Below are 144,179 nucleotides of genomic sequence, written 5' to 3'. Positions count from 1 at the left end.
TAGGAGTTCATCATTCCGGGTACAGGGTGAAAGGAAGGAGGCATTCTAAAAATAATGCCTTCTCCTTCAAAACGGAAGCAGTCTGCAAGAAGCAGAATTGGAGAGCTTATTAGCTGACTCCTGTGCCCTCTGCCACTGACCATGCCAGTTTCGGTCCTACAATGGCAGTTCGTTCTGCCAAGGTCAAAAGCATGGAGGACACCAAAGAACTTATATCTGGTGGAACAAAATGAGCTGCGATTTCACATTGGTGTGAGGGGCTCCCTGACCTCTCCACTCTTGCTGCTCTCCACCAAGGCAGCTGAAAAGGGAGCCGCCAGGTCGCGTTGTCACTGGTAGGCATCCTGTCATTCCAGCGCATTGGCCTCTTGCGGTATCAGTTGCTTTGGGAGGAACAAGGGCAGGGGAAAGTTGCCAAGACAGTTGATTGTCCATACCCCTCAATTTCATTTTCTGTGCCCTTTAGGCAAAAGAGGCCCTTGATACAGCTCCCACTTCCTCCTCAAAAGCTGGCCACCCAGACTGATCTCCCTTCTCAAAAAATCCTGTACAGTAAATTGTTTTAATTCATATCGCTGACCCCATGACTGGTGTTACGGAATATATCCCTTCCTTATTTCATCTCCTTCCTGTGTCTTTCCGCCCTCAAGCATTTTGGGGCCCTGACCTAATGCTAAATATATGATAAAGACCAGAACATTCCCTGCCCTTGAATTATTATTCTCAGTCCAGTGAAGGAGACAGAAATTGAGGTCTGAAAATTGTGAATAGTACAGCAATTTGTCACAGAGTTCCAGCTCATATGGGAAGTAGAACTATGCCTCCTGACTCATAATGAAGACTTCTGTGCTCATCGCCGCATGCAAAACATGTGCTATTTATAAATGGACAACTTCCATCAATAAATAGATTTATCATTTCAGAAAAGGCTATTTGTGCCAAGACAGCAGAATTTCAAGGACTAGCTTATCTTCCTCCCACTCCCTAAGCGAAGACTTTATTTGAAAGAATATGTGTGTCTACCACTAGAGAGGCTGCCCAAGAACTCAAGCCTCTCTTGCCCAGTGACTTGGAGCACAAGTGGGAGGTCCCCTCCCTCTTCAAAGGGCCCCCTCCCCCTCCCTTCACACACTTACTAGCAGTGGCTCTTACATTTTCTGAGCCTAGGTTTCATATCTATGACACAGGGATAATACTTCCTTTTTCATGGGTGGTTGTGATATTTAAAATGGGATACTGGGACACAGTAAGTGCAAGATGTGGAAGTGGTTACTACTCATACAGAGACTGTCTGCCCACTCCTCTCATCATAAGTCCCCTCCCTGAGAAAGATGGAGAGAGAAGGTCTGGGTAGTAAGTGGTTTCACAAGCCACAACACCTGCCAGGCCCTTCTTTCTGGAGGGATTCGAGCCCTGCAGGTGTTGTGGTTGGTGATGCACTAGAAGCAGAGGTTCAGGCCTTCTAGGAAATTCTTTCCTGTGTCTATAACAGAGTGTCCCCTGCACCAGGCTTCTGAGGGTAGCCAGGTAGCAGCACCAGGGAATATGAGTTGAAGAGATGAATGCCAGAGATCAGGAGACATAATAAAAGGGATGAGTAGCTTACAAGTTTTTAGATAGGCTGGTGACACAAAACAAGAGAAAGCTTTGGGGTATGTTTACCGGTATTTATTCCCTTCTGAGCAACTCTCAAATCCTTTTGCTTTCAGATTCATCCCAGCATGACTACACTCATGAATCTCAGAGGAAGCAAGTCTCCATTGTGTGAGTAAATTTTACTTCATTCACTGCCTCTCAACCCCCTCCTACTGCGAACTGTCAGGCCCCTTCCCCTTTCCCCATTTTTCCTAGGGGGTCCAAAAATGGTTCTCTAGAGAACAATTGGAAAACCACTAACATGGTGCAGTGTTGGGATTCTTGTTCATATGCTAAAGCTCAAACATCATTTCTATTTCAAAGATCACTTCCTCAATGTTTTGGTCAGCTATAGCAATATAACAAACTCCCAAATGATAGTGGCTCAAAACAGCATTGATTTTATTTGCTTGTGATTCTATGAGACAGGAATTCAGGTGCAGTTCAGCTTGGGGTCAGCTTGGGTCATCGATTCAACCTCATTCCCCTGATGGCTGGACTGGAAGGTCCAAGAAGGCTTTGCTCACATGGCTGGTGCCTGGGTGCTCTCCACATGGCCTCGATCTGGCCACATGCTAACTTGAGCTTCCTCACAACATGGTGGTCTTCAGGCAGTAAGACTTCTTATATGACAGCTAGCTTCCAGGGGAAAACATTCCAAGCTACAAAAGTAGAAGCTGCAGATCTCTTAGGGCCCAGTCTCAGCAGTTACACGGCCTCACTTCCACTGCACTTGATTGGTCAGAACAAGTTACAGGACCAGGCTAGATGCAGAGGGAGGATAAATAGACCCCCACCTCTCCATGGAGGGAAGGGCAAAGAATTTGAAGCCATCTTTAATCTACACAATCGGTGGCCTTCCCAGACCTCCAGTTTAAGCCTCAAATCCCTATAGTTTCTTCTTGCCTCTTGAATTTCGGCTTCATGACATTTCTCACAAGTTAGTTATGTGATGAGCTCTCTCCCTCACAGGAGCCTTAGTGTCAGTGAGGGCAGATATGAGGTAAATCTGTGTGCCCACTGCCTAGGGCAGTGCCTCATGCACTGTAGGCTCTTGAAGAATGTTTCCTTTGAGAACAGAATAAAATGTTATCAAGATAACAAAACAAAGAAAAACCACAGGTAAAGTCAGAACAACAGAATGTAGTACATATAATTTAGTTCTTTGGAGGCAAAAAGATGAACTAGTGTGCTGGGCCTTTGAAATCTGTCTTTTGTGACACTAAGCCTCTCATTAACCACCTAGAAATCTCATATTTCTGATCTCTTCTACCATGGAAGAAAACATATGCCAGGTTCTACCTAAGCACTTCTGTATATGCATCTTTAGGAGTATCTATTTACCTATCTATCTATCTATCTATCCATATTTTATTTTTATTTTTTTAAATCTTTATTGTTGACAGTATTACATAGGTCCCCTTTCCTCCCACATTAATCTCTTCTAGCTCTCCACCACCCCCTCTTGCCCCAGGTCTTTACCACCCACCCTATTGTCTGTGTCCATGGGTTATGCATATATGCATACAAGTTCTTTGGTTGATCTCTCCTATCCACCCACCATCCCCTTCCTTCCCTCTGAAATTCCACAGTCTGTTCCATGCTTCTATGTCTCTGGATCTATTTTGTTCATCAGTTTATTTATCCTTAGCTTCCACATATGAGTGAGAGCATGTGATACTGTCTTTCTCTGACTGGCTTATTTTGCTTAGCATAATGCTCTCCAGGTCCCTCCATGTTGTCTCAAAAGGTAAGCAATCCTTTTTTCTTTTTTAAAAAAAATATATTTTATTGATTTTTTAGAGAGAGGAAGGGAGAGGGACAGAAAGCCAGAAACATCGATGAGAGAGAAACATCGATTCAGCTGCCTCCTGCACACTCCCCACTGGGGATGTGCCGGCAACCAAGGTACATGCCCTTGACTGGTATCGAACCTGGGACCCTTCAGTTTGCAGGCCGACACTCCATCCACTGAGCCAAACCAGTCAGGGCTGATCCTTCTTTTTTACTGCTGCATAACATTCCATGTTGTAAATGTACCACAGTGTTTTTTATTCACTCATCTGCTGATGGGCACTGAGCTGTTTCCAGATCTTAGCTATTGTAAATTACATTGCTATGAACATAGGGGTAAAAGTTTCAGGGTTGGGCCGGGTTCACACAGAACGGACTCAAGGCTCAGTGTAATCAAAATTATAATTTATTCCAGGCACCTGGGTGCAGGTGGTCTGACTAGAGAAAGAGCCAGTGGTGAATTGGGGAGGGAGCAGGCTTTTTATGCGCTCAGGGAGAGCTGCAGATGGGACTTTGGCTTGACCCAGGTATTAGGACCATGCCCCATCATAGTTTTATGGCCTTGTCCTTTGTTCTTCTGCTGGAGCCAGACGTCCTTTCTTGGGGGGCTGTGCAGGGGTGATGGTCTTCAGGAATTTCTGTAAAATAACCACTCAAGGGGAGCATGTTTGTGCAAGGCTTACGCTAACAGAATGAGCTTTCCCTTTGACATTTGTTAGATTTTGTAAGGCTCAAGCCCTGTGTTCTCCAGTTAACTCTTTCAAGGGGTGCATACATTCTTCCTGATTGGTTTTCAGGTTTCTTAGGATATATTCCTAGAAGTGGGATCACTGGGTCAAATGGCAGTTCCATATTTAAATTTTTGAGGAAACTCCATAATGTTTTCCATAGTGGCTGCACCAAACTGCATTCCCACCAGCAGTGTACTAGGGTTCCTTTTTCTCCACATCCTCACCAGCACTTGTCATTTATTGATTTGTTAATGGTAGCCATTCTGACAGGTGTGAGATGATACCTCACTGTTGTTTTAATTTGTATCTATCTGCTGGTCAGTGACTAAGCATTTTTTCATGTCTCTTGGCAAAGTGTCTATTTAGGTCCACTTTGGAGAAGTGTCTATTTAGGTCCTTTGCCCATTTTTAAATTGGATTATTTGTCTTTCTTTTGTTAAGCTGTATGAGTTCCTTATATATTTTGAATATTAACCCTTTATCAGATGTCCATTACCAAATATGTTCTCCCATACAGTGGGCTCCTTTTCCAATTTGTTGATAGTTTCTTTTGCTGTGGAAGAACTTTATATTTTGATTTAGTCCCATTTGTTTATTTTCTCCTTAGTTTCCTTTGCCTTAGAAGATGTATCCATAAACATATTGCTATGAGATATGTCTGAGATTTTGCTGCCTATGGTTTCTTCTAGGATTTTTATGGTTCCCCAACTTACATTTAAGTCTTTTATCCATCTTGAGTTTATTCTTGTGTATGGTTTAAGTTGGTGATCTAGTTTCATTTTTGTGTGTGTATCTGTCCAATTTTCCTAACACCATTTATTGAAGAGACTGTGTTGACTCCATTGTATGCTCTTGCCTTCTTTGTCAAAAATTAATTGAACATAATTGGGTCTATTTCTGGGATCTCAATTCTGTTCCATTGATCTATATGCCTGTTCTTGTGCCAGTACAAGGCTTTTTTGATTATGGCGGCTTTGTAGTATAACTTGACATCTGGTATTGTGATTCCTCCAACTTTGTTCTTCTTTCTCAAGATTGCTGCAGACTGAAGAGTGCGGAGTGGCTGGGGAGAGATCAATGGGGGAAAAAGGAGACATATGTAATACTTTAAACAATAAAGAATTTAAATTCTTTTTAAAAAGCTTGCTGTAGATATTCGGGGTCTTTTCTGGTTCCATATAAATTTTTGGAGTATTTATTCTAGATCTGTGAAGTATTTGTTCTAGAACTGTGAAATATTTGAATAGGGATTGCATTGAATCTGTAGATTGCCTTGGTTTAATGATGTTAAGTCTACCAATCCATGAACATGGTATATTCTTCCAGTTGTTTATATATTCCTCTATCTCTTTTTTCAACGTCCTGTGGTTTTCCAAGTACAAGTCTTTTACCTCGTTGGTTAAGTTTATTTCTAAGTATCTTACTTTTTTTTGTTGTTGCAATGGTAAATGGGATTGTTTGTTTAGTTTGTCTTTCAAATGAGAATTCATTATTGGTATATAAAAATGCCATCAATTTCTGGGTGCTAATTTTGTATCCTGCTACATTGCCAAATTTATTTATTATATCTAGCAGATTTTGGTTCTCTGATTGAGTGATTTTTTTCTATCCTGTCTTCTAATTTACTAATCTGATCTTCAGTTTCCTTTAATCTGCCATGTATTCCTTCAATTTGTTCTTCATTAGTGCTATGTAATTCTTTATTTCTGACTGTTCTTTTTCCATAGGTACTATATTTTTTCTCTCATGTTGTTGAGCATCCTTGCCAACATTATTCTGAACTCTATGTCTGATAAATTTCTTATCTCCATTTTGTTTAGCTCTTCTTTTGGAGAATTCTCTGGTTCTTCCATTTGGGGGGTTAGTTTTTTTGTCTCCCCATTTTGGCTATCTGTTTGGGTTTGTATCTATGTATTAGGTAGATCTGCTATGACTCCCAATCTCTAGTGCAGGACAATGTCAGATCCTGTTTTTGACTGGCCCTGAGTACCCTGTTTGGAGCTATCAGCAATCCACAGCTTGTGACTCCCTCTGCTGGGGCTGGGTACCTTTGGAAAGGAGCAATGTGCACCAGGGTCTGCTTTTCCTAGACCCGGGCCCGGAAGGAGATCAGGCAAAGACTCAAAGCTTCCAGAGAGCCACCTCTGCCTGCAGTCCAGTACACACTCAGTCTTGATTAGCCTCAAGCAACGAACCACAAGGTGGGACAAGAGGTCTTCCAACAGGTTGTTGCCATTTTATTTATATATTTTCCTCCTCCTCCTCCTCCTCCTCCTCCTCCTCCTCCTCCTCCTCCTCCTCTTCCTCCTCCTCCTCCTCCTCTTTTTCCTCTTCTCCTTCTCCTTCTTCAACATTTCATGTAATACTGTTTTGGTGGTGATGAACTCCTTTAGCTTTTTCTTGTTTTTGAAGCTTTTTATCTGACCCTCAATTCTAAATGAGAGTTTTGCTGGGTAGAGTAATCTTGGTTGTAGGTCCCTACTATTTATCACTTTGAATATTTCTCACACTCCCTGCAAAGTTTCTGTTGAGAAATCAGCTGATAGTCATATGGGCGCTCCCTTGTAGGTAACTAACCACCAACCTATTGCTATTGCCTTCTTTAACTCATTCAAGGACACTAAAATGTGTCCGAATTTATTTGTAGTTGGCAGCAAAATGCTTGCCTTAAAGATGACTGCTAACCAATCCTCTAGGCCAGTGGTTCTCAACCTTCCTAATGTCGTGACCCTTTAATACAGTTTCTCATGTTGTGGTGATCCCCAATTTCATTGTTACCAATTAAGCATAATTAAAGCATAGTGATTAACCACAAAAACAATATGTAATTATATATGTGTTTTCCGATGGTCTTAGGCGACCCCTGTGAAAGGGTCGTTCGACCCCCAAAGGGGTCGTGGCCCACAGGTTGAGAATCGCTGCTATAAGCAAAAATTTATGGAACTCATCGCAAAATGAAAATGCAGAGTACCTTATTAAAAAATTAAGAATTTAAAGAAATCAAAAGCAAAGCATCAAAACAAGTGGTTAGCCCTATGCAACAGCAAAGACGACAGACCCATGATGCTGGCCCTGCCTATACTAAAAGTGCTTTTCCAGAAAAAATACTGCCTTATCATTTCAACCTGTGTCTGAAACCCTGATTTTTATAAACCACTATACTGGTTATTAATTGAAATTTCTCAATGTATACATAAGCCCATAATCCTAACAAAAAATATTTTCATTTTTCAATGTCCCTTTCTAGCTCTCTCGGGCATTTCTGGTCAAAAAGACATGGTGTTGCCTTCTTTACTCTCTACATAGGAGAATTTCACCCAATATCATTAAGATCACCCCCTTGCCACTGCTTCAGGAACAAGCCATTTCTCCAAGCCTGCCCTGAAGCTTTGGTAAGAGGTCTCAGGGCAGGGGAGTATCTGCCTCAAACCTACTCTCAGAACTTGGTCTTTTCTTCTCTGGTCCTGATGCTTCCTTGAAGGAGACAGAGAAACTGGGGATGACTCTCTCAGCAGCTTGATCTGCCATTATTACAGAGCTAGTTATTGGCAATCACAGAATTAGATAATATTGTAGCGTAGCTATCTCTTTCAATATGGTTTGAGGTAATGAACTCCCATCAAAGCTTGATAAAAGTAAGTTCTTCATTATGAATCTTGAATTTAATCTAGGCACTGCACTGGACTACACTCAACTCAAAAGCGTTGACGGTAGTTGCTTTATTCACATCCTCATTCCCATTTTCTCTCAATCCACTCCAGTCAGCTTTCCATACCCACTCCTCTACTAACTGGCTTTTATTGAGGTCACCAGTGACCTAATTCTTACCAAAGCCAGTGGTTTATTCTTTGCCCTTATCTTACTGGGCCAGTCAACAACACTTGGCAAGACTGGACACCCCCTCCTCTGCAAACTCTTTCTTCTCTAGGCTTCAGCGAACTTCCTCTCCGGTGTCCTCTCTTCCTGTTTCTATTCTTGCCCTCCTGACAGCCCCTCCCTCGGATGGCAATCTGAGGGATGTTTTATAGACATTTGCTAAATCAACCACTACCCCTCCAGTGGTTTTCTGAGTATGTGTTCATGATATACAAACCCTTAGCATGACCTATGGTTTGACTCTGCCTTCTTTTCCCAAATCACCGAGGAAGTAGGAACCCTATTTTGTGCTCACCTACTATTCTCCAGCCACACTGTCCTCCTGCGATCCCTCAAGCTCTCCAGGGGCTTTCTAATTGTTGTGCCTTCTCCTTGGAATGCTCTTTTCACAATCCTCACGCTGCTGCCATCTGTTTACTTGGGTCTCAGCCAAATGTCAGTTTGTCAAGAAACCTATAACACACGAGTAAAGTAGCCTCTAACTTCAAGTCATATTTTATCCTGTTTTTCTCTTCACAGCTTAAATAGTCTGCAATTCTCTTGTTTACTAGGACGTTAGTTCATTAAGTTGATTTATCTTGTCACCGTGTCCCTAGTACTGAGAACAGCACATAGTAGACCCTCAATAAATATTTGTAGAGTGCCTAGCTGACTGTTAATTATTTTGCAATCCAAAGTTCAGTGGCCCATTCTGCTCATTATGTCTGGAATGTATTTTTATGCTTAACAGACATTAATTAGAATGCCTCCAGATTTTTAGGTTCCCTGCACTAGAATCAATTAACTCCAAGGAGCACTGAAAGATAAACGTAATGGATGGAAGTTTATTTTTACATAAATGCTTCTAATCTGTAGGGCAATAATCATGTTGGTTCAAGACAAGACTCAAAAGGAGAAGCATTCCCCTGCCTCTTTCAATATTGCTCACTTCAGTTCGTCCTGATATATGTGTGCCTACTGTGTGTCAGGCACTGTGCTAGGCACTGGTAAATACAATATAAGACAGCTATTGACCTTGACTTTACACTCTGATTAGGCAAACAAGCATGTGAATAGGCCAGTCAGTATAATGTGGATCATGCTTGGGAGAGCCATGTCTATGTTCCTGACAGAGGAACACAGAAAAGGCCATTTGTCTAGCCAGGCACACAGGGGATGCTTCCACAGGAGACCACAGTGTGTATGGTCCCTCTTAGATGCATCCCATTCTTCACACTGTTCTTGTGTTTTATAGTATTTATGAACTACCGATCTTTTTTTCTGTTCCTTTAAAGCAAGAAGTCCCGGCTGGTGTGGCTCAGTGATTAAGCATCGACCTATGAAACAGGAGGTCATGGTTCAATTTGTGGTCAGGGCACATGCCCAGGTTGTGGGTTCAATTTGTGGGGCATGCAGGAGGCAGCTAATTGATGATTCTCTTTTATCACTGATGTTTCTATCTCTCTCTCCCTCTCCATTCCTCTCTGAAATGAATATATATTAAATAAAGCAAGAGGAATCTGCTGGGTTTTAATGTGCCAAAGGCTTTAGCTGTATTTCTAAATATGTTGATACATGTGATATGATATATGTAGAGGATAATGTTAAGAATCTTTTCTTCTGGACAGTGTTGCCTTTTTATCTATATAACTAGAGGCCTGGTGCACAAATTTGTGCACTGGTGGGGTCTGGCCAGCCCACCCCAATCGGGGCTGATTGGGCCAGGCTGTCCGGGAGGAGAGGATGCAGGAGGTTGGCCAGCCAGCCCCAACCCTGATCGGGGTGGGGGGCTGATCAAGGGCAGGGTTGACTGGGGGAGGAGCCACAGGCAGTGGGTGGGCCGGCCCCACCCCCTGGTCAAACTCACAGTCGAACTCCTGGTAGAGGGGACAATTTGCATATTAGCCTTTGATTACATAGGATTAGATTTTCTGCCTGGAGACCTTTGTGGATCTTGTTGACAGTTAATTAATTGGTATCATTTTTTTAGGCTTCTCCCCCTTAGACCTTCTGGGCTGAGCCTTGTGTTACCCAGATTGGAGATGCTCTAGGTCAGTATATTTAGAAATGACAGTGACCCTCTTAGGATTTCACTGAGCCATAATGAATCTAGCAGTCAAAAATGAGCTTTTAATCATCACCTAAGACTAGATCCTTTTCATTCTAATTTTCCAAACTGTTGATCATCTGCCTCTTTTAATTCTGCCTTAGACATGATTAAATCGCCTTCTCAAAAAAATGTTTTGCCTTGCTGTCCTTTTCAACTGCTGCCCGTCCTCCTTTCATTTCAGATTTATTTTCTCTGTGAGGTTTTTCCAAAACATTTAACTCCATATAAGCTGGCTCTCTACTTTCCATCGGTTGCTCCATTGGCCTTCGTGAAACTGTCCTGGTTCAGAGAAGTGTAGCTTGTTAGTCAGTTCCTGTCATCGATAGCCAAGGATGCTGGGTCGCGTTGTGGGCCTCACTCTGACCATTTTCTTCACATTTAAGTTACTCCTCAGCTTCTGTGATTTCGTTCCCTCCCAGTTCTTAACCAAACTACTAAGTGCTTTCCAAGTGACAGAACTGCAATGACCTTGGGGACAGGACTGAGAAAATGTAGAAAGAGAGTAAGGGAGTGGTGGGGGTGGGAGCGGGGATTCTGAGGGAGCTGCAGCCAGGGAGAAATCGGACAAAACACTGGGGAAATGCAAACACAAAGAGCCCCAGAGTCTAAGTAGTGTCCTGAAAAGGGAAAACTATTTTCAGGCATAATTTTAGGAGAACACAAATAAACATATAGTTGACCACAAGACTCTTGGGACTGGCCTCTCTCCGTAACCACACACACACGCGCACACACACACTCTCTCTCTCTCATGCTCACACACATGCACGAACGCACGCACATACACCCCTCACTCAAGCTCACACATATCTCTGACCCTGTCTCTCACCCTTCCCCTTGCTCACTCTGCTGGATGGGGCCGGGCTGCCACCCATTGGGGCCTTTGCTCTGACCCTGTTCTCTCTGCCTGGAACAATTTCCCCCCACAAATCCCAGGGGTGAAACTCCTTTCTTTGAGTCTTTGTTAAATACCATGTTTCCATGGAGGCCTACCTGACAATTACCTTTAAAACACATTTTTTCCCTCTCAAACAGTGGCTTCAGAGAATATGAGAGAAACACCCTAGTAATAAGACAAAGCTAAGTGTATTTTACCACAATAAGGGAAGAGGAGTGTGTACTATGATGACCGAGTCCTGGAGCTCCGAGGGTGATGACGCTGGGGTATGGATGCGGTCTGGGAATTGGGTGGAAGGCGGGTCTCTCATTGCAGAGGCTTGATTAGAGTTGCATGAAGATCATGAAATATTTTAGAAGTGGTGGACACAGCAAGGAGAGAATTTGAGATGACTGTTTTAAAGAGCCTTGAGAAGGAAGCCGTCATTTGATCAGACTGATCATTCAAATGTTTCTAGAACAGTGGTCGGCAAACTGCGGCTCTCGAGTCACATGCGGCTCTTTGGCCCCTTGAGTGTGGCTCTTCCACAAAATACCAACTTCGGCGCATGGACCACGAAGTTTCAATTGCACTGTACATGCTCACCCGCACGTGGTATTTTGTTTATGCAGGTGCAAGTGATCTTTCCATTCTAGAGCAGTGGTTGGCAAACTCATTAGTCAACAGAGCCAAATATCAACAGTACAACGATTGAAATTTCTTTTGAGAGCCAGATTTTTTAAACTTAAACTATATAGGTAGGTACATTGTTATTAACTTAATTAGGGTACTCCTAAGTTGGCCTTTGCTAAAAATGTCCTCAATCTGATTGAGGTACATTCACTGAGGTCGACCCCTTCCAACTCTCCCATATACACTCGTCTTGTGTACTTGTTTCGTCTATCTTTTGTCACCCACGCACCACATGTGGCTCTTTGCATGTGACTAGCACTAACCACTGCACAATGAGACTGCTGACTGACTGGCTCACTCAACTCATGCATGAATCACACGCGCCTCCCCCCGGCGCTGTGTATCCCGAGGCCCACCTGCGCCGTGTCTCCCGTCGCCCGACCCAACGACCGACACCCCCCACTTCTTCTAATGTCACTTCTTCAAAATAGACTTGCCCAGGCTGAAAACCAACTTCTGCACAGGGGCCACGAAGTTTCAATCACACTGTACGTGCGCACCCGCACGTGGTATTTTGTGGAAGAGCCACACTCAAGGGGCCAAAGAGCTGCATGTGGCTCGCAAGCCGTGGTTTGCCAACCACTATTCTAGAAGAACAGGAGATAAGAAAGATTGTGAGAGGAGAAACCAAGATGGCAGCATAGGTAAACACCAGAAATTGCTGCCTTGCAAAACCACTTCAAAAATACAACTAAAAGACAAAATGGACATCATCCAGAACCACAGGAAGGCTGGCTGAGTGGAAATTCTACAACTAGAAGGAAAGAGAAAAGCACACTGAGACTCAGAGGAGGTGCGGAAGTAAAGTGCAGAGGCACGGAGGTGCACTCAGAAAGGGCTGGCAACTGAAGACACGGTTGTCTTTTTCAATCGGGAGGGAGCCTCAAGCTCCCAACTGCTCTGAACTCCAGTTCCGGGCGAGTCTCTGGGGACCCAGACTCATACGGGGAGAAACTGGACTGTCTGGCAGTAGGCGGAACTCGAGGGCGGCTTTCTCTCAGAGGTGCTTGCAGCGATTACCAGGACACTGAGATGAGGGGCCTCTTAGGGTAGGACTGAGGAGCAGCCATAGCTGCTTGCTGGCCCTGTTGATCCCTGAGACCCCGCCCCACATATCATAATTAAAATGCCAAGAGCAAAAGACAGAGAGAATTTTAAAAGCAGCCAGCGAAAAACAGTCAGTTACCTACAAGGGAGTACCCATACGACTGTCAGCTGATTTCTCAACAGAAACTTTGCAGGCCAGAAGGGAGTGGCAAGAAATATTCAAAGTGATGAATACCAAGAACCTACAACCAAGATTACTTTATCCAGCAAAGCTATCATTCAGAATTGAAGGTCAGATAAAGAGCTTCACAGATAAGAAAAAGCTAAAGGAGTTCACCACCACCAAACCAGCATTATATGAAATGCTGAAAGGTATCCTTTAAGAAGAGGAAGAAGAAGAAAAAGGTAAAGATACAAATTATGAACAACAAATACACATCTATCAACAAGTAAATCTAAAAATCAAGTGAATAAATAATCTGATGAACAGAATAAACTGGTGAATATAATAGAATCAGGGGCATAGATAGGGAGTGGACTGACTATTCTCGGGGGGGGGGGAAGGGGTGTGGGGGGTGCGGGAAGAGACTGGACAAAAATCGTACACCTATGGATGAGGACAGTGGGGGGGGGGGTAAGGGAAGAGGGTGGGGTGGGAACCAGGTGGAGGGGAGCTATGGGGGGAAAAAACAGGAACAACTGTAATAATCTGAACAATAAAGATTTAATTTTTAAAAAAAGAGTAAAAAAAAGATTGCGATAATGTTTGTTTATGCAGGTGCAAGTGATCTTTCCATTTTCATGTTCATAAAACTTCCCTGGAAAGGTTTATGGTTGGTTTACCCTTTTCTTTTTTTTAATCCTCATCTAAAGATGCATATATTGATTGTAGAGAGAGAGGAAGGGGAAAAGGAGAGAGACGGGGACAGAGACAAGAGAGCGAGACATTGATATGAGAGAGAAACATCCATCCATTGCCTCCTATAGGTGCCCCAACTGGGGATTGAACCTGTGACCTTCAGTGCACAGGACAATGCTCTAACTGTTAGGATGCACTAACCTTGGCCTCTCCTGTTTGGACATGTTTTCTGAATATATTGTTAGAATTTTTTTCCCCATAGCTTGAAGCAAATGGCCTGCACCTGCAGAAGATAAGATACACTCCCCAACTGACCCGGGTGCTCCCCTCCACCTGTGTGCCCACCAGATATCCTTCTGTCTTCCAAGGACGTCCTGTTGTTCAGGCCGCTACCCCAGCTGGCTGGTGCAACCCTGACCCAGTCCCTATATAAAAGAACATAAACAGTTGCTCTAGCCCCGCCAGTGTGGCTCAATTGGTTGGGCATCATTCCATGCAACAGGAGGTCCCCAGTTTGATTCCCAGTCAGAGAACATGCCCAGGATTTAGGCTTGATCCCCAGTAGGGAGCATGCAGGAGGCAGTTGATCAATGTTTCTCTTTCATCATTGATGTTTCTATCTCTCCCTCTTTGTCTCTCTGAAATAAATAAAAACATATTTTTTTAAAAAAAAAAAAGATGTCCTATATCATATGTCATCAGGGAAATACATATTAAAACAACAATGACATACTACTACACACCTGTTAAAATACAGAACACTGACAATAGTGAGGATATGAAGCAACAGGAACTCTCAGTGTTGGTGGGAATGCAAAATGGTACAGCCATTTTTGAAGAGTTTGTGAGTTTCTTATAAAATTAAACATACAATCTTACCATATGTTCTAGCAATTGTATTTCTTGGTATTTACCTAAATAAATTGAAAACACATCCACACAATAGCAGCTTTATTCATAGTTGCCAAAACTTGGAAGCAACCAAGATGTGATTCAGTATGTGAATGATGAATAAACTGTGATACATTTAGGCAATGGAATATAATGAACACTAAAAAGAAATGAGCTAGAACTAATAAACAAATTTAATAAAGTTGCAGGATATAAAATCAATATACAAAAATTAGTTGTGGCCCAGCCAGTGTGACTCAGTGTTTGATCATCACCCTATGAACCAGGAGGTCACAGTTCAATTCCTGGTCAGGGCATATGCCCCAGTTGCAGAGTCGGCCCCCAGTAGGAGGCGGGCAGGAGGCAGGCAATCAATGATTCTCTCTCATCATTGACTAGAGGCCATGTGCACAAAATTCGTGCACTCAGCAGGGTCCCTCAATCCAGCCTGCACCCTCTCACAGTCCAGGAGCCCTCAGGGGATGTCTGACTGATGGCTTAGGGAGCAGGGAGCCAGCCTAAGCCTGCAGTTGGACATCCTTAGTGCTGCTGCGGAGGCGGGAGAGGCTCCAGCCACCACTGCTGTGCTTGCCAGCCATGAGCCAGGCTTCTGGCTGAGCAGCGCTCCTACTATGGGAGTTCACTGACCACCAGGAGGCAGCTCCTGCATTGAGCATCTGCCCTCTGGTGGTCAATGCACGTCATAGCGACCAGTTGTTCTGCTGTTCAGTCAATTTGCATATTAGCCTTTTATTATATAGGATGTTTCTATCTCTCCCTTCCTCTCTGAAATCAATAAAAATATATTTTTAAAAAATTAGTTGTGTTTCTATACACAAACAATATACTAAGAGAAATTAAGAAAACAATTCTACTTATAATTGCATTAGAACAGTGATTCCCAAAGTGGGCGCTACCGCCCCCTGGTGGGCGCTGCAGCGATCCAGGGGGGCAGTGATGGCCACAGGTGCATTTGTTTTAACTTTTTTTGTATTACCTTTCTATTCTGAGTTCAATAAATAGTTTCATAATTTCAAACTTCAATGTTTCTAATTTACTCCTTTCTTTACTATATTTTACAAAAAAGGTAGAAACATTAATACATATATCCTTCTGTTTAATTGCTATTAAAATTTAAAAAAAATTAATTTCCAGGGGGCGCTGAGTAATATTTTTTCTGGAAAGGGGGTGGTAGGCCAAATAAGTTTGGGAAACACTGCATTAGAACAAATGAAATACCTAGGAATTAATTTAACTGAGCTGATGAAAATGAAAGATTGATAAAAGAAATTGAAAAACATAAATAAATGGAAAGCTATTTTGTGTTCATGGGTCAGAAATACTAATAATTTTTTAAATGTCCTTAGTACCTAAAGTGAGCTCAAGATTCAATGCAACCCTATAAAAATGTAAAGTCAAACTCATAGAAACAGAATGTGGAAAAGTCGTTGTCAGGGGCTGGGTGGTGGTGGGATAAATGAGCTACTGAGCCATAAAAAGACAAGGAAGAATGCACATTAGTTAGTAAAAGAAGCCAATTTAAAAAGGCTACATTTCATATAGTTGTATGATTCCAACTATATGACATTCTGGAAAAGGCAGTAAAAGAAGTCAGTGGCCGACAGGGTATAGTGGGAGGGAGGGATGAATAGGCAGAACACAGAAGACTTTGAGGGCAATGAACCTATTCAGTATAACACTATAACAATGGGTACATGTGTTTATATGTTTGTCAAAGTCCATAGTATGCACCACACCAACAGTGAACCCTAATGTAAACGACAGAATGTAGGTGATAACGATTTATCACTGTAGGTTCATCCATTATAACAAATGTATCGCTCTGATGTGGAATATTGATGGGGGCTGGAGGTTGTGCATGTGTGTGGACAAGGTTTATATGGAAACTTTGTACTTTCAATTTTGCTGTGAACCTAAAACTCCTCTAAAAATACAGTCTATTTAAAGGCCAAAAAAAGTCAATGAATTTAGAAGAACAGACTTCTGATGGTATATATTACTAGCTTGTCTCAATATAGCATAAAACAACCAAGACCATATTTTGTTCCACAGTCAAAAATCAAATACACTGAGCCTGTGAAGGTGTTCTGTTCAACTATTATTCACACAGAATTGTGAATTTTTGCCAACCTGGGCATAGATAGGAGAGGGGTGTTAGGAAGTTCTGTATTACAGGCATTTTTAAATGCTGGGAGGCTTAAATAAGAAACCCTTGAGAACTTAGAAATGAAGGAGAAAGATTGTGTTCATCGAGTTAAACGATTAGTAGCACACAGATATACAAAATGAGCTGAAAAAGAGAGACTGTCATCCAGACTGGAAAGATTATGTATCTGTGGAAAATAACTACAAAATTTATGAAGGAAAGATGTCAGAGTGGACTGTCGGCTAGAGAAGCATCATTATTCTCTCCCTCCTCCTCCTCTTCGTCCTCTTCTTCTTTATTGTCAAAACAATGGGTACTCTTTGTTGAGCTCAAATATAGGATAAATATCCTTAATTATCATAGTAATCTGTTGAGAGAGTTGTCATCTTGCCCATGATGTTTAGAAGGAAATTCAAACTCCAGATAACGTATTGTCTCTACAACCTGCATTCTAACAATTATGATGTATAATAGGAATTGGCCAACTTTCTCTGTAACAGGTCAGATAGTAAATATTTTAGATTTTGTAGTTTATATGGTCTCTGTTGAATTCTCAGCTCTACTCTTGGAATGAAGACTATAGCTGTGTTCCATACAGTGGTTCTCAACCTTCCTAATGCCGCGACCCTTTAATACAGTTCCTCATGTTGTGGTGACCCCCAACCATAAAATTATTTTCGTTGCTTCTTCATAACTGTAATTTTGCTACTGTTATGAATCGTAATGTAAATATCTGATATGCAGGATGTGTTTTCATTGTTCGCGACCCACAGGTTGAGAACTGCTGCTTAAAACTTTATTGATGGATGTTGAAATTTGAATTGCATATATTTTACATGTGTTATAAAATATTTTCATTTTTTTCCAAATATTTAAAACTGTAAACTCTATTCTTAACTCGAAGATTTACAAAAACAGGCATCAGGGACGGTTTGGCCTGGGCACCAATGTTTGCAGACCTCTGATGTATTAAGACTCAACTTTGAAATAGCAGTCAGAGTCCCAAGCTGGTAGTCTTTCCACTTGCAGTCCCCACAAATCTTGCCCACTGGGCTCGAGTCTATGTGGAGATGAACGCATTAATACTAATATGAATATTTATTGGAGACTAACCCTATGTCTAGGTACTGTACTTAGAATATTGCAAGTAATCTTCATAGTAGTTACTTATAACTTCCCCCTCTTTATAGATGAAGAAATTGAGTCATAAAGAAGTTAAGTAGTGTGTCCAAGGTCACACAGCTAGTTTGTGGTTGGGTGGGGATTGGAATTCAGGAAACCTAACTCTAAAGCCTTTGCATTTGACTATTACACTGAGCTGCCTACAATTAAACATTTAATCTTAGTTCCTCTCTCTTTTTCATTCTCACTTCCAACCCTACAGGCCTTCACCTCATTCCTCTAAAAGGCCCCCTTTAGTCTGTTTTGCATCAACATTGCCCAGTACCTTGATTGCTTTCCCATAGACCTTACCCTGGGTCCTCTTCATCATTCAAGGTCTTAAATGTCACCTCCTTAAAGAGGCCTTCCCTGATCACACAGTGAAAAGAAGCAACAGACAACATACACACACACACACACACACACACACACACACTACCACATTCTGGGTTTTTTTATTGGGTCTCCCATTAGACTGCAAGCTCTTGACCTTGTTCTTTGCCATCATATACCAGTGTCTACAGTGCCTGACACCTAGTAGGTGTTTAATAAGTATTTATTCCAACTCCATGTTCTGATATTTTCATTTACCAAGTAACTTTCAAATTCCACTCTAATCACATTTCCTTGGGAGAGACTTCAGTTATAACAGATAAGCTGATGCACAATAAGAATTTTAAGAGTTTATTTGAGCAAAAATGAGTACTAATAGCCCCCAACTGGAAGTAGTTAGGAGCTCTCCACGCTGGGGAAAGAGAAAGGAAGTAATGTGATTGGCTATAGCATAAGCAGTTGCCTTATTGGGGAAAACCTAGGAGTTGGCTGTTTCTGGTTGGTTGTCCTTAGGTTTCAATTTCTTAACCTTAAGCCTTAGGTTCTGGTTTGTTTACAAAGCCTACTAAGGCATTGAAGCCACCTCACTCTAATGGCCTTCTTGTTTAATTAACACTTGCTATTGTATGAAACCTTCTGGTCCCTGCATAGGGTGAATTATTTCAGTGGATCAAAAAAATGATTATTCTACTTGTGATGTGATTTCCAAGGCGTTTAGACCACAGTGTAGGACTCTTGGACCGTACCCTTCAAGTACTTGCAGCCTCTGAGTTACATTTTGTCTTCTAAGTGAAATACATCGGCTTTCTATTGTCCACCTCAGTTCTCATATCTATTTTAATTATTCCTCATCTTCTCCAGAAGGTGTCACTGGTCCTTGAAAATGGAAGGTCAGCCCTCGCCGGCTTGGCACAGTGGATAGAGCGTCAGCCTGTGGACTGAAGGGTCCCAGGTTTGCTTCCGGCCAACGGCACATGCCTGGGTTGTGGGTTCGATCCCCAGTAGGGGGTGTGCAGGAGGCAGCCGATTAATGATTCTCTCTCATCATTGATGTTTCTATCTGTCCTTCTCCCTTCCTCTCTGAAATCAATAAAGAATTTTTTTTTTAAAAAATGGAAGGTCATATCTGGCCATTAGGCAATTGATAGATTTTCCTTCAAATAATTCCTATGGGTGTCAACTTGCTTAACACACTTAGGAAATGGTGCCCCTGACATTCTCCCATCTGCCTTGCCTTTCCTTTTCCTTTTCCTTTCCTTTCCCTTTTCCTTTCCTTTTCTTAATGTTTTTATTGATTTTCAGAGAGAGAGAGAAAAGGGGAAGGATAGAAAGATAGAAACATCAATGAGAGAAACTCGTTGATCAGCTGCCTCCTGCACACCCCCAACTGGGGATTGAGCTCGCAACCCGGGCACGTGCCCTGACCAGGCATCAAACCAGTGATCTCTTGGTTCCTGGGTCAATGCTCAACCACTGAGCCAAGTCAGGCGGGCCCATCTGCCTTTTCTATCTCTTTTCCTCTTGTTACAACCTCCCTTCATCACTCTCTTTCCCTTCTCCCATTTTCCAATACTGATTCTGGGAGGTCACCTTCTAATTGAGTAATCCCCCTCTTAGCGTATCAGACATGACTGCCATGTCTCTCAAGCCCCAGGGATCCTACTCCCAGAGACCCTTCCCAGTAAACACTCAAGTGAGAACAGGATTATATATATTTGTGAGTGGAAGGTTTATACCTTTCACTTTCTTCTTTCCCTAGTTCCCGAACCTTTTCTGAATTGGTTACATTATTTTATAATTTAAATTAATTTCTTAGCCAAAAGCGGTTTGGCTCAGTGGATAGAGCGTCGGCCTGCAGACTGAAAGGTCCCAGGTTCGATTCCGGTCAAGGGCATGTACCTGGGTTGCAGGCATATCCCTAGTAGGAGGTGTGCAGGAGGCAGCTGATCGATGTTTCTCTCTCATCGATGTTTCTAACTCTCTATCTTTCTCCCTTCCTCTCTGTAAAAAATCAATAAAATATATTTTTTTAAAAAATTAATTTTTTAAAGTTAAACTAAGTTATTACTGGTTCAGAGATGACATAATTCTATGCTCAGTCATTTGCACATAGCCTTCTCAATTTTGCCATTATTGAGTACCACCTCTGCTGTTATTTACTTAATTGCCTTTTTTAGATTTATTCACTTTAAGAGTTAAATAAATATTCCAAAAGAAAATTTCATGTGACAGCATAAAACAGAATCACATTTGCCACAAATATAAAGTAACTGTAAAAATAAAAACAACAGCCCTGCCCAACTGGCTTGGCTTGGTGGTTGAGTGCCGACCAATGAACCAGGAGGTTCACAGTTCGATTCCTGGTTGGGGCACATGCCTGGGTTGTGGGCTTGCTCCCCAGTGTGGGGCATGCGGGAGGCAGCCATTCAATGATTCTCTCTCACCGTTAATGTTTCTATCTCTCTCTCCCTTCCTCTCTGAAATAAATGAAAATATATTTTAAAAATAACAACAGCAGCCCTGGCTGGTTTTATTCAGTGGATAGAGCATCAGCCTGCAGACTGAAAGGTCTCAGTTCGACTCCAATCAAGGTCAGGCCCAATAGGGTGGGGGAGCCAGAGGCAATCAATTAATGTTTTTCTCTCTGTGTGTCTCTTCCCCTCCCTTCCACTCTCTCTAAAAACCAATGGAAAAAAATATCCTCAGGTGATATAAAACAATATTCTCAAACCTAATTTAATACTGTTATCTGATAAAAGCTGGGAACCTTTGTTAAAAGGATGATTAACAAGTGTTAGCGATCTTCTCCTGGACTTACTCAGAACCATTGGAGTAGCACTGAGTCATTGTTAATTAGGACAATGGTCTCATATCTCTTTGAGGGTCTATTTGCACTTTAATGAAGTAATCCAGGAGACAACACCTTGGCCGAAGGGAAAGAATGCTCTCTGGGTTGTATTTCAAGGGTATTTGATGGGGCTGGGAGAGCTATGTGTGTGCACACCTTGTGGTTAGGTTTGACTGAGCAGGTGGCCTTGAACACGGCCCCACAGGCAGGATTCAGGGACTCATGTCCAGTCCCAGATCACTGGAGTCATCTACCTGAGCTCCATAGCTACGGATGCAGATATTCAGGGAGGGGAAAGCATGCTTTTCTCTCCTTTCTACTGGAAACATCTATCATAGACAGGAAGGAGCGGGGGAAAATGCAGCCACACCCAGAGCGAAGTAAGTACTGTAGAAGCAGCCTTCCTGCAGAACTGGCCTTGTAGCTTTTCCCTTCTCCGTCCACTGGTCCAGCTGCTGTCACTAACTGCAACTGAAGCTCTGAAGAGCAGACACAGCTATTAACATTATGAGGTTCTAGAAAGAGCCCTAGGGTTGGAGGCAGGAAACCTGAAATCTGATCCTCTTCTGACACTTTGCTGTTTGATTATAATGAGCATTTATCCCATCGCCTGCCATTTCTCACTTTCCAATACATCTTCAGTTCTCTCCCTGTTATTTGAGTGGCTTAGCGGCTGAGGGCTGCAATGAGCTCTTCGGTAAAATGAGCACAACAATATCTCACCCCTTGTGGAAGGCCAAGGACCAGACCAGATAGTCTTTTGTATCCACCAGTTTGAATTTCACTGGTGCCTCATTCCTGAGCATGAAGCAATAATAAGATACAGCAATACTGGAGCAAGTGGCAGCCAACAGGACAAACAGTTATTCCTTGACAGGCAACTATGCACAAGAAGGATGACGAAGACAAGTAAATGTTACTGAGTATTTACTCCTCACAACAGCCCCATTAATTTGTTTCTATTACCATCCCATCTTTAAAAGTGTAGGAACCAAGGCATGGAGAACCCAAATTGTCTGTCCACGGCACAGTCAGTAAGCAGTGGAGGTGGATTGGAACAGAGGCAGCCTGACTCAGAGCTGTGGTCTCAGCACTGACATCAGACCACTTAGGGAAACAGGAATGAGAAGATACTTAAACCACTGCCCTGCCCTCGAAACCTTGCACCCTAAAGGGAGTGGACTCAAACACAAGCCATAAGCCAGATAGAATGCAGTCAGAGCCAAACAATGCTGCTAAGAGAAAAGTTCCTCTGGGTGGTGATGTGTGGGTGGGAACAAAGAGCTGGGGGCTCAGGCAGGCACATTTGTAACAGCGGCTCCCTGGGAGGGAGCCACGAGGGTCCATCAAGTAGAGTAGCATGAGTGTGCCTTTTTCAAAGGTGGCTGGTGCTCTCTTCCATGCCTGAGCTGCCTGGTATGTTCTGACATGATCAAGCATCACAAATAGGGGACAGCAGACGCGGGGCTCCTGATTTGATGAAACATGAATCCCATTGCCCTACCTATAAAGGAGTCTTGCTCCTGTTAAATTAATTAAATGAGAAGGCCATTAGACCGAGGTGGCGCTGATGCTGTGGCAGTCTTCATAAGCAAACCAAAATCTAAGCCTATCAATGCCTCAAGGTTACAAAGTCAAACCCTAAGGACAACCAATCACAAACAGCCAACTAGGCTTTAAGCTGTAGCCCAGTGATGGCGAACCTATGACACGCGTGTCAGAGGTGACACGCGAACTCATTTTTTTGGTTGATTTTTCTTTGTTAAATGGCATTTAAATATGTAAAATAAATATCAAAAATATAAGTCTTTGTTTTACTATGGTTGCAAATATCAAAAAATTTCTCTGTGTGACACGGCACCAGAGTTAAGTTAGGGTTTTTCAAAATGCTGACACGCCGAGCTCAAAAGGTTCGTCATCACTGCTGTAGCCAATCAATAACTTCCTTGCCTCACTTCTATCCTTTCTGTATAAAAATCTCCCCACTCCTGTTGGTGAAGTGCTCCTAGCCACTTCCAGTTTGGCACTGTCCGATTTGGAATGGATTTTGGCTTAAATAAACTCGTAAAATTGTTAATATTCTTCAATTTACTTTTTAACACCTCAACAATCTACTAGTATGTCCTCAGAGTTAATATGCATGAAATGCACGATATAGAGAAAAAAATTAAGGAAAACAGACCTGTTTTCTGTAGTCAATGACATGGAGCTCGAAGGAGAGGAGACTGTTAGATGAAAACACTAAAGAGACAAAACCACCTCATGTAATGCAGATTTTAATTCAAAGAAACCAGCTGTAGCCCTGGCCAGGTAGCTTGTTGGTTAGAGCATCGTCCAGCTATGGCAAGGTTACAGGTTCGCTCTGCAGTCAGGGCACATATAAGAATTAACCAGTGAATGTATTAACAAGTGGAAGAACAACCCATGCTTCTCTCTCTAAAAATCAATCAATAAACTTAAAAAAATAAACCAATTATAAAAAGATTTTTTGAGATAATCAGGGAAGTCTGGATATGAGCGATGTAGTGGATAACACCGAGAAAAAGTGATTTAGTTAGGGGTGATAGTGGCATTGTGGTTGAATAAGAAAATACCATTATGCTTTTAAATATATATATATATTACTGATTTTTTACAGAGAGGGAGGGAGAGGGATAGAGAGACAGAAACATCGATGGGAGAGAAACATCGATCAGCTGCCTCCTGCACACCCCCTACTGGAGATGTGCCCACAACCAAGGTACATGCCCTTGACCGGAATCGAACCTGGAACCCTTGAGTCCACAGGCCGATGCTCTATCCACTGAGCCAAACCGGTTAGGGCCATTGTGCTTTTAGAGTGTTGACATGATTTCAAGCATCTTCTTTAAAGTATTTTAGCAAAAAAGAAAAAGGGATAGATAAAGACAACATGGCCCAATTTTGATATCTTAAGTTTCAACAATAGGTGTGTATGGGGTCACTCTCCACTTTTACGTATGCTTGCGTATTTATAACAAACTAAGGAGTGTACGGAAACCTGTTTGCAAACATTTCTAACAGCCTTATTCATAATCACCCCAAACTGGAAACAACCCGAATGTAACACATGGATGAATTATGAAAGTATTATGCTTAATGAAAGAAGCCAGGTTCAAAAGGTGATATGCTCTATGGTTCCGTTTATATGTCATGCTGGAAAAGACAGAAAATTGATCAGTGGTTGACAGGGCCTAGAATGGGAGGTTGGGATTGATTACAAAGAAGCAAAGGGAGCCCCGCCAGCGTGGCTCAGTGGCTCAACCAGGAGGTAACAGTTCAATTCCCGGTCAGAGCATATGCCCAGATTGTGGGCTCGATCCCCAGTGGGGAGCGTGCAGGAGGCAGCCCATCAATGATTCCCTCTCATCATTGATGCTTCTCTCTCTCTCTCTCTCTCTCTCTCTCTCTCTCTCTCTCTCTCTCTCTCTCCCCTCCTCTCTGAAATCAATAAAAATATATATTAAAGCAAGGGGAATTTTGGAGGGGGAGTGATGGGAAAGTTCTCTGTCTTTCTGGGAACACTCTATATCTTATTAACTGTACACATTTGTCAAAATTCATAGACCTATACACCAAAAAAGTGAACTTTACACCATGTAAAGTATACATTAATAAGCCTGATTTAAAAAAATAAAAACAAAGCCCAGGATGAAACCAAGAGCTAAGAAAGAGGGGGCGGGAGGGAGGAAAAGAGAGCGAAGGAGGGAGGATGCCCTGCAGAGCAGGCTTGGCGCCTAGAGGCCAAGAAAAACTTGCAAACACTGGTTAGGGCAAGATCATAAGTAATCTTGAGAAATATAGTCACATCTTGTGTACCATGGCCTCCCTGTGTCTGATTCCACAGCCTCGGGGGAAAAAACAATAAAGAGACACATTCTGCTCCTCTTTTTCTTTCCTGTTTTCTCTGCTGTGCTTCTCAGAGCCAGCAGCTTTCTCTGCTGCAGCCCCTACTCTCCTCTCTCGTGCTCGCTTATGAAGGCAGTCTCATCTCCTGTGGACTCAGTGCTGGCTGCCGGAAGCAGGGCCGAAACATTTGATATCACCTTGATTAAACTAGAACAGCCTGTTCTGGGGACAGAACAAGCAGTGACCCAGAGATTTTGTTCAAGAATCTGACTGCATTGATCCAAGTTAAATGAAAAAATAGACAAGTTATTTTTATGGCCAGCAGTCTGACTAAGAATTGATGGGAAAACATTCAGGAAGCGTTAAATAGCAAACAATAGCGTTTCCTGGCCAGCATCCTTCCTAGCTGGTAGAGAATGCAGGTTTCCATTTTGGCAAATGTGTCAAAGATCTCACATCTCATCCTCTGGTATTCCCAGGACACCTCTCAGACAAGGAGACTTGCCTAATCACAAGCTGTTTATTTCATCCTAAGTCTTTTGCTGTGCTGTCATTTTCATGAGATCAAAGTAAATTTGTTAAAGATTTGAAGGTGATTGATGAACAAAATAATAAACTGTCCCATCTTTCTATATGCATCTTCTTTTGTTAATGAAGTATTGGCTCTTATAACCCAAATCTTGCTGACCACCAATAATCAAACTATTAGAATTTTAGAAGAATATTATTTTCATGTCACATCTTAAAATTTATTTTTTATTTGATTTTATTATTATTTTTAATCTTTATTGTTGAGAATATTACAGATGTCCCCCTTTCCCTCCCATTTCCCCCTCCACCCGGTTTATGCCATGACCCAGGCCTTTGCCACCCTATTGTCTATGTTCATAGGTAATGCATATATGCATTTAAATCCTTTGGTTAATCTCTTCCTGCCTCCCCTGTCACCTTCCCTCTGAGATTCGTTAGTCTGTTCCATGTATCCATGCTTCTATATCATTCATCAGTTTATTTTGTTCATTAGATTCCTTGTTCCTTTATTTTGACTTTTAGATTCAATTGTTGATAGATATGTATTTATTGCCATTTTATTGTTCATATTTGTTATTTCTTGTTGTTGTTGTTCTTCTCCTCCTCTTCCTCCTCCTCCTCCTCCTTCTCCTCCTCCTCTTCCTTCTCCTCTTCTTCCTCCTCCTCCCCTTCCTTTCTCTCCTTTTTTTAAAAAAAATTTAAATTCTTTATTGTTTAAAGTATTACATAAGTCTTCCTTTTTTCCCCCATTGACCTCTCCCCAGCCGCTCCCACCCCCCAGTACATACCCTCACCCCTCTACTGTCTGTGTCCATTGGTTATGCTCATATGCATGCATACAAGTCCTTTGATTAATCTCTTACCCCCCACTTCCTGCCTTCCCTCATAGGTTGGACAGTCTGTTTGATGCTTCTATGTCTCTGGTTCTATTTTTGTTCACCAGTTTATGTAGTTCATCCTCCTTCTTCTTTTTCTTCCCCTTCTTCTTCCTAACAGCTTTACCTTGCTGCTTTTAAGCTTCTCTCTTTGTCTTTAACCATTGGTATTTTAATTATGATGTGTCTTGGTGTGGGCCTCTCTGGGTTCCTCTTGTTTGGGACTCTCTGTGCTTCCTGAACTTGTAAGTCTATTTCTTTCACCAGGTAGGGGAATTTCTCTGTCATTATTTCTTCAAATAGGTTTTCAATATCTTGCTCTCTCTCTTCTCCTTTTGATAATGCCATAATGTGAATGTTGGTATGCTTGAAGTTGTCTCAGAGGCTCCTTACACTATCTTCATATTTTTGGATTCTCCTTTCTTTTTGCTCTTCTGATTGGGTGTTTTTTGTTTCCTCATATTCCAAATCATTGATTTGATTCTTGGAATTCTCTACTCTACTGTTGAATCCCTGTATATTATTCTGTATTTCAATTAGTGTATGCTTAACTTCTGGCTGGTCCTTTTTCATGTCTTTGATGTTCTCACTAAGGTTCTTGGAATTCTCACTACAATCCTTGAAATTCTTATTAAGCCCCTTGAAGCTCTCATTAAGATCCTTGAGCAACCTCATAACCATTATTTTGAACTCTGTATCTAGTAGTTTACTTGCTTCCATTTCATTTAGTTCTTTTTCTAGAGATTTCTTCTGTTCTTTCATTTATGGCATGTTTCTTTGTCTCATTTTGGCTGCTTCCCTGTGTTTTTTTCTATGTATTAGGAAGAGCTCATATATCTCCTGGAATTGGTAGAGTAACCTTGTGTAGTAGGGGTGCTGCAGAGCCCAGTGACTCAGCCTCCCCAGTCACCTGAGGTAGATACTCTAGATGCACCCCTGTGTGGGCTATGCGCACAGTCTTATTATAGTTGAGTCTTGATTGGTTGGCATCACTGGGAGGAATTGACCTCCAGGCCAATTGGCTGTGAGGACCAGCTGCATCTACAATTGAAGAGCTGCTGTGCAGGCAGAAATCACCCATATGGAGCAGGACTAGCTTCAGTGGGACTTTGGTGCTCACTGAGTCTGCCACTTTGAGTATATCACTCATGGATGTGTAGAGTTGTAATGTGGTATGGTCTGAAACTGTCCCACCAGGTGCACTGGCTCTGGGGCCTCCCAGGAGGTGCAAAGTCAGCCACTGCCTGGCAGGAGCTACAGAGTAATCTGCACTGGTTGCTGCTTGTGTTGGGCTTGGACGTGCCCAGGTGAGGTCAAGCTGTCTTAGGCCTCTTATTGATAGGTATAGGGCATGCTGATGGAAGTTGCTGCTTGTTTGAGAGATTTTAGGAAAGTCTGATGCATGAGGGGGCCATTCATATGGAAAAGCTACTGCAAATGGTTTAACTGAGGCTATAAATTGGATGGGGCAGGGTCTCAGGGCATCACAAGGGTGGAATAAACAGTGTGAGCCAGGCTGATGGAAACTCAGATATGGCTGCCAGTCAGCTCTGTGACAGGCAATGTCTCAGCACAGGAATAATGGCCCCTGCAAACCCCCCCCCCCAATCTGGGATAAAGTAGCCCCCGAGTTCTTGCTCTGATGCCAGACAATCTAGTTCTTCCCCGCGTGTCCCTGGATTCCCCCAAGCTGTTGCCCCAGAGCTGGAGCTCAGAGGGAGCAAGTTTGTGTAAGTCTGTATGCTGACACTTTAAGAGGAACTGCCTGAGTCTCCAGCAGGCTCCCTGTCACTTAACCACAATCCCCACTGGTTTTTACAGCCTGAAGGTACAGGGACTTCTCTTCATACCTCTGGAACCCTGGGCTGGGTGTCTGGTGTGGGTCTGGAACACTTTGCTTCTCACAAGAGGTCTCCGAAGCTGAGTTATTCCTCCTGATTTAAAACACTGTGTCTGACCAGCCCATTCTGCACCTCCTCCCCAACCCCGCAGTCTCTGTGCTTTCTTCTTCTTTTTTAAAATATATTTTTATTTATTTCAGAGAGAAAGGTAGGGGGAGAGAGAAATAGAAACATTAGTGATGATGCCCTAGCCGCTGTGGCTCAGTGGGTAGAGCGTCGGCCTGCGGACTGAAAGGTCCCAGGTTCGAATCTGGTCAAGGGCATGTACCTTGGTTGTGGGCACATCCCCAGTAGGGGGTGTGCAGGAGGCAGCTGATCGATGTTTCTCTCTCATCTGTGTTTCTAACTCTATCCCTCTCCCTTCCTCTCTGCAAAAAATCAATAAAATATATATTAAAAAAAAAAGAAAAAGAAACATTAGTGATGAGAGAGAATCATTGATTGGCTGCCTCCTGCATCACACCTACTGGGGATCAAGCCCACAACCCAGGCATGTGCCCTTGACCAGAATCAAACCTGGGACAACTTTAGTCCGCAGGCTGATGCTCTATTCACTGAGCCAAACTGGCCAGGGCTGTGCTTTCTTCTTTACTTCTCTAGTTGTAGGCCTTCTATTCAGCCAGATTTCAGGCAATTCTGAATGATGCTTGTTCTGTATTGTAGTTGTAATTTTGATGTGGTTGTGGGAGGATGTGAGTACCATGTTTATCTATACCACCATCTTGGTTCCTCCTATTTTTTTATTTTAGAGTTTATTTTTTAAATGTTGGAATCAGTATTCCATTCCTTTGGCTCAAAATTTTAGAAAAAATTAGAGTATCATTTCCTTCCCACAGTTATCTCCATTGCCCAACACCCTCTCCCTAAAACAAGGTGGTTTCTTCCCCTCAAGGACTTCAATGCATATGAATAAGAATATTTACTTACCCCACTTTTTAAATGTAAACTTTTTTTTTTTTTTTTTTTTTTTAAAATTTTTTTTTATATGTATTTTATTGATTTTTTACAGAGAGGAAGGGAGAGAGATAGAGAGTTAGAAACATCGATGAGAGAGAAACATCGATCAGCTGCCTCCTGCACACCCCCACCGGGAATGCGCCCGCAACCCAGGCACATGCCCCTGACCGGAATCGAACCCGGGACCTCTCAGTCCGCAGGCCGACGCTCTATCCACTGAGCCAAACCGGTTTCGGCTAAATGTAAACTTTTTATTAAAGTATAATGCCTGGAGAAAGAAGTGCACAAATCATAAGTGATCAGCTCAATATTTTTTCTCAAAGTAAATATATTCATGTTACCCTAAATCAAGAAAGAAAACTTGACTAGAATCTCAAAGGCCATATCCAGTCATTAACCAGCCCACTGGCTCCCTCACCTCCCCCTACCATCCTAATTTCTAATACCATAGATTAATTTTGCCTGCTTTTGAACTTTATATAATACAATATAAATGTATGTATTCCAATGTGCCTAGATCTTTCTCTCAACATTGTGTTTGTGAGATTCAACCATGTTGTTATACATGTTGATTTATGCTTTTCACTAAATAATACTTAATTGTATAAATAATATATCACATTTTGTTTATCTATTCTACAATCTATGGACTTTTAGATTATTCCAGTTTGGGGCTAGAGTGAATAGTGCTGCTGCAATAGTTCTTGTCTTTTGGTGAATATACGTAAGCATTTCCGTTGCATACCTAGGAGTGGATTGCTGAATTAGATGGATTGCTGAATTCAGCTTTAGGACATACTGGCAGGCAGTTTTCCAATACATATCTCTTCAGACTATATAAGTTCTAGTTGTTCTACATCCTTGACAACACTTGATATTGACTATCATTTTCTTGATAGTCATTTTTCTGAGTGGTTTTCACATAGATTTTCTTTAAAAATAATAGTGGAACAACTTGTCATATGTTTACTGGTCATTTGGAGAGCTTCTTAGAAAACAGGCATTCAGGCCTTTTGCCCATTTCAAAATACCTGTTGTCTGATTTTTACTAATTGGTAGTTGTTCTTTACACTTATGGCTATGAGTCTTTTGTTTATTCTTTGTATTACAAGTAGCTTTTCCTCTTTGTGGCTTCCCTTTTACCCTCTTAATAGAGGTCTTTAGTTTTAATGTTGTCCAATTTATAAATTTTACTGTGTTTCTTTTTTGTTAATCCTCGCCCAAGGATATTTTTTCATTGATTTTTAGAAAAAGTGGAAAAGAGAAGGAAAGAGAAACATCCATGTGAGAGAAACACCTTGATTCGTTGCCTCCTACACAAACCCTGACCAGGGCCCAGACCAAGGAGTCTGCAACCTACTTACATGCCCTTGACCAGAATAGAACTCAGGACTCTGGTCCGCAGGCCGATGCTCTATCCACTGAGCCATACCGACTAGGGCTATTTTACTGTTTTTATGTTAGCACTTTTTGTGTCCTGTTTGAGACAATTTTGCCTCCCTAAGTTCATGAAGATAATCTTCTATATTTCTTCTATTAGCTGAATTGTTTTATGCTTTTAGATCTCCAATTCACCAGAATTGATTTTAGTGTATATTGATGGGGTCAAGATTCATTTTTTCCATATGTATATTCAGTTGACGTAGCACAATTTTTTGAAAGGACTATCTTTTCCTACCCCACTTCAATAACACCTTTTTATGAGTCAGTTGATCATATAGGTATGCTTCCGGATTCTTTTTTGTTTTATTGGGCTATTTGCCTTTTATTGCACCAATACCACACTGACTTAACTACTAGAGCAGCCGTGGGCAAACTACGGCCCGCGGGCCGGATCCGGCCCGTTTGAAATGAATAAAACTAAAAAAAAAAAGACCGTACCCTTTTATGTAATGATGTTTACTTTGAAATTATATTAGTTCACACAAACACTCCATCCATGCTTTTGTTCCGGCCCTCCGGTCCAGTTTAAGAACCCATTGTGGCCCTCGAGTCAAAAAGTTTGCCCACCCCTGTACTAGAGCTTTCTACTAAGTCCTCTCTTTCCCCAGCTTTTTAAAGGTGTCATTGAAAAATAAAATGGTAACATTAAAAGTGTACAATGTGTAGAGAACAACATAGACTGATGAACAGGGACAGATCCAAAGACAGAGAAACAGCAATCAGACTATTAATCCCCAGAGGGAAAGTAGGGGAGGGTGGGGGTAAGGGGAAGAGATCAACCAAAGCACTTGTATGCATGCATATAAGCCAAACCAATGGACATAGACAACAGGGGCATGAGAGCATGAGTGGGGAGAGAGAATGGGGGTTAATGGGGGGGGAATAAGGACACATTTGTAATTCCTTAACTAATAAAGAATTTAAAGATTAAAAAAAAAAGTGTACAATGTGATCATTTGATGTAATATACATTGCAAAAGGATTCCCCCCAATAAGTTTAATTAGCACATCCATCACCTCTCATATTGACCTTCTATTTGTGAGAACATTTAAGTTCTACTCTCTTAGCAAATTTCAATTATACAAACTGTGTTATAGAGTCACTGTGTTATACATGAGACCCTCAGACCTTATTTATATTATAACTGAAAGTTTGTACTCTTTTACCAACCTCTTCCTATTTCCCCCACTTCCCAGCCCCTAGCAACTACCTTTCCACTCTGTTTCTGTAAGTTTGACCTTTTTTTCCTCATAATAAGTTTTGACATCTGATAGTGGAGGTCCTTAAGCTTAGTTCTACTTCTGGATTGCCTTGGCTATCCTTGGCTCTTTGCATTTCTATATAAATTCTAGAAGCATTAACATAATGGAATACTACTCAGCTATAAAAAAAGAAGAAAGTCTTACCTTTTATTATTAGGGGTAGGAATAGAATATTGGGGAGTAACTATAGTTATAAGAAATATTAATCGTGCTCTGTTAACTGTGATTGCCTTGATCTGATAAAGAAAGGCCATTTTAACCTGGCTGGGAGTTGCATGCACTCTTGGAGTCAACCTTGGACCTGGAAGTCAACCTTGGAATGCAGTCCATTATCATGGAAAGATTAACAACCTTGTTGCCCAAACAATGGAGTCCTGCTGCATGGCCGATAACCTGTAACCGTTATACCCATTCTTATTCCTTTTGCCTACTTCCCCATGTAATCTTCGTCTTACCCAATATAAGCAGTTGGCTTCTGTGGAGGTGCAGAGCAGATTTTCATGGATGACCTGCTACTTTCCCATACCGTTAGCATTATTGGAATAAACACTCATCTATGATTCAACCCTGTCTCTGCTTACTTGGCTCCAGTAGTGACAGGCAGCCTGAACCCATTGGTTGTTCAGTTTGAGTATGAAAGCATGGATGGACCTGGAGAATACTATGCTAAGTGAAATAAGCCAGTCAGAGAAACACAAGTACCATATGTTTTCATTTATATGTGGAATATATTGAACAAAATAAACTAACAAAATGAAAACAGACTCATTAGATACAAAGAACAGACCGACGACTGTCAGGGGATTGGGGCCTGGGTGACAAAAATTAAGGGATTAAGCAAAAAAATAACAACTCATAGACAATAGTATGGTGATTATCAGAGGGAAAGGGGGGTAGGGAAGGTAGAAGAGGGTAAAGGGGAGATAAAAGGTGTAGGAAGGAGTCTTGAGTTGGGGTGGTGGACACACAACAATATACAGATGATGTATTCTAGAATTGTTAACACCTGAAACCTATATATTTTTATTATTTTTGTTAATCCTCACCCGAGGATATTTTTCCATTGATTTTTAGGGAGAGTAGAAGAGAGAGGGCAAGACACAGAGAAACTTCGATATGAGAGAGACACATTGATTGGTTGTCTCCTGCAAGAGCCCTGACCAGGGCCTGGACTGGGAGAAGCCCGAAAACTAGGTACATGCCCTTGACCAGAATCGAACTTGGGACCATTTAGTCTGCAGGCTGATGCTCTATCCATTGAGCCAAACAGGCTAGGGCTGAAACCTATATAATTTTATTAACCAATATCACCTAAATAAATTCAACAAAAATTTTAAAGAATTAGGAGCACATTGTCCTCCCACATCCCCACCCCCACCTCCACCCCCCCTTTTTTTTTGTTAATTCTCAACCAAGAATACTTTTCCATTGATTCTTAGAGAGCGTGGAAGGAAGGGGGAGACACAAAGAGAGAAACATCAATGTGAGAGAGATACATTGATTGGCTGCCTCCCACACGTGTCCAGACTCAGGCAGGGGACTGAGCCTGCGGCTGAGGTATGTGCCCTTAACTGGAATTGAACTCAGGACCTTTCAGTCTGAGGGCCAATGCTCTATCCACTGAGCCAAACAGGCTAGGGCACACTCCCCCTTTTAAAAACATCTAAATAGTGATATATCACACATAGAAGTCTGCATCTTGCTTTTTTCATTTAACACATCGGAGATCTTCATGTCACTATTCCTAAAGAGCTTCCTTCCCTGTTTAAGTTTTTTTTTTTTTAATATGAAGCATGCTTCTTTTTTAAAAAAATACATTTGTATTGATTTTTAGAGAGGAAGGGAGAGTGATGAGAGGAACATCATTGATCAGTTGCTTCCTGCACACCCCCTCCTGGGGACTGAGCCCACAACCCCAGCATGTGCCCTGACTGGGAATCGAACTGGTGACCTCTTGGTTCCTGAGTGGACACTCAACCACTGAGCCACACCGGCCAGGCCCTATTTTATTTTTTGAAAGCTGAATAGTATTCTATAAGATGGAGAAGCCATAACTTATTTTACCAGCCTCTTTATGGGCAATTAGGTTTATTCCAATCATTTGCTCTTATTCATGTCTCCAATGAAGATATTAAGACTTGACATAAATTGTTTCCTTTAAAAGTCATAAATGGAAATTGAAATACATTAGTAAATTTTTTCCTATTGTCCATTTCCTAGAAATATATAAAATATAACAGTACAGAATGTGATTTAAAAAAAATTTGAGGTATATGGTTTTTGGCCAATATTAGCCATTTGGGCAATAACAGTAGTTGACGTGAAAATTAGTTAACATATGTACAGAGCTTAGAGTCAATAAAGTTATTCCACCTACGTTAGTCTCATCAATGAGGTCAGGATTACTATCATTTCCATTTTACAGATGAAATGCAAAAAGGTTAACTGCCTTGTCCAAGAATTATAGGTAGTAAATGGGGTAGCAGAATTTGAATTCTAGTTGAGTGCCGGACTTGATGTTTAGCACTAAGGCAGCTGAGCGGCTATGTTTTCAGCTATATAACCCATTAGTGCTCACTCCACCCTGCAAGCTCCAGGCTGTCATCTTTTAGATTAGTTGCTCAAAACTAAAGCCAGGCTTTCCAGGGGCAATTACTTAATTTTCTAAATAGAATCATGACTCAGGAAAGTTATATTTTAGATCTAACTGTCTTCCTAACTTGAGTTAGGTTAGCACACTTTGAATGAAATGTTTTACAAAAATATTCTATTCATCTACTGTGGATTGATGTAAAGACATTTGCTAAGGATCTGATTCAATTACTATCTTCCACATCAGGTATAGAGTGGGCCAGAACCTAGTTCTTAGATTACTACCCATTTGTTTCACTAAATAAGTGGTTCTCAACCTGTGGGTCGCGACACCTTTGGGGATCGAACAACCCTTTCACAGGGGTCGCCTAAGACCATCGAAAAACACATATATAATTACATATTGTTTTTGTGATTAATCACTATGCTTGATTATGTTCAATTTATAACAATGCAAATATATCCTGCATATCAGATTTTTACATTACGATTCATAACAGTAGCAAAATTACTGTTATGAAGTAGCAACGAAAATAATTTTATGGTTGGGAGTCACCACATGAGGAACTGTATTAAAGGGCCGCGGCATTAGGAAGGTTGAGAACCACTGCACTAAATGAATACTTAATTATACTTAGTGCATATGTTCCTTACAGTGTCCACTAGGTGCAGAAGTCGGGGCTGTGGCTCTCGCCTTTAGTAACTTACATTTTTTAAAAAACAGACCGGACACTCCAGGACAGGGGTGGGCAAACTTTTTGACTCGAGGGCCACAATGGGTTCTTAAACTGGACTGGAGGGCCGGAACAAAAGCATGGATGGAGTGTTTGTGTGAACTAATATAAATTCAAAGTAAACATCATTACATAAAAGGGTACGGTCTTTTTTTTTTAGTTTTATTCATTTCAAACGGGCCAGATCCGGCCCGCGGGCCGTAGTTTGCCCACGGCTGCTCCAGGATCATAGTTCCTGGGGCTTTGGTGGCACTACATTTTGGCTGAAGGAGTCCCACAGGCCTCTCTCTCTTTCACAGCTGACTCCTGGACAGGGAGGAGTTTTGAGGTTGGCATTGTTAGTAAGAGTCCCAGGCTCATTTTCCTGGGTAGGGCATCTGGGGAATCAACCTGGGACCTACATTGAAATGTGCTTCACTTCTTTTTCAGAATTTCTGTATTTAACAATTCCAAGGAGTCCTTTAAATGCAATTATCTTGAGCAGGAAGGGAAGTTCAGTCTAAATGGCTGTGGGCCCACACCCTCGTATCACATTGGGTCACGTGGCTATTCTTGTTCTGTACAAAACAAGTAAGCTGGGGAGGAATCTGCAGGCCCTCTTCTAGCTGTCTTTTGAGTGTTCTAGCTGTCTTTTCCACATTGCATTGTTAATGTTAATGCAGTGACGGTGCTTACCTAGTTAACTGCAGCATATGATTTATAAAAATGCATAATACTAATATTGCAAGATTGATTCTTTTTAAAAAATCATTTTTATTTATTTCAGAGAGAAAGGGAGAGGGAAAGAGAGAGAGAAACATCAATGATGAGAGGGAATCATTGATTGGCTGCCTTCTGAATGCCTTCAACTGGGGATTGAGCCAGCAACCCAGGCATATGCCCTTGGTGGGAATCGAACCTGGGACCCTTCAGTCCACAGGCCGACACTCAATCCATTGAGCCAAACAAGCTAGGGCTATGCTTCTTTTTTATTTTAATCCCCACCCGAGGACATTTTTCCATTGAGTTTTAGAGAGAGTGGAAAAGACCGGAAAGACAGAGAGAAATATTGATGTGACAGAAACACATCGACTGGCTGCCTCCTGTACGCGCCTAGACCGGAGGAGCCTGCAACCGAGGTATATACCCCTTGACCGGAATTGAACCCAGGACCCTTCAGTACGCAGAGCCGATGCTCTATCCACTGAACCATACTGGCCAGGGCAAGATGGATGCTTCTTGTGTTCAATTATTAACTTGTAGCGATTGCGCAGTTTTTTAAAAATATATATTTTATTGATTTTTTACAGAGAGGAAGGGAGAGGGATAGAGTTAGAAATATCGATCAGCTGCCTCCTGCACAACCCCTACTGGGGATGTGCCCGCAACCAAGGTACATGCCCTTGACTGGAATCAAACCTGGGACCCTTCAGTCCGCAGGCTGATGCTCTATCCATTGAGCCAATCCGGTTAGGGCGAGATTATGCAGTTTTAATATTGATTTTAAATGAGAATTAATGGTGACATAAAATTGTCCCTCTCCCCTCTCCCTACAAATCTTAGGGCCAACGCCAACCATCCCCACAATTGGAGGCATGCCTGTACCTTTTACGCAGTTTGGTTTTCAATTTACCAGGTTCCCAGGTGTCCCTTCTCCAAAACTTCTGATGCAAATGAGAGGACTTCCCCCCAACCCCCGTGGAAGTGGGAGGAGCTTGAGTTTTGAGTTGAAAAGCCCAGGAATGAAAGGCAGTACCTTTTTTCCCTCTGGTTTTGTCCTGGGTGTGTCTTTTACGTTAAAGATATCGGTTTGGAGATAGTGCTTGGTTCTCCTGAAGGCAAAAGACAAGAGAAAGGTTCTCTGAGATTATCAGCTCTCGTGTCCTAGGGAATATCATCTGTCTCAAAAAATGCTATTTAGGTAGCATTTTCTCTCTATTTTTTTCCATTTTCCAACACTTTTTTTCCCCCTCACCTGAGGATGTTTTTATTGATTTTTTTTTTTTTTTAGAGCAAGAGAGAAACATTGATGTGGGAGACAAACGCTGATGTGAGAGAAACATCAATAGACTGCCTACCCCAGGCGCCCCAACACCTGGGTATGTGCCCTCATCGGTAATCAAACCCAAGACCTTTTGGTGTTCAGGATGACGCTCCAACCAACTGAGCCCCTCAGCAGGGTTCCTCCCCTCTTTTTTAGTTCTACATTGCTTTCGGGTCCCCAAAACCTCTAATCAGCTCTCACCAAGTTCATCGCGATTCTATTCAACCACAACTGCATCAAGGAAATCGTTAAACCTGACCAAAGTAAGTGCTTTGTTCCATGTTTACTTCGCGTATTTTTAAAAGATTTCTACCCATTTAAATGCTTTTAAATTTGTATGTTATTTTTTCATATTTTTAAAAATTTTTATTGATGAAAGTCTTACATAGGTCCTCCTTTTAAATTTATGTTATTTTAGGAACAAATGAAAACTCTTAACTTTTCTTGCTGTTATTTTAATGTACAGAAATTGGCTTTACTGGTGGACGACAAAAGTGCGTCTTTGGCACCAGTGGATTTGGCATTCCTCCTGTTCTCTTGCACAGGAACACGGAGGCAGCCATACAGAAGGCTGAAAAAACACTATTTCAGGGTTTAAAAAAAGACCACGATCCTCAGTTTCACTGTTCAACTTAACGTATAATTTGTGCAAGTTTCTTAAGTTTGTTAATGGTTGGTGTACTTATAGGTTTTTAAAAGATGAACTGAGGGGAACTAAAAATAGGAAGAATTTATTTGAGCAAAAATCAAATTGAATCAGGCAGCACAATTGTAAGTAGTGAGGAGCTGCCTGCTGCCAGGAGCCAGGTAAAAGATTCCTATGGAGAAGGTGGCAAGCACAGAAAGTGAATTATTTGGCTACAGCTTACAGCCTAATTGGGTGTTTGTGGTTGGTTATCTTTAAGTTTTAATATCTCTTTAAAAAATATATTTTTGTTGATTTCACAGAGGAAGGGGGTGGGAGAGATAGAAACATCAATGATGAGAGAGTCTCATTGACCAGCTGCCCCTCTCCTCGGCTGCCCCCAAGCCTGCAACCGGGGCGTGTGTCCTGACCAGGAATCGAACCATGACCTCCTGGTTCATAGGTCCACACTCAACCCTGAGCTGTGCCGGCTGGGCTAGGTTTTGATTTCTTAACCTTAAGGCAGCAGTGCCGGGGCGCACTGGTCTACCTGGGCGCACTGGTCTACCGCAGTGGCGGCCGCGGCGGCACACCGGTGTACCCGGGCGCACTGGTCTACTGCAGTGGCGGCCGCGGCGGCTCACCGGTGTACCCGGGCGGGCGCACTGGTCTACCTGGGCGCACTGGTCTACCGCAGTGGCGGCCGCGGCGGTGCACCGGTGTTCCGGGGCGCACTGGTCTACTGCAGTGGCGGCCGCGGCGGCGCACCGGTGTACCCGGGCGCACTGGTCTACCGTGGCCGTGGCGGCGCACTGGTGTTCCGGGGTGCACTGGTCTACCATGGCCGCGGTGGCGGTGCACTGGTGTACCCTGGCGGCGGCACACTGGTGTACCCCTGTGGCATGCCGAAGCCAAAACACCTTGGCGTGCCGCAAAAATTTTTAAAACATGTGATACCTGACTATTTAGTCAGGGGCACTGACCTCTTTATCCTTAGATTGTCAAATAAAAAAAATGACAACAGCCAACACAGCAATAGCTGTCCGGTATGAATGAATCAAAAGTATACCTATTGCCGAAGCCGATTTGGCTCAGTGGATAGAGTATCGGCCTGCGGACTGAAGGGTCCCAGGTTCGATTCCAGTCAAGGGCATGTACCTGGGTTGCAGGCACATCCTCAGTGGGGAGTGTGCGGGAGGCGGCTGATCGATGTTTCTCTCTCATCGATGTTTCTAACTATCTCTCTCTCTTCCTCTCTGTAAAAAATCAATAAAATATATTTTAAAAAAAAGTATACCTATTTTTTGTCAGATTGGCAAGAAATATGTACTTTTGCAGTGCCACAAAATTTTAGTAATTAATTTATGTGTGCTGTGAGATGACAAAGCAGAGATGAAAATCACTGCTTTAAGGCATTGCAGGCTTGGGTTTAGGTTTGCTCTTGTAGGTCACCAAAGCATTAAAGCTACTTCAGTCCACTGGTGTCCTTATTTAATTAATTTAACAAAGCAAATCGGAGCCCTAGCTGATTTGGCTCAATGGATAGAGCCTCAGCCTGCGGACTGAAAGGTCCCGGGTTCAATTCCAGCCAAGGGCACATGCCTGGGTTGCGGGCTCGATCCCCAGTAGGGGGCGTGCAGGAGGCAGCCAATCAATGATTCTCTCTCATCATTGATGTTTCTCTCCCTTCCTCTCTAAAATCAATAAAACATATTTTTAAAAAAGTAAAACGGAGATAGCAGATAACTCTCAAGGTTATTGAAAACGAAGTAAAAAAAGGCAAATTCATTAGCAGGTAGACATTTAATTTTTTCACTCAATTCTTGAGCGCTTTGTAGTTTCAAACACTTGGAACTCAATAATCAAAGGGACAAATATTTGGCTTGTGGAGTCAACATAATGGTAAATAGCATAGTCGGTATGATGTGTTAGAGGTTAACAGCAATGCCATACAGTGGAGCAGAACTGAGGGATCAGGAGGGTAAAGCAGGTCACAATGAAAGGTGACGTCTCAGATCCGAAGGTGACAGAGGCTAACCATGAAGATGTCTGGGGAAAGCCTCCCAGGTAGAAGGAACAACAACCAGCGCAAAGGCCCCAGGTGGGAGCGGCCTGTCTTGTCCCGAAAGCACCGCAGTTCAGTGAGTTGTGCCCAGGGAGTTAGGGGGAGACAACAGGAGATGGATTAAGAGGTGAGGGGTGGGGAGGCAGCAAGCCAGATCAAGGAGAGCCTGGTAGGCGATTAAAGGACTTTGGCTTTTGCTCTGACTTCCTTTTAAAAGTATTTCTCTGGCTGCGGGGTGGAGAAACTATAAGGCAAGGGAGGAATCAGGGAGAACTGCTGGGAGAGGGTTTCGGTAATCTGGGTGGGAGAGGATGAGGTGAAGTGGGGTCAGGTGAGGAATGGTTAGTTGCTGTGTAAATTGTGAACAGGGAACCAACAGACTTTCCAGCCAGACTAAGTGGAACGTGAAAGAAAAGCGAGTGGTCAAGAATGATCACAAAGAGTTAGGCCTGAAAAGGAAGGATACCATTGCCAGTAATGGAGGGAGGGGAGAGGGGTTGGGTGTGGAGAGGAGCTTGAAGGTTAGCTCAGACTGGTGTTTGGACTGGAAGGTTGAGTTTGCAATGTCTATGAGGTGCTCACATGTGATGCCAGGTAGGCAGTTGGATAAAATGCAGCGCGACCTCAGGAGAGAGGTCTGAGCTGGGGTGTAAACGTGGGAGTCATGAGCATGAGAGGTGGCTCTTCACGCTGCAGGACTGAAGGAGAGAGCAGGAGTGAGAGAGGCGGTCCTGAGGCCCCCTTGCGATTAGGGGAGAAAAAGAGGAACCAGGAGAAAAGGCCTAGGAGGAAGCATCCAGTTGGTAGGAGACAAATCAAGGGGTGTGGTATCTCGGAAGCCACGTGAAAACAGCTTTGAGGCAGAGTGATCCACTGAGTCATGCTGCCCCTGGATCAGGTAAGACGAGAGGGAGCATTGGCCGAGGAGTGCAGCTTCGCAGCGGCCATTGGTAGCTGATGCAAGCCGTCTGTGTAGAGTGATGGGGATGGTTAAGAGGAATTTGGGGAAAAATTGTGGCCCTCAAGTGCATATTACTCTTGAGGGATTTTGCTGCAAATGAGAGCAGTAACTGGTAGAGACAGAGGGGAGACAACAAGGAAGCGGTGTTTGCTTGTTTGTTTAAGATTGGAGAAATAACAGCTTTTTGGTACACTAATAGGAGTAATTTAGTAGTAGATGGGGGAAAGCTGATGCAGAATTGGGTAGAAAGTAGGGTAATGTTCTTGAGTAGGGGAGAAGGAATAGATTAAGTGACTTTGGACTAGAGCACAGCTAGACGAAGGGTCGGCACACTTTTCTGAAAAGGACCGATGGCAAATAGGTTTTTTGTCACAACTATTCTGCTGAGGCTCTGAAACCACCATAGATAATACCTGAATGAAGGGGCAATGCAACTTCATTTAGGCTCACTAAAATTTTTATTTTATATAATTTTTGCAGTGGGATAGATTTGGACCATGGCCCTAATTTGCCGACCCCCCAATTTATGTAATAGATAAGAAGTTAACATCAATGGGTACAACTAAATTGAATATAAGTAATGAGAGGACTCTGGGACTTCTCCTGAGTACTGAGAGTGGGAGAGAAGGCATAGACGATTTTAGGAGAGAAGCAAAGGCATAAAATACAAAGCATGCATTGACTAGGTATATATATATATATATATATACATATATATGTATATATATGTGTGTGTGTGTGTGTGTATATATATATATGTATATATATATATATATATATATATATATAGAGAGAGAGAGAGAGAGAGAGAGAGAGAGAGAGAGAAATATTTTTCATGTAGCATTAAGACCCTTTTGGAGGTTTCGGTCATGAACATGAAGCGAGCTCTGTTCAGTGGGTTGTGTTTTTCTCCAGCACAATCAGCTGCACAGATGGGGATGCAGAATTGTCAGAACATTGGACTTTTTAAAAATATGTTTTTGTTGATTTCAGGGAGGAGAGAGAGATGGAAACATTAATGATGAGAGAGAATCATTGATTGATGCTTCCTGCATGCTCCCTGTATGGGGATTGAGCCCACAACCCAGGCACATGCTCTGACCGGGAATGGAACTGTGACCTCCTGGTTCATGGGTTGACGCGCAACCACTGAACTGGGCAAAAAGTTGGGCTTTAACACGCTGTGGTTTTGTCAGGAAGCTGCAAGGAGGAGACCAAAGGAGTTGAAAGTTTATATAAGAGTGGTTAAAGATACCAAGAACTTATATGCATATATGCATAACACATGGACAGGGACAGTAGTGCCTTAAAGGCCTGGGAAGGGAGTAGTGGGGCGGGAGGGGTCAATGGCAGGGGGGGGAGGGGAATGGAGACATCGATAATACTTTTAACAATAAAGATAAATTTTAAAAATATAGGAGGCCTAGTTAAATCTGAACTTAACATAAACAACGTCTGATTTTTTAAGAATAAGAATATTCCATGATTAGGAGGAAGAAAAAACATAACACAGTCAAGGGAGCTTTTCAAATTGGGAGCACCAATAGATCAGAGGTTTTGCGGGGGAAAGCGTGTTGGAGAGGGCTACCAGAAAGGGTGAGATAGAACTGAATCCTTGACATTGAGATAGATTATGAACAGTTGCAGCCACCAGTCATGACAAGGTTGAGGGTTCAATCACTGAGATAAATCAGTGGCACTGGGTGGAAGACAGTGGTCTTTCCATAAGGAATTGACTGTTCAAGGGTATCATACACATCAGCAGCATATTTACATGCCATGAGATGACTGAAGTAATTGCATGCTTGCCCTGTGTCCATGGGCCCCCAGCACTGTGTAGGGACATAAAATAAAGGTGAATCAGAGTGTTCCATTGTAGAGTGATATGGAAAGTTCATCTAGAACTAGATCAGAGAGGCTTTTGAATGTCGCATTAAGATATTTAGAAACACTAGTTTAATATCCCTCTCTTCCCCTGTGAAGTAAAGTAGCAAAATCAATGAAATCAGTAAACCTAGTCCTATTTGACATACCTGAATATGAACGCATTTTAAATACTTGAAAGACATTATGTTATGTTATCACATAAACTAGGGTTGGGTAAATTGCAGGGTCGTTGTTGTTGTTGTTTTAAGCGTTCCTAATCTTCTAGTTACTTTTTAAATGAAAGTAATTTAGAAAATGCTTTCAGGTTGCCTGGAACAAATGAGTAAAACCAAACTGAATAAAGAGGAAGGTTGAGCCCTTAAAATATGCATGGGATGGCTGTAGCTGGCACTGAGGTTGGAGGCTGGCCCTAGGAGGGGTTAGGGAGGGGCCAGCAAGAGCTGGGTGAGGTGGAGGTGAAGTTCAGACCCTTGAGAGGAAGGGGGGGGGCATACATTGTTTGCTAATGAATGTCTCTGCTCTGTATGCTCACATTACTGCCCTCCTCATCATATATACACAGGTTGTAACTGGGATTTGGGAACAAACTAGAAGGCAAAGGAGACAGAAAGAGTTGTTTGGTTTTCAAATTATTGCCCACCCTGCAAGATGCTGGCTACCCTATGTGGCCACTTGAGAAAGAGTAAGCTCTGCCTCATTATCCAATCAGAACTGGAAAATGACGAGGTGATTTGCATAACTATGATGTAACAAGTTCAGGAAAACCTGCAGAGTCTACAGAGCAGCAACAAGCCAGCATCCACAGAGATCCTTACTGGGGCCTGGAGAGCAAAGATGTAGTGAAAGGGGCAGGTGATGGTTACGAACCTTCTAACAGAACCCCAGGGACTAAGTTCACAGAGGGCAGAGTGGGGGGTTGTGCACAGCTGTGTGGTCAATTCCTAGCAGAGCTCCTGGCACAGGATGGAGCAATCAATCAATATTGAATGAATGAGTGAGTATGGAACTGTGGTAGGAAACACTTGGAATCCCCTAGGCCCGTGGTCGGCAAACCGCGGTTCGCGAGCCACATGCGGCTCTTTGGCCCCTTGAGTGTGGCTCTTCCACAAAATACCACGTGGGGGCGCGCACGTACAGTGCGATTGAAACTTCGTGGCCCATGCGCAGAAGTCGGTATTTTGTGGAAGAGCCTAGGGCAGTGATGGCAAACGACACACGGACTCATTTTTTTGGTTGATTTTTCTTTATTAAATGGCGTTTAAATATATAAAATAAATATCAAAAAATACAAATCTTTGTTTTACTATGTTTGCAAATATCAAAAAATTTCTATATGTGACACGGCACCAGAGTTAAGTTAGGGTTTTGCAAAATGCTGGCACACTGAGCTCAAAAGTTTCACCATCACTGGCCTAGGGCCTAGGCTACCTTTGGCCATTTAACCCTTTGAGTGCCAACCAATATCCTAGGAACTAGGCTAAAATTGCCAAGGCATTTTTGCTGATTTTACAGCAGTTTAGGAAAAAAATTATGAATCGCAAGTAAATGAAGTTACATATTCAATATCTTCCACAAAATCGTCATCTTCACAGCAAAAATTGACATATTTAGCAATAGCATCATCACTAATAAAAGCAGACTTAGAACTGGACACTGCAGGAGGAGCTTTGGTGAAAGACAGAAAGACAGAGGAGCGCTGCGCTCCCCACTCAAGGGGTTAATTAGATATGTGCCCTGGGGCAAGTTAATTAGCCTCTCTGAGCCTCAGGTTCCTCTTGGAATAATAAGACTAATTTTGGCCAACACCACCCCTTCTGCAGAGATGACCAGATAGTGTTTAACATTGAAGAGTTTTATACTGACAGGAAAAGAGATAGGGGGAAATCACTGAGTGTTAGGAACAGATTTTTAGAAACAGAACTCAAATCTCAGCAATAGTTATTTCTAGATTTGTGGCGATAGTTAGGCTTCTCAAGACAGTCCAATTCATTGTCTACAGTGCAGATTATTCATACGTTCTTTCCAAAAGGTTGAAATTGTTCTCTATCAATCCCTCTTTGGCACTGGCTTAAATCCAGGCCTGAAGGACATGGAGCATGTCCTTATGATGATCATGGCATTACTGCTCCCCACAGCTGTCCGCACAGTGGACACTCAGAAAAAATGCTTGTGGCATTGAGCCTAGCCTTGCCTTGTCTTTCAATGATTGCCAGCAGATGAAATAGCTCTCATTGCAATCCCTCCAAGATCACCACTGCTGTTGTATTCCGTGAGACACTGGCTCCAAGCCCTGACCTGAACAACCTCGTGGGAAGATAGATTTAGGTTCTCATTCATTCATTCTGTCAAGAAGTATTTATTGAGTGACCACTCTAGGCCGGACAGTGTTGTAAATGCTGGGAACACACCGCGGACCAAAATAGGCACCTCCCTTGTGTAGCTTATGGTCTCATGTGAGAAAATAGAGAATACATGGTGAGTATACGATCTTTTATTTTTATTTTTTTAAAATATATTTTTATTGATTTCAGAGAGAAAGGAAGAGGGAGAGAGAGATAGAATCATGGACTGGCTGCCATGCCCTACTGGGTCTTGAGCCTGAAACCCAGCCATGTGCTCTTGACCAGAATCGAACCTGGGGCCCTTCCGTCCGCAGGCTGATGCTCTATCCACTGAGCCAAACCAACCAGGGCAATGATCATCGAGAAGGTCATAAACTTGAAGCAGGTAAAAGGAATTAGGAGTGTCAGGATGGGAAGTGTGCTGGTTTCAATTTAAATAGGATGGCCATGTATCGGGATGATAACCTCAGGGTGGGGCGAGGGCAGAGGGAACAGGCTGTGCAAAGATCACAGTGGCCTGGACCTGTGAGCAAGGCAGAGGGAACAGGAGGCCAATCAGAGAGATGTGGGTTCGAGCTGCACAGTCCACCTCTAGCCACACTTAGCTGTTGAGCTATTGACATGTGACTAGCCCACATGGAATGTGCTGTATGACTAACTGACATACATTTTGAAGATTTGGAATGAAAACAAGAATGTAAAATTTCTCAATTCTCAAGACTTCTCCATTGAAATGATAGTATTTTAGCGATACTGTGTTAAATAAAGTACACCCAAAATTTATTTTCCTTTATGGCTACCAGGAAATTTAAAATGTCAGAAACAGCTCCTGTTATATTTCTTTTGGACAGTGAGGTTTAGAGTCATGCATACCTTCCTAAGGACTTTGGCTTTTTTTTCCTAATTGAAATGGGGCCCTCAAGAGAGTTTAGAGCTGGAATCACATGAGCTGGCTTTTTGAAAAGGGATTACTCTGGCCTGGCTGGTGTTGCTCAGTGGTTGAGCATCGACCTATGAACCAGAAAGTCATGGTTCAATTCCTGGTCCAAGGTACATGCCCGAGTAGCCAGCTTCATCCCCGCTAGAGGGTGGGCAGGAGGCAGCCAATCAATGATTCTCTCTCATCCTTGATGTTTCCATCTCTTTCCTTCTCCCTTCCTATCTTAAATCAATAAAATAAAATAATAAAATAAAATGGATTACTCTGGTTGCTGTGTTGAGATTAAATTGTGGGAGCTCACGCTGGAAGCAGGGAGACCTTCCAGGGAGAGATGATGGTGGCTTAACCCAGGGTGGTAGTATGCAGATGGTGAGATGTGGTTGGACTCCAGATATACTTTGAATGTAGAGTCCACAAGATGTCCTGCAGAATTAGACATGGGATGTGAGAGACAGGAAGGGATCAAATATGCTTGCAATGATTTTTGCCTAAGAAACTGGAGGAGTGTAATTGCCATTAGGAAGACTGGACAGAGCAGTGGAATATCAGGATATCGTATGGGGTGTCCACTCAGTGGTGATGGCAGATGGTGAGTACAGCACTGAGGGGGAGAAGTCTGAGCTAGAGGTGTATGCTTGAGGATTGTAATATCTAAATGGTATAAAGTCATGAGACTGGAGGAGCTCACCAAGGGAGGGAGATTATGTTTAGGAAAAGAATTGAAGGACTGAGTTTAGGAATAAAAGATTGGGGAGAAAAGGTAGAATCAGCAAAGAACTAAGGGAGGAGGTGAAGCCAGATGGTGGTTACCTGGGAGCTCATGTATTTCCAAGTGCAGCAATAAATCAACTAGTGTCTAGTGCAGGGGTGGGCAAACTTTTTGACTCGAGGGCCACAATGGGTTCTTAAACTGGACCGGAGGGCCGGAACAAAAGCATGGATGGAGTGTTTGTGTGAACTAATATAAATTCAAAGTAAACATCATTACATAAAAGGGTACGGTCTTTTTTTTTTTTAGTTTTATTCATTTCAAACGGCCGGATCCGGCCCGCGGGCCGTAGTTTGCCCACGGCTGGTCTAGTGCATTCTATAGATAAAGTTAAGATGAGGACAAAGAATTGACCCTTGGATGTAGGTGATGGTGGAGGCTAGGAGGAGTTTCGTGGCCTGAGCAAAAGCCTGATAGCAGTGGGTTTAACCAAGAATCACAGGAAAGGCTGGAGACAGCAAGTATCAGCCAGAAAAAGAAGGAGAGAGATGAGGCCACGGATGATGGGTAATTGGGGCCAAAGAGGGATTATAAATAAGGATGGGATAGATAATAGCAAGTTTATGTGTTAATTAGAATAACAGAGTAGAGAGAGGAAAAGGAGTGATGTGGGAGGAAAAGGTGGAAGATTGCTGGAGCCCTGTTCCCATGGCGATGAGCAGGGATTCACTGAGGGCACTGGCTGGGTTGCCCTTCGGAGCCAGGGAACTTCATTTCCAATGACAATCATCAGTGCCAACTCAACTGTAAGGGGGTGGATGTTGGTGCGGGCTCAAGGCCGTTCTCTTCAGCTGCTTCCGTTTCTCAGCGAAGTGGGAGGCAAGCCCATGAGCACAGTGAGGGGTTGGAGCTCTGCAGAGTGAGCTAAACGTGTGAAAAGGTTATCGAGGAGGGGGAGTGGGAGTGAATGCCCTGGGAAAATACAGGATGAATAAGGGCCCAGGCGTGATACTTATGCACACGGGTTTACAGTGACAGCAGTCAGCATGGTGTTTGCTCTGGCCCTGTTGCTGCAAGGGGCCAGGAGTAGGGTAAGCTGAGAGGGGAGTGACCCAGGCCTGTGGGACCTGCAAAGGTGCTGGTGTTTTTCAAGGGAGTGATCTTCATGATTGGCCATAGAGTTGACTTGTTCAAACAAATATCTGCTGACTGCTCGCTGTAATCACAGCAGCAATGTCGTAAAAAGGCTTTTTGTGGCTCGGAGTTGTCAAGCCTCTGCGGTGGCCCTGCTTGCTCTACACTGCACACCCCTCCTCCCCCAGGACCCCAGCAGGAAGCAGGCACCAGATAAGACAAGCCTGTCACCTTCTGGCAAGTGGCTGCTACTGCAAAATGAGAGGCCCATACCTGCAGCCAGTTTCTCACTGTCCCTCTGAGCTAGTGCTAAAAACAATGACCCGATCAAAGGCTGATCTCTGGGGCCACCACCTCTGCCTTTCCCCACCCCTTAATTTTCCATTCTCATTCTCAGTAGGAAGCAAAGTAAGAAACACTCCTTCCACGGAAAGGTTTCCTTCTTAGTAGACAACTTCAATGAACAAAAAGCTCTCAAGAGCTAAGGAAATGAAAGTCACTGAATTTCAAGCATCTGTGAAAAACCAATGCAGGAAATATTTTAGACACGAGGGTCTGTCCTGTGTCCCCCACTTCGTGCCCCACCCCCATACTTCCACATAGATGGGGCACTATCCTCTGAGCAATCCTGAGCATGGGTTTTTTTTTTGTTTTGTTTTTTTTTTGTTTGTTTTGTTTTTTTTGTTTTTCCTGGATTTCATAACTGCCTCATGTTTTTCATTTGCCTGATTTTCTCTGTGCCCATAGTTAGTGTATTTTACTGAATCTGCCACACACTGATCAACAGTACTTTCCATACTTGCCAAAGCATTGCTTCTCCTTTTTCCTGTGGACCTCTGTATTTGTTAGCGTTCTCCAGAGAAACAGAACTGATAAGATGTGTATATATACACACCGAGAGAAGGTTTTGTTTTAAGGAATTGGATCACATGACTGTGGAAACTGGCAAATCCAAAATTTGCAGGGTAGGCTGGCAGAGTGGCGACCCAGGAGCTGGCTATTGCAGCTAAGGCAGTCTGGGGACAGAACTCGCTGTTCCTCAGGGTGCATCAGTAGATTTTCTCTGAAGGCCTTCACCTGATTGGATGAGGCCCACCTATGTTATGGAGGATATTCCACTTTCCTCAAATCTATTGATTTAAATGTCAATCTCACCTAAAAAAATAATAGCACAGCAATATCTAGACGGGAGTTTGCCCAAATATCTAGGGATCTTGGCTTAGCCAAGTTGATATACATACACACACAAAAATTAACCATCATGATCTTTCTCCCAGAATCCTCTGTTTATGAGTGTGGCCTTCTGCTTTCCTGCCCTGCTGGAACTTCCTTATACCATCATCCCGGACTTTTCTTTATTGCCCTGTGGAGCCCTTTCTTCTCCCTCCGTTACCCGTATTTTGGTGAACATATCCTTCTGAGGCTTCCAGTGCACAGGAAGTAAAATTTTAAAGCCCTTGCATGTTTTTTAAATATTTTTGTTCTTCTCTCACATTTGACTAATGTGGTTCACCTAGAATTCTGGGTTGAAGATGCTTTTCTCTTGGAATTTTGGAAGCATTAGTCTATCTTCTGGTTTTCTGAAGTTGGGGCCTTTGAACAATCCAGCAAAATTCTGATTTCCCGTCTTTTGCATATAACCAGCTATTGGTTTGTTTGTTTGTCCTTAAGCTTTCAATAATATGTCAAGGGGAGGTCGTTTTCATTATTATGTTGAGCTTTCAGTAGAACTCTCAGTCTATAGCAGCGGTTCTCAACCTGTGGGTTGCGACACCTTTGGGGGTCGAACGACCCTTTCACAGGGGTCGCCTAAGACCACTGGAAAACACATGTATAATTGCATGTTGTTTTTGTGATTAATCACTATGCTTTAATTATGTTCAGTTTGTAACAATGAAATTGGAACTGTATTAAAAGGTCGCAGCATCAGGAAGGTTGAAAACCACTGACTGGTCTATAGTCTCATGTCTTTCAATTTTGGGAAAATTTCTTGTATCATTTTGTTATTTTTCTCTTTTCCACTTCAAATATTTCTTCTTCTGGCACCTTTTACTTTTAACTGGGTGAACTTTCTAGTCTGATCCTCTAAGTTTATTTCCTGTGTTTGTTCTCTTTGACTTTTGGTTTAACTCTCTGGTTGGTAGGTTTTCCTGATTTCAATTTCCTACTTTTTATAAATTTTTCATTCTGACTTTTATAATTTCCCAGAGCCCTTTTTTTATTTTTATTTTTTTCTGTAGCATCTTGGTTGTTCTACCCACAGGGATTTTAGTGGCATAGTTAGAGCATCATTCTGCACCCTTCTTCCCCCAAGGCTTGGTTAGTTGGTTGATTTCAAAATCTTCCTTCCTTCCTTCCTTCCTTCACATTTCCAGGTGGTTAGAATTTTTTAAAAATATGCCTCTATTAATTTTTAGAAAGAGATAGAAATATCAATGGGAGAGAAACATCGATTGACTACCTCCTACATGCCCCCTACTGGGGGTTGAGCCCACCACCCTGGCATGTGCCCTGATTGGGAATCAAACCAGCGACTTCTTGGTGCATGGGACAATGCTCAACCTCTGAGCCACACTGGCCAGGCTAAAATCTCTCCCTTTCATCTTGGAGGCTTTTCCCAAATGTGTAGTCATCTTTGACTATTTTTTTTCATATTTAAGTGTGAGATTACTTTTTTTAAAGCTGATTTGAGCCTAGCTGGTATGGCTCAGTTGGTTGAACATCAGCCCAGGTACCAGGAGGTCACTGGTTGAATGCCTGGTCAGGGCACATGCCTGAGTTGCAGGCTCCATCCCCAGTAGGGGCACGTAGATGTTTCTATCGCTTCCTGTCTCCCTCTCCCTTTCCCTTCCTCCCTCTAAAATTCAATAAAAACATTTTTTAAAAAAGCTGATTTGAAGCTCTATGTGTGTAGATAAAGCTTGTTGACTGGTGGGTTCTATTTAAGGGAATTGATCGTTGAGCTGTCCGTTTTACTATGGAATCCCAAACTATTTGCACTTCGTTTTTCTAAGGCTTTTCATTTCTTCAGAAAAGAAGGGTCACCCATTTCTTACAGTCAGAATGAAGTTAACGAATAGGCCTCACTGCTGATCTGTAGGCAGCGTGGGGGAAAGGGCTGAGGTCTCCACAGTTAATTTGTAGAGTTTTGTTTAATCATGTTCATTGCAGCCTGGAGTTCATCGCAACCTTTCCTTGTTCTTTATGTCTCCAGATTCCAAATTTCTCCAGATCTAAAGCTTGGACTATTCCATTTCCCAAGAGAACAAATGTCAGCTGTCCTGTTGGTTGGGAGGGATTATTGTCTGTTTAGTGCAGTGATCGGCAAACTGCGGCTCGCGAGCCACATCCGGCTCTTTGACACCCTTGAGTGTGGCTCTTCCTAAGCCTTAGGAGTACCCTAATTAAGTTAATAACAATGTACCTACCTATATAGTTTAAGTTTAAAAAATCTGGCTCTCAAAAGATATTTCAATCGTTGTACTGTTGATATTTGGCTCTGTTGACTAATGAGTTTGCCGACCACTGGTTCAGTGGATGGGGAGAATGACCCAATGATTCAGTCATTCACCAATGCTAGTGCTCACTCCAGTCTGGCTGTTTCTGGTCCCTGGGGTCCCCAGTACTAAGCCTGTGAGCCAGCTGGCTCTTTTTCCTTCAATATCCCCCTCCGCTTAGGTTGGGACATTCTCCCCTTCATGAGTTGGTTCCTCTGATGTTTGCTTTGTTTTCCAAAAATTTATCGAAATCTATATCCTCCTTGCTCTGTTTCTCTTTTAAAAAAATAAAATAAAATAACTATTTTTTATTTTTTTGCCCTAACACCATTTTAAAGACCTCTACAATTATTCTAATGGTTTTGGGGGGGAAAAGGGGAAATAAATGTCTATGGGCATTCTGCCTTTTTTAACCAGAAGTTTTAAATGGGAAACAGGAAAAATAGGCAGAGAATGGGGCATTATCTGAAAAGGGGGCTCATGGTGCAGGGCAGGGCTGGACATACAGTACAGTTTGAGCGCCAAGTGAGCTGAGAAAGGAGCAAGTCAAGGGCCCTCAGAGAGGACACCCACACAGGCCGGGGCACTCATGGGCAGTTAATTTGACCATTTCATAGCTTTGCTCTAGGCCAGTGATCGCGAACCTATGGCACGCGTGTCAGAGGTGACACGCGAACTCATTTTTTTTGGTTGATTTTTGTTTTTTAAATAGCATTTAAATACATAAAATAAATATCAAAAATATAAGTCTTTGTTTTACTATGGTTGCAAATATCAAAAAATTTCTCTATGTGACACGGCACCAGAGTTAAATAAGGGTTTTTCAAAATGCTGACACGCCGAGCTCAAAAGGTTCCCCATCACTGCTCTAGGCCAACCATCGTACATTTAATCTTCATACCTACTTCTTCTAAACTAAGCATGAGCATCAAAGAGCAAAGCTCTCTCTGCCCAAACGGCACAACTCTACCTTCCCCAATCACTCTTTGCTGATTTTCTCTCACCATTACAGGATCTCTAATAGAACTTGGGGATGATTTCACTATTACCTAAATATATATGTTTATAGGCGTAATCTCATATAGACAGACACATGTCTTCTGCCATTAGCTCTGTTTTGTTTTTTCTTTGCCTCTGTAGTTCCTCTAATCTTTAAACAAAGGCTTGAACAGCTTAAATGCAGTGAAAACAACCCAGATGTTCATCAGCAGATAAACGAATAAACGAAACATGGTATAAACATGTGATGGAATATTATTCAGCCTTAAAAAAAAAAGGGAAATTCTGGCACTTGCTACAACAAGGATGAACCTTGGGAATAGTATGCTAAATGGAATAAGCCAGGCACAAAGGAGAAATACTGTATGATTCCACTTATATGAGGTAGTGAGAGTAGTCAAATGCACAACGTAGAATGGTGGTTGCCAGGCCTGGAAGAAAAGGGGAGTTATTTAATGGGTACAAAGTCTCAGTTTTACAGGATGAAAAGAGTTTTAGGGGATGTATGATGGTGACAGTTGCACAACAGTGAATGTATTTAATGCCACTGAATGTGCACTTAAAAATGGTAAATTTTATGTTCTGTATATTTTACCACAATAAAAAAATGGGAAAAATAAAGCAGCTTCAGTGCATCATAAATGAGTAAATCCAGGCACATACCCAGAAATAAAATCAGGTGCCCATGATTCTTTAGGCAGTGGTTCTCAACCTTCCTAATGCCGCGACCCTTTAATACAGTTCCTCATGTTGTGGTGACCCCCAATTTCATTGTTACAAATTGAACATAATTAAAGCATAGTGATTAATCACAAAAACAATATGCAATTATATATGTGTTTTCCGATGGTCGTAGGTAACCCCTGTGAAAGGGTCGTTTGACCCCCCCAAAGGGGTCGCGACCCCCAGGTTGAGAACCGCTGCTTTAGAGTCTTAGACACCTGCCGCACAACAGTGGACATCCTATACATTTGTGGGGCTTGTTGAATTGTGTTGGATATCTGCGTATCGACTTTTCAAGTGATTTCAATGAATTGTTCTCAAGTCTGAGTTTCCTGGACAAACTTTGAAGGAGATCTAAGGAAGATGATGGAAATAGCTTTCAATAAATACTAAGTTCCGAATATTATGTTAGAGAAAAAGGGAGAATTATAGGAGCTATATTTTCAAAAGGCAAGTCCACTTCAGCTGAATTCTGTTCTCAGGCTTCGACATGACTGGGATTTCTTGTAAATGACAGTCTTTCCACTAGCAGGGAGCTTGGGCAATCATCTGGTCCAGCCCATACCTTCAGGCAGGTGAGATATCATTCCATTTTTGAGGCATTCCTGGTGCCCACGGAGGTAGAGAAAATGGTCTCAGGTCACACAATTAGTGGAGAAGGGGCTTCCAGGAATCAGGGCTTCTGTCTCCCAAGACCTGTGCTTATTTCTGTATGTCATGCTCTGTTTTAGGGAACTTCTCTGGGTCTCCATTTCCCTACCAAATTCTAGAGTCAAAATACTAACCATGGTAATTACTGTGTAAAAATTCTTTGAGTGACCCAGGCTGTTGCTTATCTGGGAAAAGGTAGGTGGTTCAAAAGCTTTTGCAGAGTTGATGTGGTAGTTATCTGGAATCCAGCCCTGGCTTTGGAGTCTGAAGGCAGGAATCTGCACATGTGATCTTCGATGCATTGGTTAACCTCTCTGAATGTCAGATTCCTCATCTGTTTGAAAACGTGCCCGGTTCACAGCGCTTTCGTGAGCGTCAAGTGAGATTTGTTTGTGACTGTGTCTTGTAGGAGGTAAAGAAAATGGTTTTCAAAGTGTGGTCCAGAGAGTTTTGGGGGGGGGTCCCCCAGACCTTTTCAGGAGGTTTATCAGATCAAAGCAATTTTCATAATATGAAGATATCATTTGCCTTTCTTCACTGTGAATCTCTCACAGTGTGCAGTGGCGTTCCCAGAGCTTTTATAATAAGCTTGAACATAACAGATCGAATGCAGAAGCATGAATAAGATTTCCAACCGTCTTCTATTAGGTTAGATATTAAAGAGATTTGCAAAAATGGTAAACAATTAGACTTTTCTTATTAATTTCTGTTTTGATAGTTATTTTTCAGAAACATATTTAAGTTAAATTTATTTTAGGTTGATGGTTTAAAAAATTTCAGTTCTAATTTTTAATATGGTAAATATTGACAAACCACGTAAACAAAAGCTCTTTGAGATTCTCATTATTTCCTAAGAGTGTAAAAACTCATCCTGAGACTCAACAGTTTGAGAACTGCTGCTATAAAGTATGTACAAACAGTAGATAGCTTTTACTTTATATCATTGACCTTTAAAAAAAGTATCACATGATAAAAAGGATGCATGCTTCTTATGAAAAATTTAGGAAATTATAGATAACTATAAAGAAGGAAATAGCCGAAACCAGTTTGGCTCAGTGGATAGAGCGTCGGCCTGCGGACTGAAAGGTCCCAGGTTCGATTCCGGTCAAGGGCATGTACCTGGGTTGCGGGCACATCCCCAGTGGGAGGTGTGCAGGAGGCAGCTGATCGATGTATCTCTCTCATCGATGTTTCTAACTCTCTATCTCTCTCCCTTCCTCTCTGTAAAAAATCAATAAAATATATTTTAAAAAAAAAAGAAGGAAATAAACATTATCAATGATCCCATAATGCAAAGAACAACTGTTACCATTTTTCTCAGTATTACTTACAATTTAATATTTACAATATTTTTAATTTTGTAAAAATATTTTGATTTTGCCCAGCTTCAGAGTTTACACTGGGGAGACTTGAGGCATTTGAGGCTGTTACTGGCTGGCCCTGGGACCCACCTTCAGGATCTCAGCCCAGGCCCAGTTATCAATGGTTGTGTCTTCTGCAGGGATGCCTCGTGTGTGCTCATCCCTGAGTCTTCTCAGTCCCCACAGATGTCACTTCCTCCCCTGCCCTGCAGCTGCTAAGGTCTCCACAGCCTCCTGCAGAGGATGCCTCAGTTGCCCTGGTCACCCATTTCCAAATGGGCTCTGCTAGGTGCCTCCACCTTTGCGGGTGGCCTCCACCTTTCCCGAGTGGCCTCCACCTTTGCTGGGTGGCCTCCACTACCGCTGAGCCAGCTAGGGCAGTCAGGCTGCCAAAGTGGTGGGTGCTGGGCCAGCAGGAATCAGTCCTGGGTGCTGAAAAGCCTTGCTGTGGGCAGGGCCTCCTTCCTCAAACGGTTGCTTGTCCTATGGCTCGCTAATGTGCAGTTTTACGGAAAGGACCTCTCTCTTTTCTCCTCATCCTCCTCCCCCCCCCCCCCCACCGCCCCTCGATTCCTGCCATCTTTCTAGTCCTGAGCCATGAGCCCCTGAAGCTGGAAAATGGGCAGCTTCCACGCTGAGAACCAGATTCACCAGGGCCAGTCTCCCCATGACCACCCAGGGTCAGCGCTTCGGACTTGGTGCTTATAAAAATAATCAAAAATTTGTGGGTTTTTTTTTTTATGAAAAAAAAAAAAATGTGGTTCCTCGTTCTCTGGAAACGGTGGGGTCATATTCTGCTTTCTTTGACCTGTAGTTCTTAAATTTTAAAAAGTTGGTGTTGATTTACTAATTTCCAACATTAAACAGAAGAGTCTTCCCGATTCTGACTTTACTCACATTGTTATCAACCTGCAGAACACCCGTTTGTTGGCTTTCAGCACAAAAAGAACAGCAACACATTTATAAGAAATGGGGAGCAATCCACCACTCACCGTGAGAGTCTGTCTTATCCTTTGTCAGGAGATTGACACGTGGGTTCGTGGTTATGACTTTGATACTGTAGATGCCTATGTTGGTCATAGTTTCCATTGCTAAGACAGATTTCAAGCCTCATGGTGAAATATTTCTAAATCACACCCAGTATTTCTTAACGAGCCTCACCATGTCCCAGGGCTTTCCCACTTGAACCAGCAACCATCTAGGGATCTCAGATGGTTGTGGGGGTTTGAGGTTATGGCTGACTTTGTGACTCGGGTGAGTCGTTGGCATTCGGGGCCTGGGAACGCGGTGCTTCGGACAGTCCTACACCAAGAAGACATGTTCTTCCTAAAATGCCTAAAGCAGCACCACTGATGAAAGAAACCAGAACGATTTCAGTAGGCAGGCCCCAGAGTGGCTGGGGACGTAAGAGCAGAGATATTGAGAAATCCAAGCCTCCGTGGTTGAGGTCAGACACCAAGCAACAGGGCCTCTAGCCACCTGGCTGTGGGCAGGATTCCTGTCGTCAGGGAGGAGGCAGAGACGGGAAAAATGACATGGGGCTCGGAGTTCACAGGACCCGAGAAAAAGGCTCCAGATACGGAACAGCCTGGGGCAGTTCCTGCAGGACCGAGGCCAACAGCCTCCCTTCTGGGTCTTACCCCAGCTCTGCCGCCTCAATGCTGTGCAGTGTCATTTCTCTGAGCCTCGATGTCCGCCTCTGGAAAGGGCATCATTAACCTCATAGGGAAGCTGTCAGGACCAGTGTTTATCAGGGCACCTGGCACATGATAAGTGTTCTGATGAGGAAGGCTGCTGTGGTTATTGTTGTTATTAACAATCGGAGGGATCTAACTTGAAGAACATGGGTAGGATGTTGGGACCGTAGCCTTAAGAAGGCAGCGGTGCTGTTATCAGTTGGAATATCTGCTCGGTCTCATCACAGCGCAGAGCGTGCAGCCAGAGAGCTCGGTTCCCCCCTGCGGCAGAGGAGGGCTTGTTCTTGGGACCAGGATGGGTCGGATGTTGCAGTTGGGACTCCAGCAGGTCCTTCTGTGAGGAGAAGGAACGTGGAGGATAACAAACATTGCCAGGAGGACCAGCAGCTTAGCTGGGAAGCCAGGCCTAACATTTAGGACCAGTTAAAAAAGCAGTCGCATATACAGTCTAAATACAGTTATGCAAAGTAATACCTCTGCTTGCTGGTATATTAGGGAATAACGAAAATATGAAAGCACATAACCAAAATGTTAATGTGGAAATCTCTGGGAGATGAGGCCATGACATTTTTTAAAAATATATCATAAATTGCCCTAACCGGTTTGGCTCAGTGGATAGAGCATTGGCCTGTGGACTGAAGGGTCCTGGGTTCGATTTTGGTCAAGGGCATGTACCTTGGTTACGGGCGCATCCCCAGTAGGAGGTGTGCAGGAAGCAGTTGATCAATGTTTCTCTTCATCGATATTTCTAACTCTCTATCCCTCTCCCTTCCTCTCTGTGAAAAATCAATAAAATATATATTTTAAAAATCATAAATTTATTTTATAATTAGAAAAGAAAGAGTTAGTTCTAACTGATATAAGGCAGAGTCTGTTTCGGAGTGAAAAGTGCTGGAACCACACAGAAGGGAGAAATCCTGTTATAGAATCACAAGGGAAGGTCTCAGGAGGAGCTGGCATGGGGGGAGTTCCTGAAGGATGGGTAGGGCCTAGATACATGGAGGGAAGAAGACATTCTAAGGAGAAGTCCCAAACACATGGGCAATCATGACACGTGTACCAGTGGCTCTCACATCCACTCTTTGTCCTGCTTAGAGATTCTGGAGCTGGACACGGTCGACATTCCTCCTCTGCCAGCTGGCACAGCTTTAGGCCTTGTCCTGCTCTGATATGTTCGGGGGATGGAGAAAGAACATCCCGGTCAAGGGAGGGACTGCAAAGAGCAGACCCAGAGTAGCCAGCGAAAGCCTAGGCAAATCAGGTGGGGTCTTAGACTCCAGTGAAACATGCTTCACTGCGTGTTCTACTAACAAGCACATTTCATCTGCAAAATGGCTCGTTTTTCCTCAGTAGAACACTTTGAACTCATTTCTACCGTAATTGGTAAATCTCCTTTAGCCAATGGTACTTCGAAACTAGAGCAGTATGTCTCATAGGGGAAGAAATGCAGTTTGCACAAACATGTTTGACGATCTGTTGTTTACATACTACCCTTTAATCAAAGTAAAGTGAGAATTTTCTTGTGGAAGACAGGAAAGAGTGAGATGGCTCAAGGTAAAGTTCATTTATGGACTGACCGATGGGTGGAAAATCTTCTCGGCGTTGCCAAAGGTCACTCCGGGTCTGCCCGACAACCTGCGAAGCCTCCCAAGTATTTTGCCTTCTGGCCTGCTCATTCCTTCCTTCGCAGCCTGTCTCTGACGGCTTGCCCCTTCCTGGCAGGCACTGACTTCTCTTGATGCTGTGCACGCCACACTTTTCAGACCTCTCCACCTTTTCCCACAACATTGCCACAACCCGGAGCAGCCTTTTCCGTTTCTCGATGCCTCGACAAAGATCTGTTTGTTTTTTAAAGGGCTGATCAGGCATCATTTTTGTAAAACAAGTTTCCCCCGATTCTCTTCTCTCCAGATTAATAATTTCTCCTCCTACACTCCTTCTAGGCTGCCTCTATTCTGTGCATCAAGTTACCTTGGTGCTCATTTCGTGTCTTTTTTCATCTTTTCCCCTAGACTGAACTTTTTTATTTAAAAAAAGGTTTTTTTCAATTATAGTTTACATTCAATATTATATTATTATTTCAGGTGTACAGCACAGTGATTAAACAGTCATACTTTACAACGTGTTCCCCTGACACTTCCAGCACCCACCCGGTAGGCTGAGCTTCTTCCCAGCTGTAATTCTCCCTGTACCTCCAGCGCCTAGCAGACTGCCTGGAACATAGCAGATGAACGCAACTGATTTTGGGCTGTTGCCCGGACTGCTGAGGACGTGCCTAGAAAGGAGAATTATGTTTATTTTGGGAGATTGGAACACTCGGAATTATTGGGACATCATTGTTAGTAGTTCGGTTAGCATTTTGGTGTTTCTGGTTTAGGAGCTGTTGGCTACCCAAATCTATTCCAATAAATTCCCTCAGTGCAATGTCTGTTTCTCTCTCTCTCTCTCTCTCTCTCTCTCTCTCTCTCTCTCTCTCTCTCTCACACACACACACACACACACACACACAGGGTTCAATGGTGGGAGAATTAGAATTTACTGTCAATTCTGCCTGAGCCCAACCTATGACATTACTGGAGGAAAACATCTGTGCTTCCTCTAGGGTTCTCATATCCATTTTCGTTACAGGGCCCTCTTACTATGAAGGAGGGGAAAGTTCAGAGGCACATCATAAAATATTCATCACATTGCTGGCATTCTGCGGAGAATTGAGCTGGTTAAGTGGCTCCCTGCTCGCTCTTACCTACCCTGAGCTGGGAGCATCTAGATTTTGATTGGACTATTGCCAGAGCTCATTAGCATAGTGTACCTTGACCTGGGTTAGGGAACAGCGGCTTCTGCCTAGAAAATGACCAGAGCCTGCTGAGACCTGAACCAGGGATGAGATTTTTATAATACAGTATTGCCTGCATCTCCATACGAAGTCAAAAGGTAAGGAAGCCAGAAATCCCCCAAGAAAATGTAAACATAAGGGATGCAGTAATGGCCACCCCATTCTTACAGGGTTCCATTTTTCTAGTTGTTTTTTTGGTAGAAATGATGAAAATTGAATACACTTTGGCCCGAGTTGCTTTAAAAAGAGAAAGTCTTGACAAATTTAGACTTTTTAATCCTGGAGAAAAGCTCAGTTTGTTTATGTCTTAAGGGCGGCAAATAGTTTTTTCTTCTTTTCTATGATTTGCTCCTATCCTTCGGTGAAATATTAAATTCATGTTCATTTATTTGGCAAAAATTTATATCAGAAAAAAAATTAAAAGACAATCTAGTTATTCTGTAGCAAGATATTTGATTCCCCTCTCCTTAATTTAAAAACAAAAGAAGTGTGTCTATATTAATTAGGTTTAAAACAGTGTTTTTCATTTCGGGAAATGTGAATCTTGTTATTCATTTGTTTTGTTTTTTAGAAAAAAGTTCAATCTATCCCAATTAGCGATAACAAATTTTAGACCACTTGAATCACTGTTGCTAACTTTCAAAGAGGTAAGTACATAAATCTGTCACTATCACATTTTCACTTGGTATTTGTGTCTAATATACTTGTTACTAAAGTCTTCTAAATTAAAGTCAACCTGTGGCATCATTTCTTAATTAACTCAATGTTTATTTTCCAAACATAGAATTTGATTTGAAACTCACGGGAATTTCATTTTGCATGCCAGCGTTTGAAATAGGAAGTGGGGACTTCATGCTCTTTGAGTGTGTGAACACTAAATGATGGGCGAGTGTGGGTAGACAGGGTCGGGAGGTCTCTTCGATTCCGTTTAGCTTGTTATTTAATGGCCAGACTTCATTTATACGTTCAGGTCAACAGTCTTCTCTATCCATACACTTGGAGACTTGTCAGTGATTGACAAGTGTTAGGGTTATATAAAGTCACATAACTAAGGGGCAAAGCTCATGGGACCATTAATCAGCTTGTGGTTTGAGTTTGCTGTTGAGGAGTTCTACATAACACCATCATGTCCCTTGTTTTTACAAGAACACCAGCAAATGGTAATGATATAGATCTATGGTTGGGGCTTTGTGCACGCAGAGGGCTGACTTAAGTTGTACTCAGATTTCCGACTACGTGCGGTATTGGCACCGCTAACCTCACACTGTTCAAGGGTCAACTGTACATGCAAACGTGTTTCACTTCGTATTCTACTAACGAGCACATTTCACCTGCAAAGTGATTCGTTTTTCCTCAGTAGAACACCTCGAACTAATGTGTTTTCTTAATTTGTAAATCTCCTTTAACGGATTATAATTAGAAACTAGAGCAGTATTCTTCATGGGGAAGAAATGCAGTTTGCACCAAAAAGTTTTGAATATTGATTGCTTACATAAAACAATTTAATCAAAGTAAGGTGAGACAGAATTTTCTTGTGGGCAACAGGAAAGAGTGAGGTGGCTGAGGATGAAGTCACAAAGTCCTGAAAGACTGCTTCAAGTGACATGATAAGAAACATGATGTTAGAGCAGTTCTCATACAATCCCCCCAGGGGACGTTGGGCAATGTCTCTAGACATTTTTTTGTTGTCACAACAAAGAAGGGTGGTTGGCTACTAGCACCTAGTGGGCAGAGACTAAGGATGCTGCCAAACAGCCTACAGTGCGCAAGCTAAGCCCGCACAACAAAGAATGATCGGGTCCAAAATGTCAGCAACACCAAGGTTTTAGAGGAATCTCATACAATCATGTCATTTGATCATATTTGAAGATATAAAGTGCACACTGGATTTATCGGGGAGACCAACATTAACCTCTGTAGCAATTTAGCTTTAAAAAATACTATACAGACACGACTGGTCGTGATGTTCCCCTCCTAGAATTTCATCCACATGTGAGCTAATTTATGAAGGCATTTCCGTGGAAACAGCTCCAAGCCAGCTCTCCCCCTCAAACACGGGCATGCATTTGGAGGAAAGACCCTAACCATTGGCTACAGGTGACAGCCATTCCTGCTAGAACCTTCGAAAGCTGGGACTAGCAAGGACCCAGGGGTTAGTGCATGATCACCACACTTCTGATTCCCACTGGCCAAGCTTTCTTTCAGCAAGATCTCTTAACGGCTTCTAGCTTTTATTTCTAGCTGTACGTTGGTGATTGCAAAAATGTCAATAAAACAGGTTTTTCAGTTAGACAAGCACTGATTTATATCTCTTTAATGGTCAGTATTATTATCATTTATTTTTTTTAGCATCAGAAAATAGTCTCTTGGTCTAAGCTGCTTGAGTGGACTGATCCAACTATAATTACGAGCAAAATCCTGAAGCACTGCTAACGGGAGTGAAATACACAGAAATTGGTGGCTGACCTGACTTTGCCATGGAACCTGAGGATTTTGATTCTGAGGACAAAGAGATATTAAGCTGGGATATCAATGATGTCAAACTGCCACAGGTATGTACTGGCTGTAAGAATCTGCCTTCAATACAGGGTGGGGTGGGGCAAAAGTAGGATTACAGTTGCTTGTATGGAAAATTATGCAGTAATTGATAAGTAGTAATGCAAGAATAAAGTCTGTGTTTCATGTCCTCACAACTGCAAACCTACTTTTGCCGCACCCGGCATTTGGCTATGAGGCCGTGACTATTAGGTTGCTAAGACTTGGAAGGAAATCGGTGGAGGTTCCTATTGGGTCAACTCCCGTCCTCCGGAGCTTCAGCTGGACACCTGGGTCAGGAATTTTAAAATATATATTTTTTATTTATTTATTTATTTATTTATTTTTTTACAGAGAGGAAGGGAGAGGGATAGAGAGTTAGAAACATCCATCAGCTGCCTCCTGCACACCCCCTACTGGGGATGTGCCCACAACCAAGGTCATGCCCTTGGCCGGAATCAAACCTGGGACCCTTCAGAACGCAGGGCGACACTCTATCCACTGAGCCAAACTGGTCAGGGCTGGGTCAGGAATTTTAAAAGAAGATGCCCAGCCGAAACTGGTTTGGCTCAGTGGATGGAGCGTCGGCCTGCGGACCGAAGGGTCCCGGGTTCGATTCCGGTCGAGGGCATGTACCTGGGTTGCGGGCATATCCCCAGTGGGAGATGTGCAGGAGGCAGCTGATCGATGTTTCTCTCTCATCGATGTTTCTAACTCTCGATCTCTCTCCCTTCCTCTCTGTAAAAAATCAATAAAATATATTTTTAAAAAAATAAAAATAAATAAAAGGAGATGCCCAAACCTATGATTTGAGTGGGTCTTTACTTACCAATCCCCCAACCCACTATTTTCTCGCCGCCCCCACCCCCCTTATAGACTGAAGCAAAGAAAATGCTACTTCCTTTCTCATTCAATAGTGGCTCAGGTTGCACCCTCCCTGGCTACCTAGAGGCATAAAATCCATGCCAGGTATTTGCCCATAAATAGACTCTTCATAATGCACACGTCCCCCCACAGCCTCATTTGCTATAGTGATGGTTTGAAACAAAATCTGTAACTGGAATGTCCAAATGGGAGTGCCCGTGTTGGGGCAGCACGCTCTTCTAGGACTTTTGTAAATAATACACACACGGGGCTGCTTTTCAGCCATAGAATGACTTTGATTGTATGTTTCCTTGGCCTTCATCTTAACTCTTAATTTGGTGGAAAGCATTGATTAAAACGGGCCCCCCCCCCCCCCACCTCCCTCTCTGCTAGTTGAAGGGTGCTTCACTGCGAGTCATTTGGAAAGGTGACTAGGAAAGCTAAGACAGAGATCAGCACTGCCAAGTACTGAAAAGTTTGAGCTGGTCTACCTGATTCTGGGGAACAAGAAACTTGAACTATCCAAGCAGCGGAGAGGGAAGGGAGATTCCACAGTCCTGATTCATAGCCATTCCAGATTTTCACTCTAGTGAAGACTTCCAGATCTTTTCACACTTTACACTAATTTTCTTTTGTTTCTCTTTATGATTAAATATTTTTTTAAAGATTTCTTTTGTTTCTCTTTAAATTCCTCCCTACATTCTCTCTTGGTAGATCTTGGAAAAGTGGAGGATAGGAAGTGTGCCCTACTTTTCATTCATTTAAGAATGATTAAATAAACCACAGCTAAGTCATAATATCTATTTTAGGGATTTGTCTTTTAGTAGTCACCATTGGTTTACGATTATTGCAGCCGCAGCTGTGTTAGGGGAAACTTTAAGATACATTTTAGTTACTCCTGGCTCAAGGACCTGTATTTTTGCCTATTCCTAATTTCATGATTGCAACTCCCCAATGTAAGCCAGGCATCCTCCAAATCAAGAGCTGAAGTACGCAGGACCATAGATGATTCTGCAGTGTCACATCCCAGAGCAGGAGCTTTTGCGGGGTCTGAGAACCCCTGAAATGACAGGCCGCACTGCATCCTGACATCCATTGTTTTCTGGAAGAGGATCCAGATCACCCATCAGATCAGACAAAAGAAAGAACTACCTCCCTGCAGGGAGTCTCAGGGCTCATTACAGTACATGTCCCAACACGAATTCTCAGCATAAAAGCATTCTCAGCTACCCAAGACATTGAACTGAAACATTTACCACAAAAATACACATTCAATTTTGGAAATGGACCATTTACAGTTCATAGAAAAAGTTTGATTCCTCATGGAAATAACTTCAATTTGTTAAACACGCCACAGAAAGAATTAAGAGTATAAAGGTCCCTTAGCGTTTTCTAAGCAGAGACAACAGCATCCCCAGCTGGTTGTTTGCTGGCTCTGGAACCATATCAAGAACCAGGTGAGATGAAAATAAAAGGCCTTGGAAGGATTTCCAAGCATACCGGGTTTTATGTTTTGTGAGCAAATCTGGAGGCTGAATGGTGACTATGAGAAGCAGGAGACAAAGCCCTGGCATTGAATTCCAGTTCTGCTCTTTTTATTTGTAGAACCTTGGGGCGCTGTTTACCTTTCCCCAGGCTCCCTTTCTTCTGAAAAGGAGGTGGTTGCACTAAATGGTCTCTTATGTACCCTTTTAGTTCTAATAGTCTAGATGGCATGACCTGAGATTTGGGAGGTGGCCTGCATTCTACACCTGCCGGCCCAGGCCTACCATGATGCCTGGTACATATTAAACAACAAGTGACAAACATGGAATTTATTAATGGATGACCTCATTGTTTTTAATCTGTGTAACTCTAAACAAGTTGATGTCCTGAAGTCTTAGTTACCTCCTGGGTAAAATGAAGACAGCAATTCCTATATACCCTGCTTAAAGCTCTAAGCTGTTCAGAGCAGTGTTTCCCAAAATGTGTTCAGTAGAGTATAAGTTATAAGGGATTTGTTGTTGTTAATCCCCACCCAAGGATATTTTTCCATTGATTTTTAGAGAATGGAAAGGACAGGGGGGTGGGGGGTGGGGGGGAGAAAGAGAGAGAAAGAAACATCAGTGTGAGAGAGACGCATCAATTAATTGCCTTCCCACACTTCTGACCGAGGCACATGCCCTTGACCAAAATCGAACCTGGGACCCTTCAGTCCACAGGCCAACGTTCTATCCACTGAGTCAAACCAGCCAGGGCAACTTGCAAAGAATTTTAATGGGTGTTGTGAAGAGAGGAAAAGAGAAATACTAGGTTCAGCGAAGTTAAAGATTTCTTTACAGCAGACTCAGAGCCTTTCTAACTGCCCTGTGCATGGGTGGCTCTCACAGGAGGAAGCCCTGGTAGGCAGTGTTGCCCTCACCTATTTTTTTAAATATATTTTTATTGATTTGAGAGAGAGAGAGAGAGAGAGAGAGAGAGAGAAACATCAATGATGAGAGGAAATCATTGGCTGCCTTTGCACGCCCCCTTCTGGGGATTGGGCCCACAACCTGAGCATGTGCACTTGACCAGAATCAAACCCGGGACCCTTCAGTCCACAGGCCAATGCTCTATCCACTGAGCTAAATGGCTAGGGCACCTTCACCTATTTTTGACCATGGAGCCCCTTTTCATGGAGTTTCTCAGGTGGTTACTCTTCCTCAGACCACCTGTTTAGAAGTTTTTTTAAAAAAGTTATTTAAAGGATCAAATGCAATGGTTTGTTATTATTATTAATTTCCCCACTTTCATCCTCTGTACCACCCATACAAAGAATTTCTACTTTATTTTTCATGATTTTATATTCTTACCAGAGTTGTACTTCTGCAACCCATGGGCAAATTCCTGCAACTTGTAAAACAAATTCCTTTCCTGTTGATCCACTCACGTGCTTCAAGTTTCACAGTGGTCACCTGAGTGAACCCTGACTGTATCAGGTCCTGGAAACTCCGTATCACTACGTATCTCAGATTTATGGGCTCACTTTTTTTATAAAATATTTTTTATTATTATTATTTTTTTTTTCAGAGAGGAAGGGAGAGGGTTAGAGAGTTAGAAACATCGATGAGAGAGAAACATTGATCAGCTGCCTCCTGCACACCCCCCACTGGGGATGTGCCGACAACCAAGGTACATGCCCATGACCAGAATCGAACCTGGGACCCTTCAGTCCGCAGACCAACACTCTGTCCACCAAGCCAAACCGGTTAGGGCTATGGGCTCACTTTTGACAACTGTTACCAGGACATCAGACATTTTTTGAGTGACTATAATGTGCCAGACACTGTAGCAGGCTCAGGGCCACAGGGGTCATTGACCTGAACTAAGGGAACAAGATTAGTGCCCAAATAAAGAATCAAAGCCATGTCGAAAAATGCTTGCAGTGCTTAAAGGAGAAAGTATGTAATTCAGCAGGACTTGGGCATGGAAAGCAAGGTAGGGCACCTGGCAAAGGGCTTTCCCCAGGGAAGGGCATTGTAAAACTAGGGTGGATTAGGGCAAATGAAGAAAGCAATCAAGACAAGAAAGGCATGAATGCATAGAAGAGACTGACAGATCTCAGAGGGGAAAGGGGCGATAGGGACAGGAAGAGACTAACCAAGTCTTCATTCGAGGGAGCTTATGCATGGTGCGCAGCAAGGAGATTGGGGAGGCTGGGGACTGGAGAGGTGGTTTGGAGCAGGCTATCGAAGAGGACTGGGTTATTTTACAGGCAGTGGGAAGCATTGCCATCAGGTTTGGATTTAGAAAGACTACTTGCCCTCAATGTTTCATCCCTCCCCAGTTTGTTTCTTCCTTCTTTCAGCTGCATATGTGTCTTAACAACCCTTCATTTCACTTGTTTCTGGTCACTCCTCTAACTTGTGATTATTTTGATACCATCTCTCTTTAACCTAGTCCGCAAGGAGCCAGCCCGGAAGGGCAGGCACTTAAATTACTCAGAACCATCATTGGTAAAAGTCTGTTTTTCCAGGCTAATCTAATACACCAGTTTTGCATTTTGAAGGTTCAAAAAAGAATTGCTGTAGGCTTTCCTTGGTGCAAGCAGCAAATGTCCAGTGCTGGTTTAGTTTTACTTCGCTAAAAAATGTTCATCGCATGGTCCCTGAGAGTGTCACACGCTCATTAGTACGGATTGTAATACTTGAGAGCCTTGAATCCCTAAGAAATTCGCCCCCCCCCTTTTTTGGGGGGTTGAAAATTGAGAAGAGAATCAGTTCCCTTTTCTCCTAAATAGTACCCACTTCAGCAGGAAGATGAGAGTAGCTACTCCGTTCTTAGCACCAGCCAGTTTCTCTAAGCAAAAGTACAGGGTGTTCCAGCAATACCACAGCAGACACATACCTGGAATCATTTTGTTCCTAAGCATGAGCAGTTTTCAGATTAAACCCATGGCCAAAGCCACACTGAGTCATTAACTCACAAAATTCCAAGGCCGAAGTACATGTTTTATAGACAGAAAACAATGAGGACATACATAGGTTAAGTAGAAATGCAGACCAACCTAAAAGCTGGTGAGCCAACTACAAAGAGGCCGCACGCATCTCCGATTAGTTAATTCCTGGATCATGATTTTAGCCAGCAAAGTTTCTTTGGCTTTTGTAGGAGATGAGTGAAAACTTATTAGCCAAGGTGAATGTCGGAGCTCTATCTGTGAATTCATGTGACTAAATGTGATCAGAAGGAGCCAGCTGTCGCAATCTTTGTGTCTTGGTGCTGGGGAGGGAGGTAACAGGTCCCAGATTCTGGGTTTCTGGTCAATTATTATCTGGCTGCATGATCAGGTCACATTGACGCAGATACCCATGACTTTGTCCTCTTTGTCCAGTTTTCTTGGTATCCGGAAACTCCCTGGGCCAGCGCAACCTATGTGGGCTTTCATGTTCATTGGCTCCCCTGTGATTGGGGCCAGAATTCTGCTGCCCTGTTTCCGGTGTGATGGGCTCGGGCCCAGTACTGCACCCGTAGTAGCAGAGCTCTCTCTGAGCACCTGTCAGGGATCCCTTGCTTAGTGGGGTGGAGGGGGGAAGGGAAGGGAGAAGAAGGTGACAGAGTTGAAAGCTGGGCCACACTGGATCACCTCGGTCTGAGTAACTTAGGTGCTTTTTGTCTGAGTCTTGACCCCTTAACGAAGGAAGGAAATGGCAGGTTTAGCCTAAGCAGGAATTCCTGACTCAAACGCATTTTGTTGAATAGAATTTACCTTTTTGAGAACCCTTGGAGTTTGTTTTCATTTGGCTCAGAAGAGATAAATTCTTGAAAAGTTGTGTGTAAATCAAAATGCTGGTGGAATTGTTTTTCCATAAGTGACATCTAATTTTCCCTTCTAACTCATTTGCTTTAAGATGTATCTGTTTGCTATTCCTGTTTTACTTGGAAACATTTATTTTTAAGGACTTAATAAGCTGTTATAATGAAAGAAAACCTGGTAGATAATTGCTTTATCTGAGACTAGACTGTATTCCAAATGAAAATCAGTTTTAATATAATAACCTAATCAGGTAGGTATTTTTGATGCCTCATTTCAGAATGTTGATTTTAATTTATTGTTTTATATAATAGCATATTCTTAATTCTTAAGGTACTCTGTTAAAACTTCAGTAGTTAAATAAATTAGAATGAGGAGATGATGAAGGGTGATCTATGATTATATAGAGTTTCAAGGATTTTGAGAGTTAGAGGATTAAGTCTTTTAGTAAAAAATTACATAGAGAAATCATAAAAACATTCATGAAGCCCCCAATATATTACCAATGAGATTATAAAATATAAATTAGTTAGATTTACATGTTGGAAACCTTAAGAATATTCTCCTTAAATTATAAACTTCTTAACCAAGAGGAAAAACAAAGAGTTACTCATGAAAAGTTAGAAATTAAAATAAACAAAAGATCTAAAAAAAAGAAGAAAATATTTTGCAGGAATTTGCTAAACACAATTAAGAAATGATTATTTTTTCTTTTTACATTTTACCTCTCCTGTGCCTTAAATTTAAAAGGCTTTCAAAAGTCGCTATCATTCATTTGACACCTGGGTGGGTTCCTTTGCATTGTTGTGATCTGGCTTTCCCTTAATTTCAATGTCAAAAAAGCTTGAAGATTCCACAAAGCATCCAGGTAAAAAAAACTGGGCATAAATAAATAGCCAAGAGAATAGCTTGAGTCCTTTTACTCCTAGTTATTTCCTCAAGTCCATACGTTGTCAAAATTGTTGCATTATTAGTGGTACCAGAAACCTAGGGTGCCAGTGGAGGGGCTGTGAGGAGGGGGGGAAGGAACTGAAAAGACAGTAGAATGTAGATCATATTGTGATCCTTAACACAAATCTCAAGAATATTAAAATAATAAAAAACACAGGGTATATTCTCCAATTACAATGGAATCAAACTAGAAAATAGCAAAAGACAACAGGAAAATCTTCCAACACATGGAAGCTAAACTATGTATTTCTAAATAACCCATGGGTCAAAGAGGAAGCCTTGGGAGAGATCAAAATATACACTAAACTGAGAGAAAATGGGAAAGAGAGAGACAGACAGGGTGGCGATCATTTTCTTTCCTCTGAGAACAGGGCGTCTTCTTTAACCAGAACCTCTGAGCCGCTCTCATAAATACCTTCCCCTCCTCCTGGTTCATGGGATTTATGCCAGTGACCAGCCTAAAGGGCCACTCAACTTTAAAACATGAAAATCTCAGCTTCTCTAAGTCCTCCTCTCCCGTCTCTGCTACCCTGACACTGTGCTTTGTATTTGCGTAATTGGGATCCACCAGTAGATTTGTACAGTCCAAACTGTTAGACAAAGGTACACATTTTAACCTGCGTTTTGATTATTTCCGAAGGTAGAATGTTATGCTTTCTGTAGCACTTCTGTGACAGGACACAAGAGAGCTTTATTTGGTGCTTAGGCCAGAAGGGAGAGGAGAGAGGTGGGTGGAGAAAGCAGGAGATGATGAGGCTGCCTGAGCTGTTTCTCTCCCTCTGGGACATTGAATTTCATCCCGTTCAGAAGTACCCTTCACCCTTCTCTTCAGGGGCAGCCTCCCCTTCCCAAAACGCAGGAGTTCCTCAAAGGGCCCGCTGTTGTCAGTGCCCTGAGAAGGAAGCGGGTGGAACCAGAGTTGCAACAATTAAGTTTTGTTGTGTAGGCACTTGGACTTGCATTAGGTTTGGCAAGGTTTAAGGCATGCAGTGGCCCCTCCGTGGGCCCTTTCTCCCTGAGAGCTGGGGGCTCCTACAGTCACATTGGCTGGCCGGTGTGACCCCAGGTCTAGTAGATAACAGTCAACACTGATGTGGAACTTGCTGTGGCCAGTTATAAACATTTTGCGTATGTCAGACGATTCCATCCTCAGAACATCCCTGTGAAGTAGATGCTCTTGTTACAGAGCAGGAAACAGGCACTGAGAGGGGGAGGAGCTTGTTAAGACTCACACCCAGGTCATCCGCCTCCATTGGCCATGCTCTTAGCCAGGAATTGGCTAACTTCCTGTAAAGGGCCAATTACATAGTATACATTTAGGCTTTTCAGGCCATCCAGTCTTTGCCAGAACTGTTTAACTTTGCTGTGGTAGCATGAAAGTATTCATGGGCAACAGTCAAGTGCATGGAACATGGTTGTGTTCCAATAAAACTTTATTTACAAAAGCGGAGAGTGGGTTGGATTTGGCCCATGCGTCAAGTTTGCAGGCCCAAGCTCTTAACCACTAACCTCTCAAGTGCATAGAACCTCTCATATTTCCTCAGACCTATCTCAGCTCCCGTGACATTCCACTCAAACAACTCTCATTATATAAAGCTTACAGATCTGCTCGTTACAGTACTGTCTGAAGTGTGCTTTTATCAATGTTCCTGTTTCAGAGAAGAGCAAAGTGAGGCTTCGGGGACAAAACCCCTTGCTCAGAGTCTCCTGTCACACAGTTCTTTGTCATGTTCTAAACTTGAAATCTAACTCAATGAACACCAGTCCCCTGATCACTCCTTCTGGACCTTCTGGAATCTTCTAGGCTGATCTTCCAGACTCTTCTTATACCTTGGCGGGTCTCTGGGAGCTGTGGGGATGGACACAGCCCGAGTTTGACTCCTGAGACTGTTTAATAATTCTCACGCTAAGAACCAGGTGGGACTGTCTGATGGGGCTTCTGTGGACTAAAGTGGGGCCTGAGGAATGTACTCCAGGCTGTGCTAAGTATTTTTGTATATTATCATATTTAATTCTCAGAACTGCTTTTGAGGTAGACACGTCTTGTTATCCCTATTACACAGATGAGGAAACAGATACACAGAAAGCCAAATACCTTCTGCTCACGATGGAGTGTCTTTGTTTAGTTAGAGGTTCAGCACAGGGAATCGTGCCAATCCTGAGCAAGAAGATAGAAGCTTCCGGTCAAAGCAATCTCCTCCTTACTCCTCTCCCTGTTTGAGAAACATGAATACAGGAGTGGAGAAAAAGAAGACCTCCATAAGGGCGGAAACGGCTCTCAGACTCCTCCTGCGCCCGGGCTCTCCAGTTCTCCCACCGCCAAGGACTTTGCCTTAGCCTTCCCAGGCTTAATATGGTAACTGCACGGTGGTATGAGTTATGACCTCACTATCCTGCCACAAGGGTGTTTCCGCATTAATTGTGTCAACACAATAACGTTACTTCACCCTCAAAAATTCTTAGTGAGAAGTGGTCATAACTCCTATCACCAAGGGCTGGAGAAGCCGCCATCGGGTAGAGCTCAGAGGGCTGAGTCACAGCTCCTTTCGGTCCAGGGAGCAAAGGTGCAGGGACACGGCTGCTGCTGTACGGCCTTCTCGGAAATCACCATCACCGTGGGAGCCAGGTTGGTCTCTGCCAAGGGTCCCTGGCCTCGCTCTTGGGCGCCAGAACCACCTTCCTGTCTATGGACTCCACGGTGATGGACAGTCGGGCCTTCTAGCTTAAAATATAATGGTATTCTTTGTGTTTCTGTAAGGATGTGAAAAAGATAGACTGGTTCCAAGAATGGCCGGATTCCTACGAGAAGTACATCTACAGCTCGGAGGACAGGAGCGCGCAGAGGCACCTGAGCAGCTGGGCCATGCGCAACACCAACAACCACAACTCGCGCATCCTCAAGAAGTCCTGCCTGGGCGTGGTGGTGTGCAGCCGCAACTGCTCCGCCAAGGAGGGCCGCAAGATCTACCTGAGGCCTGCGATCTGCGACAAAGCCCGGCAGAAGCAGCAGAGTGAGTGGGGCTCGCTGGCGTTGGAGAGGAAGCCATTCAAACGCTCCCACTCAGCTGGGCCACTACATCCCAGCACATCACAAGGGCTCAACCTTCACACTGGAGGAGACCAAGGCTGTCCCTATGCAGAACATGTTAAGGAGAACCGCCCCCCCTTTGCCCCCACAGGGTACTGCCCCACAGGTCTGCCTTGACCAGAGCATCCACCATTAAAACTGCTCCCTTGAGTTTAGGCACCTAACTCAAGGCCTCTGTTAAAAGGCAGATGCCAATTATACCTCAATGAAGCTGAAATTTAAAAAAATGTAAAGAAATGTTTTTAAAATGTCTAATATGTACTGATGTTTTATGTAAAAAAAAAAAAAAAAAGGAGATGCCTCACTTATGGGACTAACATTAATTCATCAGTGAACCCATATAAAGTTTAGGAGAACGTTGTCTATTAGATTTGCTTCCTGACCTTGTGGGGGAAAGATCCCTGTATGATCTCAAGGAGTGCTTTGATCTGGAGTGGGAGCACCGGGGCTAAATTTGCAATTAGACTCAATTCCATGACATTTGGGTTCATGCCATAATCACATGCGGAAATGTGTGCTCCTTTTGTTTTTTATCATGTTCATCGGATTGTGAAATACATTCAGCATTCCCTGTGCCTGGTCCATTTCAGACCTCAAGTAACCTCCTGTTCTTTCCTTGTAACTTGTCTTCAAGACTTGCTCTCAAAGCAGGATCTAATATTGGTCATTTATACTTGAGTGAAAATTTAGCAGCTGCGTTCTCTCTCCCATGTGGCTTTGCTCCTTGACTCTTAGTTGTAATCGTGAAGTAAAGAATTTTGTCTTCTTTTCTATGAAGAATTTTAACTTCTCAGTAAGTACATAGGGAGGGATATTCTGCTCAGGAGACCTCTCCCCTAACCTGTGAAATACCCCGTTCTATAGGCCGCTTCCACTAGCCACTGTGAGACTGATCTGGGCCGTGTGGTGGCCAGGCTTCCTGGGGCCAGGGGTTGCCCAGTGGATGGAAGTGCATAAAACTGGCCCAGATGTAGTCTCTGCCATTCCGGCTTCCTGGTTAACACCACCAGGGCTGCCCGGGCTCAGGGGTCAGCTGGCATGGCTCGGTGGCACGAGGTCACCTTCTGCTGCACTTTTGCAGGGAAACGCTGTCCCAACTGCGATGGGCCCCTGAAGCTCATTCCCTGCCGAGGCCACGGGGGCTTCCCGGTCACCAACTTCTGGAGGCATGAAGGACGCTTCATATTTTTCCAGGTTGGACTTGGGTTATAGTGATAAGATGCCATTTCTCTTTAATTCAAGACATGGTTACAGAGTATGAGCAGGGGTTTCACACAGGAGATGTGCAGGTGAATGAGAGCAGACACCGACCCCGAGGCACACTGCGGGCGAGCACGTGCCTGTACCCCACCCCTCAGCAGGGGTGCCTGGCTGCCTCTGCCTCGGGCTCCGTAGGGTTAGTACGTGATCGCGCTCAGGCCAGCAGCCCTGCCTTGTACATAGCCTCACAGACTGAATACCAGCTCTGACTTCTGAGTTGCTCTGCAAACCTAACACTGCCCTCCCTAAGCCCCAGTGTTCTGTAAAACCTGGGTATTGGGAAGTAAAAGCGGGAGCGGTGGTATACACAGCGGTGAGGAGTGGCCTCTGCCAGTGTCTGCCTGGGTTCGCAGCAGCGGCGTGCTGGTAACCCTGCCCTTCCCACTCCCCCGAAAGGAAAGTGTTCTGATTTTCAAGGTTGGCCCATTCCTGTGCTGTAAGTCTTCCCATCCTGGCTGATTTAAAGCAATCGGCTGTTTTTAACAACCAGCTCATAGAATTCCTGAATCTTTAACAATTAGTTCCCAGCTCACCCACTTACCAGGGAAGTGACCCAGGCACCGCAATCTCTCCATGCCCCAATTTCCCATTTCGCTAACTGGGAATGATAATGACAGCATGTGCCTCACAGGGTTGTGCTGGAGGTTAAATGAGATCATGTGCAATAGGCATTACTTGCTATCCCGACGCATAGGACTTTGCCATGTGGGTGAGAGACACCAGGAAAAGGAGGAGCATCATAAACAAAAACAGGCAGGCAAGAAAGTGCTCGGTGGACTTGGGAGGTACTTAAAGGGTGTAGCCAATCTTGTTACAACACTCAGCTGTAGCAACACACGGTCATATGACAGGGCACAGGGTAAAATTTTACACACCATGAAGTACCATCTGGTCATTTATTTTACATCCTTGTCTCCTTTAAGTCAAAGGGAGAACACGATCATCCAAAGCCAGAAACCAAAATGGAAGCCGAGGCAAGAAGAACAGTAAAGAAAGTGCAGGTGGCATCTTCCTCCGTCTCCTTAAAGCTGAACAGGAGCCCAGAGGCAAAGGTAACCTTTCCCCATGTGTGTTCAGAACCAGACAGCAACTCACCACCCCTATGGTGGGGCAGTAGATTTCTCCAGCCCCTTACCTACAAGTGAAAGCAGAAGTCATATCCCGCCAGGCTCACCTGTAAGCCAGCATCTGCCACACAAACTGAGCCTGAGGGATCCTCTTAATTTCTACCATCTTTTTTTTTTTTTTTTTTGCATTTTAATTAAATCTTTATTGTTCAGATTATTACATTTGTTCCTCTTTTTTCCCCCCATAACTCCCCTCCTCCCAGTTCCCGCCCCACCCTCCGCCCTCACTCCCCACCCACTGTCCTCATCCATAGGTGCACGATTTTTGTCCAGTCTCTTCCCGCATCTCCCACACCCCTTTCCCCCCCAAGAATAGTCAGTCCATTCCCTTTCTATGTCCCTGATTCTATTATAATCACCAGTTCATTCTGTTCATCAGATTATTTATTCACTTGATTCTTAGATTCACTTGTTGATAGATGCATATTTGTTGTTCATAATTTGTATCTTTACCTTTTTCTTCCTCTTCCTCTTCTTAAAGGATACCTTTCAGCATTTCATATAATCCTGGTTTGGTGGTGATGAACTCCTTTAGCTTTTCCTTATCTGTGAAGCCCTTTATCTGACCTTCAATTCTGAATGTTAGCTTTGCTGGATAAAGTAATCTTGGTTGTAGGTTCTTGGTGTTCATCACTTTGAATATTTCTTGCCACTCCCTTCTGGCCTGCAAAGTTTCTGTTGAGAAATCAGCTGACAGTCGTATGGGTACTCCCTTGTAGGTAACTAACTGTTTTTCTCTTGCTGCTTTTAAGATTCTCTCTTTGTCTTTTGCTCTTGGCATTTTAATTATGATGTGTCTTGGTGTGGTCCTCTTTGGATTCCTTTTGTTTGGGGTTCTCCGTGCTTCTTGGACCTGTAAGTCCATTTCTTTCACCAGGTGGGGGAAGTTTTCTGTCATTATTTCTTCAAATAGGTTTTCAATATCTTGCTCTCTCTCATCTTCTGGCACCCCTATAATTCTGATGTTGGTACGCTTGAAGCTGTCCCAGAGGCTCCTTACACTATCCTCGCATTTTTGGATTCTTTTTTCATTTTGCTTTTCCGGTTGGGTGTTTTTTGCTTCCTCGCATTTCAAATCATTGACTTGATTCTTGCACTCCTCTGGTCTGCTGTCGGGAGTCTGTATAATATTCGTTATTTCAGTCCATGTATGCTTAATTTCTAGTTGGTTCCCCAACATAACATCGACGGTCTCATTAGTTTTCTTGTAGATCTCATTAAGTTTATCGGCGGCTTCTAAACAGTTCTTGAGAGACCTTAAAAGTGTGGTTCTGAACTCTATATCTTCCATTGGCAATTTTGTCCTGTTTCTTTGTCTCCGCATTTTGTTATGCTTCCTTGGTGCACCCCCTAGTGGTCTTTGTGCGCAGTCTTATAGTTAAACCTTGATTGTTGTAGCTAATACCAGGGAGGGTTTGACCTCCAGGCCAAGTGGCTATGAGAATCAGCTGTGTCTGCAGTGAGAGAACTTCTGTCCTCTAGGGAGGTGCTAATCCAGCCTTTGCCTGAGGCTATCCGGCAAATGCCTGTGTGCAGGGCTTGGGCGGGGCGGATCTCACAGGATCAACAGGGTGGGCCGGAGAGAGCAGTTATGGCGGCTCTCAGTCCTGTCCCCAGGGGCTCTGCCTCTCTGAGTCCCAGCACCCGCTGCAAACCTCGGAGAGAAAGCTGCACTCGCTCTGACCGAAGCCAGATAGTCCCGCTTCTCCCTTCTCCCGTTTGAGTCTGGGTCCCTAAAGACTCACCTGTATCTGGAGCTCAGAGTCTGCGACTCCCTCCCGATTGAAAACGCCAACCGCGCCCTCCGCCGCCAGCCCGCTCCGCACCTCAGAATTTGACTTCAGCACTGCGCCTCCTCTGAGTGTCCGTATGCGTTTCTCTTTCCTCCTAGTTGCAGGACTTCCACTCAGCCAGCGTTCCTGTGGTTCTGGGTGATGTCCGTTCCGTTTTTTAGTTTCACTTTTGAAGTAGTTGTTCAAGGCAGCAAACTCCGGCGTTAACCTATGCTGCCATCTTGGTTCTCCCGGTTTGTTCGCATTTCATGTCCCGTGGTGGGCTGTGGACTCTGCTCTGCGCCATCCTCACTTCAGAACTTAAGCTGACGGAGTACACACCATCTGAGGCGGTGCCAACTGCAGAGGCAGAAAGGGCAGCAATTTCTACCATCTTTATCGCATGCTCTCAACATAAATTCTATGTAATTTTAGAATCATCTTCCCTACCACAATGAAAAAGAAACTGGAATTAGTACTTAACTTACATTTTGGCACTCTATAATTTGGTTCTCAGAGAATCAGAATTAACTGAAATGACCTCCACAAATATTAGCCTCATGCTTTCTGCCCACATTTTCATTCTTCCCTAAAACAGATTACAGTTAACCCTTCCACGGTGCAAGGGCTAGGGGCACTGACTCCCCCCCCCCCCCCCAGTAGTAATAAATCTGTATATAATTTTTGACTGCCCACAAAGGATTGGTTCCCGGATACCCTATGGATACCAAAAACCACAGATGCTCAAATCCCCTACAGAGAATGGTGAAGATCAATGCAGACAGACAGCCCTCTGCATCCACAGACTCCCAACTTTGGATCCAAATAGTATAGGTATTTATTGAGAAAGATCCGTGTAAAAGTGGACCAGAGCAGTTCAATGCTCCACATTTCTTTTAAGTGTTATTTGTTTCTTGTAAATCTTCACCAGAGGATGTTTTTTTTTCATTGATTTTTAGAGAGAGTGGAGGGGTGGTAGGGAAGGGGAGAGAGAGAGAGAAACATTGATGTGTCATAGATTGCTTGCCTTCCACACATATCCCAACCAGGGCTGGGGATTGAAACCCCCAACCCAGGTACATGCCCTTGACTGGGAATTGAACCCACTCCCCTTTGGTGTGCGGGCCAGTGCTCCAACCACTAAGCAACACTGGCCAGGGATGCTTCAAGTTTTTTTCAGGAGGACTGAAATGGAGTCATTCCATCCCTGGAAGCTCTAAATGGACCTTAACATTTTAAATATATATATATGACTTGTGTCTCTTATCAGGAAATGTAAGCCCCAGGTCCAAGTAACTGGCCCCTCATCCCTCCTCCCAGCCGTGGGACAAATTGAAGGGCATTTCTTCCCACTCACTTCCACCTGGTGACAGTCTCTCCACCCCATCCTCTTATTAGTCAATAGTTTTGCATAGACAAGAGGATTATTTAATCCTCAACCACATTATTTTCCTAGGATTCACTGGAGGAAAATATGCTTTCTCTTTACAAAAATAAATTTACCGCCTGGCCGGTGTGGCTCAGTGGTTGAGTGTTGACCTATGAACCAGGAGGTCATGGTTTGATTCCTGCTCAGGGCACTGGCCTGGGTTGTGGGCTTAATCCCCAGCGTGGGGCATGCAGGAGGTAGCCGATCAATGCTTCTCTCTCATCATTGATGTTTCTATCTCACTCTCCCTTCCTCTCCAAAATCAATAAAAATATATTAAATAACAATAATACATTTACCATTTCATAGTCTAGAAGTCCTATTTATGATTCAACAAAATAAGTTTAGAGAAAAATCTCTTGAGGAAAAAAATACAACAACCCTAGTCCCTTGGACGTCACACAACACTGAAAAATAGAAAAGTCAAGGAGGGAAGCAAGAGAGGGGGGGACCCCCTGAGAGTTGTACTGAGCATAAGACCAATCTGTGATGCTGTAATTTGACTTTTCTTAAGTAGCCCTTGTAAGTTTCTCACACAGGCATTTAGGATATGAGGTTGGCGTATGAGGGGAAATGTTTACTAGCGGTTCTCAACCTGTGGGTCGCGACCCCTTTGGGGGTTGAACAACCCTTTCACACGGGTCGCCTAAACCCATCGGAAAACACATATATAATTACATACTGTTTTTGTGATTAATCACTATGCTTTAATGATGTTCAATTTGTAACAATGAAATTGGGGATCACTACAACATGAGGAACTGTATTAACGGGTCACGGGATTAGGAAGGTTGAGAACCACTGGTTTAAACACTCATGTCAGAGTGAACGGAAATTTGGCGCTTACTGGTTAGTAAGATCTAAAATGGAGATGGAATCAGCGTCTCCTCTTTCAGACCTTGAGAGGCTGTGGTGATGCTGCTCCGTGCGTCTGCGCTTCGAGCATGCCAGGAATGAGGAAACTCGGACAGAGCACCTATTTGTACAGAGTAACTCATGGGTGCCTGGGGTAGTTGTGTCCATCTGCTTAACTTACACGGGCTTTTCGCTTTCCTTTCCAGTCTGTTCCTGGTGAAGCACCAAGTTGGGGGAATTTACCTTTAAACTGGTCTTTCCAGGAAAGCATCCACCTGCCTGGTGGTGACGGTGGACTTTTGACGGCTGGCATCCCCCATCAGAAGTCACCGAATGAAGGCTTATTTAAGAGCTATGGTTTGGGGGGAGCCGCTGATCTGGCAGACCCCACTTCTACTGTGGGCCCCTCTGAGCTCTATGAGAAATGCAAAGTGTCCAACACTCGGATCTATGGTGCTGGGGACCTGCTTCAGCCTCCTGTCCCTGGAGTCCTCTCTGATTACAGTGATCTGCAAACATGGAATAAAAGCGCTGCTTTGGGAAGAAATCCTCTTAACGACAACGTGTGTCCCAGTTACCCCTTCCCCCAGGCTGGCTGGCCTTATGACTTCCCCCCACCCCAGAACGCTTTAGATCCCCTTTCTCAGCAGATTCCAGTGGAACCACCTTCAGCCAAAACTGGCTGTCTCCCGTTATGGCCAAGTCCAGGGGCGGATCTCTATGAAGAGAAGGTGCACATGGAGTTTAACAGCTACTACCCTCCCACCACGTGCCATTCGCCTCAGGAAGACCCCTTCCTCTTTACCTATACCTCTTATCCTCACCATCAGTATTCGCTGCCAGGCAAGAGCAGCAAGTGGAATTTTGATGAAGAAATGAGGTACGTGGGTCTGGATCACTACAACAACGAAATGCTTCTCAACCTCTGTCCTTTAAGATGAACCCAATCTGAACCCTTGTGCACGGTTCGTACATATGTGATTTGGTGCAGTCACTGTGGAGAAACAGTATGGAGGTTCCTCAAAAAAATTAAAACTACCACATGGTCCAGCAGTCCTCTTCTGGATATGCGTATATCCAAAGGAAACAGAATCACCGTCTTGAAGGGATATCAGTACCCCATGTTCATTGCACCATTTTTGACAACAGGCAACACGTGGAAACTGCTTAATGTCCACTGATGGATGAATGGATAAAGAAGTTGTGGTACAAATATAAATAATGGAACACTATTTAGCCATAAAATAGAAGGAAATCCAGCCATTTGCTACAAATATAGGTGGACTGTAAGGGCATTATGCTAAGTGAAATAAGTCAGACAGAGAAAGACGAATACTATATAATTTCACTAGATGTGGAAACTTAAAAAAGAAAAAACCAAATTCTAGAAACAGAGGTCAGATTTGTGGTTTCCAGAGGCAGAAAGAAGGTAAGGGGAAGGGTTGGATAATTGGGTAAATATAAATTTATCTTCTAGATAAAAGCCTATAATCAGATCATGTTTTGAAAATCTTGTTTCCCAGTTATTGTACCCTATTTAATCCATGGCCACAAAGATTTTCTCCTAGGTTTTCTTCTAGCAGCTTTATTTATATTTTCAGCTCTTACATTTAGGCGAGCGTTCCACGTCTCATTGATTTTTGTGCATGGTATAAGGTAACCAGGGTTGAATTTCATTTTAGTTTTGCATGTGGAAATGAAATTGTCTCAGCACCATATGTTGAAGCACAAGTTTTTATCACAATCTCTGGTTAACTGACTATCCAGAATCGCTGCTTTTATGACTGCTCACAGGTAGGCTATTTGGTATACTATAATTCCATTTCCTTTTTTAGACAACAGTTTGTTTCTCCTGGAGTTGATAATTGTCTCAACCCATTGCTTAATTTCCTTTATAACTAACAATAGTTTATCCTCAAAAACTGCCTAACCATAAGAGTCCTTTTGTTTATAGTAACTCATATTTTCCTTAAAGAGAGTCCTTCTGGAACTTTCCATTTCTCCTCAAATGTGGACAGATTGCTCTCTAATCCTGCTGCTCTGCTGCCATGCTGTTTCTCTTCACCATCATCGTTGGACCTTCTTTCCTCTCCTTTCTCTGGGATTCCATACCTTTTTCCCTTCTTGGTACATTCCCTAGTTTTTTTAAAATATGTTTTTATTGATTTTAGAGAGAGAAGAAGGGAGAGGGAGAGAAACATTGATCAGCTGCCTCCTGCAGACCTGGGAATCAAACCGGCAACCTGATGATGCTCAACCAACTGAGCCACACTGGGCAGGGCTATATGCCCTAGTTTGGTGGAGCACATGCCACACTAGTTCCCGAAGGAAAGATGGATGGAAGATACAATTTTGGGGCCCATGCATATTTGAAAATGTCTTAATTCTATTCTCATAGTTAAGTGATATTTTAGCTGAGAATAGAAGTCTACATTGAAAATAATTTTCATTCAAAAATTTGAAGTTACTGCTCCATTGTCTTCTAGCCTCCAGCATTACTAGCGAGAAGCCGGAAGCCATTTTGATTTCTGATCCTATGAACATGGCCTACTCTTTCTTTTTTGGAGATTTTAGGATATTTTTGTTACTTTTGGTTAACTGAAATTTCATGATAATGGTGTTGGTGTGGGTCTTTTTATTTTTTATTTGTTGTACAAGGTCCTTCTTGACACTTTTAACCTGATCATCCAGATCTTTCAGTTCTGAGATATGCTTTTGTATTTTTTAAAAATACTTCCTACTGTGAACATGGCCATGGCCCTGGAGCCTGAGGGGGTGCTGTGGGGTCAATGAGCACTGGCCCCAGCCTACGCTCCCTGCATACGTTCACAGAGAAACATAAATGGGTAACAACAGAAAATGGTATTGGAATAGCAGGATCATTAATTTTGCACAGGAAGCTTTGGGAAATGTTGTAGTCTCCTGAAATTGGGACAAAATTGAACAAAGGTGAGTTTGGTACTTTGGGAAGTGTGAAAGCTGCTAGTGAACTCTAGTCTCCTCTATCAGGAAAGGTAATTGGACTTAATGAAGCTTATGCAGAAAATCCAGGACTTGTCAATAAATCTTTTTATGAAGATGGTTGGCGATCAAGATGACATTGAGTAACCTTTCAGAACTAGGTGAACCAATGAGTGAAGAAGTATATGGGAAATACATAAAATCTACTGAAGAGTGAAAATGGAAACCCCTAAGTACAGTAGTATGAAACGACTTGATGTAACATAATTGTCTTAAATTAGTGGTGGACAAAAGATTTAAAATAGCAGCTTTTAGTCATACCACTGAAAAAAAGAAACTACTTCCAACAATGCTACAAATGATTGCAGATGAACAATATGCATCTTTTTACAACACCCTCTAATGTTTAGGCCAGGCTACAGTTATTCGGAATTCCTGAAATTATCTGTGGTAACAAGTAGTTATAAAACTTATGTAATTCAAAGATAACATTGTCATAAAACTTTTATAATGTAACTTGCTTACATCCATCTCTAGATTTGGCTCATAATACTCATTGGTCTTTCCATTGGAAATAACTGGCAGTGAAGACATGTTTTTTATTAGTTGTACAGTGTTGGATAATTAACAGTACTACCTTAATTTTGCAATATGCTGCTTTTGCTGGTGCTATTTTTATACAGTGGAGCAATTGTCTTGCAGGAAAATAAGAAACAGTCTAATAATAAAACATTCAACTTCATTAAAAATAATAATTGCCTTTTCTTTCTTTTTCTGGTTCTTTTTGGAAATTCTTTTAGTTTGGTATTATACTCAACCAATTTTCCTTGGCACCTACTAATACACTCACCCTGACCACTGCTCAAGTATCGACTATGCTTACTGAATAGCCACTGATTCTAAGAACCACACTTGGGAATAGAGAAAGTTACAAGACACAATACCTGTCTGAAGGGATCCAGATCTATTTAGGTCAAGATAAAATACAAATATAAAAAGCAACTAAAGCCCAGGCAGTGTGGCTCAGTGGTTGAGCACTGACCCATGAACCAGGAGGTCAGGGTTCAACTCCTGGTCAGGGTGCATGCCCAGGTTGCTGGCTCCATCCCCAGTGGGGAAGGCAGCCAATCGATTCTCATCATTAATGTTTCTATGTCTCCCCCTCCTTTCCTCTCTGAAATCAATAAAAAGGCATAAAAATAAATAAAGGGCAACTAAAATGGGACCATGGTTATTATTAATTACTATAGTATGGAAGTTTATTATTTTTGATACTGTCATGATCCATATGTGTCATCCATCTATATCCTATTTAGCACTTGGCTCAATGCAAGGCTCCTGGAAATGCTCAGTGTATGTAATTAACAGCATGTGTCCAATGTAAAGGCATATCAAAGGTTAATCAAAATCAACAATGGCGACAATCATTCTGACTTGGATGAACATGTAGTAAGACTAACAGGTCCAAAGTAGAAACAGAATTAGTTCTACTACCTTTGTTTTGTATAAAAACATTAAAGTCATTTATCATTTAGTTCAAGGTGGCAGACCGTATTGACACTTTTGTCACCTCTTCTGAGACCTTATTAAGTAGTAAAGTATAGGAATATAGTTAACCCATGAGCCAAGAGAACATAAGGGAGATAAGTGCACCAGAAATGTCAGCAAATTTCTGGGCAATGGGTTGTGGGTGGAGCACATATTGACCTGTACTGAGGCTCAGGGGTGAAATGGAGGAGACAGAACTCTGGAGAGGCTGTGAGCTTGATGTCACTGAGCTGCAGGGTAGGAAGGAGGGCAGGAGGCACTGAAAACAGTGCCAGCACTGAAAGGTCCTTCCACAGATCAGCTGCTCCCAGCCAGGCCCTCTCCCAGCAGGCATCTACCCAAACACGGACCCTTGGGAATAAAAAAACTAAAAAATAAACATAAAGCCCAAGAGTTATCTCAAAAGACATGGAATTAACTACTCTAGGAGGAATAAGACTTCTACTAGGGTGCTTGTTCCCCAGAATAAAGCCCTTCTCCTGCTTGCCTTCGGAGGACCAAGCTCTAAAGCAGCAGTTCTCAACCTGTGGGTCGCGACCCCTTTGGGGGTCAAACGACCCTTTCACAGAGTTCGCCTAGGACCATTGGAAAACATATATAATTACATATTGTTTTCATGATTAATCACTATGCTTTAATTATGTTCAATTTGTAACAATGAAATTGGGGGTCACCACAACATGAGGAACTGTATTAAAGGGTCGCGGCATTAGGAAGGTTGAGAACCACTGCTCTAAAGCAAAGACTGTTTGGTGTCTGATCTTGATGCTAGAAATGTAAACCCACAGATGAGGAAAAATAAACAACGTAACAGCCATGAAGGTGTAGTAAGAGTCAAAGTTGAAGTGCAGCTGGACATCAGGGCGTGGCTGGAAGGCGGACAGCAGTGCTGTGTGTATGTGTGTCCCAATGCCTTTTTTTTTTTCAATGTTAGTGACAATTTTTGCTTGAAGTGGAAATCGAAGAGGCATTCAGTGCAAGTACTTGTGCTCAGGGCTGGCTCAGGATAAGTTTGTGAATCACAGAAGTTCATCTTTGATTTCTACCACATCCTATTTCAGGGGCCCCTTCTTTTTAGGAAGTTCACCCTTAACTCATGATAAAAGAAATGCAAGGTAAAACTACACAAAGGCACATTTGCAGCTACCAGATTAGCAACAATCCAAAATTCTGACCACATAAGCCAGGCACTCTGACACCGCGATGGTGGGAACATTCAGTGGTGTACTCGTGGGGAGGGAAATGAATCTACCTTTTTTCTAACAATTCCACTTACGAAGCTTATTCTACAAATGCACTGGTATATGTGTGAGATGATGAGTATAAAGTGTATTCGTGGCAGCACTCTGAATAGTAAAAGATGAAAAACAACCCAAATATCCATAGTGGCCAGCTAGCTGAATTATGACATATCCATTTGAGGAAATAGTACGCAGCTTGGGAAAGAATGAGTGCTCTCTTATAGAAAGATCTTCGAAGCATATTATTAAGGAAAATAAGCAAGGTGAAAAGTAGTACATACTATATGTAATGTTATGTGTACAAAATGACCAAGAATTTACATTACATTCTCATTTGCTTGACTATGCATGAATGCATAAAGAGACTAGATGGATACGTATGGAACTAGGAAACTAGGTGGGGTGTGTGTGTGTGTGTGTGTGTGTGTGTGTGTGTGTGTGTGTAAGAAATGGAGACTTTTAGGGAGAATTGGGCAGTGGGGTACCTTTATACCTCTTGTTTCTGTTTTTTTGTTTGTTTTAAACCATGTGAATTTATTTCCCCTCAAAATTCTTTTCAAAGTCCCTTTCCGTGAGAACCAAAATTCCATCCCATCCCTTGGATCCAAACTGGGCATCTTCTCTCTAATATTCAGGAACCTTCTCCCAAGGTGTCAACTTAGGCAGGAACTACCCTCCTGCCCAGTTTTCTGCTCCAGGATCTGAATAAGTTACCCTCACAGGATTGAATGTCTGCACTCCAGCAGGGACCCCTATGAGACAATAATTTGGCCCTGGAGTGACTTGAATGGTTGGAAATCTACTTTGGCAGGATGGCGGGGAAATATTCTAGGACTGGCGTGTGCTTTATGGGTACTCCTCAAATTGTATTACGTCAGGTGGTCCTGCTTGTTTTGTAGCTAGTAGTTCATGTTTATTGAGCACCTACTATGTGCTAGGTTCCTCTTTAAGGGCCATTTGTTCATTTACCCATTGAAGACTCACAACAACATGATGAGGTCGATACTACTGTCATCTCTCTCATTTTACAAATGACAAAACTGTGGCTGGAGAAAGGCGGCTGTCCCAGGGGCATTTAGCTTATTACTTGGCAGAGCCAGGGTTTGCACCCAGGTGGTCCTCTCCTGAGCCTGTGCTCTCAGCCACAACAGCGTTCCCCGTGGTGTCTCACAGCTCGACGAGGCCCCAAACCTTGGCAAGCAGGGGAGACTGCTAAAGGGGCAAAGGAAAGGGGTCACTCCCAAAAATTGCCACAAAAAGGGCTGGAGGTGAAGGCTGAAAAGGAGGGGGGAGAGGGGGTCACACTCATCAGTTAAAAAAAAATCACAAAAGAAAAAGTCAAAACATACAACAATCCCTATATAACTCATTTGAAATAGAAAACAATAAGCCAACCTAATTCTAACCCCGAAAATCTTTTACATATTTAAATGTAAATTAGAAAAGAATATGTCATATGATCCCTATAGTAATGAGCTAAAATTCTCTACAATAAATACAATTTAAATGCAATTTTTCTGAGAAAAGAGAGGCCTGTGCATAATATTCCTAAGCTTCCGAATATTTCTGAATTGGAAAGTTCAGTCTCGGGGGGCCAAGGGGCTTTGCTGAAGGCCCCTGAGGGTGTCAGTCATGAGACTCAGAACAAAGCAACGTCAGCATTCCCACTTAATCTGAATCCCTCATGTAACCTCAACACATGCCCTTCTCTGGCCTATGAGTATAAATGTTACCATGTTCATAGAAGCATGAACTGTCAAACCTCAGAGGGAAGGCAGGAGAGGGTGGGTGGGAAGAGACCAACCAATGAACTTGTATGCATATATGCATAACCCGTGGTGCAGACAATGGGGTGGTGAGGGTTTGGGGGTTGGGGGAGAACGGGAGTGGGCTAGAAGAGGTTAATGGGGGGAAGGGAGGACCTATGTAATACTTTCAAAAATAAAGATTTAAAAATTTTTTAAAAATAATAACTTACCAATTAAAAAATAAATGTTTACCATGTTTATATGACAGTTACCTCAATTCTACAAAAAAGTGTGTGTTTACCGTTTTATATTTCTGAAATATTTCTGAAATAAGATTGCATCTCCTTATTTCTATTTCTATTTAATGTAGTAATATCTCTCCTTTTCTCCTTTTTAAATCCCCTTAAAAACTGTCATTAAATCGATTTCACAAGGATACCACCTACGTATTAAGAATCCTAGTGCTCTCAATTGTCAACAGCCCAAACGGGTTCCCCACAGGAAGTGCGATCCTGGGGGACATTCCTTTCCCCACGCATTGCATTTCCGAGTCCCCAAGCACCCCTAATGCCTCAGGCACACCTGTGAGGGTGTCACTTCAGCACTTTGTCCTGAAGTCTGCTCCACCTGCATTGTGGCCATGTTCTGATTTATCTGACACCCTAGGTGGGTGGGAGTGGGCAGCTCACAGGCCATCAGGGTTCGAGCTCCTGGCACTTCCTCAGCTGCTGCTCTGCTCTCTGCTCTCCGGCTCACTCAGTGACCTGCTTCTCCCCGTCTGTTCCAGGGTCTTTGTCCTCCTCTCTGCCTCCCTCCCCTGGCCTGTGAGTGCCCACAGCAGCCGGGCATGGAACCTGCCTCCCGCCTCTGACACGGGTAGGGTGTGGCAGGAGCACCCATCGGTCTTGGTGCCCCCATACCACCTGCTCCAGTCCTCAGCTCGCAGACAGGGCCGGCCTCCCTGCCCCCCACCCCAGCCCGCTTCTCACACACACTCTTCCCGGGGGGCATCCCATCGCAGAGATGCACTCTGGGCGGCAAGTGCGGGTAGATGGCAGGGGTGGTGGGTGCGCTGCCCTCGACAACAGTGTCTTCCAGGACCCGGGTCTTGGTGCTGAGCTGGCCTTCCCCCACGCCCCTTAGCGGTCACGTGACCTGCCCACGAGGATCCTCACTGTGATCCTAGCGCCTCACTTGCAACAAGCTCCCCACCCTCCTGCGCTCTCAGCCATGTCTGACCATGCCTGGATCCTAGCCGTGGAAGTGTTCACGTTTTTCAAGTTCACTTTCATGGGGCTCCCAGCCCACCTCCAGGTCTCCCCGGCTGCAGAAACAGAAGGAAGAGGGACTGACCCATAGCAGACTTCGGGACAAACTGTCAAAGTGAGCAACCACATCAGACACCCGAACAGGAGAGCCTACGGCTCACCCGGGCTATTGTACCTGTCACAGTGCTGAGGGACTCGGGCGCTGTGGCCAGATGCTCACGACATTCCGTGACGTATTTCAGGGCTCCACCATTAGGACCTGGCAAAGCCCCCTCTGCAGAATCCCATGGTGCCTCCGAAGTTCCAACACACACACACACACACACACACACACACACACACACACACACGAGGCACGAGGCACGCAGTGCTTCTGCGTATCACCTGTCATCCTGTCTCCATCTGCCTGCTTTATCAGAGTGGTTGTGGTTTCTCCTGCTGGATTTTATTGGTTCTGCGATAACAAGGCCGCCAGAGCTCAATCACAGGGTAGAGACATGACATTCTGGGCGGAGGGGAAGCATTCGGGGCCTGGATGTCAGACTTGTTTTGGAAGAGCAGCAGTCACAAGGCTGACTTTAAACGATAACGTCCTTGAGAAATGCTTGGCATTTCTCAGAAACCAACCACGTCTGGCATTGTTTGCATGACTAGGTAATTGTACTGTAAGCAAAAACCGCTTTGAAGCTCCTGTCTCTCTTTGGGGTCTGGTTTCCTTTGGTTGGGCCACATCATTACAACATAGATGACATGCGCCACGCAGCTTGCTTTGGGCTACCAGAGGCTGATGCGGAGAAACCCCCAAAACGCTGGCCATCAAATCGGGGAGGTCTCCAGCTTGGCCTCACACAGTAAAGCACGTTTTAGGGCAGCAGCGGGGTGGTGACGCAGTCAGATTTGGGTAAAAGGAGCAGATAGGGATTGAGGACTGAGCCACCGACCTGGGAAAGCTCACTCACGCTGTCTTGGGAGTGGGGCGTCCCCCAGGGACAGGTAGGGAGGGCTCTGGACTCAGTGTCAGGAGACAGTGTGGGAGAGGGAGACTTTTCCTCTATGCGCTCAGGTTCTGTGACTGACTCCCTGGAATTCAGCTGCCAAAGCAGATGAACAGGACAAAAAGGTTTATTCCATAGACCTATGGAGGGTCTCCCAGAAATGAACTGGCACCCGCACAGAGATGGCCGGACCCACAGGCTTATACAAAAGAGAATACATTAAAGGGAAGTGACAAGGTGCAGGGAAAGGGTTCAGAGGTTCTAGGGGTGCTAAATTGTGGGGGAACTTGTGGACAATAGGGTCGTTGCAATAAGGTTTGCTGTACAGGCTCCTCTCAGTGCCACCTCCAGACTGATGAGTCTGCAGGGGTGGGCAAACTTTCTGACTGAGGGCCACAATGGGTTCTTAAACTGGACCGGAGGGCCGGAACAATAGCTTGGATGGAGTGTTTGTGTGAACTAATATAAATTCAAAGTAAACATCATTACATAAAAGGGTACAGTCCTTTTTTTTCAGTAGTTTTATTCATTTCAAACGGGCCGGATCCGGCCTGCTGGCCGTAGCTTGCCCACGGCTGGCTAGAGCCATCTCCAGTAATGAAGAGTCATCCTGCCCTTCCGGTGCAAGAGAGCGTTTATGCCTGGCGTTTAGGCAGGCGGGGGAAGGCAGAGAGCTCTCCCTGCAGCCTGCTGGTCCTCAAGGGCCTTCAGCTGAAAGCCATCCTCACGCCAAAACAGCCCCTTTGGGAGTGGCCTATTCTGTTTCCCTTCGATTTCACGTAACTATCCACTGTCTCTCTCTTGCCAGGCTGGAAGCAATTTGAGGGCAAGGACTGTGTCTGTTCCTCTCACCAGTGTATCTCCAGAGCCTAGAACAGTGCCTGGCGCCTTGTCTGACTGCAGATGCATGGCTGCGTGATGTGGAGCTGCTCGGAGCCGCTGTTTTCTTGTCTATAAAAGGAAGATAATGATCGTAGCATCAGTAGATCTCTGACTGGTTCTGCAGCAGAGGTTCCCAGGGTGAGCATGAGAACGAAACAGTGTTAATTATAATCTCTTGTTTTGGAAAATAACAAAAGTGTAAAAATATTAACTTAAAATGGTGGCTCTTCCTCATTGGAATGTTCCCAGAGAGCAGATCCTAATTCCTGGCAGCACATTACCTGTGAGAGTTTTCTCACTTTGTCAGCTCCTGTGACAACTCTTTGGCTAGGAGTTTGAAACGTGTGGATGCACGGTGCTCATCTACCCTCTGCGAAAAAGAAACCGCACGGACGGGGAGATGGCTGGAGGAGCAGGTAATATTAGCCTCCAAAGGCTACGTTTAAGACATATCCGACGCCTGGTTTTGCACAGCTTCAAGAGTGGGGTTTATGAAAAATGTGGCCCTGTGCTAACGCACCTGTGTTTTTATCAGAACATTTCAAATGAAAGTGGAAAATCTATGGCTTAGTGGGAGAGACGTTTTCAAAGTTGGAGTGATATGTCCTGGATCCCCTAGGGCAGTGGTCGGCAAACCGTGAGTCACATGTGGTTCTTTGGCCCCTTGAGTGTGGCTCTTCCACAAAATACCACCTGCGGGCGCACGTACAGTGCGATTGAAACTTCGTGGCCCATGCGCAGAAATCGGTTTTCGGAAAGGAGATAGACGAAACAAGTATACAAGACGAGTGTGGATGGGAGAGTTGGAAGGGGTCAACCTCAGTGAACGTACCTCAATCAGATTGAGGATGTTTTTAGCAAAGGCCAGCTTAGGAGCACCCTAATTAAGTTAATAACAATGTACCTACCTATATAGTTTAAGTTTAAAAAATTTGGCTCTCAAAAGAAATTTCAATCGTTGTACTGTTGATATTTGACTCTGTTGACTAATGAGTTTGCCGACCACTGCCCTGTGGCACCTCCTGCCTGGTCCTTGGGCAAGCCACACTTCTCTGGGCCTCAGGTCCCTCCTTTGCTCTTAATGTCTTCGAGGCCCCTCTGGGATCTCACACTTTAAGATGGTAGTAATATCAGTGCTAATTCACCACATCCTGGAGCCGCTCCCTCAGGCAGCTCTTCCTGTATCCCAGGTGATACTGGCACCTTGTCACCCTTCAGCAGGGCTAGCACCTGGCTCCGCTCCCCACCGGGGGAGGGGGTGAGGGTGCTTTGTTCATTCGGCTCCCCAGTGACCAAGGATGCAATGGTAAGAGTGGAGTCCTCTGGAGGGGCTGCAGAGAGAGGGGGGAGCTTTGCTCTGCTTGTAGCAAACACAAGGATTCCATTTAAACCAGTGAGTCAACAGCCAGGGTCTTCTGGGTTCGGGTTTAGCTTGGCTGGGATAAACTCAGCTTAGCCCCATACATCCAAGCTTTGGAGAAGCCTTGATATTCATTTAGCACCTACAAGGCAGACCCTGGGGCTCAGGGTGGTAGGCGGGAGGGAGGCACTGGGTCCTCTGCACACAAGTTGCTTATAATTTAGCATCACAACTTTTCTCTGAAGCCTTCTGATGTGTGTGCATGGCAGGATATGGTAGAAAATACCACAGAGGTGAAATTACAGATGTGTCTTTTTCCTGTAAAAACCTTTGAGCGTGCACTAGAGGCCCAGGGGGAGTAGACTGTATGTAATTATTTAATTATTCATTGGCTGGGGGTAAATCAGGGAAGGTTTCCAGGAGAAGAAATAGCTTCTGGGAGCAAGAGGAGCTGGGAGGAAGGCATCCAGAGCCAGGGCGCGTGGGAGGGCGCCTCTTGGCCAGCCGAGGCCCGAGCAGGAGGAAGACTGGGCACTGGAGAAAGGTAGGTCACTGTCGAATCATTCCGGGCCTGGAATGCAAAGCTCTGATTCTGACTTAGCCTGTACACCAAAGGTCAAACACTGGCGATTCCATTCATCCTGCACATGGCTATCGTTTGACCTGTAGAATGCGTGTGTGTGTGTGTGTATGTGTGTGTGTTTCTTTATAACTTGAGACAACTTTAAAAAATATGGACATTTCACATACAACCCAAACATCCAGCTTCTCTTTAAACGGGGGAAGATAGCCCCAGGGAGACAATGGGCCGGAGTTAAGTGTCCAATTTCCTTTCAGACGAGCCTCACAGGGTCCGGGTAGCCATGCCTGCACGTTTGGCTTCCCTGCAGACCCTGCCACAGAAAGCGAGGCCCCAGGAGGTGGCAACTTGGGACTCACAGCAGGCGTGACTCAGGAAGACTCACCAGGGGTAGCATTTACATGGGTCCGGGGCAGGAATACCGGCATGGCGCCTGATAGACAACTGCTGGGTAGGTTCAAGCAAGAGGTGACCAGGTCCTGATCCAGGCAGTGGCAATGAGTGAAAAGCCTGATCCTGAAGGAACAGGTGTCGCCTGGGGGTGCCTCTCCCAAGTTCATTCTCCACAAGCATGAAGCCCACATCCCTTATCTCCTCTGATCCTCACCACATCCTGCGACTGCTCTAGAGTCTAGAGTAGACCCTCCTCCTAGGACAGTGGTCAGCAAACTCATTAGTCAACAGAGCCAAATATCAACAGTACAACAATTGAAATTTCTTTTGAGAGCCAAATTTTTTAAACTTAAACTATATAGGTAGGTACATTGTTATTAACTTAATTAGGATACTCCTAAGGCTTAGGAAGAGCCACACTCAAGGGGCCAAAGAGCCGCATGTGGCTCACTAGCCACAGTTTGCCGACCACTGTCTAGGCCGGTGATGGCGAACCTTTTGAGCTCGGCGTGCCAGCATTTTGAAAAACCCTAACTTAACTCTGGTGCCGTGTCACATATAGAAATTTTTTGATATTTGCAACCATAGTAAAACAAAGATTTATATTTTTGATATTTATTTTATATATTTAAATGTCATTTAACAAAGAAAAATCAACCAAAAAAATGAGTTCGCGTGTCACCTCTGACACGCGTGTCATAGGTTCACCATCAATGGTCTAGGGCAGGGGTGGGCAAACTTTTTGACTAGAGGGCCACAATGGGTTCTTAAACTGGACCGGGGGGCCGGAACAAAAGCATGGATGGAGTGTTTGTGTGAACTAATATAAATTCAAAGTAAACATCATTACATAAAAGAGTACGGTCTTTTTTTTTTTTTAGTTTTATTCATTTCAAACGGGCCAGATCCGGCCCGCAGGCCGTAGTTTGCCCACGGCTGGTCTAGGGAGTCAGGCCTGCAGTTTCATATTTCTGGGCCCCAGAGGAAAGGGACTGGGGGCTGGTGGAAGTGGCCAAACTCATCTTCGGGCAAGGAAGGAAGATGGACTAAATGCGTGGCCCTGGGTGGTGTAATCGTTGTGCTGAGGCTGCTATCCACCTAATGACACTGCCTTCTGAAAATAGCGAGCTAGCAACCTGCACTCAGACCGGTAGGAGCGGAGGCATGGAGTCTGAGCGAGGTTGGTTTAGCCCAGGCAGTGTTCACAGCCGTGATAGGAAGAATGATCGACCTCCACCCCCAAGATGTCCATGTCCTAGTCGCTAGGACTGTGACAAAGCCTTATGTGGCCAAAAGGGCTTTGCAGATGTGATTAAGCCAAGATGAGGAGGCTGCCTGGATTACCCAGGTGGGCCCAATTGAATCCCATTGGTTCCTAAAGGTGAAGAACCTTCCCCAGCTGTGGTCGGAGACCGGGAGGGAGGCGGGACCCGGAAGAGTGGTCAGTGAGGTGCATTGTTGTCAGCTCTGGAAAACAAGGAGGGGAGCCAGGCCCAAGGAGTGAAAAAGGCAAGGGAGGGATTCCCCCCCAGACCCTCCGGGGGACGCTGCCCTGCCAGCACCTCGCCTTTAGGCCAGCGAGACCCGTGTCAAACTGCTGAACTCCAGAACTGTAAGTTAATACATTTGTGTTCCTTTAAGTCCCTAAGTCCGTGGTCAGCAAACTGCGGCTCACGAGCCACATGCGGCTCTTTGGCCCCTTGAGTGTGGCTCTTCCTAAGTCTTAGGAGTACCCTAATTAAGTTAATAACAATGTACCTACCTATATAGTTTAAGTTTAAAAAATTTGGCTCTCGCCAAAACCGGTTTGGCTCAGTGGATAGAGCGTCGGCCTGCGGACTGAAAGGTCCCAGGTTCGATTCCGGTCAAGGGCATGTACTTGGGTTGCGGGCACATCCCCAGTGGGAGATGTGCAGGAGGCAGCTGATCGATGTTTCTCTCTCATCGATGTTTCTAACTCTCTATCTCTCTCCCTTCCTCTCTGTAAAAAATCAATAAAATATATTTTAAAAAAAAAAATTGGCTCTCAAAAGGAATTTCAATCGTGGTACTGTTGATATTTGGCTCTGTTGACTAATGAGTGTGCCGACCACTGCCTTAAGTTTTCAGTAATTCGTTGCAGCCGTAAAAGAAAACTAACACAACAGCTGAGAATGAAATTGACCGGGAGACAAAGAACAGCCATCGGTGGGAATGGTGTTGAGTGGAGAAGGTTGAAGCGAGGAGGCCGGGATCGGCTGGAGCTCATCTTTAACATTTCAGTGACACAGTGGAGCAGGTGCCCACGGGCTAGCCCGGGTCTGCAGATGCCAGACTACGGGGCAGAAAGCTCTCCCGGAGCCAGGGCAGACGAGAAAGCGTCACACAGAGACTTTGCAGGGTGTTTGGGTCAGATCAAGGGTGAAGGAACTCGTCATTGGAGCCTAAGATAATACACTTAAGTAAACATGGCCACGTTTTAGCTGGGCCTGGAGGGTGAGTGAGTTTGACCTCCAAAGGAAGGCGGTCCCTGAAACAGTCTCTCCCACGACCGGCAAACTTGTTGAAGCCTTCTGGTTAGCTCTCCTTCCCTCAGGGTAACTCCAGAGTTCTCAACAGGCCACAGGTGAGGGTGGTTTGGCCCCTCTGGAGACATTTAGCAATGCGTAAAGAACATATTGGCGTCTAGGGGGTAAAGGCCAAACATCCTGTGGTGGACAGAAAGGCTCGCCCTCCCTCCCCCACAAAGAACCAGCCCAAAGTGCCAGCAGTACTGAGGTTGAGAAACCCAGAGGTAGAGAAACCGGGAGAAGTGGGTTCAAATCCAGGTGGCTGGTGAGTGAGGAACAGCCCTGCTTCTGTCTCCTCATGGAAAGGCACCCGCCCCCCTGAGTCCCCTGCGTCCTAAAAGTCTTCTGGCTGGTTCCTTTCCTCACACATAGGACCCACCTCAACCCAGGCTTTTGTGAAAGGCAGTACCTGGGGTCACTGAAAAGGGGTGGTTTCAATCCGAGGAGCCGCTAACTGCAAAGGGGTAGTCTTTCTGGAAAGCACTGCCTCGTCTCCTGGTCCGTATATCTACTGTCTTCTCAAGGCGCCTGGGACGCTCTGACGTTGCGTCCCCCTGACCACATCTTCCCAGGACTGACTGCACAGAGAATCCCAGGAAATAGCTCAGTGATCAGGAATCAGAGCTCGTTTTAGCTGATTCCCCCTCAGACTTCTCCCTCTGTATTCCCCCATCACACTAACTCAGGTGGTCAGTATATGCCTACTGTTTTCTCAAGGTGCCTGCAACATCCCGACAATTCATCCCCTGGACTACGTCTTTCCACGCTGAAGGTTTAATGGCACCGTCTTTATGGGCTGCAATACACAGGCCTGAATAGAATCGTTTCATCTCTACTTTGCAGGGAACTTTACACGATGTGTCTGGGGCAAGCAGAGGTCTCCCCGCTGTTCCGATGAGGAAACGAGGCTTTGAAAGACAGTGTTTCTCAAACCGTGCAAAACAGTGGCTGTAGTTGGTGAAAGGCCTCGCTACCTGCCAGGACACATTACAGAAGTCTAATCTTGGCCAAATCATTCCCCAGTCCAACAGTTAGTGTTACCACGTCGACAATCATAATGCATTAAAGTTGCACCTTGCTCACAAACGTCCACTTTCCATCACCCCATTTCTCACCCTTGTGGCCACTCACCCTGACCTCCCCAGCCCAAACCCTGCCAGTACTGCTCCTGGTGAAAAACTGGCAAGGAAACACCAAGAATGCCTCTCTGAACTTTCCAAAATGGGTATATTAATTCTATAATCAGGAAAAAATAAGTGTTGAAATGTATATTTTCTGAAAAAAAAAAAAATAATAATACAAGAAAGAATGGCGTATTAAACCTGTATCTTTTCAAATTGAGCCAGGCTCCGTAAACTTTACTCTTCAGTAATTTTTTTTTTTTTAAAGTTTGGAAAATTCACAGATGCTTCCCATTCTGCTGTGTCGATGGAAAATGTAGGAAGATAAGGAAAAGGAATATTCCTGTCCCAGAAGGATTAGGGAGAGCGCTGTCCCATAGTCCCTCCAGGAGGGTTGTCCCTGAAGGGTACAAGCAACAAGGCAGCCACATGGGTGACTCTCCACATACTCAGAGAAACCTGCTTCCTGACAATCTTGGTAGGAGAAGAAGAAAAGCCTGTTCCAAAACTTGTTTCTACTTAAGACAAAATTGTTTGACCTTTGTATTTCCCTTGACTCTTCGGGCTCTTTAAATCATTTTTCCAAACTCAGGTCTGCTTTGAGACTATTATTTCTGCTTCAGATACTTCTCTTTCTTGTCGAGTTGGAGGAGGTGGGAGAAGGGCTAGGAACAGGGATGTTCTATTTATAGTCTCCATGACCCTTAGAAAGGTCATCTTTCTTACTCTTTCGTTAAGTAAGAGCCAGGCTGCACTTTATCTTACTCAGTTCTTCTCAAGATTAGAGAAGAATCTAATTCAGCAATTAGGGAAAGGCCATTTGGGGCTATGGGAGGCACATAGAATTTAGGGATGTTCAAAGCTTTCTTGCTCTTGGCCACTTTGGCTCAAGGGTTATAAATTGTGCATCTTAAAGGACAAGCTTGGGCGTTTACTTTAACTTTACCTTTCATCCTTTCATGCTGCCCCTCTCCTCCTGCTCGTTAACTTGGCTCTGTGGGCTTCTTAATATTCCCAATTTTCTCTGGACTCTTCTAGGTAATTTCTCAGGCCCTCTGGGAAGAAGTAGGAAGGCCATTCCTGTATAGAATTAGGAAATCTTGAAATTTGCCTAACATGCTGTCGAGGACTTTCCAGAACTCCCACACCTTTCTCTATGTATCGGCATTCTGTTTATTTCCCGGAAGCTACCCAAAGCCTGATGCTGCTCTAGACTTCCGGAGTCTGGTCTGTATCCATTGGTCTTGTCTGTATCCATTGGTTAGTGAGGAGCAGAGAGAGGGGAATTGTGTGCCCCCAATTCTGTGCCCAGAGCAGGCATCAGACATCAATGTCATGGCACGCTTCCCGACTGAGTTCAGACTCGCAGCAGTCTTTCTTTCTCAATGTCCACCAATCGATCACGCCCAGCCTTCAATTTGCCCTGGTAGAAGGGGATTTCTTGTATAAACTACCCAGCTGAGATATGTTACACATATAGTTTTAGTGGTTTTGGGTTTTTTTTTTCTCTCTCTCTCAAGGTTTACAATTGTAAAATCTTCCTTCTGGAGGCTCCCAGTCACAGAACTGTCTTCCCCACTCACCTGAGTGTTACTGTTCTCTTAGGTAATCCTACCTAATAATAGTTTCCATAGAGAGAGGACCTACTATGTGCCGTGGCTTACCATGCGCAGCGTTTTGTTGTCACAGCAACCCTGCAAGGTAGTTATTCTCCCTAGGTCATAAATAAGGTTTCAGGGGTTAGTGCTTTGGCTAAGATAATGAGTGCTGGTAGGGTGGAAGTTCAAACCCAGGGCTCTCCAACTCCCAACTGTTTTGTGCTACTTCCTCACTCCTCCCTTCAAGTTCTGATGGTCAGATGGGACGTTGACTCGCATTTACTGAGCATCTACTACATATCAGGCTCTGAGCCAGGCCCTCTGAGCTCATGTCCTTCGATCCAATTTGTGGTTTTTGCACCACACAACGCAGCTAGTTCCTTACATCTCAGTGCTCCCAATAAACCCACTCTCCTAGGTGATCACGTAGGGAGTACCTCGCAGATGGGAATGGAGGAGGGATGAGGCAGGAGCGGAAACTTTGCATCTAGCCACCCACCTCAAGGAAATGGGGGTTATAATGCAAGGGGAAGGTAACTCTTAGCAACTGCCCTGGTTTTATAGGTCCAGGCCTGGAAACGTTCTGCCAGGCATGACAGAAATCAGACCGAAGTCAAGAACAGATATGAGGAAAGCAGAAAACCAACACGGATGCAGTGCTTTTTCATGCGGTAGGTTCCTGGCACCAAAGTCTCTGTCAGCCGATTCAGAAGTTGGATATTCGGAGGGAAATCAGCCGTGTCCAAGAGCAGTCATCTTCATGCCCTGGGAAACACCTTCTCTTCTGGCAGGAGGCAGAAAAATAGCCAGAGCAGAACAAACAATGCTCATTCCAAGTTAAATCTGATGAATGGCTGGTGTAGGGCCCTGGAAATGTCTTGTATATAGAGTGACCATGCATCCCAGTTTGCCCAGGACAGCCAGGGTGAAGCTCATTGTCAGTGTAATTACAAAACACACTCCTCCTCCTACTAGGAGAGCATCCTGATTTTGACAGTAAATTGACTACATGGTCACCTTGCTTATCACCCGGTTTCAACTTAACCGCACACAATAAATGTTCCAGTGTTTTAGGAAAAGTTAGTCGGCACAGAAATCCATTTTGTCAGAAAGAAGCCTATGCTGCTGCTGAAATTTTCACACTGTCCCCCTGAGATTTAATGCACACACACACACCGCTGGCATTCTTAGAACAAGTTTGCACGCTTTGGGGAGTTTGCATTCCATGGCAAAATGTCCAACAGAGTCACAAGAAGAAAGTGCAACTATGCAAGCTTTGGGTGGATTTAATAATGCTGTACCCAATCTCTGCCCTGGGCAGAAAGACTATGGGAAGCAGGGCCTGGGGACCTTTCTGAAAGGTCACAAATCAGACCATTTGCTTGTCAAATGGGAACCGTTGGCCTCTCTTCTGCCCCTTCCCATCTTCCCTAGCCCCCTGCCAACCCCTAGATGATTTATCCCTTGATCCCATTCCTTTTCATCGAAAATATGATACTCAATTTCCTCCCTCAGCCAAGGTTAACTAGAGAAAATCTGGCTAAGAAAACTGGGCTCCTTGGTTAGTTATTGAGCTCAGCATGGCAGGGGTCAGAGCTCTGTCACCAACATGGCATTTCATTTTGGATACACTCCGTAACTCCTAGATCCCATCATTTTTATCTTTGAAGGCCACGCATAAGGATTTGGGTGCTCCTGTTTTCTTGTCAATGTGAAAGCCAGCTTCCCCCAGCCCCGACAAGAATAGAAGCAAAAACGAAGGCGTGGGACAAGAGTGCCACCTAGCGGCAAAAGCATGCTTTCACTTATTTATTTCAATAAAGCTGGTATCCGGGCAGACTCCTGGAATGGGTCCAGTGCTCCTGAGGGACTTTTTGACTTAATGTTCAAAACACACAGGTGCTTTGAAATCAGGAATTTAAAAAGAATGCTCTCTGTCCTCAAAGAACCCAGAGTTGGTGGAGGGACACTGACATGTAAAAGATTTCGAGTGGAATGGAGTAACTGCTGGGATAGAGGGAAGGCGGGCATTTTGGAAACAAAGGACACTTTCCGGTGGAGTCAGGGAATGGGTTAAGAGGTGCCGAGACTGCGATTAAGTGGAATTAACTGATTCCATGCTTGGCTTACCCTGTGGCCAACTGCACAAGTTGAGAAACTGCAAGGGCTGAGTTTGGCACAAATCATCTTGCTCACACTTTCTTATGATGTGCCTGTTCCTGATGGCGGCCACTGGCCACATATATCAGGTACTTAAAATATAGCCAACCCAGCCCTAACCATTTTGACTCAGTGGATAGAGGATCGGCCTACAGACTGAAGGGGCCCCAGGTTCGATTCCGGTCAAGGGCATGTACCTTGGTTGAGGGCACATCCCCAGTAGGGGGTGTGCAGGAGGCAGCTGATCGATGTTTCTAACTATCTCTCTCCCTTCCTTTCTGTAAAAATCAATAAAATATATTTTAAAATATATATATAGCCAACCCAAACTGAGATGTACTGCAAATGTAAGTTACACTCCAGATTTCAAAGATTTAGAATCTAAAGAGTGTAAAATATTTTATTAACAATTTTTATGTTGAAATGGTATTATTTTGGATACATTTGGATCAAAGTATATTATTAAAATTAATTTCACCCATTTCATTTTATTTTTTGGTAAGGTGGCTCTAGAAATCTTAAAATTATATATGCAGTTCAAATTATGTTTGAACTGGGCAGTGCTGGTCTAAGCCATTGGTTCAGCTCCAGTTTTTATGAGATTCCTTTAGAATTGGACTCCTGGCTCTGGCTACAAGCAAGAGTTCTAGAGTCAGCCTTGCTCTACCACTCAGTATCAGGGGTGAGCTTAAGCAAGTTTTTTTAAACTTTCTTAATGTCAATTTTCTTATTTATAAAACGGGACAGTTATATCTATGTGTTGTGAGTAAAATGCAGTAACAACTATAAACTTAGAGCCTTTTGCTCTACCCTTGACACATATAAACTCTTAAAAATTTCAAACAGCTTTATTAACACATTGTTTGCGGGTAGTTTTTATCGCGCGCTAACAGGTGGCGCGGGCCATTTTTGCTAATTTTTTGCGCAAATGGCAACGTTCAGTAAAATTACGATAACTTTATGTATGTATACGTTACCCGCATTCTACCGCTAGTCTATAAAAAACCTATTAATACGTGTCCCGCACTCTACTACCAGTCAACGTAAAACGTATAAATACGGTTCCTGCATACAATGTGTTAAAGTGTTATTTACAAGCTAGAGGCCCACTGCATGAATTCGTGCAAGGGTGAGGTTCAGCCGGCCTGGCCCCAGTTGGGCGGATGGGGACAGGGGCCTGATGGGAGGAGGGGATGGTGGGAGGAGGAGATGGCGGGAGGTTGGCCGGCCAGCCAACTCCGATTGGGGCCGATCAGGGCTGGGCCAGCTGGGGAGAGGGGCCGTGGGAAATTGGCTGGCAGGCCCTGCCCCCAATTGGTGTGTGTGTGGCCAATTGGGAGTGGAGCTGGCTGGGGGGAGGGGTCATGGGCCAATCAGGGTGGTGGGGGCTGATCAGGGGTGGGGCCTACCAGGGGGAGGGTCTGCAGGCAGTTGGCTGGCCAGCCCTGCCCCTGATTGGGGTGGGGGGCCGATCTGGGAGCTGCGGCAGGAGGTTGGCTGGCTGGGCCAGCCCACTATTGGGATGAGGGGTGTGATCAGAGGCAGGGCCAGCTGGGGGAGGGGCTGCGGGCCGATAGGAGTGGGGTGGGCCGATTAGGGGTGGGCCCAGCTGGGGGGAAGGGCCATGGGGGCGTTGGCTGTCCTGCCATCCCGCCCTCTATCAGGGTGGGAGAGTCTGATCAGGGGTGGGGCCGGCTGGGGGGAGGGGCCACAGGAGGTTGGCCTGCCAGCCAGCCCCACCCCTGATTGGGCTGGTTCACTGGTCACAGAGGGCATCATAGTGACTGGTCAGTCCAGTCACTGGCTTTTTATATACAGAGATAAACTCTTCATGAACATTAAGACTAAAATTCAGTGAATGCTGTCTACTGTTAGGCATTTTGTAGGAGCCTTCTTAATTTGTCAGGGTCAGTTTGAGCACCTGGGGAAAACCATCACACCTTTTCCATTCCCATTTCCTCACCTCCACATTGGGATGGGTGGTCAATAGATGATTTCTACACTAACTTCCAGCTTTGACATTGTTTGGTCAGAAAATTTTTTAAAATTTACTATTATATTTGTAACTAGAGGCCTGGTGCACAAAAATGTGTGCCCTCGAGGGGTCCCTCAGCCCAGCCTGTGCCCTTCTCGCAGTCTGGGACCCCTCAGGGGATGACCACCTGCTGGTTTAGGCCTGCTCCCCGGGGGGATTGGGCCTAAGCTGGCAGTCAGACATCCCTCTGGCAGCCCAGGAGCCCTCAGGGAATGTCCACTTGCCAGCGGGGAGCAGGCTAAGCTGCAGTCAGACATCCTTAGCACTGCTGAGGAGGCAGGAAAGGCTCCCACCACCACCGCTGTACTGGCAGCCATCAGCCTGGCTTGTGGCTGAGCAGAGCTCCCCTATGGGAGCACACTGACCACCAGGGGGCAGCTCCTGCATTGAGCGTATGACCCCTGGTGGTCATTGTGTGTCATAGTGACCAGTCATTCCCAGTCGTTCTGCTGTTAGGGTCAATTTGCATATTACCCTTTTACTATATAGGATAGAGGCCTGGTGCATGGGTGGGGGCCTGCTGGATTGCCCTGAAGGGTGTCCTGGATCAGTGTGGGGGTCCCTCTGGGGTGCCTGGCCAGCCTGGGTGAGTGGCTGATGGCTGTTTGCAGGCTGGCCACAGCCTCTTCAGGGTGGGGGTCCCCGCTAGGGTGCCTGGCCAGCCTGGGTGAGGGGCTGATGGCAGTTTGCAGGCTGGGTACAGCCCCTTCAGGGTAGGGGTCCCCCCTGGGGTGCCTGGCCAGCCTGGGTGAGGGCCTGAGAGCCGTTTTCAGGCTGAAGGGCAACTTAAACTCCCAGCCTCTCCTTTTTTTCTTTTTTCTTTTATTCTGGGACTTATTTACCTTCTATATCTGTCACTGGAGCTGAGAGCCGGCTCCAGCTCTGAGGGCTGAAAGCAGATTTCTAGGTTTGTTTGGCTTCTATAATTGAAACTCTGTTTCCATCACTGCAGCTCTAAGCTCTGAGGTCGAAGCTGGCTGAAAGCAGGTCTCTGGAGCTTGTTTAGCTTCTATAATTGCAACATAGTTGCTTAGAGCGCAGCTCAGAGGCTGGCAGTGGCAGGCCAGGAACATTGGCTTCCTCCGTTACTGGAGCAAGCAAGCCTCCTGTTCACTTCAGCTGCATGGCTGCCGGCTGCCATCTTGGTTGGCAGTTAATTTGCATATCCTGCTGATTAGCCAATAGGAAGGGTGTCGGGGTTATGGTCAATTTGCATGTTTCTCTTTTATTAGATAGGACTAGAGGCCCAGTGCACAAAAATTTGTGCACTCAGGGGGGAGGGAGGGTCCCTCAGCCCGGCCTGTGCCCTCTTGCAGTCTGGGACCCCTCGGGGATGACCACCTGCTGGCTTAGGCCCGCTCCCTGGGGGATTGGGCCTAAGATGGCAATCAGACATCCCTATGGCAGCCCGGCAGCCCTTGGGGGATGTCCACTTGCCAGCGGGGAGCAGGCCTAAACTGCAGTCGGACATCCTTAGTGCTGCTGAGGAGGCGGTAGAGGCTCCCACCACCACCGCTGTACTGGCAGCCATCAGCCTGGCTTGTGGCTTAGCAGAGCTCCTCCCATCTGAGAGCACACTGACCACCAGAGGGCAGCTCCTGCATTGAGCATCTGCCCCCTGGTGGTCAGTGTGTGTCATAGTGACCAGTAATTCCCAGTCTTTCTGCTGTTAGGGTCAGTTTGCATATTACCCTTTTACTATATAGGATAGAGGCCTGGTGCACGGGTGAGGGCTGGCTGGTTTGCTCTGAAGGGTGTCCTGGATCATGGTGGGGATCCCACTTGTGTGTCTGGCCAGCCTGGATGAGGGGATGATGGCTGTTTGCAGCTGGTCACACCCCCTTCAGGGTGGGGGTCTCCACTGGGGTGCCTGGCCAGCCTGGATGAGGGGATGATGGCTGTTTGCAGCTGGTCACACACCCTTTAGGGTGGGGGTCCCCACTGGGGTGCCTGGCCAATCTGGATGAGGGGCTGAGGGCCGTTTTCAGGCTGGCGGGTGACTGAAGCTCCCAACCTCCCCTCTTTTTTCTTTTTTATTCTGGGATTTATTTACCTTCTATGGCTGTCACTGGAACTGAGAGCCAGCCTTAGCTCTGAGGCTCGGCTCCAGCTTGAGGCCTAGGCTGCTGAAAGCAGTATCTGGTTTGTTTGGCTTCTATAATTGAAACACTGTTGCAACTCTAGCTCGGCCGGCTGGCTGAAAGCATGGAGTTTGTTTAACTTCTATAATTGCAACATTGTTTCTTAGAGTTGCATCTCAGAGGCTGGCAAGCAAGCAAGCAAGCCTCCTATTCACTTCAGCTGCCTGGCTGCCGGCCGCCATCTTGGTTGGCAGTTAATTTGCATATCACCCTGATTAGCCAATGGGAAGCGTGTCAGAGGTATGGTTAATTACCGTGTTTGTCTATTATTAGATAGGATATGCAAAAGACCTGTCTGCCAATGGATTTTCTTTTATAGCCTCATTGTTGTTTCATGGATGTATTTCTCATCTCTCTGAAGATATGTAATTTTGGTTTGTTTTACCATTTTTTTCTACTGCCTGTACTTTCCTGTTTCCTTTGTGTTCCTTTTCTATTTTGTAAGCTTGATTCTCTTTGTGTTAGGGGCTTTCTCTTCATGTGCCTGGTGTTCCTTGCTTGGCCACTGATATTTAAGAATGAGGCCCTAAAAAAAAAAAAAAAAAAGAATGAGGCCCTAAATGCTGACTGGAGGGGGTGGGGGGAGTGGGAGTGGCTTGTTGACTGAGAAGTGAAGGATGGAACCTGTCCTGTGGAGGCGCTTGCGTCAGTATCTGTAGGTTTTTGAGCAGAGAAGCTGTTTTCTTTCCATTGTCCTGCCTCCTGGGTATATGCCTGGCATTCCTGAGTCCCAGGGCTGATGAGGGATCCTTCTTGCTGCATCTTAACTGTATCAGTGTGCTGCTTTACTGCCAGTTGGAGGTCAGCTGAGTTGATTTGCTCTTTTGGGTGTTAGGACTATTTTTTTTTAACATTTTTTTTTTTTTAATATTTTCACAGAGGGGGAGAGGGATAGAGAGTTAGAAATATCGATGAGAGAGAAACATCGGTCAGCTGCCTCCTGCTCACCCCCTACTGGGGATGTGCCCACAAACAAGGTTCATGCCCTTGACCAGAATCGAACCTGGGACCCTTCAGTCTGCAGGCTGACGCTCTATCCACTGAGCCAAACCGGTTATGGCTATTTTATTTTTTTAATCATTGCATATTCTAATATTCTCACAATAAAAATATATTGCTTTTGTATTAAAAATTTAAATATACCAAAAACAATGTCAGCTAAAAAAATTTATTTTCAGCTCTCCAAGCGAAATAAGTGAAAGTTGCTTTAGTGGTCACAAAGGAACCTTTAGACTCTGTACCCACTGACTGTTAGGCACAGGTCATTAATCTAGGACAGGCGGCAAATCAACAGGATCTTCAAATTCCACTTTCCTTAGGAATACTTTTCTCGCTATATTTGATTATGTCCTAATCAGATGTTTTATTAACTTGTGTATCAAAACTAATAGTTATGTCATGAAGAGCTGCCTTATCTTAGGCATGTCTCATCTTCCTCCCTCTTTTCTAATTCGAGGAACATGTCACATTGGATTGCTGCAAAGAGCCAACCTCAGTGGAACTCTCTCCTTTCTGTACCCACCCAAACTAAACATGCTTAATTTTCATCTTTAACATAACTTGTATTGGCTATGTATTTATTTAAAATGTTCTTGTTGATTTGTGAAAAAGGGAGAGGGAGGAAGGGATAGAAACATCAGTGATGAAAACCATTTATCGGCTGCCTCCTACATGCCCCCTACTGGGGATTGAGCCCAAAACCCAGGCACATGCCCTGATCAGGAATAGAACTGTGACTGAAACCACTGAGCCACACTGGCTGGGCATGTATTGGCTTTTTAAAAGGCCTATCCTTGTGGTCGGCAAACTGCGTCTCACGAGCCACATGCGGCTCTTTGGACCCTTGAGTGTGGCTCTTCCTAAGCCTTAGGAGTACCCTAATTAAGTTAATAAACTATTTAAGTTTAAAAAATTTGGCTCTCAAAAAAAATTTCAATCATTGTACTGTTGATATTTGGGTCTGTTGACTACTGAGTTTGCCGACCAACTGGCCTATCCCATACTGCATTGTAAGGATGTATGAAGTGCCTTTTAACATCGATATGAAAGCAACTGTGCCTGCAGATATTGATTTCTGAAAATACTGAGTACTGACTCTACCTATATTTGAATCACAAAAAGAAATCTGAATCTGGTAGGACTGCCAGACACAAACTCTGAAATTCTACTAGTATTGTTACTAGGGAGGTAACGTAGTTTACTTGATGGCTAGCTCTCTCCCAATCTTAGTTCTGGAAAAAGTTAGCCTGGGTTTACATGATCCTCTACTGTTCTTTTAAGAATGAAGATGGCTGTTTGATCTTGTTGAAGTGTTCCAGTGCTGAGAGATTCATTCTTTCTCACTTAATGGATGAGGTTGAAGTGCAGACAGCTCTAGCCTGTGGCTGCATATAAAAACCAACGATGAAATGAGGCAGTGATTCCTAAGCCTTCGCTGGCTACCCTGGGACAGTTTATTATTCTGATGTTTAAAAGAGGCCATCCAAATCCAGTTTCTTGAAAGAAACATTTATTTATAACCTCTATGGGTCAAACTGTTTCAAACAAATCCAGAACAGGTTTTCACATTTTGAGCCTTTAGTGTAGACAGTATGCCATGCGTAAAAGAAATACTTATCCAGTACAGCTTTCCCCTGACCACTTGAATAGTAGTGGAACAACCAGGCAGCAGACTGATGTGACAGAAATCTTCTTGAAAAAGGGCATTATTTAAAGCTCATATTAAGGTTTTTCACAACATAAATGTGTTTAAACAACGTCTAATATCAACTTCTTAATTTTAAAACAAAACACCCAAGAATCAACTATCCCTTTAAATTAAAAAAAATAATAATCAATTTATACTCTTCTTAAAAGAACTCCAACAATGTAAAATAAGTTCCAATTCCAGATATATATATATGTGTATGTACATTTATAACTTAGGTGCTCTTTTGCGCTATATGCTTTCATTCATGCAACACTGACAGAGGACTGGGTGCGAGGCTCTACAGGGGCCTCTCTGAGAAAGCAGTGTAGCTCCTCACTCGGCCAAAGAACAAGGGGGTATACATCTTGTCAATCTCAAAAGCAGTGACTGCAGTCTCACCAGTTGACCTAGAAAGAATGCACAAAATTACAAGTTACCAGGAAATTTTAATTCATTTAAAATCCTTGCATATTTCTAGAGGGGAGTTATTTTATATTTTAGCCTTAAGATTTTTTAAATATAGCTCAATAAATTTTAAATATAGGCTCATTGTTGAAAATTTTTAAAATTTAGAAAAGTACCAAAAAGAAGTCCCTCATAATTCTGTCACTCAGATACAGCAATACAAAACACTTTTTTCCAGTGTTTCTTCTACACACATCAACCTATCAAGTTTTCCTATTGAGATTACACTCTATTAGTGATCATGCTTTTTTCATTTAACATCATGACATGCATTTCCTAACATCATTAAATACTCTTCAGAAGTCATTTTTAGTGGCTGCATAATATTTCTCTGTCTGCTTGTACCACAATTTACTTAATAATTCCCCTTTTGTTAGAGATATAGGTTGTTTTCAGTACTGGGCAATTAAAAATGTGTTATTTTTTATTATGTCCTTTGGACATGTTCTAAAGAGTAGAATTTCTAAGTCAAAAGCAATAGACATTTTAAGGCTTTTGTTAAAATGTAATTTAGAATGAATTATAATCCTAGAATAGAAATTTTTTTTTAATATATTTTATTGAATTTTTACAGAGAGGAAGGGAGAAGGATAGACAGTTAGAAACATCAATGAAAGAGAAACATCGATCAGCTGCCTCCTGCATGCCTCCTACTGGGGATGTGCCCGCAACCAAGGTACATGCCCTTGACCGGAATCGAACCTGGGACCTTTCAGTCCACAGGCTGATGCTCTATCCACTGAGCCAAACCGGTTAGGGCTCAGTTGCCTTTCAAAAAGTTCTAGAATAGAATTTAATATTTGTATGAGCAACAACATAATTACAGATGGGAGGGAAGGAAAGCAAATGACAAGTTACACTACTACTAGTCTTTTATATTTTTCTCCTCAAAAGGAGAAATAAGCAAAAGCAGAAAGTTCAAGTGCCTTTTTAAATATTACTAGAGGCCCGATGCACGAAATCCATGCAAGAGTAGGACCTCCTTCCTCCAACTGCTGGCACCGGCTTCCCTCTGGCCGCCGGCAGGCACCCAGGACCCAGGCTTCCCTCCCAGCCCCGGCTTTGTCAGGAAGGACATCTGGTCTAATTAGCATCTTACTCTTTTATTAGTATAGATAAGGAAGTCAACGCGAACCTTAGCAGCTACAAACAATGCCTCTTATAATATCTTTCTTTGATTCTACTTCTGGGTTTGGTTTCTTTCTTTGGAAAGAAAAAAATTCCACAGGTTACTGAGAGAAACAAACAAGAGATAAGTGAGAAAAAAGAAAACTTCTAGGACCTTCAAAAATGAGAAATGTGCCCAAAAAGTTTTCAATAAGATGGTCAAGGTTGTGAAGTAGGTTAATTGAAGGTGATCTCAAAACGTGTTCTCTCAGAACTTTGGATTCAACTGGATTGGAAAGCCTTCAGTCACACACCAGTATTCTTTCAATTCCAACAGCATCTAACTTCAATAGCCACATGAACTGATATTTTATTAATTCCTTTTTAAAATTTCTGTACTGTTCCTTTCTCATACATACTCTCTGCTCATTAATGATTTCTTACAGGTAAATCCTAACTCAAGGGTCCAAGATGGCAGTATAGGAGGATGCTTGACCTTGCCTCCTCCCAAGAACATATCAACTGAATACTTTTAATTAACAATTCTCCTGAAAGACAACTGAGGGCCAACTGAACAGCTTCTGCACAACAAACAAGAGAGAGAGACGGCAGAGAGAAAGTTGGGGAACCAACTCTGGGAACTGAGGAAACCATCAGGCCTGGAACAAGGGGTGACTGCCATAGTGTGGGTATAGGGGGCCTCTTTGCAGGCCAGAAGGGAGTGGCATGACATATTCAAAGTATGAAAATCAAGGACCTACAACCAAGATTACTCTACCCACTAAGGCTGTCATTTAGAATCAAAGGAGATATAAATAGCTTCCTAGACAAGAAAAAGCTAAAGGAGTTCATCACCACCAAACCAGCATAACAAATATTAAAAGGACTTCTTTAAGAAAAACAAATATGAATAATAAAATGGCAATAACTACATAACTATAACTATCAATAATTACTTTAAATGTAAATGGATTAAACATTCCACTCAAAAGACATAGGGTGACTGGATAAGAAAACAATGCTGTCTATAAGAGACCTACACAGACTGAAAGTACAGGACAGAAAAATATTTCACACAAATGGAAACAATAACAAAAAGCTGAAGTAGCAATAGTTATATCAGACAAAACAGACTTTAAAACAAAGGCTGTAACAAGAGACAAAGACTCAGCAATTCTACTTTTGAGTGTTTTACCTGAAGAGAAACACTAATTCAAAGAGAAATATCTACCCCTATGTTCACTACAGCATTATTTACAACTGCCAAGATATGGAAGCAACCTAAGTGTCCATAGATAGACAAATGTATAAAGATATGGCATATATATATATGCATACACACACACATACATATATGTGTATATATATACACACACGTGTGTGTGTGTGTATATATGTGTGTGTGTGTGTGTGTGTGTGTGTGTGTGTGTGTATATATATATATATATATAATGGAATATTACTCAGCCATAAAAAAAGATATCTTACCTGCGTTGGGCAGCTGCCCCCTAGTGGTCAGTGCACTCCCACAGGCAACCTCCCGCGGTCCCTCCCCAAAACCAGCCAGCCCCAATTGGGACTGGGCAAGATGGCCCCAATGAGCACCGACTGGCCACTAGGCCAAGGGACCCCACCCATGCACGAATTAGTGTACCGGCTTCTAGTATAAAATAAAATGTAAAAAATAAAAATCCTAACTCAGTGGTTGGCAAACTGGGGCTCACAAGCCACATGCGGCTCTTTGGTCCCTTGAGTGTGGCTCTTCCACAAAATACCACCTGCAGGCGCACGTACAGTGTGATTGAAACTTCATGGCCCATGCACAGAAGTCGCATGGGCGAGTCTATTTTGAAGAAGTGGCATTAGAAGAAGTGGGGGTACGTTCGCTGAGGACCCCTCAGATTGAGGATGTTTTTAGCAAAGGCCAGCTCAGGAGTACCTTAATTAGGTTAATAACAATGTACCTACTTATATAGTTTAAGTTTAAAAAATTTGGCTCTCAAAAGAAATTTCAGTCATTGTACTGTTGATATTTGGCTCTGTTGATTAATGAGTTTGCCAACCACTGTCCTAACTCATAGAACAAAGAACTTTATATATAAGAACTAATAGATTTGGCTTTGGAATACAAGAGATCTTTTTAGCAGACTTATTTAAATCAGTGTATAATCCCTGAGGATAAACCAAATGGAAATAAAGTAAAAAACGGTAAGACAAACATGGGAGAAGAAAAAAATCTGATGTTGTAAAACTGCCCTGAATAAGTCGACACATGAACAGCTTAAAATGACTATCGTTCTACTCATGGAAAGCCGCTCTCATTTCCAAAGCAGTGGTGCCCAACCACGTTCCACTGGCACTGTGAGCTACGGGCTCCACTGCCTGGCCCACTTTCAGTTCCAGTTTTTTTCTTTTTGGCCACTTTCTGGGTTTGCAGAATAATATTATCCTCTGCTTCCACAATATTAACTCAGGTTAACATCATGTGAGAGTGTCCTAAGCCTGACATGAAGTACACATTTATTCCGTAACCTTGGTATTTTTATTACATTCACCTACTTGTATGTAACGTGACAAGAATGATGTATCCAGATGAGTTTGTTGAACCTCTGGTGGCCAGTGGAACACAGCTGTAGTCCTACATGAAAACTCTGATCTGCTTCTTGGACAGGGACACGGCGAAAATATCTGTATTTATAGTCAAGTGGTTTCTGTAAAAGAAAAGATGCATGAACTGTAATGAGATTTCATTATTAGAAGAATATTTATTGGAATATACTGGGTGGGGCAAAAGTAGGCTTACAGTTGTGAGTATGTGAAACACAGAGTTTATTCTTGCATTATTATTTATTCTTGTATTTATATTTCTCCATATGAACTGTAAACCTACTTTTGCCCACCCCTGTATTATGCAAGAATAACATAACATTTGCACATAGTAGAGTTGTTTTGGATATCACATACAAATGTGTGAGTGTCTTGAATAACAAGTTTTTCCCCCCTAATCATAATAATAACCTCATGTACTAAATATGATTGCATTATTGCTATTTAATAGCTAAAAGAATGAAGACCCAGGCAGCTTAAACGAGTTAACACAGCAGTTTCAGATTGGAATTAAGACTTCTACCTCCTATCTCAAAGGCTAGTATTTCCTTCTACTTAAAAACACTTGGGAATTTTTAAAGAGAGAAAATAAGTTGGTGAAGCCTGCAGAAAAAGCATCCTTTTTTTGCAATAACGGTAAAATCGTCAATGGATAAATAAATGTGACAAGCTTCATTAGAATCACACTTCTGCAAATACTGTTGCTAAAAACACAAAAGTATCAACACTACATATGGTTTCATTGTTATCATATTCTGAAGAGAAAACGGGCATTCTACATGGGAGTTCCTAAATTCTTACTAGATAAAACTTAAACAACTAGGATCTCACAAATTCCCCATTTCTGACCTCAGGAAACTCATGGCCAAGGTCACTCACAGCAACTCTGTCCCACAGAAGCTGCCCGATTTCAGGAGCCTACCAGAGCCGGGGGGGAGGAGCCAGCAACAGTTGGCCACAGGGTGATAGGACTAGAACTCACAGAGAACCCTACCCTAACTGTCTCGACACATAATGCTAGAGAAGAAAGGGGGATTCAATACAAGGGAAACTTCTTTCAAATCCTACACCAACTTATAAAAGCAATAGGCTAGTAATTATTATAACTTTCTCACAACTGACTTCACTATGGTTTTTAACCAGGACAAAAAAAAATTGCACATGAAGAAAGGTTGTAAAAAATGAAAATGAGGTCCTTGATCTGTTAAGAGTCTAAAGCCCTCTAGAGTGTAATAATCCAGCAATCATATTTGCTTGGCATTTTCATTCTTTTGCAAGAATGGGATGAAGGAATTATCTTACATTAGCTTATTTCCAATAGAAGTTGAAATTCTCTATATGAATATCCTTATGAAAGAATTACTCATTTGAGCTAACTTAGGAAGAAAATCCCCTATGATTCAAAATGAGAAAAGCTAAAAAAATCATATTCTGGTATCATTTTACTAGTTACTTTACAGGACATTTTGGCTTTCCATTTTCACATGTGAAAAACCTAGACCAGAAAAAAACCATTTGGAGAAAAACAAACAAGCTGATCGAATTAAAAATAACCACATTTTAGAAAACACTCCAGCTCTCTTTAGAGCAGTGGTTCTCAACCTGTGGGTCGCGACACCTTTGGGGGTCGAACGACCCTCTCACAGGGGTCGCCTAAGACCATCGGAAAACACACATATAATTACATATTGTTTTTGTGATTAATCACTATTCTTTAATTATGTTCAATTTTTAACAATGAAATTGGGGGTCACCACAACATGAGGAACTGTATTAAAGGGTCGTGGCATTAGGAAGGTTGAAAACCACTGCTTTAGAGAAATGCTGTAAGTCAACATACATTTTGTATAATAGTATAAATAATGAAATAGTATATTTGACCCTTTCTAATCAAGAATCCTTGAATGAAAGGGTACTCAAAAGTAGCCCTAGCTGGTTTGGCTCAGTGGACAGAGCATCAACCTGCGTACTGAGAGGCCCCAGGTTTGATTCTGGTCAAGGGCACGTACCTCGGTTACAGGCTCCTCCCTGGCCCAGACCCCTTCCTAGCCCTGGCACTGGTTGGGGTGTGTGCAGGAGGCAACCAATCGATGTGTTTCTCTCACATCAATATTTCTCTCTGTCTTTCCCTCTCTCTCCCACTCTTTCTAAAAATCAATGGAAAAATATCCTCAGGTGAGGATTAAAAAAAAAAAAGTAAACTGCTACTTCAACCTTGTATACTCACTTCTTCTTTTTTCTTAGTTATCACAGCATATACTTTGGTCTGATTGTCTGTATCCTGTGACAAGCGATAATGGCCCAGTAGAACTGCATCAGTTCTAAAAATAAAAAAATACTTTAAATCTAAGTCTGTTAATCAGTTATTACATGTATTTAGGTAATCTAGGAAGTAATGGATTATAAGGTGTTTAAGCAACTTGCTTGAGAAGAATCAGCTAGGATGTGAGCGAACGTAGTTTTCAAGGCCCCAGACACCCACTGAAGTACACTCTCCAGGGGAAAGGTACAGAATTGATCTTTTCCACAAATGCCCACCCAGTGACTGTTTGTGAAATCATCCAGTGGTAAGTGAAGGAACCACAGGATTACATTCACCTATCCATTCATATAAAATGGGACTTGGATAGAAAACAAGTGTTATAGGAACACACTACCTGGTATTCCGAGTTCTTAAACGAGGAACAATGGACTGAGGCTCCTCGGGGGTTGTCAACATCATCACATGGCCATCAGGAAAGAACCTTATGTACCTGTGTAACAGAAACAGAACGCCAAAAAACACCACACACAAAGTATGAAACTCGTCCTTCTCTACTGGTACCTCAACCTAGCCATAGCTGTGAAACCGAGACGGAAATACCATGGGCCAAAGGACTGGCAAAACATCATTAAAACATGACTGACAACCTGTGAGGCCAGCGACAAAGAACGAAAGGCATTTTATTATCTTCCTTCTAGGGAACTGTTGAACTTTTAGTTTCACTCACTGAATACAAAAGTTAGATTAAATAATACTCTATTAAAGTTCTGTATGTTTTTTCCTAAAACACTAAGGTCAAACAGAAATGGAATCTCACAATACACAGTAGTTCACATATCTACTTATTTCTCACAGTATGAGCTGATGAACAAAAAGGCTGAATAAGAGCACAAGCTATTGGAAACGGCAAATGAGTACACCAAGGTCAAGAGATAAGGAAGAACTCTAACATGTAAAATGATTCTTAGATTTAGAGGCTAGGAGGTTTTAAATTTGTAGTACCCCATTGGTTCTTTTGAGTACAATTCTTAATAAAATAGTTGATAAAAATACTGAGGGCCGTCTTGTGGATAAATGCAAAAGCTACCGAGAAGAGATGTCCAATAACTAATGAATGAATACTCGGAGAGAGAGAATTTTTCACTCACTCAGTTTACTACAGTTGTACCTGTAATATTCCACTTGGTGCCAGGCTCTATAGAAACCATCAAGAGACTGTTCCCCTTGACGAATATATGTGGTTTTACTGATATATACGCCTATAAAAAAGAAACATTATTTTAAAGAACTAGGAACATAAAAAATTTAAACATTTTAAAAATAAAATCATATAGCACATTTCTAGCTTCATTTTTATTGTCGTTTCCTTTAAATATGCTCATAATACTTAGGTCTGTTAGCGAAAACTAAGACTGGGTATTTATCAAAGTCAACGTGACAAATCTCTATTTCTCTTGAGTTCTAAAGGGTTCAACTTACCATCAAACCGAACACGGGGCCTTTCTAGAAACATCTCTCTCCAGGATGTGTATGGAACAAGTTTAATACAGCTTCTGCCCCAAACTTTCAAGCAGGCCAAACGCCATATTTCAGGGTCTCTAAGTAATAAAAGTACAACATCAATATATGTAAAAGGCTAAGTCCCTATATGCAGAAATGGTCCTGCTACCAGCCATTTTCTATTCAGCAAGTACTTGCTGAGTGCCTGCTAGGCACAGTCCTGGGTCTGGATATAGATTGGTGGGAAAAGGCCCTGCTCTTTTACTGTTGGGAAAGCAAGAAAACAAAGTTTCAAGTAATGTGCTCAGTGCAAAAACAAAGCAAGCAGGGTGAATAGACAAAGAAGTCATGGTGGGAAAATAAAGACTATTTTAGATACAGTGGCTGAGAGAGGCCTCTCTGGGAGGTGATGAAGAATACCCTGGGCAGAAACTGTAGCAAGTGTAAGACCCTCAGGTAAGTGTGTAGCTGGTATGCTCTAACAGGGAGCAAAACAGGCTACATGGTTGCAGCAAAGTGAGCACCGTGAAGTATAGACTACATAATTTCAGGGGTAGTCAGGGGCAGGTGAGGTCCTAGTTTACAGGTGGGAGTGTCTATTAAGTAAGATAGAGGTCATCTACCCACTTTCACCACTCCTGTTCGACATAGTTCTGGAAGTGCTAGCCATTGCAATTAGATAAGAAGAAATAAAAGGCATCCAAATTGGAAAAGAAAACGTAAAACTGTCCTTATACATAAAAAACCCTAAAGACACCATCAAAAAATTATTAGACTTAATAAATGAATTTGTCAATGTAGCAGGACACAAAATTAATGCCAAGAAATATATGGCATTTTTATACACCAAATAAGAGCCCAGCGCACGATTCGAAATTGCGCGGCGCTGCCCACCCTCCGGTCCAGCCCTGCCTCCCTCTCTGGCCCTTGAAGCAGCTGCGGCAGCTACTGATCAGGTCCTCCCCCAGCACAGGCGCGCGCAGAGGCCCCTGCCCGGAACGCTGCGCGCGCAACCTCCTATCCAGTCGACCCATTACGGAGTCCTGGTTAATTAGCATAGTTCTCTATTTTTTTAAATATATATTTAGATAGATAGAGAGAGAGATAGATAGATGATAGATAGATAGATAGATAGATAGATAGATATAGATATAGATAGAGAACTTACAGAAAGATTTAAAAAAATCCCATTTACCATGGCACCAAAAAAATTAAGATACCTGGGAATAAACTCAACTAAGGAGGTAAAAGTCCTGTACTCGGAAAATTACAGGACACTGAAAAAAGAGATAGAGGAAGACAAACAGATGGAAGAACATACCGTGTTCATGGAATGTTAGAATCAACATCATTAAAATGTCCATACTACCTAAAGCAATCTAGTTTCAATGCACTCCCCATTAAGATACCAACAGCATATTTCACAGACCTAAAACGAACTCTCCAAAAATTTATCTGGAATAAAAAAAGACCCTGAATAGCTGCAGCTATCCTGAGAAAGAAGAACAAAGTAGGAGGGATCTCAATACCAGATATTAAGCTGTATTACAAAGCCACTGTTCTCAAAACTGCCTGGTACTGGCACAAGAACAGACCAATGGAACAGAATAGAGAACCCAGAAATCGCTCAATTAATAAACCATAAAAAATCTTAGGGGGATCCACAGGCAGCAAAATCTCAGACATATGCCGAAGCAATATCTTCATTGATACAGCTCCTAGGGCAATGGAAAACAAAGAGAAAATAAACAACTGGGACTACATCAAAATAAAAAGCTTCTGCACAGCAAAAGAAACCATAAGCAAAACAACAAGAAAGCCCACGGCATGGGAGAACGTATTTGCCAATGTTATCACCAATAAGGGTTTAATCTCCAACATTTACAGGGAACTCATACAACTTAACAAAAGGAAGATAAACAACCCAATCAAAAAATGGGCAACAGATTTAAGTAGATACTTTTTGAAAGAGGACATAAGGAAGGCCAAGTGACATATGAAAACATGCTCAAAGTCACTAATCATCCAAGAGATGCAAATCAAAACAACAATGAGGTACCATCTCACACCTGTCAGAATGGCTATCATCAACAAATCAACAAACAACAAGTGCTGATCAGGATGTGGAGAAAAAGGAACCCTCGTGCACTGCTGGTGGGAATGCAGACTGGTGCAGCCACTGTGGAGAACAGTATTGAGTTTCCTCAAAAAACTAAAAATGGAACTCCCATTTGATCCAGTGATCCCACTTCTAGAAATATATCCCAAGAAACTAGAAACACCAACCAGAAAGGATATATGCACCCCTATGTTCATAGCAGCACAATTTACCATAGCTAAGATTTGGAAACAACCTAAGTGCCCATCAGCAGATGAGTGGATTAGAAAACAGTGGTACATCTACACAATGGAATACTAACTACACTGCGATAAAAAAGAAGGCATTCTTACCATTTGCAACAGCATGGATGAAACTGGAGAACATTATGCTAAGTGAAATAAGCCAGTCAGAGAAAGATAAATATCACATGATTTCACTCATTTGTGTAATATAATGAACATAAACTGATGAACAAAAACAGATCCAGAGAAAGAGAAGCATCAATCAGACTGCCAAATCTCAGAGGGAAGGTAGGGGAGGGTGGGGGTAAAGGGGAGAGATCCACCAAAGGACTTGTATGCATGCATATAAGCCTAACCAATGGACACAGACACCAGGGGGGTGAGGGCAAGAGTGGGGGGTGGAGGGTGAGGGGGCAATGGGGGGATAAGGACACATATGTAATACCTTAATCAATAAAGAAAAAAAATGATAAAGGTCACTGCAGGGTTTTGAGCATGACTTCTGCTTTTAAAAGATGACTCTGGGAGAGGTCCAAAATGGTGGTGGCATTAGAGGATGCTGAACCCACCCCCTCTGATAAGCAAACTCAAATAAACACACATACAGTGAGCAATTACTCCGGCATGAAAACTGAGAGCTGAGAGAACAGCTTCTGAACGTGAGCAAAGAAAGGCGAACAGCGAAGCCTGGGAAACCACAGGAGCCCTCTGGGAGCCGAGGGGACGCCTCTGAGCTGGAGGAGCTGGTGGGCGCCATTGCTTACGTCCCCCTCCACTTCAACAGGGGCTTTACTTGGGTGCTTGGGCTTACCTGCAAGATCACCACAGTGAGTTCCCAGCTCCATTGCCCAGGGCCTTTTGCCTCCAAATAAAAGAAGCCAACAGGGATATCAGCATCACATGCACCTTCTGGCCTCTCTGCAGGGAGCCCTCCAACCTCTCAAGCCAACACTGCCAGTGCTGCATGCACCTGACCCACTCCAACCAGCTTCTTAAAACTACCTGGCAATAAAGCCTCGCCGATATTCTACACCAAACAGCATGAGAGACTGTACAGAGAAGGCTGAGGGGCCACAGGACCTCCCTGGGTGGGCGGTGCCAGTAAGCGACACTGTTTATGTCCCCCTTCCATAGGGAGGGCGGGGGGCTCTCTCCAGGTGCTCTGGCCTATGGGCAAGGTCGCTGCAGCACGTTCCCAGACACCTCACCCAAGCCCATTTTGCCCCTGAATGAGGGAACAAGCAGGGTCAACAGGGCATTACTGCCTGCATTTGACCTCCCCACCCAGAGCATCTCCGACTTGGTAGACCAGTGCCCTGAAAACCTTAGCACCTACTCAGCACCCTACTAGCCTGCCAAAACCACCCGGCACACAGATCCTATACAGAGGCCATTTCTACATAAAGCCACTTTTCCGAGACTGGAAGAAATAGCTATTGTGTCTAATTCAAATAAGCAAACATCGAAAGTCAAAATGACAAACGGAATCTCTCTCAAATAAAGGAAAAAGAAAATTCTCCAGAAAAAAAAGCTCTAAGGAAATGAAGACAAGTAATTTGCCTTATAAAGAATTTTTTTTAAATAGTCATAAGGATGCTCACCAAACTTGAGTGTGGAATAAAGGAACTCAGGGGGAACTTTTTTTTTTTTTTAATATATTTTATTGATTTTTTACAGAAAGGAAGGGGGAGGGATAGAGAGTTAGAAACATCGATGAGAGAGAAACATCATTGACCAGCTACCTCCTGCACATTCCCTATTGGGTATGTGCCTGCAGCCAAGGTACATGCCCTTGACCAGAATCGAACCTGGGACCCTTCAGTCCACAGGCCGACACTCTATCCACTGAGCCAAACTGGTTAGGGCTCAGGGGGAACTTTTATAAAGAGAAGGTATAATAAACAGGCAGACCTGAATACAAATGGCATAAAAAAAACCATGAAGGAATCAACAGCAGATTACATGATACAGAAGAAAAGATCAATGACCTGGAAGACAGAATAGTGTAAATCTATAAATCAGAACAGCAAGAATAAAAAATTATAAAACACAAGGATAGTAAGGGACCTCTGGGATAATTTCAAGTGCTCAAACACTCCTATTATAAGGATCCTAGAAGGAGAAAAAGAGGGAAGGATCAGAAATCTTATTTATAGAAATAATGGCTGAAAACTCTCCTAACCTGGGAAAGAAAACAGACACCCAGGTCAAGGAAGCACATAGTGTTCCAAACAAGATGACCCAAATAGACTCACATCAAGTCATATTGTTATTAAATGGTAAAAGTTAAAGATAATGAGACAATCTTAAAGGAAGCAGGAGAAAAATGAGTTACATACAAAGGAAACCCCATATGGCTATCAGCTGATTTTTCAGCAGCAACTTTACAGGTCGGAAGGGAGTGGAAGGACATCTTTAAAATGCTGCAAGAAAGGAACTGATAGTCTAGATCAAGTTACCCAGCAAAGCTATCATTCAGATTTAAAGGAGAGGTAAAGGTTTCCCAGACAAACAAAAACTAAAGGAATTCATCATCATTAAACCAGTTTTACAATAAATTTTGAAGGGTCTTCTTTAAGCAGAAAAGGCCATAAGCAGAAATAAAAAAGTATGAGAAAAAAAATCTACCAGGTAAAGCCAAATATTTAATAAATATAGCCAATCTAACATTTAGAAAGCTACTATGAAGGTCAAAAGAAAAAAGTAATGGTGGCTGAACCAGAATGTACTTTGGAGAAATAGTAAAATGGTCAGACTGGAGATGTATTTTACAAGAAGTGCCAATGAGTTTTTGTTATGGGATTAGTGCAAAAAGTGATGTTAAAAGATGTATTGAATAGTCACATGATTCTTACACAACTCAAAAACTATTTAACTTCATTTATAACTTAAAATATTCAGTATTAAAGGTGTAAAACTAATTATACTGGAACCAGATTAAAAAAAGAGACCACCTCCAAATTTATGTTGCAATGCATTTTTTTAAAAAATGATTGCTTTTCTTTTATAGCATATGAGGTTTAATCCCTGAAAATTTGTTTTCTTAATAAACTCCCTCTCTATGTTTTCTCATGTATAATCAAAAGAAAAGTTTATGTAGGAACAGTGCTAGAGACCCAAATTTCAAAAGGTTGGTGGTAATCTACTAGATATTTAATAGGTACTTCTTAAATAGAATAGTACACAGAATCACCAAAAACCAAAGACTTCAAGCAATTCAAATATTTTACCCAAGATACAAGACTCCAAATGAAATTGGGTTATTTAAAAATAATGCATCTAAAATTTCAGAACTAAAGTTACAAAATAGTTCTAAATGCTAAGGACTAAGGATGTATTTTTACATAAGATGCCCATGAAAGACTGCCAGTCCCAAATGATGTTATACTATGATTACTCTTCACACAGCATGATTTCAAAAGGATAGGGTAATTTTTAATGGGCTAAAAGAAAATTCTAGGGCAATCAAAATTTAAATCATTACCACTTAATGGGTTTAGAGTTACTGTGAAAATGGCTTGAGTATTTTTTTTTTTTGCATGATTTCTTTGCTCTATCAACTAAGCTAGCATGCAAACTACTCTATGTGTGACTGTATCTGTTCCACATATTATTCTACACCATGGAAACCCCGTGCATTCCAGTCTTTAAATGCTAAGTAGTTTGAGAAAATCACATACGTATAGCTTAGCAAAATTGTTGTAGAATAGCTTTTATCCAGAACATCAATCAAGTTCTTTTATTAAAATTGGCAAGTGACCATAATCCCTTCTTTTACCACTGCCTGAGCTGTTTAAAAAAAGTAAGTACCTGGCACAGATATAGAATCCTCTGCACACCTGTGACAACTGCTCTAAGGATCTGAGATCCAAATCACTAGACACCACCCATCGGAAGATGTACATGAGGACCTCCATCGGCAGCACTGCAAAAGAAAAGCACCCTTTCAGTGACTCTCCTGACCGCTTACTGTCTCATTCTCAGGGCAGAAACCTTTATGTATTCCTACAAATTTATGAATCACACCTTCAGTATTGCTCCGACATAAAGCATGAGTGTATTTAACTACCCAAAAGTAATAATGGTTACTAACATGAAGACACAAATATCTTTGTGTGTGTGTGTGTGTGTGTTTTTCGGTACAGAGCAGATCTGAAGCTACTTTTATAAAGCACCCCTATCCCTTGGAAGATCTTTTGCCACCAAGATATATTAAAATAAGTGTGCTAGGAAAATAATATACTATATATATGTGTGTGTAATTGCATTCAACAGTAAAAGTTATTTTTGAAAATTTCTAATTGTCCCCCATGACAAATGAAACACTTAACATATGAAAAGAAAAAAAAAGCCATTCATTTTTAAACATTCAGCTTATCTCAGGACTACTGCCCAACTTGGCTGAAACATCTGATGATACTAGTACTCCTCCAATTTTCTTAGGACAGCCCCCAACAACTCAGACACTCACGCTCTTAGATCTTCAGTGAAGAAAGTATGGCATCCTTGAACAACAGCACTACAAGTTCTGATCTACTTTGGACTCTGAAAAGCTTATTATTATACACAAACCGTAATTATAACGAGATCTCCAATCTTACTTTGAACTAGACCAGCTATCTGACCTCGGAAGTTTGGAAATCTAAAATCTAAGGTTAAAGTATTTCTCATGGACTGATAACAAGCGTAAATTCTCACCTGATATATGAGTCTGACTGCTCTCCAGTTCGGGCTGACACAGTTTGAGCACAGACTCCTGAAACGTGAGCTGCTGCTGGAAGTAGGACAACAGATCTGCCATCTTGCTATCATCATCGTTATCTTCAATGCTGCAAAAGGAGGGAGGTGAGTACACTAAGGGCCTCCATCTCAAAACATAATGCTTAGTAACTGATTTTTCATAGTATTTTCAAATCTTCTTGATAAAAAGTCATCTAAAAGCCAACTTCTTACTGCTTTTTTCTTTGATGTGATAAAAGTGTGCCCTGCCTTGCAGAGTACCATAACAAAGCTTCAGCAAATTTAATTCCCACCCAGAAAGAATTAGAATTTTGGAAAACAAATGTTGAGATTTAATTTATTAGTTTCATTGTAGAGATTTCATGTGTTAATGAAAAAGATAATTTCACATGATTTTTAAAATCTCATGTAAACATATTCTTTTAAAAGTGACTGTAGCCAAGGCCGGTTTGGCTCAGTGGATAGAGCTTCGGCCTGTGGACTGAAGGGTCCCGGGTTCGATTCCGGTTAAGGGCATGTACCTGGGTTGTGGGCACTTCCCCAGTGGGGGATGTGCAGGAGGCAGCTGATCGATGTTTCTCTCTCATCAATGTTTCTAACTCTCTATCTCTCTCCCTTCCTCTCTGTAAAAAATCAATAAAATATATTTTAAAAAAATAAAAATAAAAGTGACTGTAATCCATCTAATTGGATAAAAGTCAAACAGATGTCATTTGAGGTACTTACCAAGGGTTTTCTAACAGATGTGCCTTATCACCCTACATTTAGAGGAAAATGTGAAACTTAAAAAATCTTAGCAGGGCCCCCAAATCATCTACCAATATAAACAAACGTGTAGAATTCCATTTTTGCTGAAAGTAACCTTAAAAATGATCAGATGTACCAAATGGCTTAGATGAGGATGAAATTACGACACCAGGAAGACCTTATTATAATACAACAAAGGATGAGTGTGGTTGAGTCTAAATGGATTCAAGAGCTACTCTATCAACATTTTGCAAAAGGCAAAAAAACCAAAAAAACAAAGACTTTTATGGCTTATTATATATGATAAAAAAAAACCACAAATGCATCTTTCAAGAACTTTCATAGCATCTAGGTTTGTAAAAAGGAACTGCACAGAAAAAGAATGCTTCTTTAACCCTTTGAGTGCCAACCAATATCCTAGGAACTATGCTAAAATTGCCAAGGCATTTTTGCTGATTTTACAGCAGTTAAAGAAAAAAATGATGATTGCGCTCCCAGCACTTTTGGTGAAAGACAGGAGGAGCTCCCGGCACTCTAGGGGTTAACACAAACTTCCTGAGCAACACTTGGAGCAGTGGTTCTCAACCTTCTGGCCCTTTAAATACAGTTCCTCATGGTGTGACCCAACCATAAAATTATTTTCGTTGCTACTTCATAACTGTAATGTTGCTACTGTTATGAATCGTAACGTACATATCTGATATGCAGGATGGTCTTAGGCGACCCCTGTGAAAGGGTCGTTCGACCACCAAAGGGGTCGCGACCCACATGTTGAGAACCGCTGACTGGAGTCTATTTCTAAAACTGGCTAAGAACTGGGTGCAAATGATTCTACCCAAATTTTAAAGAGGCTTAGCAAAAGCCCAAATGATTCCTTTTAAGTAGGAACTACCTTACACTATTAAATCTAATCTGCCAAACAATATTATTGGCCCAAATGTCCAAATAGGCAATTAATAATGACTTCATTGGGATGTTTTTAATGTGGCTTATCCAAAGTTTAAGTGCTAATACTATAAGCAGTTAACAAACACTGGTAATAAATACAAGTTATTGATAAAGGAAACTTATTATTTCATGGCAGAAGTAATATAATAGATAATATAATGTCTTATTACCCAAACTCTATTTTTCTAGGTGTTCATCTTTTTAAAAAAATATATTGTTATTGATTTCACAGAGGAAGGGAGGGATAGAAACATCAATGATGAATCATTGAGTGGCTGCCTCCTGCACACCCCCTACTGGGGATCGAACTCACAACAGCAACCTCCTGATTGAAAGGTCAGTGCTCAACCGCTGAGCCACATCAGCCAGGCAGCGTTGTTCATTTTAAACCTGACATTCTCTCATGGATTCAGACTCCCTTCCCTTCTATTATCAGCAAATTGGGCTTCTGGGGATAAAAGGGTTGAGCCAAAATAATTTTACTAGTATAATTGTTCTGCAAATAGCTTCAAAAGTACTGACTTCAAAATATATTCTCTTGATCTGTATCAAATAAAACCATCATGACTGACTCAAGAGCTGGGTCTATCCAATGAAATATGGTTTATTTGGGGAGTGCTTATATCCTGCACCTGTGCTTTTAAACCAACGTTATACAGTTAATGATATTCCACCTACATACCTTAAGAAATAATAAACTAAGTCTTTTACAATTCAGCATTTTCCTAATAAAATGAAAAGCCCCCTTGTAAGTAAAAATGTATAATTTCAAACATAAACAAAAGGAGAAAGACTAGTGTAATGAAACCGTATTTCAACCATTATTAACACTTTTCAATTCTGGCCTAATTACATTTTAATAGTTTTGACTTTAAATAAGTTTCAAGAAGTTGAAATATGCCCTGTAATTTACTCCTTTCAATAATCACTGCTTTTATAAAACAATTCTTTCATCACCTTATTTCTGTTGTGTTTATTTAAAATGTGCATTTTGATATTTTAATATTAAATTTCCCTAATTAAAAATTTCTGTAATTTTATCAACAAGTCTTTATACTAAACACTATATGACTTAAGAGAAAAGTACCATCTTCTTATCATGTTAAGAGTCAACAGGCCAAAGACGCTTAATTTTAACAAACTCTATGTATTACTGTCTATCAAATTATATACGCACTAGCTGCTTCCAACGCCATCACCATCTGGAGACCGGGTATAAGTAATCTTGAACTCTATATCAGGTACAAGTTGCATAGCCCTACGATAAAACTTGATGGCTAAAAGAAGAAATAAAGCTAAATTAGCTATGACCACACATTTTTGTCATTTCCTTTGATTACCCTTAACTGTGGTTTAGTTTGGTAACTTTCTTTACAAACAGTCAAATTCCCTTTATCTACATGCCACAGTAGTTCAGTGAACAAACTCATTTCTGGACCTTACTACTCAGAAACAATCTTTCTAAATCTAACATGTTACAGAAACTTAAGGTGTTGCATTTTACTGGTCTTTTTAGCCCTTCCCATCTTTTCCCTCGGCCTCTTATGTATTGTCAGAAGGGAACTTATGCAGATGTCTTTCTTCAAACTTTGAAAATGCAATTGCTACAGCCCCAACAACAACAAAAATTTTAAGCAAATTTTTCTAAAACACAGAGCTAAGGAAAATCAAATGCTCCCTAGTGGGTGGAATAAAAAGATAAGAGGTTTTATTTGAATTTATTCTTCAAATCCAACTTTAGTCTAGCTAGCTGCTTCTTATTTAGCTAAATCACTTTTAAAACCTGTTTTTGTTTTTGTTTTAAATAAATCCCCTGGCCTGGGGTTTAGAGTTATAATATTTGATAATATCTTACATAGCGATATACCAATAGAACGTGGTGCTGTAGAGGCCAACTAGGTGAAGTCTACTTAATTCAATACATTCTGCCATGTTTTTTTTTTTTTTACTCTGGGTGAATCACTATACACTAAGTGGAGGTGGGAATTTTTCAAACTAATTAAGACTATGGAGAGACATTAATTGGATCCTTTTAATATCTCAAAGTGAGAAATATCACTAGAAGAAATTTGCAAATAATGCAATAATTCTGAAAATGTCATTTTAGGGGCATATTCAAGGGCTCCAAGCAAAATAATATTTCCTATGCCCCACTTATTAGCTTTATTATGACAAAATAAAAGCCCAAATACAAAAATAATATGGTAAATAGTCCCATCACTGTGTTTACTTATGTATTTCTATTAGCCATTAATAGAAACAAAGTTAAAGGGTATTCCTTCACAGATAACATAAATTAGAACTTAAAAAATATGTTCCTCAATGGATCCTTAATGTTCCCCTCCCCTGAAGTAATTTCACTAAAAAAGAAGCATAATCTATTTTTAAATAAGTAGTAATATTTTAAAGACTTTAATAATGAAGATTAAAATCTAAATATTAAAAAAAGTCATTTTACTCATCCTATCAATATATTTCCCAGCAATATTTTTTTGAAAAGAGTAAGGTTATATAGAAATAAAATTTTTATTTTTGATAGTTTAAGAACCAATTTCAAATATAGGGAGACTGATCTTCTATACCAAATATATTCTAGTAAAAAAAATTTCTCAGTAACTAAGAGTCATTATTCAGAAATGTCATGACAGTATGACCCTGAGTTTTTACCTTCATAGAGAGCTCCATTTTGTTCTTCTTCTACTGCTTTTAGGAAGAGTTCTCGAGCCTATAAAAATAAACGGTGGAAAATATTTTGAAAATCAGTATTAAAAATGAGTATGAATAGCAGAGAATAGTCCACTCAACAAATGGTGCTAGAACAACTGGACATCCATAAGCAAAATAACAAACCTTGACCTAAACCTCACCTCTTACATAAAAATTAAGTTGAACATGATCATGGGGTTAAATTAAAATTTTCTAACCTTTCAGGAAAAAAATGATAAAGAAAATCTTGGAGATCTAGCAGTAACCAAAATTCTTATACTTCACACCAAAAGCACAAGTCATAAAAGTTGATAAATTGGACCTCATCAAAGTTAAAAATGTGTTCTGCAAAATATTCTCTTAAAGAAGATGGAAAGACAAATTATAAACTGAGAGAAAGCATTTAGAAAACAAAATGAACTCTCAAAACTCAACACTGAAAACATAAGCAATCTAATTAGAAAAGATAAACCAACATTTCACAGAGAGGATATAAAAGCTGGAAATAGCACATGAAAACAGCGCCATTAGACATTAGGGAAATACAAATTAAAATTACAATGATGTGACCCAGCCAGTGTGGCTCAGTGTTTGAGCATGGACTCATGAACTAGGAGGTCATGGTTTGATTCTACTCCGGGCAGATGTCTGGACTCGATCCCCTGTAGAGGGCATGCAAGAGCCAGCCAATCAATGATTCTCTCTCATCATTACTGTTTCTATCTCTCCCTCTCCCTTCCTCTCTGAAATAAAAGCATTTTAAAAAGTACAATGAAGTATTACTATACACCTATCAGAATGGCTAAAGTTAAAAAGTAATGACACACCAAATACTGACTAGGATGCAGCGACACTGGATCACTTGTACATGGCTGAGGGAACATAAAATGGTACAAACACTCTGTAAAACAGTTTGGCAGTTTATTTTTTTCTTCATAAAAAACAATATATATATATAATTTATATATATATATAAATATATAAATATAAATATAAATATATATATATAATTTTAATTGATTTTAGAAAGAGAGGAAGGGAAAGGGAGAGAAACATCCATGGGAGAGAAACATCAATCAGCTGCCTCCCACATGCCCCCTACTGGGATCAAGTCCTGACCAGGAATCAAATCAGTGACCTCTAGGTTCACAGGATGAGGCTCAGCCACACCTATGGGACTATGGCAGTTTCTTTTAACCAAAGATGCACTTATCTAGAAATTACACTCTTAGGCCAAAGAAATGAAAACTTATATTCATGCAAAACCTGCACATGAATAGTCACAGCAGCTCTATACATAATAGCCAAACACTGGAAACAACCCAAATGTCCTTAAACTGGATAGTTAAAGAAATTGGGTATCCATAACATGCAATACTACTGAGCAATAAAAAGGAACAAACTTTTTATACACACAACTTCAATGGATCTTAAAGGAATTATGCCAAGCTCAAAAGTGTATGGTTCCATTTATATAGTATTTTTTAATATTAAAATTATATGCTTCAAGTCAAGATGATGGTGTAAACATGGTACTTGCCATCTTCCACAACCACATAAAAATTACAACTAAAACAATCAGCATTCAGAATCACCTGAAATTTAGCTGAAAGGAAGTCCTACAACTAGGGAATTGAAAAAACAGTACACCAAGACTGGTAGGAGTGGAGATGTGGGGTGAATTGTGAACTGGTTGGTCCCACTCCCACATATGGTGGTTTAAAATCAGGAGGAATATCTTGGCTGTGGAGGTTTCCCTGAGGCGCGAGGGGTCCCAGCCCCACACCAGGCCCCCTCCCAGCCCAGGGTTCCAGTGCTGGAAAGAGAAGCCCCTATAACTTCGAACTGTAAAAACCAAAGGGATTGTGGCTGAGTGACATGGAGGCTGCTGCCTCAGGCAGCTCCTCTTAAAGAACCCATGCTCAGACTCACTCCCTCTGAGCTCCAGCACTTGAGCAGCAGCTTGAAAGGAACCTGGGACATTCAGGAAGGAACTAACTTGTGTGGAATCAGGGCAAGAGCTGGAGAGGCAGCTTTCTCCCAGACAGAAGTAATGGCAGAGGCCATTGCTCCTTTGCTGAGATCTCTCCACCACAGAGCGACAGGCCAGTGCCATATCTGAATCTCCATCAACCTGGCTCACACTTTTTGCCCTGCCCTAGTGATTCCTTGAAACCCCACCCCTCCATACTTGCAGGCTCAACCAAGCCATTTGCAGTGCCTTTTCCATACAACTGGCTTCATGCTTCAGACTTTCCTAAAATCTCTCAAACAAGCAGCAGCTGGCCTCAGCATGCCCCATACCCCTCAGTAAGTGGCCCCAGGCCTGGCACTAGTGGCAGTCCACCTTGGTTCATAGCTGGGCCTCTCTGGGACACCTTCAAGCCCAATACAAGTAGAAGCCATCTTTAGATTGCTTTGTAGTTCATGCTGGGTAGCCCCAGGCAGGGCACAGGGAGTGACTGACTTTGCATCTCCCAGGAGGTTCCAGAACCAGTTTTGACTACTCTGGATTACAACTCTACCACCTCCACAAGTGACACACTCAAGAGGAAGACTCAGTGACCACCAAAGCCCCACTGAAACAAGTCCAGGGCTCCATAGGGTCAGCTCCTGCCTAGCAGCTCTTCTGCTGTAGTCACAGTCGATCCTTAAAACTGATTGGCTTGGGGATCAATCCCTCCCAGTGACACCTACATCAATCAATGTTCAACTACAATAGGATAGTGCACAGCTCACACAAGGGCATACCTGGAGCGTCCAGCTCAGGTGACTGGGGAGGCTGAACCACTGGGCCCTACAGGACATCTACATACACAAGGTCACTCTACCAAGTCCTGGAGACACAGCTAACCTACCTAATACATAGAAACAGACACAGGAAAGCAGCCAAAATGTGGAGACAAAGAAACATGCCACAAATGAAAGAACAGAGGAAATCTCCAGAAAAATAACCAAATAAAATAGAAGCAAGGAAACTACCAGATACAGAGTTCAAAACAATGGTTATAAAGATGCTCAAGAAACTTTAGTGAGAACTTCAAGGACCTTAGTGAGAACATCAACAACATAAAAAAGAGCCAGTACCGGTTTAGCTCAGTGGATAAAGCTTCGGCCTGCGGACTCAAGGGTCCCGGGTTCGATTCCGGTCAAGGGCATGTATCTTGGTTGCGGGCACATCCCCAGTGGGGGGCGTGCAGGAGGCAGCTGATCCATGTTTCTCTCTCATGGATGTTTCTGGCTCTCTATCCCTCTCCCTTCCTCTCTGTAAGAAATCAATAAAATATGTTAAAAAAAAAAAAACATATAAAAGGGACCAGTCAGAAATGAAGGATACATTACTGAAATAAAGAATAATTTACAGGGATTCAACAGCAGAGTAGAGGATGCTGAGAATCAAATCAAGAATTTGGAATATAAGAAAGCAAAAAACACCCAATCAGAAGATCAGAAAGAAAAAAAGAATCCAAAAATATAGATAGTGTAAGCAGCCCCTTGGACAACTTCAAGTGTACCAACATTTGTATCATGGGGGTGCTGGAAGAAGAAAGGGAGCAAGAAATTGAAAACCTACTTGAAAAAATAACAAAAAAACTTCACTTACCTGGTGAAAGAAAGACATACAAGTCCAGGAAGCACAGAGAGACCCAAACAAGATGAACCCAAAGAGGCCCACACCAAGGCACATCATAATTAAAATGCCAAAGATTAAAGACAAAGAGAGAATCTTAAAAGCAGCAAGAGAAAAGCAGTTAGTTACCTACAAGGAAGCACCCATATGACTGTCAGTTGATTTCTCAATAGAAACTTCGCAGGCCAGAAGGGAGTAGCAAGAAATATTCAAAGTGATGAAAAGCAAGGACCTATAACCAAGATTACTCTACCCAGCAATGCTATCATTGAGAATTAAAGGTCAGATAAAGAGCTTCACAGACAATAAACAGCTATCGGAAACCAGTATTACATCACCACCAAACCAGTATTACATGAAATGTTAAGGGTCTTGTTTAAGAAGAAGAAAACGATAAAAAAATGAACAATGCAATGGCAATAAATACATATCTATCAACAATTCAATCTAAAAAATCAAAATAAATGAGCAAGCAGAACAGAAACAGACTCATAGATACCGACAACATTGTGACAGTTACCAGATGGGAGGAAAGTTAGAGGGGTGGATGAAAAAGGATAAGGGATTTAGAAGTACAAATCAGTCATAGTCCATGGACACAGACAATAGACAGGTGAAGGCCCAGGATGGGGTGCGAGATGGATGGAGGGGGGCAAAGAGGGAAAATGGGGACATCGGTAATACTCTCAACAATAAAATTTTTAAAAATATATTAAAATTTCAGAAATGGAGAATAGGTCAGTTTTTGTCAGTAGTTAGGAATGGCAGGGGAGGAGGGAGAGACGAGAGTGTAACTGCAAAGGTATAGCAAGAGGGAGCCTTGTGGTGACAAGATGATTCTGTACCTTGATTGTGGTGGTAGTTACATGAAGCTTCACATTAATGAAATTGCACAGAACTATTTACTTACATACACACACAAAAGTGCTTCTAAATCTAGGAAATCTGAGTAAGCCCCATGCATTGTACCAATGTATATTTCCTAGTATTACAGCTATGTAAGACATCACCATCAAGGGAGAATGGGAAAGGAGTCCAGAAGACTTCCCTGTACCTGTGAATCTGTAATTATTTTAAAATTAAAACAAGGGTCCTAATATATGGTGACAGGAAAATATTTGACTCTGGGTGGTGGGCACATGGTGCAATATACAGATCTTGTAACATAGTAACCCACTCCTGAAACCTATATGATCATGTTGACCAATATCACCGCAATCAATTTAATAAAAACATAAAAATTAAAACAAAATGAACATGGAAGTTTTTAGTTATCATGGTAATGTCAATTACTTAATGGCAAATTACTTGTAAATAAAAACTTGGATCTGATGGTATAAAGATGACAGCTTCTGTGGTACAGGAGAATAATGAAAAGTTAGATGGGGTGCTGTGCCCACTTCATGTGAATAAGTAATAGGAAAGAAGTAAACAATCAGACAGCATCCAAAATTTTTCCAGTGGGAGCACTTTGGAAATTTTCCAGAATAAGGAAGTGATTAATGCATCATTATAAATTTGTTCAATTCAAAATATAACAAAATATTGCATTAAGACCTTTGAAAAGGTGTTAACATTTGAATAATTTTTCCCCTTCTGTAATAAATTCAGAGGCATCAACCTCTAAGAGATCAAGTGAATCTCAGGGATCAATAAGTTATCAAAGACAGGTCCATGAAGATAGTGTACCTGCAGGAAAGAAGCCCATAAGGTGTGGCGATAACACCCAAAGTACCGAGAAGTGAGGGATGGATAAATTGGTATACTTGTCAAAGTATTTTTCAAGTACGATGTCCATAATACTTAACTTTTCTTCTTTTGCCAGTTCTTGCTTTACTTTGGTGTCTGCTGCTTTCAGAAAAGAGCCTCTTGCTGTTCTGCAAGATCGAGTTTCTAAATTGCCAGAGCCTACGCCTGGGGCAAGTTCAAACATCCACTGAGCTCTGAACATCTGGAGTTGTGCCTAGAAGAAAAAAGTATTTTAGGACTCCTCTAGAAAGAGTAGCTCAACTTGGGAACAATTTGTCAATAGGTCATATATATCTATATATATAAAACCCTAATATGAAAATAGACCGAACAGTGGAACAACCGAACCAGTCGCTATGACGTGCGCTGACCACCAGGGAGCGCGCACGGAACATGGCAGGTGTCGGCCGTAGCGGGATGGTGGAGCAGGTGAGCAGGGGCTCCAGACCAAGGTGGGGCACCAATTGCTGTCATCGGGGCAAGCCTCTGGTGGTTACTGAAAATTCTTTGCTCTATGTACTGCCCAGCACTCACCCCTGCAGCCGGCGCTGGAGCTGCTGCTCGCACCTGCAGCCAGTGCTTGGTGCCATCAGTTGGTGCGAGCAGCAGCTGCCAGCCCCAATCTCCCTGAGGGCTTCTCCACCTCCACCTCCCCCTGCTCCTGAGGGGTGATCGGGGCAGCAGCTGCCGCTTGCACCCACTGCTGGTGCGGCCCCAGTAGCTCTGCGCTGTCAGCAGGTGCAAGAGGGGCTGGCACGGTCAGCATGTGGGAACAGTGGGAGTGGGGCTGCCAGCAAACAAGGGGCCAGGTGGGGGCATGGAGGATGAGCTGAGACCTGCCCCTGTTCCCACCTCAGCCTCACAGCCCACAGTTCCTTTCAAGGTGTACAATTCGTGCACTGGGCCCCTAGTATATATGGTTGTTTTTTTTCCTAAAACCAGAAATCACACTTTTAAATTACTAAGTTAATGCCATTAAATGCCTATTCTAAAATAATTTTCTGCTTAAAACTTGAAAGAAATAATGAAAAATTGCCTAAAATAAGATTGTCTACACAGGAAAAAATCTAATGGTATGGGAAAAACAAGTTTTAATTAGAATAAAAAATATACACCATCACTTAGGCACTTAACTTAGATGCTTTCAAACATTTGTTTCCTTGGAATACACCATCTAGCAGATGTTGAGTGCTGCTAACATTTCTGTTATCTGTTAACAACCCTTCTTTTTCTTAATAAGAAAATATTTTTTCTAATACATATCATTAATCTTTTTTAAAATACAGGATAAGTGAAGTCCCCTGTGTGGTGGGCTGTGCTGTGCTGCCGCATCCCCCAACTGCTGGGATTCCCTCAGCTGTTAGCCCTTTTGGGGTATTGCCTCAGCAAGATCACACTCCCTTCCCAGGTGATTCCTACCCAATGATACATCGATGAAAGTAATCAGTGACTGAAAAAGCCTGCCTCTCAAAGGTTCTTCCATCCTCAGGACTTCCACAGGAATAACGAAGGTGATCCATTAAGACTGCACAGCAGCTCAACTCCCCCCAACTCTGGCTTCCCTCTCTCCCTTCGAGGTGACCAAACAGTGTTGATCCCAAGAGTACTGCTTTAAATGCCTCCTACGTGGTACTCTCCATCTCCAAGTTTGCTTTCTAGGAACCCAACCCAAGATGCTCTTTCTCCCAGAGAAGGCCATTGCCAGTAGGATTGTGTATTAGTCCTGGCTTTTAAAAAAATTATATATATAAATGTTTCTAAAATTTTTTTTCTCTCCATTCTGTACACTGCTCTTTTTTTTTTTGACATGAAAATGTATTTATTTCTTTTTTTTTTCTTATTGTTTAATGTATTACAAGTAGTAGTACATATGTCTCCTTTTTTTCCCCATTGACCTTCGGATCCCACCTTCCTACATCTAACACGTATACCTCTAACCTCAAGAATCTTTAGCAGCACTCTTAATATCTACTAGATGATGCATTCCAAATGAATATTATAAAGCTGAATAATTCAATAAGATGCACTTAACAAATTACAATGAATATTTTTCTATTTCAATGCACAAAGATTTACCCCATTCTTTTAAATGGTTGCTGTGTATTTCACTGTATGGATGCATCATTACTTAACACAAGTGATAGACACTTAGGCTGTATTCCATTTTTCCACATAAACAATGCTACAATAAACATTTCTGTACATGTATATTAACTCGCTTTCTCCCTGATTCTTTTTTTTTTTTAAATATATTTTATTGATTTTTTACAGAGAGGAAGGGAGAGGGATAGAGAGTTAGAAACATTGATTCAGCTGCCTCCTGCACACTCCCCACTGGGGATGTGCCTGCAACCAAGGTACACGCCCTTGACTGGAATCGAACCTGACACCCTTCAGTCCCCAGGCTGACGCTATATCCACTGAGCCAAACCCGTTAGGGCTCGCCATGATTCTTTAGGATTAATTTCCTGGAAGCAGAATTGCTGGTTCAAAGGGAACGTACGTTTCTCATTTTGACCCATATTGTTACTCTGCCTTCCAAAAAGTTGTAACAATTACACTTTCATGTGTACGGCATCAGTGTTCTCATAGCCTGGAGGGCAATGGGCATTATTCACCACCAATTTGATCATTTTAATAAAACTAAGTGTAGGTTTAATTTGTATTTTTTAAATTATTAATGAAGCTAGTTATCTTTTCAAATGTTTAATAGCCATTTATATTATTTTTTCCATTAGTTGTCCATTCATATATTTCTACCTTGTGTTCCTCTTGCTGATTTATAAGATACCCTATATACTGAGGCTATCAATCCTCTGCCCATATGTGGTAGTTTTTACAGTTGATTATTTTTCTCTTTTGACAGATTTAAGATGTCTTTTGCTATATTTAGGTTTAAAAATGTTAGGTGGTCAAATCTGTCAATCTTCTTCTTTGAGGTGATGGTTTTTGAGTCATGCCTTAAGCCCAGGTTTGCGTACTTTAAACCCAGATACTGAACTACACAGCAGCAATTACTGATACATCTTTTTACAGAAAAAAAAAATCTATAACATAGTTATAATTTAAGCATTCTATAAACCAGTATGAAAATACAGTTAAATCCAATGCAAAGCAACCTATAGATCTTCACAATTCTGACCAATTGCTGTTTATGTTTGGAAAGCAATGGAATAAGAATTAAATATATACTGAAGAAACATGCCTGCAGATCTGTTTCCGCAGGGCTTTCGTTTTCATCATCATCTGTTCTGATCATATCAGAATGACAATCTTCCTCAGCTTCTGCCTGAAGGGGGGAAGGAGGGAAACAAATAATCAACATCAGTTTCTCTTTGAAATCTACACCTATCTTAGCTACTTGCCCAATGAAATATAAAGTTGCTTTTCTCTAGATACTTTCCTCACAGGCTCTAGTTTTAAATGTTTTGGTAGGTGGTTAAAAAGAACTATGCTTTGGAAAATAACATTCAGTTGTGGTATAGAGTTCAGCACATAGTTTTGTTTCACAGATCACTTAAAAGATGATGTACGTAATCCATATATACATGTTCCTTCTTTTACACACTGGCATCTTATTAATGTGTGAATATGACTTTTTTTTCTGCTTAATGTTTTAAATGCACTAGGAAAGCTCCTAAACCAAAGACATGTAATCGTGAAATGGTTTTTTTGTAAAGAAGCCCCTTCTAGTTTGTAAATCCAGATTTTTATATATCGGATTAATTTAAAATGGAATAAAGCAGGACTGTGCATGGTTTGGAGCTTAACAGAAGTCTCAGATCAATTGCTTTCATTTTATCCTTTTGTTCTCAATAAATGTTTGCGAAATTAAACTGAACCCTACCTCCCAGTGAAGATGAAATGTTGCCTAGGTTCAGTCTGTTAAGTAATAGACTTATTAGCAAATGGGACTTGCTTAACACTTATTGTGGTCAGTCCTACAGAGAAATGTGACAATCAGGGAAATGACCTTGAAGGTTAGTTAGAAAAAATAATAAAACCGATTTAATTTTACTCATTCCAAAGATGTTAAGTTTCACAATTGCCAATTTTAGTTGTAATTTGCTTACAGGGGGAAAAAATGTTTGTATTAGCACATATCTTGGAGTACGGTAACTAGTTACGTACTTGAACAACTTTGTAGTGCAACATAAATAAGCCTAGCTTCCTATCTTATCTCTGCGAACCAGACTTCAAGCAGAGGTGCCTTTAAGACTTGAACCAGTTAGTATATGATAAAGTGCTTGGCACACCGTAAAAGCTAAATCAGCAAAGAAATAAATAAAAGAGGCCAAAACTCAGACGAATTTCCAGAAACTGGAAAATCTGAGCAATACACTTCTTCTTCTGAGTCTTAAGCTGGGAGCTTTCCTTACTAAGAGCATCACTAATAGGAAAATGCACAAGAAAGAACTTTGAATTTATAGATCCCATTGAGAAATGTATTTCTTCTCAAATAAGAGTCTGCTTTATTATTGTAAACTCTAAGTACAGCTAATTACAAGGAAATTGGGGTGCCCGAGGGTACCCAGGGAACAGCTTTCTCGAACTCGAGCCTAGTGGTCATACTAAACTGACTTCAACACTTCCCCTGCTCTCTCCAGATCCCTGCTCCTGGGTATGCTGCTTAAATGATGGCTGGAATGACTGTGCCTCCTTCCTCAGTTGGCTACTCATCCTTCAAGATTCAGCTCAGGAATCATCCCAGTGGAGGGCATTTGCTGATCCTTTAATTGCCTCTTTTCATTACACTTGTGCTTGTATCACGACACTTAAGACTTGCCCCTTGTGGTGACATTCTATGATTAAAAGTTTACCACGAATCACCTTACAGTTTTGGTTATATTGAAGGTTTGGTATTATACCAGGGTCTAGCACTATGCCAGGCTGATAACAGGTGCTCAAAAAAAAATCGGTTGAATTAACAAATAAAATACCATGTGGAGAGATAATGCATTTCTCAAGAATGAGGAAAACAGGAAACCTATAATACAGATGGCACCTTTCTTCTTCCCTGAGCTCCTGTGTTATCATAGAGTTTTAATCCATTATTACTTTGATTTTGACAGTGTGGCAAAAATGAGAAACTATCAATTTGGGTTTTTCGACATTTTTCAGTTTAAATACCACTTGAAATACGCAGGTCCTCAGCTGTCATCCAGAGATTTTCACTTAGTTTTTCCTAATTGAGTGTGACCTAAATTTCACCTTTCACTTGAGTAGCCGGTGCCTTCATCATTTAACTCCTGTTTCGCATGTGCGATTAATGAAATATAAAAAGTTAAGTGCTTAATCCTGGTCAGAGAACCAATTCTGAAAGTTTAGGAGCATAGTCCGTTACTGCTTTCCCTATCCAGATTAATAAAATCAATTCACTCAGCCACTCATTTATTCACAATAAATATCTGAGTGTCTACTGTAAGCTAATTCGTTTGGCATCATTTCACTCTTGAGTCCTGCAGCCCTAGAGATCAGTTTCTCGGACGGACAATGATTTCAAGCCAAAGCCAGGCAGCCGAGGGCAGAGGCTACCTAGTCCGGCCTGAAATAGTCCTACGGAATGTGCGTTGTCCATTTCTGGAGCTTAGCTCAGCCTCTCCACGTGCACCGCATTGCTGCCGCTTCTCAGGCCCTCGCTGCTGAGAGGCGAGACAAAATCCTTCCAAGCCCACGCCGCCTGGCCCGCCTGCCAGCTTCCTATCCAGGGCACTGCCGCGTCACGGGGCGCCCGGAGCCCAGGCCTCCCCGTGGGCACGGCTTTGCAGAAGGGGAGCAATCAACAAGTGCCCCCGCTGGCCAGGGCGCCCTCCGGGTCCAGATGCGGCGACGGCTCAGCTCAATCTGCTCAGTGCTTCGGGTAAAATCCCTCGAGAGGAGCGAGGCTGGTTCAGGGTCCTCAGCGAGCCGAGAGGAGGCATTTTTCTCCGCCGTCCTGCAAACCCACTCTCCTCACATGGACCCCGGCTGAGGGTTCAGCAGGAAGAAAGCCCGGGGGGTGGGGATGGGGGGTCAGGGCTGGCACCCCTCCACTCCTCGGGTCAGAGGTCCTATCATGGGTAGCAGCCGTGCAGCTCCCACCCCTCCCAGCCCCTTCCTGCCCCCTCAGGGTTCCTCCCCGCAGGCCTGGCCCCTCGGCACACCGCACCCCCGCCTCGCAGGACGCCCCCGACCCCCTCCTCAGGTTACCATGCTGGCGGGCCGGCCGGCCGCGGTTGAGGGGCTCTCGGCGCCCCCTCGGCACCGTCCCCCGAAGAGGTGTGCTGGGTGTCCGGGTGTCTACTCCTGCCTGTCTAGTGCAGGGGGCTTAGCAGAGTTCTCGGTCGGAGTAGCGCACCAGGCAGCGGCGGTAACTGCGGGCCCGGCGTACGGCAGCCATCTTCGCGGGATCGGGGGCCAGATCGGGGCGCGCTGGGGCGGCGGCCGGGGACGCGAGGAGCGGAGAGACACCCGTCGCTAGCGGAGGCCGGAGACTGTGCGAGAACCAGAGCGTCCGCCCTGCTGAAGACCCCACACGCCGCCGCAGAGCTCACCCCTCCGCTGCAGAAAGCTGCTCCGCCGCGCCGAGCATGCGCAGTGCCCCGCCGCCGCCGCCGCCGCCTGCGTGGGCGGCTCGGCCGGACCGCCGGCGCGTGCCGCCTCAGGGGCCGTGGGCCTACTGTGTGCGCGAGGCCAAAACTAGGCGAGAGGCCGAACCCACTTTTTGGGCTCAGTGAACATTTATGCAAACTTGAAAAACCATTATCTCAAAAATGTAACTCAAAGGGTGGGTGGGTAGAGATCAACCAAAGAACTTGTATGCATTATGCATATAACCCATGGATACTGACAATAGGGTGGTGAGGGCCTGGGGCGGGGGTGCGGGAGAGGGCTAGAGGGGGTCAATGGGGGGGAAAGGGGGCATATGTAATACTTTAAACAATAAAAATTTAAATCTTTAAAAAAAAAATGTAACTCCTTAAGGGTTGAGACCCTATGGCAAGTAGCCCTAATGAGCATCGAAGTAGCGCTCGGGGCTGTCCCGCGGCGACTCTGGCTGAAGTGCCACACCAGGAATGCAGGGGAACTGTGAAACCCGCTACATCACAGGCTACTGTAACCACTTAACTTTTTAAAAGCACGGGTCTGGAGGTTGAGGAAAAGATGGGTTTAGGAGAGCGGCAGGGGGATGTAACCTCAGCCACAGCCAAGGAAGGTCTCACTACAGATCCCATCATGCAACGGGGGAAGGACTAGCAAGTCCTGCCCAGACGGCGCCCGGGGGACTCTGGGATTTGTAGTCGCGGTTCCGCGCTGAGCTCTGGAACTTGCAAAGGATACTCGCCCCACCTCTTAAAGACCAAACACTCCATTTCACTCCCACAGGCATTCTTATCAGGCGATATACGGTTTTATTTTCACACACTTGACATTGTTTTAAATACGGAATTTTGCATGCTCAATGAAAACCTACAGTCGTAGAGCCTCTTACCTTCTTCACTCAGCAAAAATTTAAGAAGTTTCTAGCTTCTATTAGGTAACAGGTACGAAGACCCTACTTTCACCAAGTTCACAGAGTTTAAATCTCTTATCCTTTATCTTATTCTGGAGATCTTAGAATCTGGGGCAGAAACATAGAGGGCAAAAAAGGGGGATGGGGAGGAGAGAATGGTGAGCTACATACAATATGGAAGCCCAACTGCTGTCTTAATATGGGATCCTCCCTTCGGATGGGTGTTTTTAGTTGCACCCTTAATCAGCTATCAATAAAAAGTGCCTTCATGTTTCATGGAGAACCAAAGTTTAAATGGTTTTTAGTTTTTAAAAGAGACTTTAGGCTTAGGTCTTTTAAGGATGATTTTCCTGCCCTAGCTGGTTTGGCTCAATGGATAGAGCGACAGCCTGTGGACTGAAGGGTCACAGGTCTGATTCCCGTCCAGGGCAATTGATGTGTCTCTCGCACAGATGTTTTTTCTCTCTGTCTCTCCCCTTTCCTTCCACTCTCTCTAAATATCAATGGAAAAATATGCTTCGGTGCGGATTAAAAAGGATGATTTTCTTCCCAATGATCTCTTTAAAAGTATTTTGAAATTTAAATCTGAGGGAAAGATTAGATGTAAGAATTTATAACAGAAGAAAACTGTATGTGACTCATGAATACAAAAAAATCAGTTTTGCAAATGAAGAATAAGGTATAGAAATATTTTAAGAACTCTATTTCATTAAGCTGTTGAGTGCTAATTTGAGGTATCTGGGTCAATTAGCACAGATAATTTCTATTTTTCTAGCAAATAAACAATGAAAATTAATAAAGTAGTAATTAGCATTTGTAATGATAAATTGAGCACATGTTTTATTAAAATGTTTTTAGGTTTCATAGCTACTAACTTTCTATCCATCAGTATCCATTAGACCTCTTTACAGGATTCTACTGTCACCAGACGGGGCAGAGTAGGTCTACCTCAGTGCAAACTGTAGTGTGTGGATTCTCGACTTTGTACAGGACAGATTTCACAATACAAGTCCAGTGATTTTGAGAGTTCATTTATTAAAGCTGGGGACAGTGAAACAAAGGAAGGACTGGGGTAAGAGAAGCAACAGCAGAGAGCCTAGGTGGGGCTGCTTCGACTCCCTAGAAACGTCATAGGAAAGAAGCCAAGGCAGGGCTGCTTTTAGCTCGCTGGAAAGTCAGAGAAAAAGGCGGCCTTGGAGGCAGGTTCAGGGGGTAAGCCCGGACAAGCTGCCACTGCCCTCTGGTTATAAGTCTCATGGAGACCCTTAGCGTTTAGGAAAAAGAAAGTAAAAAGTTCTAGAGAGATCCTGCATTGGGTCTTTGTCTTGAGGGTTTTTACCTTTTTTCTGCAGTTGAGAAACTTAGGGGAGGGTCTCAGTAGAATATGCATCAGCTTTCCAGGTGCATTTTTAATATGCTGATATATCAAAATGAGCATGTAGAGGAATTTGGGATTATTCTTTGGTCAGCTTTACTTTTTTCTTAGGTCTGTCTGGCTCTAATCAGGTGTTTGTTATATGTTCCCCTGATTTTATCCGTCCTTGGGTTTGGTTGGCACATATGGCATTAGTTGGGTTTCGGTTCTCTATTTCCCCCCACCAGGGTGATTTAAACTATGTATTCTCTGGTTAGGGAGGGGAGGTATGAACCATTTGCTCTCAAGTGTCCTTGGTTGGTTAGGGAAGATAAAGTCTTACAATTCACTGGCTGTAAATTGTTCAAATTGTTTGGCCTTGTTCTTGTCTCAGTTTCCCATTCCATTTGCCCAGGAATTTTCTTAGCTTCTTACTGTCCTGCCTCATATTATATCTACCGGGTTGTAATTTTCCCAGAGACTAGAACTACTGACTAAGCCATTTACTAGCCCAGTGGACACTTGTTAAGGTACACCAAGATAGTCCCTCTATTTACTAGGTACACTTTCTTGGACAACTGAATTTGACTAAAATTGATCATTTTAGATACTTTAAAAATCATTTTTTCATGAGAGTAGCATAAAATTTGCTAGGCTCCCTCTTATTTCCTTGTCATGTCATTGATAATGATTTTTCATTTGCCACGTGGTTTGTGTGTTGCATAGGTAAATACAAACGTAGACAAATGTTATTATACATTTTTCCAGATAGCCTAATGACGCTTTCCCACTTAGGACAGGAGGTCTAAGAAAGCTTGACTGTCTTGTAGGTTTCTCCAACAGGAGCAAGAGAGAGGGAATCAGTACTCTTGTATAGCTTCTTTAGGAAAAACAAAACAAACCAACGATCTGTCTTCAGTTCTTCGAATTCAAAAATAAAATAGTGAGAGAAAACTGATATAGTGATGAGCTGGGGGATTTACACTCAGATCCAGTGTGTAAGGGGTTACTGCTTTATGAATTACAGTAGTGCTGCTTGGGGCAATGTGGTTCCCTTGACCAGCACCAGAATTCTGAGCATAGGGCCCAGCAAACTTATCATTTTGCAAACTGATGCCTCCAACTACAGTTTGAGAACCATTGGCTTGGGCAATTATGTCAATTTAAATGGAGGACCTTGAAGCAATTTCTTTTTCCAAAGCGCTCCAGAGCTAGTCCTTATATGAATGATTTAAGGTAATATCTACAATATAAGTGAATGTGTTTAAAAAATGTTAAGTGTTAAATTCCGTAGAGTAACTAGTTACAGAAGACAACTGTTTCCTACCCGGATAACAATTCCGTCTTTCAGACTAAAGTTGCTCTTACAGTTCAAATGAATACAGCAGGCCATCAGTTGCGCCTTTATTTTAAACATTTTCATTGTGGTCATAAAATATATAACATAATTGCCATCTTAACCATCTTGAGTGTGCAATTCAGGGGCATTGATTTCCTTCACCATGTTTTGCAACCTCAATTACGATTTTTTTTAAAAAAACCAGGAACAATGTTTTCACGATGACCTGTAATGAAATGTTCTCGGCATGTGCATCCACGGCCACCATTCCTACATCTCCATGCGTGTGCAGCCGAGCTGCAGCGAGGCGTGCGTTTGGAGCTGAGGTCGCATTCCTGGTCAGCTGGCCGCAGGGAGCCCCGGGCTCCGGCGGGCCCCCAGCGGGGACGGGAGCGCGTCGGCTCTGCGCTCCCGGGCGCCCTGCTCGCGGTGCAGGAACGCGCAGGGCCAGCGAGGGGAGCTGCAGGGTAACTTTTCCCAGGGAAGGCGGCCCGTCGTCCTCGCTAGAAGCCTCCCTGCCTTTTGTTTGTTTTCCTGCTGGAGGCTGGAGAGCGGCCGGGTTCCTGCTGCTCTGCCATGCGCCACGCGGCCCGTGCGACTCGCCGGTCCTCCTGGGCGTCCCTGCACGGACGCCTCGGCCTGTCCTAGCAGGGATCGCCCCCATTCTCAGTTCCCGAGGGGCTGCTGCGCCCCACTCGCCCGAGGAGCTGTGCTCACCGCAGGGGCGGGCCCCCGCCTGTGTTCGCCGCGCCAGTAAGTGGGGTCAGGGATCGAGGGGCTTCTGCCGGGCGACCTGTCACTCGGGGTGATGCACCGGAGCTGCGGAAGGACCCTGCCCCGTGGCCTCTCGAGTGATCGGGGCGGGAGGGAGCGGTGAATGGGCTGTAGTTCCTCTGCGCGGTCATGTGGGTCTCTCCCTTCCCTGTAGGCATGAAAACTCCCATTTCCTCGGAGTCGGGAAGATTTCGATGGGTGTTTACCTTCCAGTGTTTAAGAGGGGGAGAGATTCGTGCCCGATTTGAAGCCCCTGTAGTAGGAGGTGGAGGACTTGCTCTGGAATTTTCCTGCCTAGGCCTTTGGCTGTCCCGCAAGGGGTCTGAGCAAGAATCCTCACACATTTGTGTGCAACCATTTTTCACGGGGTTTCTTTCTGCTCTGATTTCTTTCTTACCAATGGGAGTACCTGTTAGGCGAGGGATGTTGAAGGATTTTCCAGGACAGGAGTTTCTTTTGTAACGCACCTTCTAAAGTTTGCCTTTGACACTAACATTGAGGGCTTTGACTTTTAAATATAAAAGTAGTTTAAGGCATCCTTCCGCAGAAAAGAGTATTCGTTTCCACTTACAACTACATAAAGATCTGCTTTTGCGAAAGCTTGACTGTGCTGAGAGGATACCACCTTGGGTTTTGCATTCAGGGCTGGATTTTTCAAAGGTATTGGCAGCTGTGTGTTTTTTTTTTAAATTTTTTTTTTATTTTGCCCTGGACCACTTTTTATAGCAATAGAAGTTTGAAAGCTACGGTTTTCATTTCTTACCTTTTCCAATGAGCAGACTTCCTGGATGTGCCCCAATAGTGAATTGTACTATTGCTGGATATACAATTAAGATAAGCTTTAAATTTGTATAGTCAATGTATAAGTAATTAAGAAGAATTTGTGTCTCAACCATATGCTAGCTGTGCTAGGAGTTAATGTATGCATAAAAATGCACATTTGAAATAGTTTCTGAACAAAGCGCTGCGATTCGGTACAGAATCTTGAAGGCCTTCCTGTCTGAGGACCAGTCATTGCAAAACACTAAGAAGTGGGTGTAGAAATGAGAGCTGTGCTGGAATTCTTTATGGAAAAGGATATCCTCTCCCTGAGGTCCAGCCCTCTACAGTGACCTGCCCACTTTTTATTTCCCCTCTCCATTTGGCTTTGTCCCCATCTCCAAAGTCAAAACTGGTGGTTGGGCAGAAGTGGGCAGTCATGTTTCTAAGTGAGACCTGTTTAATTTTAGATGATGGAGGGATTTTTTAAAATTTATCTTTATTGTTGAAAGTTTTACAGATGTGTCCTCCCCCCCCCCCCCCTCCTCTCCCACCCCTTCTCCAAGTCTTCCTGGCACTATTGTCTGTCCATGGGTTATGCATATATGCATATACGTTCATTGGTTAATCTCTTCCCCACCCACCTTCCCTCTGAAATATGCCAGTCTGTTGCATTGAAATGTCTCTGAATCTTTTATGTTCATCAGTTTATTTTGTTCATTAGATTCCACATATGAGTGAGATCATGTGATACTTGTCTTTCTCTGACTGGCTTATTTTGCCTAGCATAATACTCTCCAGGTCCCTCGGTGTTGTCTCAAAGGGTAAGAGATCCTTCTTTTTTACTGCTGCATGATATTCCATTGTGTAAGTACCCATTAGTGGACAAATGGATGGAGTGATGTTTTGAAGGGTTGATGGGGCCTATCTGAGTAGGCCGAGGCCTGTCTTTCTTACCCAGGGAACTCAGCATTTGGTCACAAAGAAATGGTTTTTCTCAGTGGACTTTCCTATTACTGATTATATATGTAAATGAGCTACCAGGAGAAAGAAAAGGCCTTTTGGGAGTGGTTATTTGTTGACTGTTCAACATCATCAAAGCCCATGGTTGGTCTTATTCTCATTGCTTTTTGAGGTTCCTGGTAAAGGTGGAAATCATGTTAATATTGAACCTTTGGAATGATCTTTTCCTTCGTTTCCTTCCTCCTTCATAGCAATGAGTCATCTCCACCTGTTACACATAATGTGTTTTAATCCAGAACCACACCTTACCTCTCCTGCAGACTGGAGCAGCCTCTTAGTAAGTCCTCAGTAAATGTTTGCTGAATGAATGAATGAAGAATGAATGAGATGCTCCCCTTTCTGGAATTTTCAGCATTCCTTGTTTGTCTAAACTTTTTAAACCTTTAAACTATCACTTCCTTATGCTGCTCCTAGCTTTCCCACCTGTGGTCCCTCTCCGTTCTCTAAAATAATTTGTCTAATTTTTCAAGGCCTTTATCAGGCTTCATCCCTCCCACCTAAATCTTGTTTTCAGTTTAGCATACATCTTTGCCCTCTATGGGATTTGGTCTTCTTGCTCTCCTGCTAAAGGGGCCAGGCTCTCCCTAGAAACTCCCTCCGTT

General features: G+C 43.0%; 2 protein-coding genes across 2 annotated transcripts; one reads left to right on the top strand and one right to left on the bottom strand.

Annotated features, from left to right (window-relative positions):
• Window positions 1-61,550: 61,550 nt before the first annotated feature.
• Window positions 61,551-82,460, top strand: GCM1 (glial cells missing transcription factor 1). The gene is made up of 5 exons (XM_081094132.1): window positions 61,551-62,163; window positions 71,989-72,241; window positions 73,400-73,512; window positions 74,502-74,630; window positions 78,968-82,460. Exons 1-5 carry the CDS (start codon window positions 62,089-62,091, stop codon window positions 79,700-79,702), a joined length of 1,305 nt encoding a protein of 434 aa, XP_080950258.1. The 5' UTR covers window positions 61,551-62,088; the 3' UTR covers window positions 79,703-82,460.
• Window positions 82,461-105,829: 23,369 nt separating this feature from the next.
• FBXO9 (F-box protein 9) lies at window positions 105,830-131,050 on the bottom strand. The gene is made up of 11 exons (XM_081094131.1): window positions 130,895-131,050; window positions 125,418-125,475; window positions 123,928-124,027; window positions 121,014-121,144; window positions 120,126-120,240; window positions 113,952-114,070; window positions 113,641-113,731; window positions 112,867-112,962; window positions 112,437-112,530; window positions 110,162-110,313; window positions 105,830-106,437 (listed from the first exon to the last, which is right to left on the bottom strand). The coding sequence occupies exons 1-11, from the start codon at window positions 131,036-131,038 to the stop codon at window positions 106,329-106,331; spliced, it is 1,209 nt and encodes a 402-aa protein (XP_080950257.1). The 5' UTR covers window positions 131,039-131,050; the 3' UTR covers window positions 105,830-106,328.
• Between the last annotated feature and the right edge of the window lie 13,129 nt (window positions 131,051-144,179).

Source organism: Myotis nattereri (genome assembly GCF_964212035.1).
Source record: "Myotis nattereri genome assembly, chromosome: 6".
Taxonomy (NCBI): Eukaryota; Metazoa; Chordata; class Mammalia; order Chiroptera; family Vespertilionidae; genus Myotis; species Myotis nattereri.
This window is presented reverse-complemented; position numbering and strand designations above follow the sequence as displayed.

Bases quoted from the DNA above. Each gene is read 5' to 3' on its own strand.
- GCM1 (XM_081094132.1), top strand. From the start codon at position 62,089: ATGGAACCTGAGGATTTTGATTCTGAGGACAAAGAGATATTAAGCTGG. The intron at 73,513-74,501 runs GTTGGACTTGGG...GTCTCCTTTAAG, and splicing joins GACGCTTCATATTTTTCCAG to TCAAAGGGAGAACACGATCA. The intron at 74,631-78,967 runs GTAACCTTTCCC...TTTCCTTTCCAG, and splicing joins ACAGGAGCCCAGAGGCAAAG to TCTGTTCCTGGTGAAGCACC.
- FBXO9 (XM_081094131.1), bottom strand. From the start codon at position 131,038: ATGTTCAGAGCTCAGTGGATGTTTGAACTTGCCCCAGGCGTAGGCTCT. The intron at 125,476-130,894 runs TTAAGTATTATG...TTATTTTTATAG, and splicing joins AACTGGCAAAAGAAGAAAAG to GCTCGAGAACTCTTCCTAAA. The intron at 106,438-110,161 runs GTAGGTGAATGT...CATTCTTTCTAG, and splicing joins TCTTGTCACGTTACATACAA to GTCAACTGGTGAGACTGCAG.